The 114,657-nt window shown below is 45.7% G+C and overlaps 4 protein-coding genes across 7 annotated transcripts; 1 reads left to right on the top strand and 3 right to left on the bottom strand.

Moving 5' to 3' along the window:
* The first annotated feature begins 15,157 nt into the window (after positions 1-15,157).
* On the top strand, positions 15,158-18,092 carry LOC119172730 (uncharacterized). The gene is made up of 2 exons (XM_037423878.2): positions 15,158-16,513; positions 18,045-18,092. The coding sequence occupies exons 1-2, from the start codon at positions 15,281-15,283 to the stop codon at positions 18,090-18,092; spliced, it is 1,281 nt and encodes a 426-aa protein (XP_037279775.2). The 5' UTR covers positions 15,158-15,280.
* Positions 18,093-18,222: 130 nt separating this feature from the next.
* Positions 18,223-41,737, bottom strand: Sqor (Sulfide quinone oxidoreductase). 3 transcript variants are annotated; one of them, XM_075892953.1, is made up of 10 exons: positions 41,608-41,737; positions 33,172-33,360; positions 32,210-32,380; positions 29,997-30,050; positions 29,312-29,506; positions 28,015-28,233; positions 25,285-25,471; positions 20,497-20,564; positions 19,243-19,421; positions 18,223-18,562 (listed from the first exon to the last, which is right to left on the bottom strand). In XM_075892953.1, exons 2-10 carry the CDS (start codon positions 33,358-33,360, stop codon positions 18,502-18,504), a joined length of 1,323 nt encoding a protein of 440 aa, XP_075749068.1. In that variant the 5' UTR covers positions 41,608-41,737; the 3' UTR covers positions 18,223-18,501. The 3 variants fall into 3 exon arrangements, with proteins under 3 accessions (XP_075749068.1, XP_075749067.1, XP_075749066.1); XM_075892952.1 differs by lacking the exon at positions 41,608-41,737 and adding an exon at positions 40,784-40,939; XM_075892951.1 differs by lacking the exon at positions 41,608-41,737 and adding an exon at positions 40,554-40,649.
* A 627-nt stretch (positions 41,738-42,364) lies between these two features.
* On the bottom strand, positions 42,365-75,525 carry LOC119172113 (venom allergen 5). The gene is made up of 7 exons (XM_037423105.2): positions 75,306-75,525; positions 73,706-73,904; positions 71,863-71,947; positions 62,594-62,748; positions 49,090-49,184; positions 47,626-47,747; positions 42,365-42,455 (listed from the first exon to the last, which is right to left on the bottom strand). The coding sequence occupies exons 1-7, from the start codon at positions 75,347-75,349 to the stop codon at positions 42,445-42,447; spliced, it is 711 nt and encodes a 236-aa protein (XP_037279002.2). The 5' UTR covers positions 75,350-75,525; the 3' UTR covers positions 42,365-42,444.
* Positions 75,526-82,402: 6,877 nt separating this feature from the next.
* Positions 82,403-108,851, bottom strand: LOC142813938 (uncharacterized). 2 transcript variants are annotated; one of them, XM_075891889.1, is made up of 8 exons: positions 108,639-108,851; positions 105,292-105,565; positions 103,301-103,530; positions 99,917-100,257; positions 94,266-94,468; positions 88,159-88,390; positions 86,567-86,777; positions 82,403-82,635 (listed from the first exon to the last, which is right to left on the bottom strand). In XM_075891889.1, exons 1-8 carry the CDS (start codon positions 108,831-108,833, stop codon positions 82,501-82,503), a joined length of 1,821 nt encoding a protein of 606 aa, XP_075748004.1. In that variant the 5' UTR covers positions 108,834-108,851; the 3' UTR covers positions 82,403-82,500. The 2 variants fall into 2 exon arrangements, with proteins under 2 accessions (XP_075748004.1, XP_075748005.1); XM_075891890.1 differs by lacking the exon at positions 88,159-88,390.
* Positions 108,852-114,657: the final 5,806 nt, after the last annotated feature.

Here is a 114,657-nt window from a genome sequence, read left to right as displayed (position 1 = left end):
CTCATCTGTTCATACATATATATTGGATCAAATTTAAATATACAATAAAAATGTTCTGAACGTGGGTTCGCCATATACTATTGGCGGCAGTGTCACGCTCGATGACAGAGTGTATGGAATAAAATAGTCGTCAGCATCCTAGACCTCTCGTCATCGGCCGTCCTGCTTTGATTTGTGAGACAAGCAAGTGACCATGCGCCGCTATGTTACGCAACAAAGTTGTGGTTGTACTTGCGACCTTTAAATGACTGCGCACCACTGCTTGCATGGTCCCAGGTCACGTATCGCAATGACACGTTCGCACACGCCCGACATTTCTACTTGTTTTGTTGTGCAACGAGCGAAAGTGCACATTTGAAACCATGTCAGCAATCAGAATTCGCTTATGAGAAACAAACATGGCACGAGTTGGCACGTAGCCGAGTATGCACCAGGGGCGGTGAACACATGCGCGCGATATGCCATCACGTGGCATCGCTTTCCACCCACTCTAGAGACCACGATGTGCAATCGCCGCCTCTTGCATAAGTCGTGCAGAACATCGACATCTTCTCTTGGTCGAGTTCCATGGGTGGTATTCGCGACAATGCACAACCAATATTAACGGACCAAAACATTCACCCCTCCGAGTGCGCTCATTGCCCAATCGTTGCTAGCATTACAAACGTAGCCTCGTTTCTGTTGAAACAGACCATTAAGATAGACTGAAATCTCTTGTACCCCATGCTCTGCTCATAATATAGCTCCAGTGCCGCGTACGTAAAGAGCTCGAGGACAATGAAGCATGGCTAAAAACCTAATATTCCTGCTGGTTCCCGAGCTAGCCGTGAATTTAGATTACCGGCCTGTTATGTAATGCGACAACAACATGTACTGCGCTGTTCGACCGAACACAACCACACATCACTGATAAACTTGAAGTGTTCTTGTTGCTAGTGCTCTCTAAATTTTCTACTCGGCTGCTGACCCGTAGGGTGCGGGCTCGAATCCCGGCTGCGGCGGCTGTATTTCCGATGGAGACGGAAATGTTGTAGGCCCGTGTGCTCAGATTTGGGTGCACGTTAAAGAACCCCAGGTGGTCGAAATTTCCGGAGCCCTCCACTACGGCGTCTTTCATAATCATATGGTGGTTTTGGAACGTTAAGCCCCACATATCAATCAATCAATCTCTAAAGTTTCGGTGCCAACTGTACATCAATTTGACAGGTTGAATGATAAAACACGCAATGCCCTGTGCTACAGTTGATCTATGGGAACATTACCAGTTGAGGAACCGTTGACTACTTGGTCTCCTTTTTTTCACGGGGACATATGTCTCGTTTCGTAAACGAGAAGCATGCAAGACAGTAGTATTGAGCTGCCCCGCCACGGTGGTCTAGTGGCTAAGGTACAAGGCTGCTGACCCGCAGGTCGCGGGATCGAATCCCGGCTGCGGCGGCTGCATTTCCGATCGAGGCGGAAATGTTGTAGGCCCGCGTGCTCAGATTTAGGTGCACGTTAATAAACCCCAGGTGGTCAAAATTTCCGGAGCCCTGCACTACGGCGTCTCTCATAATCATGTGATAGTTTTGGAACGTTAAACCGCACATATCAATGAAATCAATTATAAAATCATCAGTAGTATCAGCGAGTGGTGCAACATGATCAGGAGCGCGTGTCCGCGCAAACGACCAGAGAGGGCATCTGTGTCCTTTATCATGTCTCCTTTTGTCGTTTGCGCTGGTACGCACTCTTAATAATACGAGGCGCACAGCCACTCCCTTCAAACCAGCTGGCATAAAGCTTTTTTTCCTGAAGTCTTGCCACCACGGGGCACCGCCCCGTGCAGAACGGCCCTCAGAGATCTGACCTGCCCGGTTCAAAGAAGGAAAATGACGAAAGAGCAGCGGCGACCTTCCTTCGGAGCGGCAGTCATTTGCGCATCAAAGTGAAAGCAAAAGAAAGAACAAGCGATCGACAGTCGCATTGTGTGCGCGGCTTATCGCGATGATGTAACTGTCGAGCGTCTGGGCAGCTGCCGATAGCATATAAAGGCGTTGTATGCTTAGACATTGAGCGGAAACGAACGGCTATCCGCGACATGGCTTTAGCCCAAGAAATGTTAATTGTTCGAGTAATGCTCGTAAACAAATGCCACGCATAAAGAAATGATAGGTAACTAAGTAAAAAAACTATTCCTTGGCTAATAAAGGTAGAACAGTGGCTCGACACATTGCTTATTGTTGGCGAGTGATCAAGAAAGAAGCAAGTCCCGTGGGGCTGTGGTATACGTATAGAGTAAGTAAATTGTTTCTAATATTTCCTTTCTGCTAATCACTTTCACCGCACCACTTCGATTTGTGTAGGCGCACTATTAGGTGGCTTATGACACAGATTATTAAGGTGCCACATGCTGCTCAACAGCTCACGGCTTTTATACTGAGAAATGGAGCTCGTTTTATTATACTCAAGTCATATGCGAGGAAGACCACTTGACTGTTTCGCAAACTCTGTTGACGAAATTCGCTCTTCATCCTCTCACAAGCGGCAACAACCCGACATACGGTCGTGTTATTTATTCTGCGTTTCTAGTGGCTAAAGAAGGCACATTCACCAAAACACGCTTTTTAACAGCCTTTATTTCATTGTGGTATCGGCGTTCGTTTTACCAGCGGAGGGCTCTTAAAACTACGCATTGTGCACAATATGCTAGCTGTATTGAAGGGTAATGGATTAAGTGAGGATTAAGTAACGACGATAGCGCTTCACGCACATACTTTCACGCACAGCTGACGTTTTTTTTTTTCTTGCACAGCCTCTACAGCGTTGCACCATATGTAGGAAGCCGAGTTTATGCATGGGCTCGTTCGCCGGAGCTCCTGATAACAGTTACTACGTTTTCTTTTCATACGCCGAAAGTTCACGGCAAGCTTAATAAAAGCCGAAACTTACTTTTATATCTGATTATTCGCCTAGATAAGTTGATTGCATTTTGTAAGTACACCCACGCGATGACATAATTGGTCGAAGAAAACGTTGACTTAAAACCGTGAAAGAGCTTTCTGCACGAAGACATGAAAAAAAAAGAAAAGTGCGATGTGTTAAACGCAAAAAGGCGTTCCAGCGTTTCACTTTACATGGTCAGCACTTACCCCCGTATTCTGGAACGCCCCTTCAATGAACGCTTCACCTTCACTTGAGAAAGCCGATAGAAGCGTCATCTCTAGGCAGGGAAAGTCACTGCATATCAGTGGTAATTTGCTGCTATTCTTGAGTAGCGCAGCGTCATTTTCAGCCGAGCAGCGACGCAGTGAGCAACTCTGTCATGTGAAGGGTGAAAGTCGAGTCGAGGTGTGTTTGTGAATACAGGGGTTAGATTCGATTTCACTTAAGGCTCAGCACGTGCCCGAGAAGCAAATGTGCATTAGCGCTGCTAAGCGAATTCTTACTAGTGTCTCCCTACGAGAAATAACGCGTGAAACCTCAATGAAGGGGAAATACCTGCGATGACTGTCGACTGCAAACCACGCAAACCGCAAGACTATACGTACAAGTTTGTCTCAAGTGAGCGCATGACAAAAACACTTCTTCAATTCCATGAACACATCATAAGCCGAGACATGGTCGCGTATCTGTCAGATACACGACCACACCTCGTTTTTTGTTTTTTTTTTGTGGGGCGAAAAGGTAGACATATGCGTAAAGCCTGACAATGTTTCATCATGAAAACGGGTCATAAAAATTGCAGCTGCTTTTTCCAATAACGCCTTTAACAACTTGTTTAATAAAACGAACACGTTCATTAGCCTCACTAATAGAAATCCCAGTGTTAAAAGTAGTGTAGGCATCTATTATGCATTGCCTCCACATCTCTGCCGCAATCAACCATCACCATCTGCTTGGCTAATAATCATCGCTTTAAGGTGTGCGCTTTATCACCGGATCAGTAGCGCTTGTTCTCTACTGAGTTCACGGCCAAATGTAGAACTCGGGCGTCCACCGCTGAGCTCACTCTCGAGTTACCTGTACGGATATGGATGAAGTGCATAATAGACGCTTGCACAAGACCTATCGGTGATCATATAAAGTTGCAGGATGGCAGCACCAAAGCTCTGAACTAGGAAGTGTAGTCCGAAAGAAAGCAGGAAACGAATACCACGGTTGATATCCTTGCGGTGTATCACCCATAACTTAAAGAACACGACCTCTTGCGGAAGCTTCTCTGCCGAAGAAAGACACCTGTAGCCCCGCACTCTGCTGATCGCCCAAGGCGCGTTGCTGACTAAACACCTTGTGCTCACGTCTTGTTTACCTTGCGCGAAAATCAACGTGACTAAGTCTCCTCGCTTCCTGCTTAATAGGGTTATTTTTTTCCGGCGCTGCTGAGCCTGCGTGCGTATACATTATTTTGCACTGCGAAGTCCGCACTAATGTGGCTGAGTGCTTGTAACGTGCACAGATCTGATATCACGATAGCGCATCAGGTGTGGCCGATGTATATCATCACTACACCTCTGAAATGTGAAAACCGCACACCAAATACTTACGCCAGCCATGGGTCTGTTCTGTACGCATCTGTCGCAACTTCTTGAATCAGTCGTACACATCGAGTTCGACTGAGACTGACAAATCACCATGTCTCTCACGCGAATTTTCTTGATTTAACGCTGAGGGCCCATTACTCTCACGTTGCGAACGATGTATGAACAGTCATCGCGCTTACAATTATTGATAGGTAAGTGAAGTTTTAAGGAATTGATTGATTGATTGATTGATTTATTGATATGTGGGTTTTAACGCCCCAAAACCACCATATGATTATGAGAGGCGCCGTAGTGGAGGGCTCCGGAAATTTTGACCACCTGGGGTTCTTTAACGTGCACCCAAATCTGAGTACATGGGCCTACAACATTTCCGCCTCCATTGGAAATGCAGCCGCCGCAGCCAGGAATCGAACCCACGACCTGCGGGTCAGCAGCTGAGTACCTTAGCCACTAGACCACCGCGGCGGGGCAAGTTTTAAGGAAGAAAACGCAAACAAGCCGGGGGGCAAATATATTCAATCTTTAGGCTGCAGGTGCATGGAACGCTGGCCTGGGTCAAGATCTGCAAGACCACTTTGTTAAATTATGGCTCTTATGTTGAGGGACTAGGGCGAATTTCAATCGCGGTTCAAAACAGCCTTATGAAATGGTTATTAGAAAAACGAAACATCGAGCGCGATGCACTCCTGACTGCTTTATCAAACGCGCGGCAGGGCGACGCAAGGCCTTCAACCGCGGCGAGGGACCTTCACCGGTGGCGTGCACGAACCTCTATAATTGGCACTTGCATACGGGCATGACTGGTTTGTCGCCCGAGGCGCTTCATTATTACCGCGGGATGAAAGCACCTCAGCGATGCAAGAACAGCAGACACAGGCGCCCTCTCTTCGTGCAAGCGCAATATGGAAGTGCGCCCGCGTGGCTCTATGGAAAACTCGTCTCGATTTCCATGGCTTTCTACATGGAAACGTCCGAAGGTTAGTTGCCAAACCGACGACGAGAAGATTTCATTAGAGCCTGTGTACACCGTGGCACGACCATAATTATCTACGCATTGTGAATGCAAAGGTTGGATCTCTCAATCTCGCTTCTCAATAGAGCGAAGGCTGAACGGGCTTGCCTTTTTGTGTATAGCACCAGAAGCGCTCCATCACTGTATATTTTCTAGTGGCTAACGTACTTGGCTGCTGACCCGCAGGTCGCGGGATCGAATCCCGGCTGCAGCGGCTGCATTTCTGATTGAGGCGAAAATGTAGGCCCGTGTACTCAGATTTGGGTGCACATTAAAGAACCCCAGGTGGTCGAAATTTCCGGAGCCCTCCACTACGGCGTCTCTCATAATCATATGGTGGTTTTGGGACGTTAAACACCACATATCAATCTATTAATCACTAATCACTTGTATATATGAAGGTGTACCATTTGGTAGTCTAACTAGTCTCTATAGGCTGAATGGGCTTGTCTTTCGGTGTATAGCCCCTGTAACACTCTATCCCTTGAATATTTGAAGGTGTATTATTTGGTAGTCTAACTAGTCTCTATTAGCGCATATGATTTCATGGTAGCCACTCGCGTAAAAACAGCTTCGACTGGGTCCGGCTAGTTTAACAGCACAATATCGTCTAAGAAAACGTACATGAATCAGTGGCATTGGCTAATGAGGAGCTCCTCTGCTACAATACTCGAGAACGGGAGTGTGACAGAAATATAAACCACTATAAACATTGCTGTAATTTCAGAGATAAAGTCGAATCAAGTAGTTTCTGATAAGTTGCTTAGAGAACGCTATACCAACATCATTATCGAAGTACCGAACTCATTATGATGTTGCCGACATCGTGATAATTCCCGGCTTACATTGAAAGTTCACATCAAAGAGACGAGAATAATGAGCACGCAAATAAAAATAAAAACACACATTGTTCAGAGATTCAGAACGCATGCTGGTCTGAATCGCTCAAGTAACGGACTCGCCCTCTTCACAAGTGGCCGCCAGAGACTGGTGAATAAAGCGCGTTTCATCCCATACAGGAGGTACAAGCTGGAAGGAGAAATCCATTCCGTGCACACGTTAATGAAACACGCAACGCCTTGTTGCGACTTCCTCCACGATCTCTGTACTGCGCTCCCGCCTTCCACACGGTGAAGATGAACGTCACGTCGTCTACACTTGACGTGAGGACAGCGTCACACGTGACGTAAGCTTCGCCGCATGTCATAATCACGCGATTTGTCCCTTGCCCGCGTTGCGTACACCACCTCGAGTTCCGTGACCTCTACCGAGTTCTTCCTAAACACTGCAGCATCTCATACCCCTGACCTTTCGAGAGGCCACTCTGGCGTCCAGCGACTCCATCCACCGGCATCATTAGGACGACGTCATTGAAGAGCGCCGTACACACAGGAAGGCAGACTGCAGGCCGACGAGTAGTTGCGCCAACGTATATGCACAGCCCTGATACGAAGGTCACGGAAGTTCAGTCGTTCGTGCTGCGTTACGTTCTCTCTGCACGGCAAACAGTGACGAATCGTGATGGACTCGGCCTTGTTGCTACGTGACCGTAAGACAGAATGTGGTCGTGGCTTCCACTGAGAGAAGGAGAGAATATGTGCCAAGGTGTGCGGACCGCGTATCGCGTATGCCGCTGTTCCTCACAAACACAGGCATTCGCGAGTGGAGCACTTCCTCGTTTGCCTTCGTTAGTTTATTTTTGATCCGCATCGTTCGAAAGACTTCCTGCAGGTGTCAGTAAGGCTTTACAGGCCCAATCTATTGTGGCTGACGTCAAGAGTGACGTTGTCTTCATGTGAGGTCCCACAGTCATCCCTGATAAAAGAGAGAGACAGAAATTGCGGCAAACGAAAAACGAGGTGGTTAGCCAGGTTGCACCTGGTTTGCTACATCGCACTGCAGAGGAGTATAAGAAAGAGAGAAGAAAAAAGAAGATGAATAAGCAAATTTAATGACACATTTTATTTATTTATTTATTTTTATTTTTTTATTTTAATACATATTGCGGACACTAAGTGGTCCAAGCAGGAAGGGCACGTCACGCATACCACAGGCGTAATGACGTACATCATACGAAAAACACACTTTGTTTTACACGCTACAATACACTTCGTTATGTAACAACATCATGCTTCGCTCTATACACTACAATAAACTTCAATATGCAAAGCAACAACACACCTGGTTCTACAACACTACATTACACTATGTTCCACAACACAAGTAGTAACTTACGCCAAACAACGACAATACATTGCATACTTCATACTTTACAATACGTTGCACATACGTTACAATGAATGAGGTTCGCATAACTTGTTCCAGTCCGACACTGTTCGCGGAAAAAAAGAATACATAAAGGCATCGGTTCTCGCAAAAAATGGGGTTAGCAAATTGGGATGATGATGTCGTGTGTTCCTTGTTGACAGAAAAGATAAGTAAGGCGATGAATCGATTGCGAGTTTTTGATTAAGTAATAATTGAAGGAAATCCAGCCGTTGTTCGCGTCTGCGGGATTCAAGGGTCTGAATGTCGTTTGCAGACATCAGGGCGGAAGGTGAATCCGACGGTAAGTATTTTGAATATATAAACCGAACAGCTTTCCTTTGAACCCGCTCAAGTTTGTTAATCTTAAGCTTAGTGTAAGGGTCCCATACAATGCTGGCGTATTCCAGTTTAGGTCGTATAAAAGAATAACAACTAAGAAGCTTTACATTGGCAAGACAGGTACGCAGTTTATGTCTTAGAAAACCAAGTTTCCGAAAGGCAGCTGAACATATGTTGTCTACATGCATGTTCCAAGACAAATTACTAGTTATAGTTAGGCCCAAATATTTGTAGCTTGTAACCTCTCTAAGAGTTGAAGACCCAAGCTGGTACGTATTATTTAGTGGAAATTTCTTACGTGTCAAACGCATGCAGACACTCTTTTCTGCATTAAGGATCATTCCCCACTCATTAAACCAGAGATGAATATTATGAAGGTTTGAGTTAAGTTCATTTTGATCATCTAAAGAGTTAATATCCCGGAACAAAACACAATCGTCTGCAAATAATCTAATTTGTACAGAAGGGGTGATGACATTTACAATATCATTTATGTATAGAAGAAAAAGCAATGGCCCTAGGACGCTTCCTTGGGGTACACCTGATGTGACCTGTAGAGACTGCGAACGCTGGTCATTAATAGCAACAAACTGTTCACGGTTATTTAGATAGTCAGCAATCCAGTTTACAAGGATTTCGGGAAGGCCAATAGGTTTAAGTTTCAAGATCAATTTGTCGTGTGGAACCCTGTCGAATGACTTACTGAAATCCAAAAATATTATGTCAGTTTGCCTATTGTTATCCAGGTTAAGTGCAAATGAGTGGATTATTGTAACTAGTTGCGTCACTGTCGAATATCCCTTTCTAAAGCCGTGTTGAAAATTGGTCAGGATTGGATGTTGTGTCAAAAAATTTCCAATTTGTGTAGCAATTATGTGTTCTATTAATTTGCAGCAGGGTGAGATAAAGGATATGGGTCGGTAATTTTGAGGCGACAAGCGATCACCTTTCTTAAATACAGGACTTATGCGTGCGGCTTTCCAGTCACATGGTAGCTTTGATGACAACAATGAAACACGGAAGATTTCATGCAGGAATTTAACGACATGTTCGGCATATCTTCTTAGGAACACATTTGGGAGATTATCAGGTCCACAGGACTTTTTAGAATTAAGATTCAGAAGCATCGAAAAAACACCAGAATAAGACACGAAAGAGACTTCGCATGGGTCGAACACTCTACCGTTTGGAACATAAACACTAGAGCCGGAAAACGCACTTTGAAAATATGCATTAAGATGATCAGCAATCTTTCTTTGATCGGTTACAATCACGCTATCAATTGCCATTTCGGTGAGAGGTTTCTTTCTGTCACCAATGTAGTTCCAGAATTTAGTCGGGTCAGTTTTAATGAAGTTGGGCAGCAGCGTCTTAAAATAGCGATCTCTGGATGAGCGTATAGCCCGTGCAAGGCTGTCTTTGAGGACTGAGAGGGAACGAGACTGCGCATGCTTCTGCCTTAAGCGTTTTATCTTTCGTTTTAAGTGATTTATATCTCGCGTTATCCAGGGAGTTGTTTTGTGAACTTTTTTATGTTTATTCGGTATAAAACGATTGATGCAATGATGACACATTTCTTTAAATTGATTTCACATTGTCTCGACATCGCCCATCTCAAAGACAGCAAAACACGACTCCATGTATTCTATTATAGATACGTCATCTGCTCGCGAGTAATCTTTAAAGGGCAACACATAGAGCGACATTGGTGCTGAGCAAAAAAACATGTCCGTCACCGTAAGTGTTATAATCGCAGGCCGTTACACTGAGATAGACCTAGTTTAACTCGCCGTGGAACGCACTAGCTGATATGTCCAACGGTCTCGTTTTCCTACACCCGAGTCAAACTGTGTCGTCCCGATAGCAGTCAAAATGAAGAAAATGAAATATTAATTTCAGAATTGGCGCTAACTTTCCCGCTCTATTCACTAATTTCCACCTGTGTTTACCATTTGCAATACAATGAACTACTACTTTTCTCTCGGCTCACATTGCATGCAATTCTGCTTTGAATCGTGGGGACTGGATTAGGAAATATGGTTGCTATAAACATCCTTGATGTGCTACAATTCATGGTGATTTACACTCTTCTTGCATGGCTTCATGCGTCACTGATGGCGGTGCTGTGAGCGGCGTTTCGGCGACGTCAGCAGATAAATTCACTTTCTTGTCATCCGCTCTATATATATATATATATATATATATATATATATATATATATATATGTTTAATAACCACATTATTGAATTGACTGGTGCAACATGGGAGATGCCTATACCCTGCAGTCAACGCAGGCAGGCTGCTACTGCTGCTGATGATGACATTCGTTTAGTTAAACAGCTATTCAATTGAGCAGCTGTCTTGAATAGAGTGTTTGAACTCTGACCCCGTGATCACATAGCACGGTGTTCTATTTAGTACTTGTACGTCATCGCACAGTTATATAAATTCCAAAATTCCAGCGTTGGTAAGTCATCAAACAATTGTAATTAAGGTATATTTTGCACATACGCTTTCTCCACATACATCTGGGGTATTATACACATACTATGCGCTAGAGGGCTCCGAACATATCGGCCATCCAGCGTTATGTAAGGCTTACTGGATTCCGTGCCGACCGGTTGTACCCTCGCGATCTCCGACGACAGCGCAGCTCTGGCTGACTGGGTTAGTCCTACGCCACCTCCTGCCGCCGGTTCCCTACGACGACGTCAGCGCAGCTCTAGCCGACTGGATTAGCCCTACGCCATCTCCTGTCGCCGACAAGAGCTCTCGCAAGTGGTGCCCCGTCTTCGGACGCCTGTGACCGTGTTTCCATCTTTCCTATCTCTCTTATGTCGTCGCTCGCTGGCCTAGCCCATCTACCTTTCTCTCTCTCTTTACCTTTATTCCTACCCTTTTAATCCCTCCTCACCCCCATCCCTTGTGAGCTACTGTTGAGGTGTCGCATGCTGATTCAAACAGATACGTGGCTCACTTTTCTCTTCTTTTCTCTTTTCACGCAATGTGTGTGAGATCACACAGTAAAAGGGCCTCCAGTATTTTGTATCCATCGAAATGCAACCGTCGCGTCAGGACTTTTTAGTCAGCAGTCGAACGCTTAATCACTGTGCCACAGAGCCGGATTTTACATGCACACGGACGTCGCGGTAATGTGGAGGCATAACCTTGTGACTCACTGTACATGAATTATTGGTCTTGGCGGTGTTAATACGTATTGCTTGCAAGCTTGAATCCCGCTCTAAACGAGTGAATGCAGCTTTAAGAATGGCGCAGAATTATATGCGAACTATGGCTTATTCGTCATAGTTCGCATATAGAGTACGTGGCATTTAAGCTGGACGTATATTCACATTTCAATCGTAATTGTGTTTACCTTGCGTTGAATGTCTAAAACGTTTCCTACAAACAACAACAACAAAATGATGACTGATAATTGGTGTATTTCGCCGAATGATCGCGCCACGCTTTACGAGATCATCGAACGTGCTTCACAGTGCCTTTACGTGTATAAATAATTTATTTGCAACTTATCAATTAAAAAAGACACCCCTAATTTAGCTTATATTGTTATAACATGTTCAGCACACTTTCACATGGTCAATAACTGTTTTAACAACGTAAGAGTGAAAATCTATTTTATATATATATAATGACCAAGGGAAGGAAGGAATAAACTTTATTTTGTATCCGGCATGTTAGTGGGCTGGGCCCCCGCCTAGGTGTCGGCTAGAAGGTCTTGCTTCCTAGCGGTTTCCTCGCCCCGCTGGATTGCCCATGGCTGATCGTCCAGGGCTGAACTGAGCAGCACGGCCAGCCAACGCGCGCGGAGGCTGTCGTTTGAGGCCGCGTTCTCATTACTGAGTTTTAATTCCTGTCATTCCCATAGTATATGTTCTAAGGAAGCTCGTGCCTGACAATCTTTGCATTGAGCGGTCGCGTAGATCTCTGGATCCATAGCATGCGGTAGCGCTGGATTCCTATAGGATCTGGTTTGTAATTTTTTCGCCATTGGACAGACTGTGCCCTGGTGAGTTTATGATGAGGAAGGGGGTAAACACACCTTTGTAAGTTATAATGTTTCGTAGTTTCATTGAACGTTGTCATTCGGTCCTCCAACTCCCACACATTAGGAAATTCTGATGAGGGATCAACATTAGTCGTAGCCCAGAACGTGAGTCCTCAAGCTACGTTGTGTGCCACCTCGTTAGGGTTGATATCTCCCGTGGTGTTGGGTATGTGCGCTGGGAACCAAAGAATGCGAACGCATCTGTCGTCTTGGTTGGTTCTGCCTGTTTTAAGAATACGCAGTGCTTCAGGGGATATTCTGACATTTGCAAAGCTGCGTACAGCTGCTTGCGAATATATAACACGCGTCAGTTTGTGATATGGCCAAAGCTATAGCTATCTCTTCCGCCGTTTAAACGTCTCGTGTGCATTGTCAGACTGGTGCTGCATTGTTTCTTGTGGTTAACTACAGCCGCGACGAAGCAGCGTTTGTGTTTGTAACGAGCGGCATCTACGAAGACCGCTTCTTTGTTGTTTCCGTAGCTCTTTGTCATCGTCTTGGCTCTGCTCAGCCGTCTACCTGCGTTGTGTACGGGATGCATGTTTTTAGGTAACGGAGGTACTGTGAGCTTAGCCCGCACGTCACGAGGAAGTCGCATTTGGTGCCGAATTGCGCGGGGTAAGTGATGCCTAATTTTTCCAGGATGTATCTACCAGTCTTGGTTTTAGAGAGGCAAAGCTATTCGCATTTTATAGCCACCCTGAGTGTCCCATTTTGACACGTGTGTTTAGCGCTACGGCTAGATGATCAGCAAATTACAAGCAAATACAAGCTTTACGTTTTTATGTATACTTACGATTCACCTAAAATGTCAAGGCTGCAAAAGGGCACGTACTCATAGAACGACAACTCCCCTTCCCTATACCTCCTGTTCAAGCGTCAAAAAGGTTGTAGGGCTGCGAGGTATTTCATAATGCATGTATATAGAGCGTTAGTATTTTGTTCACGCTATGACAGGCAGAGTTATATTATTATAAGGTAATGTAAATTAGGTGCCTTTCAGCATGGCTGCAGATCACAATTCATCGCCTGCATTAACACAGCAGCCTTAAAGAGCCGGTGTTGAAAGAATTTCGGTGTCGACGTCGGCTGCGGTTGTCCCCAGAATCTCGGTGCTCCACCTTAGCTAAATGAAAAGCACACGCACGCACGCACGCACGCACGCACGCACGCACACACACACACACACACACACACACACACACACACACACACACACACACACACACACACACACATATATATATATATATATATATATATATATATATATATATATATATATATATATATATAGAGAGAGAGAGAGAGAGAGAGAGAGCCATGTTTGCGTTGTATCTAAACGCGCAATTTTTTGTTTGTGTTGAAATTGTGTACAAATGATGCCAATATTTTCCAATGCTTGCATATGCGAGTTAATTTCTGGTATACTTATTGGCCTGTATATATTAAGTTGTATTTCGACGGTTGATCATGTGTTCGCTAATAATGTATGTCTTTCGCCCTGCCGCGGTGGTGTAGTGGCTAATGTACTCTGCTGCTCACCCACAGGTCGCGGGGTCAATACCCGGCTGCATTCCCGATGGAGGCGTAAATGCTGTAGGCCCGTGCGCTCAGATTTGATTGCACGGTAAAGAATCCCAGGTGGTCGAAATTTCCGAAGTCTTCTACTACAGCGTCTCTCGTATTAATATGGTGGTTTTGGGGCGTTAAACCCCACATATCAACGTATGTCTTTCCTTTTCTTTCTACAGTTTTGAGAACTGTACTTTGCTTTCATATTATTGTACTTGTCTAGATTATCATTTACCTTGCATTGCTCAAGATTGCAATTGTCACCCTGTTATATTCTTTAATATGGGGAACTGGAGTACTTAGAAATAAACTAATAAATAAGCCCTATTTAACTTCAAATTTCACTGTCTATTGTAATTTGAGACCATTGCTCGTGTTACTGGGCAAAGATGATTGTTTGGAACTCTATGGGGTTCAGCTAACATTTGGAGAACAACTATGGGACGTACACCAGTTCCAATACGCCGCCGCTCTGACTTGTCTCAAGTTGTTGGCGAAAGCTAAGCCAGAGAGGGCCGTAGTCTTAAGACTTATCCACAAGTTATACTGCGATGTTTAGGACGGTTCGAGCACTTCCACTACTGTGCAGCGGTGCAGGAAAGAGACAGGGAGACGTGTTCAAACGTTTATATATAAAAGAAAGGATATGAAAAGGCGGTGATGTAAGCGCCATCGGAACGACCACCAAGGCACATGAGGAAGAATAGTCCCGTGGTCTCACTACTCTCGAGCAGCGGTGGCGTTGTCTAGTAGATGCCTGGACCAGCGCGACCTCGGACCTCGTTTCCGAGCTCTTGATCACCGCCCGGGCGTAGCGGTTCCACGTGCGGGTTCTGGCCAGCACAGCGTCGTCTGTGCCGTGCTGAAATGCAGCTCGCCACAGCTGTGGTGCGGCAGCTCAGTCACTTGCGTTCCTCGCCTTGGCCAGGGCACCGCCATGTACCCTCGGGTGCACAGCTCGTGAGCTCGCTGCCCACGTCGAGTCTGGCGCGTCGCTCGGTACGGCTCGGCACCGCTCGGCGATCCTCAATTCAGCCAGCAACTCCCCTGGCACCTGGATCCTCGGCCACCCTGGACCTCGCCCAGCTCCGTGGTCCTCCGTGCACACGCCCGCGTCTCGCCCGGCAGAACGTCTCGCTCGTCCAAGCTCAGAATTGAACGCCTGGTCCAAACACTGCGAGCGCGCCTCGTGCCACCGTGCCACCGCGTCCCTCTTTTTTGTCCCTCAGTGCTTCGTGGTCCGCGTCGACGTTTTTGCGATATTTACACGTGACATTTTACCCCCACTTTAGAAAGTTGTTTTTCTTCAACAACTTTTCAAAGCATGAGGATAGATATTGTTCACAGTCTGAGAGGGGGAAAGTAGGGGGTAAAATGGTTGAAATCTCGGCACGCGAGTCCAGCTCATCAAGCGCTCGTGCCGAACGTGGAACGTTCGAAGAAGCAGTGAAGCACGTCATCGCTAGGGGTTGAGAACGAAGCGTTCGGCTTGCCATGCATCCTAAGGACGTCTCGAAGGAAAAGAGTGGCACTTCTCTGAAGAGAGGGCGCGGCAAGAAGGCACCAGACTCTTCTGCTTCCATGGATCCGCCTCTGCTCGCGTTACGATTTCCCGAAAAACTGTGGAGGATCGTCAATGATTGCAAATCGGGCGCCATCACCTGGTCCGTGGACGGCTCGGCCATAGCGATTGACTACATGAAGTTCCAGGTTGGCTATCTCGAAAATCGCCGCGATATCTTCAAGACAAAAAACATCACAAGTTTCATCAGACAGCTCAACTTGTATGGATTTCGGAAGATCAGTCCCCCTTGCAGTCTCGACAGCGAGAAGACCGGCCTTCACTTCTTTAGGAACAGATCGTTTGCAAAAGGGCGGCCAGACTTGCTGCCGGAAGTGAATCGCAAGAGTGGAAAGCTGTGGTCCAAGGCGCAGAAGCACCATGATTCCTTGTACAAAGCAGCCTTCCAAAAGTGCTATTGCGGGATCATGCAATACCAGGAGTGCCCGCAGTGTCGCAACAAGGTGCCGCGTCACGAATACCGCGAGGAGATGGTCAGCCTGGAGAAATCATCACTCGCTCACTCGTCACTAAGCGCTAAACTACCGGAGAGTTGTACTGACAATACGTGCCACTGCAGTGATATCAGGAGGGAGGACACATCCTTAAACTCGCCAAATTCCACCAGTGATCCGACTACCAGCGATGACAACTGCACACCCAATGACGCCTATAAGGAAGGCTCCGATGGTGACCATCAGACATGTGTCCAACCTCCACCACCTCCGGCGCCTCCTGCCACTGTCTCTACTCCGCCGCGACTAGAATCCACAGCGTTGGCCTGGTTGCTAGAGTACTTGCCGGCGTCGCCAAAGCCACCACCGCAGCGGCGGCGGCGGCGGCGTCGTGCGTGCCCTGTCATCCAACCTGAGGACACCATGAAGCCCAACTTGGACATTAAAACCTTGCTTGACCCCAACGAGTCACCTAATGTAGTGCTGCGCCACATGGGGCGCGATGAGGAGCTTGTCCACACACCACCGATCGAGGATTTATTCTTGCTTAATGACCACGTCCGTGACGCTGAAACAACAGACATAGGCAGCCTCCCCTGCATCTTCGCAACCGAGGACGTCTGCATTGATGTGGTCGAGCCAGCCGCAGCAGCGTACATCCCCAGCCCGGGCGTAGCGGTTCCACGTACGGGTTCTGGCCAGCACAGCACCGTCTGTGACGTGCTGAAACGCTGCTCGCCACAGCTGCGGTGCGGCAGCTCAGTCAGCGGCGTTCCTCGCCTTGGCCAGGGCACCGCCATGTACCCTCGGGTGCACAGCTCGTGAGCTCGCGACCCACGTCCGAGTCTGGCGCGTCGCTCGGTACGGCTTGGCACCGCTCGGCGATCCTCGATTCAGCCAGCAACTCCCCTGGCACCTGGATCCTCGGCCACCCTGGACCTCGCCCAGCTTCGTGGTCCTCTGTGCACACGCCCGCGTCTCGCCCGGCAGAGCGTCTCACTCGTTCAAGCTCAGAATGGCACGCCTGGCCCGAACACTGCGAGCGCGCCTCGTGCCACCGCGCTTTTTTTTTGTCCCTCAGTGCTTGGGTGTCCGCGTCGACGTTTTTGCGATATTTACACGTGACACATACCCTACTATGCTTGGGACGTCTCATGGAGTTCTTATCATATTGACGCTGTACTCTGGAAGGAAGAATTGAAAATATAATAGAGCAAGTTGTACCGTTATTTTACCGCTTAGTCTAAAGCTTAGCACAATGCCGAGGGCAATCCTTCTACAGCAAACGCCACTGCGTTAAACGTGGTCGACAGATGCACAGTCATATCCACAGGCCACCGAATTGCAATGTCACGTGATCGTGACGTCTACAAAGGCAGCAGTCGGCGTGTTGAAGACAAAACATTTTTTAGGGGGGGGGGGGAGGCTGAACCCGCGTTCGGAAAATGAAATTGTTAAGTAATAGCAATACACGCTGTACACTGAAACCGACGTGAGCAGTGGTCAGCCGTTCAGTTATTTCAGAAGCGGTAAAAGGTGTTGGTCTTCATACATGTTCTATGGAAGTTTCAGCGCTATCGGTGTTGGCTGCGTAAGCTCTAGAATAGCTTAGACTATTCGCGTCTTGCGCACAATCTTAACATCATAGGCAATCGCGAAGACACTAAAACATTGCGGTGTGGTCTCTGCCTACCTTTGCAAAGAGGCTCTGCCGGTGAAATTCGAACACATCAAAACAGCACACATGACAATATTATATAAACAAAATATATATTATGTCACGAGATCATTTATTTTATCACCCACCCCCCCTTTTATTTTTGGCTACGAGATCATTACCTGTCATGTCTGTTATCGCCTCTCAACGTTTCGCGCACGGTTAAAGAATGACACGATAATGAAATATTGCGATGCAAATAATTGCGAACAGTGCGGTACCTACGCGCTCCGCTGTTCGCTTTTCTTTTCAAGTTATTGTAACCTGGATAGTAATAAATAGATACTGAAGCCATCGATGACAAATCTAAGAACAAATCTGCATCTTTTTATGGCCACCAACGTAAGTGTACGATGTAAACAAATGCAAATCGCAAAAGACAACGTGCCACTCTGTCTGTTTGCGTGTCTTTCCAACGTATCTGTTATCTGTATGGTGGGATGGACAAGAAAGATAGCACTGCAATCAAAATTGAGAGTCACGTTCGATGACTAACACGCTTTTTAGCCCTTTCAATGTGTCCAGAATATCACTATAAAACGCATTATCATCAAAGCCTATCATATAGAATAGGCAGGTGCCACTTAGAGGCATAGGCAGTACAAGAATATGGTATCTTAAGCCAATCATTTATTACATGCAATACTCTTACTAAACAAACAGCACCCCCCCCCCCCCCCCCCCGACACACACAACACATAAGCATGTGGAAATAGGCAAGTTTATTTTTACACCTGTGAAAATGTAGCACGCTCTGAAACTTTATATAAATTTACCCACTTACGTGACTTAAGTTTCATAGCGCAGTTAATGGAAAACATGACATTATATACAAAGACGCTTACTTTGATATAAATATTATGCACCCTCGTGCAACAACTAAAATCACAACAGTATGCCCCCGCTTGAGGCAAACATTCTTTTAATGTATACGCAACACTCTAGCGACACGCTTATAACAAGGGAACGAAAAATGGATGCTTCATTTTGAGAATCCCAAGTGCATCGCCTTCCTGAAAAATCCGGGACCTTCCCAGTAGCCCCTGCAAGAAAAAAAAATAGGTGGTCACATGTTTTTCCGATACAGTAGAAACAATCAGCGATAAAGACGGGGAGCTCAGTAAACTCTTATAAGAGCAACTGGCTGCCGTGTGTTAAGATTAAAAGATGACATATACAGACACCAACCAGCACCCTAACCAAGAAATCAACGAAAAAAGAAGAAAATACAGTACAGTCTTAGGATACCCGACCTCCACCATTCCCCCGCCCCCTTCTTACAAAGACAATGCGATCCTTTATTTCCGAAACACCCCTTGAGTACATTGCCCATTGCCCTTGGCTATTAAACTAAGTTATAACTTTGCGGAGGGTGGAACACAAGTAACAGTAGACAAGATGAACGCGGACTAACAAAGAGCTGTTGCTGGTCAACGCTCGACTATAGTTTATATCTTGTGTTCTGTCCTCTGCACAGTTTTAACTGAGTTGCAATGCCGTGTCAACTAGCCCCTCAACGCATTTTACTTGCGTTCATAGGATTTTTTTAATAACTCGACAGCTTTTATTATATTTATGTATTTACTAGACCCATCGCGACTACATTTCCGGAGTTGAACGATGTATTCTATGTTAAACCCTGTCACCACTTAGCAAGCTTTTGTGATGGCCACGAAAGCCGACTGGTGAGTATAGAAATGAGTCCCAGTACAAATTCACTCACTTCAAGAATAGATTCCAGTAGATGAAGGGAAGCATGTCCCTCTTCATGTAGAACATGCTGGTGCGCTCTTGGGCCTGGTTGAACGGGAAAGTTTCGAGTGGTTCTGCTTTGGAGTCGAACTCTGCCAGGATGCACTTGTCGTAGCTGGTCACCAGTGGACACGACGTGTAGCCGTTGTACTGCGGCGCAAACCAACCACGCATACAGATTAACGAATATTAGCAGGTATTGCGGTTGAACGTAATGATATCATCTCTTATTTACCGGCATTGGACATTTATACAGGACAATGGTCACTAACTAGTGATTCCCAAATATCTTTATCTATATAAGGGAGGATGTAGCCAAACAAGATATTTCTGTTTCTTTCCTGCTGCTCTGTAACTTCACTTTGCATTGACTTTTATTATGTGGGGTTCAAGTATGGCGGTGTTATATGCGGTGTGCACGATGAAGCATTCTCTACGCTACTGCATTCATGAAGGTATCCGCAGCAGAACAGTTTTTTTTTCTTAACCAAGCTGCGTATCCGCTACAGCATTTACTTTCAATTAGGTTTCACATATTGAATACTTCACTGTGCATAGAAACAATCATTTAATATTGTTACAGCGAGAGATGTTAACTCTACGAGGCGAATGTGATAGATGGTCGCGGAAAGCTTAGCCGAGCTAGAATCCGATGGCACTTCCTTCTCCTCTTCCACACTTCGTCCTAAGTACAAAGTAGGCTATCACTATGTTGATCGAGCCTGCACATAATATTTACTGTTAAAGCTGATTAGAGACAGAACAAAAACACTCTGCTCTTAAAGTAATCTTTGATAGCGTTCAATCAGCTACAAGAATGTCAATGAGGTTCCTGTAAGTACTCTGTGAGTTATCATGGCGGCTTCTGCGAGAAATACTTCTAACACAGCCCTTGTCGCAAAGACGCCAGCGAAGGGTTGCACAATTAAAAGCGAACAGCAAATCAATCAATCAATCAATCAATCAATCAATCTGTTCTGTTTCGAATCGTAGAAACCACAAGGGGCCACAGAAACTGCTATCACAAGTGACTTAACAGGCCTGCCATTTCCATGATCCCAGGTGAAGAAAATATATCTAAACAAAATCAGTGTTTTTTAGCATAAATGTACTGTACCCGTAGATGGACCAGCTACTTTGCGATAACTCATAAGACAACTTTAATTGTCTTTTAAGGATGCGACTAAAAAGCATGCCCCTGCATCTCAGCACTTATCTCACGTACCTTTTTGGTAGGTGCCTTGCCTTCCATCACGTTCGTGAGGTTTTTGCGCAGTATACCGAGCTCTCCAGCTGCAAAGAAAGCCATAATAGAGAAAATATATTCTATCGAAACAAACAAACAAACAAAGAGCGACAGCGTTTCATGCACCTTACTCTACGTTTTTTTTTGGTTATGATGTGCCCAAGTATTTCTATCTCTCGAGGCGTGACACCGTTTTTTAATCAAACTGAAATATCCAAAATATACAAAGACTGCCTTTTGAGTGGCTGAAAATTAGCGCTCATTATATAAATTGGCCACAGTGTAAATGAGTCTTTTCCGAAAAGCACTACTACTAAATGATGCATGGTATCCCCAAATTGAAAATGAATACAATGAAGACGCGCAAAAGCAATGAGACAATTTTCTTCGAAGAATCAAAATAATAATAATAATTACGGCATATGCTTTATTCAAGTAACTTTCTCTAGATACTCCATGAAAATATTTTGATAAAAAATTACAAAGTATTCTCGTATCTTGCTTTTTAATGAAATAAGACAAAGCTTTTAAGGCCGACGACGATAGTGAAGAAACTGCATTTGTGTGGCACACGCATATTTTTAACATAAATTAACCAATTGCAGGTAAGGTAAAAAAAAAACAGCATATCCACAGGCTGAAGCGTCCATCCGTCCGTTTATTTTTCGGTCGATCTGTCCGTCCGTGCCTCTGCCCGTCTGTCTGTCTGTACGTCCGTCCGTCTAAAGGCTGCTCCAAGTACCACCACCTCGCATTTTTTCATCATATATTGATTATGTAAAGGTACCGCCATCCAGCGGATATTCCAAGAACTAAACGAAATATTGTTATCTACTACATACATCGAGGACGCACGACCCATGGCTTAAAGGGCAACTCACCAGGTTTGAAAATTTTGAGCTGACAAGCGCAATGTGTAGACGAGGCGTTCATGATCACACTTGCCAAAATTTGCAACGCTACGCGCCGCGAAAATGGGTCAAATTTCAAGATGAACGCTGCTCCCCCTCACTTCTGCCGGCGCGCGCCCAGAGAATGAGGGCATGACGTGCGCGTATGAATGGCCCTACGTACACGGCAATGCAGTGACGTTGGTCTTCTACGTAGACGACTCTGCTCTGACGTTGCAAACAGTGGCATGTGACATGGCAAAAATTATTTACCACAGCATGCGTAGTTTATGTAATTTGTTGCTTGAAGAGAATATTAACACTCAAGATAAATAATGAGACACAATAACGGAATGTGAGCGTCTTTTTTACATTTTTCTCCCGTCAATTGCAACGAGACACGGGGCTAATGTGTTGGAGGAGGAGAAAAACTTTATTCATCCCAAGAGGGACCCAAGAGGGAAAGGTGCGGTGGTGGAGTGTCAGAGGAGTGTTACGCGTGCATTCGTGTCCCAGCGGTCAGCGCATCGAGCGGACGACCGCCGTGAAACGCTCCTACGCGTTCGCACACTCATTGTGCTCATCTATTCTACCGTGTCTAAGCCAGCGTTTTGAAACTATCTCGCTGATACAGGCAGAAGACCACAAAATAACGCTGGTCAACAAAGCAACGCCACTCGCGTGCTCAGGGGTTGGACTTGTTTGGGCGCGTCATGCGCACGTGACTTCTTGGTTGGATGCCGGAGAAAGTGGGGAATAGATTTGGCTTGTGAAGGCTACGTGAGAAGCGGCAAGGGTTTCGAGCTCACCTCCTCTCATCCTCGTCCGGCACCGCTTAAAAAAAACCTCTTTTCTCCGCTAGAGATGAAGCAATTAAAAAATTTTTTGTAGCAAAATGTTCATCGGACACCCACCAACTTCTACTGTCTAACTAAAATTTGGTATGGGGTTTGGTGAGTGGCCCTTTAAAGGGCTTCGCCCCTAAGTCTATCCACTGGCACATACCCCCTCTCTCAGGTATGTGCCACCAGTGGTTACAAACAGGTATGTGCCGCCGGTGGTTACAAACGATAAATGGGCGAACGGGTGACGCCATGAGGAGCTTCGCCCCTAGAAAGAAAAATCTTTTTAGGCGGATTGTGTGTGAACGATGGCGGCGGCGATGGCAAAAACCAGCTGAGACTGTACATATAATTACTATCGCAATAACGTCATCAACTGAACTGTCCGTGATAATGTATCTCAGACGCCTCAAAGCTGGTAACATTACAGGAGGTGGTGCTTTTGCGCGTGTATATATATATATATATATATATATATATATATATATATATATATTGCACGGGGTAGGATGCGCTAGTCTCCTTTTCCTGTGGAGTGAACATCGCCTTTTCGGCCGTAGTCGTCTGCACACACGCTTATCTCGTAAACAAACGAGGGTTGCCTTGCTATCGCGGCAATCAGTGTGCAGCTTTTGCCCCCACAACAGGCGGGAGCTTCTACGGGCTGCGATTTCAAGACGAAAAAAAAACGGAGGCAAAAATGTACTTGGAGCGGCCGTACACACATAGATGCACTCAACACATAAACTTCCACCAGTGGCGACACATGACGTATAGATTTTGGTACCAGCATGCGCTGCCCACGGGAGGCGCTTCTCGTCAATGCCGTCTCTACGCATAAGCCTTGTTGTGGTCATGTACTGTGGCCGCGCCGCAGGAAACTTAGTTACTCAGCAAGCGCATGTTTACTACAGTCAATATTGCTCCTAAAAATGCTAGCCTTGCTTCGTAAAACATAAGAATATCTTGCTATCGCATTCATTGTTTTGCCCTTTTGACGAAACTGTGACATTTTCATGACATGGATGTGATGGTTTAGTCCCCAAGTCAAACTTGTGCGCGCCCGGTACAACATTTCCTAGTGCGCTTACTGAACTAAATGCTCAATCTGGGACGAAGCCTCTGCGCATTCATAATGAGATACACGTCCTAAACGTTTTATTGGTTATAAAGAAAGAGTGTGCGCAAAACTTTGAGCAAAAGAAGGGCTTGGATCATCACAGGAGCCTCGTAAAAAATAACTCCGACAATGTTTGGAAGTTTGCGTCTCGGCTCACACCCTTATAAATCGAGGCACGACCACGTTGGTCATAGGTGATAAGAGCAGACTTTCCTAATAATATTAATAATTAAATAGGACGTATGGTCCACACAACTGTTTCCAAGTTCCACTTTTGGTATGTGCAAGTAGGCTTCACCGCAATACTAAAATTACGTTTTGCTGTTTGGCAGTACTGTTGCATGGCAAAGCCCAATTAAAAATTGTGTAGTATGTTGAATTGTCACGCGCGTTGGTTTTGTTATTTTCACGTGAGCGGGCTTCACATTAAAAAAATGCATTTACACCTGGAAACGCACGGCGCAATTTAAATCAGAATGTATGGGACCCCTCGCGATCGTTTTAGAGAGCTCCGGTAAGATTGCGCACATGACACAGTCAGGTTAGTTTATTCTGCACACTACGAATGCACCAATAATAACGCTGGAATGTTCAACGAGGCATCTACAAAAACCGATGTCTTCCTCTGCCAATCGCATTATCGACGATATACGAGTGAAAGTGCTCACCGCTGTAAGTTTTCAGACAGTACTGCCTGTACTCTGTTTTCTTTTTTCTAGGCATAAGTTCACCAAATTGAAGAGCTCAGTTTTTACAACTCTGACTACTGTCTTTTTTCACTGTCGCAACCACATGGCTACAAGTAAAACCATTGCCGTCAGTGATACCTGTCACATACGTCATTATTAATCCATATTTGAACATAAACTTTGTTTTTGTGGTAGCTCACGTGCTTTGCAGCAAAGCCATGCTAACACACAAATACACGAATCACACGTTTTTCTTTCTTTTTCTTTCTTCCAGGCATCTCCTGTAAATTGAGAAGTGTTGCAAAAGCGGACAGGTGCAAAAACAAGAAATCTGTCCGCAATTTTTTTTTTGCAGAAGCTTTTTCTGCTTCGCAATTTACGCAGTGTATATTGCAGGTGCCCGCAGAGCTATAACATTGTTGGTAACGAACACTATATTAACACCTTGACAACGTTCGAGGAACTAGCATGCACTCCATGAATCCTGTCAGTTTGTTCGCAAAAATTGCTGGATTTAGTAACAACATCAAGCTGCAACAGGAAACGTAGCAAATGCGTACTTTAGTAGAAATTATTTTAGTGGGTCATTCAGCATTATCGCATTATTCTCAAGTTAGAACCCTAATTTTTCTCAATTTAGAACACAAGAACGAGTAAATGCTATATTGTGATCACAGATATGCCAAGATATGAGATTCTCTAACGCCCGCCCGCACAATATTGAATAAATATATTTAAGCACATGAACTTCTTCGCTGTATTGAAGTAGAATTTTCGCGCTCTAAACACGATGCGTTTCTATACTTACAATTTGGGGTTTCGGATGCCGAATCCAAGATACAATTACGAAAAATGACGTAGTGGCAGTCATTCAAATATTTTCATCACCTGCGAATTTCGGCACTGTACGACTGCGGTTGCCGTTGTCGGGAATCGTACCCGCACCTTTGTGGCCGCTAAAGCATAGCACCTATACCATGACGGTAAATAACATATTCCTACCAAGACAGCAAGGTCTTACCATTGATAGAGTTTACTTAGTGTGGCTAGACCACACGCATTTGATATCCATATTTTACACTGCATTTAGTCGAAAATAACACTATAGAGACCACCGCATTTAGAGTGTCACCGTTGGTAGCTAAATGTATACGATCAAATAAACAAAATAGATCATCCGTACAGGTTTGTCAGCAAATAAGCGCCACGTGTGCAACAAGACTGACCAACGGCGGCTGCTGTCTTGGACGTGGGAACGTTGGTACAGTCGCCAATGCCGAACACGTTGGCGTAGCGCTTGTGCTGCAGCGTCTCGCCATCGACGTCTAGGTATCCTGCATTGTCAGTGAACGAGGGTGCCGTCTTGAGCACAGCCGAGGGCGTCATCGGGGGCACCACGTGGAGCATGTTGTACTGCACATCGGTGACAAGAAGATATACGTATGACAGCGTTCGTTTGCGGTTGTAACTGAGACTCGTACGAACACGCGTAAAAGTATGAAAGCGCTAAGTAGTTATAGACACGTTACAAAATGTAACGGTACACAGACGTGCCGACTGAGTTGCCCGGTCGCTCTCAAGAGTTGAATAAGGAAATATAAGTCTAAAGCCGATTAGGAATACGTGCGAAAAGCCGTGATGACTAAGAGAAACAAAATGTCACAACTGACAAGACTGGCGGCAAACTTGAGATAAGAGCGGCCTATTTTTAGTGGGCTATACCATGACCATTTCCGTTTGGCAGGTCTCGCACGACAACAGGTGTCCCTATAAAAATGCTGCATATACTTTCAACAGCTGCTTTCTTGCTGATTGATTGATATGTGGGGTTTAACCTCCCCAAACCACCATATGATTATGAGAGACACCGTAGTGGAGGGCTCTGGAAATTTTGAACACCTAGGGTTCTTTATCGTGCACCGAAATCAGAGCACACGGGCTTACAACATTTCCGTCTCCATTGGAAATACAGCCGCCGCGCCGCTTTCTTGCTCTCCTCGCGGTGTCTCTAACTGTTAAGTAGCGCAAACTTCAGGGTCGAGAGAGAGAGAGAAAGAATGCGAGCACAAACAAGCACCTTGCTAAGCTATACGTTTCCAATGAGTTGAACTCATGACCGTCAGTGCACACAAGACACAAAGCGCAAGAAAGCACATGACTCAAGTGCTATCTATCAACTTAAAGTTCAACAGAAAAAGTGGCATAATTAAACAAAGGGAAAACACTAGAAAAACCTCACAATCCCCAAACAAGCTTCTAATCGCATAAGTTGTAGATACAAAATTTTAGCATTAGTAAGACTTATTTGTGCCTCGTATTTGCAGATTTTGTCTGATGATGATATGTGAGAATTAACATCTCAAAATCAACGTATGATTATGAGAGACACCGTAGTAGAGGGCTCCAGATGTTTGGAACACCTGGGTTTCTTTAACGTGCACCAAAATCTGAGCACACGGGCCTACAGCGTTTTCGCCTCCATATAAAATGCAGCCGCTGCAGCCGGGAATCCATACCGCGACCTGCAAGTCAGCAGCCTAGTACCTTAGGCACAAGACAGCCACTGGGGGGCACAATTTTGTTCTTCCCAGCTGCGCAACCACGCTGCCAGCAAAAGAAGAAACAATGCATAGAGGGTGTGTCTCTCAGCAAATTCGCGTGCTCTTTCACACGAACGTTGAGCCGTTGTCCCATTTGACCGGTGCACGCACCATCTCATAACAAAGGAATGGAGTACAACACTCCACTGGCACAATCGGTGAAACATGTAGTGTTCTTCATGAAAGACATTTCACCACTGGCAGCTCCCCGCCTGTTCTGTGCCATTTTGTCAACGCTTGCACACATCCTTCTCAGATTTTTTCACAGTACAAAACATGAAATTTATGTCACAACTACCGACTATCTTCATCAAGCGGTGCGGTGCACTATGTAGATACGGGGCAACGCCGATCAGGGCAAAACCACTGCACCTACACACTCTTTTCATTACCGCCTCAACCATTGTAGCGATCGCTGCCAAATGGAGGCCAGAATCAAGAGCAAAAAACCAGCCGCTTCCAAACTGTCAAGGTGGCATAAAAGAACTCACGTACAACATAAAAACTTACGTTGTGTACGCATCTTTAAAGCTGAACCAAGACGAGATGTGGGCTATTCATCATTTACAACCTTTAATTTGGCTGAATGGTAACCTAAAAATGGTTTAGCGGAGCGGGTGGGATTAAAACCAGCCAACATCATCCCTCCGTATCTGTAAATGAAATATATAGGCATTGCAAAACATTGTCCATTGGGTCTTCAGACGTAAAGCATATATTTTTGCCCCAAAGCTGGAACATACCCAAAACCTGGATCATAGGCCACGTAAAATTGGTACGATCGGCAAGAACCAGGGAGATGTCCCCGTATCTGAAAACGTGTCTTGTAATATTCTCAAAATTTCGTTCAAGGGCTCCGTGTACATTTCCAAGGAAATACAGATTTCTGGCTCCTGTACATGCAGACCCTCTCCAAATGAGAACTGTTGAGCGTAAGTAAAATAACAGAAGTTCTAGGGAGCTTTCCGCAGAGATACCAACACTACTGCGAAGCACAAGTCACAATAATGTGGAACGTAGCGAGGGCTTTTCTTCGATACCTCGCTGAAGCACAGCGCCTGTCTCGTTCGTCCTCATTGAACCACAACTGAATTTCATCTATTTCCGATGGTAGTAACCAAAAAAAGAATGTAATTAAGCTAATTCAAAGTTAACTTAACGTTAACTTCAGCAGATCACAGCGGTGTGTTCAGGGGCACCATCGTGCTCTGGCTTATTCAATCATAGTTGCACCTAAGTGTGCCGGGTACGCATTTGTGCGTCTTGTCGATGATACTAGAAATAAATTTTGGTCACACTATTATGAACATGAAACGAATATTTTCATCCCCTGTAACGAAGACTGAATGCACTTACTTTGAACGTGACCGTCTCTTTCGGATTGGCCGTGCTGTCTAGCAGGCGGAAGATGGCCTGCCTTTTGTTCGGCAGCACCTGGACCAACTCGTGCTTCAGATTTACGGTGATTCCACGTCCTTTTACTACATCCCAGAGGGCATCGGCGTACTTCCGTACACCGAAGATGACACCCATGGATGAATTGAAGATGATGTCCACTTTATCGCGTCGACCTTTCTGAGCAGAAAATAGAAAAAAAAAACAAAGAATAATACTTAAGCTCTACGATGATGCAAGCGCAGTTGGTGGAATGGTCAAAGTAAGGAAGCAAAAGTTAAGTACCACATACGACTTATACTTAACACGGAGTAAAAATGTGAAAAAAAAAACAGACTATTTCATCGACATCATTCACATGCACCTAGTGTCGATCACCTCAGTTGAGCATGATTATAAGCTAGCGTCACGTTTAATCAGTCCTGGATCGGTTAAATAACAGTTACGTAGCATTACTGTCTTTACCTCATACATAGGTAGTGCACTTCATTAATCAATGCTACACTGTGCGCACAGTGCATTGTGTATCCGCTTCACAATTCACCATGCTGTTATGCTAATCCGCTCATGCGTTTTTGCCCTAAAGGTGACGTCGTGAAACGCTTTGGTAAGGTCTCTACACGCCATTGGTGATGCCTCAAAGCTATGCCCCCTTACTGAAATGGCAGAAGGCCGCACACGAACATGAATAAGGCGGATCTGTGCTGGCTGTGAGCTACGTTAAGCTTGAACCATCACAAAGCGAGTCTAACATGTGGAAAGACATTCTCAGTTTACCTTTCTAGCTTCCCGAAGATAGAGTAGAGTTGATATGCCACAAGAACACACACGGCATCTTTCACAAACGCATTTACTTTCAGTATAAATAAAAGTAAGCTTGACGCCACTGACCCGTCCACACGGAATCACAAAGGAAGACATAGACAGCCTCCGTCCTACTTATGTGTTCATTCCCTTGTGTCTCTGTGTATAGTGACGATTTTGGTGCCAATTTTATCATTCATACTGTACATGCACTAACTATAGCTCCACAACGAGTTCTCAACAAAATCAAAGTTGGGCTAGAAAAGGGAGCGGTGAGTCGCACTGCTATTTACTTTCCATTCAGTGACACGTGTGCGCAAAACTGCCACGCTCACACCAGGGAGTCGCGGAGTAAAGATGGTCAAACTCTTCAGCTTCACGTAAATACATCGGAATGGGAATGGAGAGGACATGCGACCGACACTGAAAAAGAGTACGAAAACTGAGCACGCACTTTTCGGAGGTACGCATCGGTGAGGTACATTATTTTCTGCGCCGCACCAGGACACTTGATGGGTGTGGCCGGGTAGGTGAAAATGGCGTTGCCTTCCTTCAGTGCCTGCATCACCTTGTACGTCTTGGTGACCGTGTTGTACGAGTAGTTGGAACACACGTAGGGTGTCTCTAACGCTTCCATCAGGCCTTCAATCTGGGTGACGTCAGCAAAGAGCAGTAAAGAGCTTCAAACAACTAAGCAGTGCAAACAAAGCCGCCAAATGAATTCAGAAAGTGAAGCAGCAAGGCCGAGAAAAAGTCAGACACATTTCAAACGTTCGGCAGACGTAAGATTCCACGTTCCTGATTTGAGAAAGCCCATAGACTGACTTTAGAGTCAGCAAAAATAAGCTGTAAGTATAATACATACTACTCGTGCAGGATATTTAAGATACACTGAATGTTTTGAATGATCTGTAGGCCTACAGTGAAATATTCAGGCCAGAGACCTTTCAACTATGTATACGTTTTTAAATAGCATAGAAGCGTCGCTGTTCATAGGTGCCATAACATAACATACTGCTCTATGATGCATGCGAACATCTCATGATCACCTCCCTCGGCCTTGACGTGATTTCAGCAAAGCCATGAAGCAGTCAGGAATTATGGATAAGTACAAAAGAAAGAATTCACCGAGATCTTACCATGTCAAACCGCACTTGGATCCCCATTGCAACTACGAGGAAGTCGTACCTGATCTAAAAGAAACGAGAGAAAGGAGGGCAAAACCAGTAGAACAGGTGTGATATGTAAGCCAACACAGTCGGTGACGTTCCGAATTACGTACTTTAATTTCAGCTATATTGGACGAATAATGTGAAAATTCCGCAAGACGTATCTTCATAAACAGCCGTTATCTTTCATTTATGAGTAAATCAATAGAAGTGTGGAGCTGTTTTCCTGACATTTCTAAGACAACAACAACGGGACACAAGAGCGTGTGTGGCAAAAAAAAGTCTATCACATTAAAAAAAGGAAAAAATATGAACCATTTCTCCGAAGGGAACCTTGATGGAATGCGAAGCAACAGCGGTGGTGCGCACGGCGTTGACGCAGTTGAAACGGATGTCGCCGCGGGTGCTGGAAGAACGGTTTGACGCAAAGCTTGATGTAGTGTTTACTCGAGCGAACATTTGTTTGAAACGCAAAGACAGAGTAGGCGGGTTGGGTTTCCTGCATGTTTCATCGCAGAAAGACCCTTCACTCGATGTGCGCTCGAACGCTGCGAGTGGTAAAGAGGGTGAATAGAGAAACATGACACGCGGTGAGCGCTGACGGGCTGGGGAGGGAGGGGCGTTAACGTGCGCGCATCGCGAAGGTAGGCATGACCTACTTGGCACTGCCCCAACACCTACGGCCAGGGGAGCGCGGTGCAGACGGAGGGACAGCGTTACACAGGTTAGTCAAAAAGCTGATTCGCATATAAAAAAAGAAAAAAAATAGTCATGGAAGAACACGGTGAAGCTTGAAATTGCGGAAAATGCTTAGAACATACTACAGAAAACTGTAAAATATTAAAATATGAAGATGAGAACAAACTAAGACAAGTGTCAGAAAATAAAATAAAGCTTATGCAAAAATAGCACTATCACTATAAATGCATACAAATAAAAAGATAAGAACAAAAATTTACCTCCTGCATTCTCTTTTTGTTGCAAAAAACACAGTACAGCGGAGCCTCATTTGCACGAATTATACGTGTACGTTACTGGAAAATACAGCGTATTATTAGGTTATAGCACAATCTAAAACAAGGTCTAAAATGTATGAAAACAGGTCAGGGGCGTAGCCGGAAATTTTTTCGAGGGAAGTTCAATGGAGCTCTGTGCACGCATGTGTTTGCACGTGTTGATACATTTGCACTCAAAAATTCAGATATTCCATGAGAGGAAGGGAAGGGGGCACTTCATGTCAAAGGATTGCGTAGAATCAAGTGATAACTACTGCTTCGCATAACGCACAATGCGGAGCAACATGACTCGGTGCCGAATCTGCAATGGTGTGGCTAGTGTATCATGCTGTGGGCCATTGGCAGGTTGGGCAAGTTAGTTAACGCCAGAACACTGGAACATAAAGCTACTGTTAAGAGGATTTTATTAGTAGAGGATGCAAGAAAACGAACAGTGGTCAGCATCAATCGCAGAAATCAGCATCGCAGAAATCCCAGTGGTCAGCATCAATCAGCCAAGCACAGCAACCATCACCTCATGCTGATGGCAATTACGCTGCGGAAAAGAGCGGTTCTGCTGAGGCCACATTTATTCACTACTGTACAGATTTTAAAAACACGCCTGAGAGGCCACTTCTGCATTCGCATTATGTAACTTACTTCAAAACACGATCACATTATCCCCTTGAAACTTCAATGCGCATATATGTGACGTGAGCCAGGAAAAAAAATATCTAAAAGAACGTTTCACGCAAAATTGTATCAGTGACTCTACTAATATTATTACTATACTAGCCCATCGTACACTGAAAAACTGTTGTGATTGTCATGCGATGGTGCAAGAGTAAGCGAAGTACTCAAATGGCAAAAACAGCATGCACTGTGTGACTATAAGCACTTACGTCCATAAAAATCGATTTAATACTCATTTGGTATGCAATCAGCATTAAGTTTTCACCATCATTACGAACGCTGTGCAGTTAATATTTGCGTACATATATTTCTGAACCCTTGGGCATATACATCTGTACCTTCTAGTGTACGGTTCTCGCATCATTTGCTTCTGTAGCTACGTCGTCTCCTGTCCCTCTTCAATGCAATGCGGTCAGGTTGTCCGAGTGCATAAATCAACAGAGCACACTTTTATTTTATGAGTTGTGCTGAATGTGAGGCAATCTAGTTTTGTACCTTGATTCCATGCTTGGTGACCACGGTGTTCTCTTGCGGCGCAAAGGTCTCGGCCTGGTCCTGTATCCATTCGGCCTGGCTGGGCATTACATCAGACATGGGCTTGGAGGAGCTGGACACTTGCTTGATGCCACCGCCAACCAGCGTCCACAGGGGTTGGTAGCAGTGCGTCTTGAGATGAAGAATAAACAAAGACAGAGGACGAGAAGTACGTTTCTTTCGTACACCTCTTAGCCACGCAGTTGAGGAGCACGTTGAGTGATGGAAAAAATTCGCAGATGCTGGCTACTCATGTAAATGAGATAATGGCCTGCCGCAAAACAAAGTGTCCAATTAAGTGTATTTGCCTTAATGCACATTGGCTTTAAGACACTCGACCAATATGTACCACGTTGAGTGATGGAATAAATAGGCGAAGTCATTTGCAGATGCTGGCTACTCTTGTAAATGAGATAATTGCCTGCCGCAAAACAAGGTGTCCAACTAGGTGTATTTGCCTTAACGCACATTGGCTTTAAGACGCTCGACCAATATGTACCACGCGAAGGCATGAAAACTACCAGCACTGTGGTGTTCACATCTTATTGGAGATGTTAGATCATATTTTTAAGCATTGCTGCTATAGGGACTATCTCGTTTTGTGTGGAAAATTTAGCGTGGCGGAATAGAAGAGGCGCGCAAAATACAGTGCTGTTATTCAGTGTACCACTTAGCACAGTAGAAAGTAATATTTCTCATCGTTTTGTAGAACTCGGCTGTTCTGTATGCATACCAGCCACACATTATAGTTAAGCTTCCAGTTCTGTTTTGTAATAACTGTATACTATGCTATGTTCAAGTCGTCAACATGCTTCAAGTCGTCACCAGACATTCAAGCCGTCAACAGTAGCCACGTATCTTTCAGCTACGTACACTTGTGTGTACGCCGATTTTCGACCGGATAATAAAACAGTTCCTCTTACATCGCGGGGCTCGAGCACACCGACTCTTCCCTTGCCGAGTTTGGATGCGAACTTCGCGGCCGTGGCGATGCCACCTGATCCGCCACCGACAACAAGTAGCTTGTAGCTTCGTTCTCCGCTTTTGGCTGCCTTGGAGGAGCACAGACGGACTTGGCGCATAAAGCGCTTGAGGTAGGAGCGATGCATCATCTGCGAAAAAAAAAATATTTCACCGCAAGCATGAAGTTATCAATGCGATAAAACAAACTGCAATGACGTACTACTAAATTACATTCTAAGTAAAGATGGAGCAAAAAGGTCATGTTTGTGGCTCACAAGAATGATCATAATCTGGCTAGCTGGAGCTTCCCAACTTGAAAATTTGGCCCTCAGTACTTTATTATCGGGAATGCCATGTCACTTTGAGATTGCGCATGCGTTTATATATAGCGGCAAGGAAACACCGGGCGCGTGACAATAATGTAAGAAAAGATATGCAAGATAGGTCACAATTTTTGTTGTGGAACAAAATATGCTCTCTGTACTCGTTCTTTTCTTAGACTGTATAAGGCCAGCAGCAAACTCCTTTAGCGTCCAACCTAGCGGAGCTCTACAAAACACAGGCGTAAGGTCAGGTGAACCACACAGGCGAAACAGCCTTTAATTATTTTCTTTCCTTATCATTCAAAAATCATTTGCTTCCCATGAATTACTTTGCGGCATTTCCATGTGCAGCCATTTGAAGTTTCATATTCACATGAAGCATATTTAAAAGTCACAGTTCGGCCAAAAAGGCGAATCAATGATTGCGATAGCAACATATTCGAATATTTTACAAAGCAAGGCTGGTATTTTAGGAGCAATATAATTGTAGTACACATGTGCTTACTTATCAACCAAGTTTTCTGCGGCGCAGCCGCAGTAAATGACCACAACAAGGCTCGTGCATAGTGACGGCGTTGATATACGAAGTCAACTTGTTTAGATACGACCTCACGTAACTCCACAAAACGCTGGGGTAAGAGAAGACGGCCGCTCCAGGTAGACTTTTGGCACCGTTTTTTTTTGTGTGTGTTTAGGGCACACCCCGTAGAAGCTCCCGCCTGCTATGGGGTACAAGCAAGCGCCGAGCGTTGCCGCGTTAGCGCGGCAACGATAAGCGCCCCTCCTCCCCCGTTCGCGAGCGAGATAAGCGCCCGTGCAGACGAGCGTGGCTGGAAAGGCGATGTTTGCTCCACAGAAAGAGGAGGCTAGCGCATCCTTCCTCGTATATTTACACATGCATATAAGTGAATGACGGCGGCGGCGGGGGTGACGGCGAAACCAGCCGAAACTGTCTATATAATTTCTATCGCAATAGAAGAAGCCGGCCTTCAGTATCCATGCGGCGCTTATCAAGACATCGGTATTTTTCCCCACCTGCATTGCTTTCACGGTACTTTGCAGTTATTCAATCGCATATTAACGATGACATAATCACTTGGGGTAATACTTTTATTGTTATCCTCATTTAACGTAGCATATACAAAATCAAGTCATCAAAACCTACATCATAACTTACAGTTCTTCGCGTTCAGATGCCTTTAGCCTGCTTAATAGGCACAAAATTTTATCTGTTGAATATTTCTTTCAATATACCATGAATATAATGTTTTGTGTTACTTAATTTCCAGCTCTCCTTTGAATATATTGGGTATAGCTCCCTCAAGAATACTAACCCCACCAGGTTTGCTTTTAATTAAGATTACTTGCTACTTACTATCCATCCACACAAACTACGGTTAGAAAACGTCTAAATTCTCTACCACTGATCTTTGGAATAGCTTGGTGATTCACCGCAAGTTCTTTCACCGCAAGTAATGGCGTCACTGGTCCTAATTTATTTTATTTGTGCTTATTTTTGTTTGCCGTGTAAAATTTTCAATTTTTCTTTGTTTTTCATTTATTTTGTGCACATTTACACTTTCATTCCGTGTTGTTTCTGTGTGTCTAATTTGACTTTGCACTGTATTGCTTTTTATAGTACGTTACGCATTGTGCCGTTCATATTATTGTATTTTATTTTTAATTTTAATTTTTCTAGCATGTTGCTGATTGTTCTGCCTTTTATAAGATTATTATTGCCATTTGCTAATCTTCTGTTTAGAGAAATATATTCTCACGAACTGTGAACATCAACTACAGTCCAACAGAACGTCCCGACAGAACACAACATCCACAGACACACCAAAAGTTGTTTCAAAAAGATATGTTTACATATGTACACGGAAAACAACATACGCAGATACACAAGAATTCCTACAAAAACATATGTCTACACGTGCACTAAAATTGTTTTCAATTCACTTTTGATGTAGTTTTAATTGAGGGTTCCGTTTTTAGTATTCATTCTCTGGGACCCTCATCTGTATAAAAGTGTTGTTAACTGAGGCTTACGTTAGTAATAAACTGAAATTGAAGGAGCGTTTCGTTCACTAGATGGCAGGTTGTTCCAAGACGCTCACGCAATATAACCATAATTTAAAGTTTAACGTCCCCAAAACAACGATATGATTATGAGGCACGCTGTATTAAAGGGCTCCCGAATTTTTCTCCATCTGGGGTTCCTTGACGTGCACTGACAGCGCACAAAACACGGGCCTTCAGTGTTTCGCCTCCATCGATATACAACCACGATGACCGGGATCGCACCCGCGACATTCGGGTCAGAAACCAAGCACCATAACCGCTGTTGCAGAACCACGCATACAGATGTGGACGAAGGAAGGACACCTGTCTTGTTCGTTCTGCCTCCGTCCCGGTCTATGAGCGCTGTAGCCTTTTATTATACGGAGCCTGTAGCCTTTTATTATAAGGAGAGTAGATGGGCAGAGAAGGTGTTCCGTTATTTGTATAGGAAGAGCGTGGACACACAGTGGAGAAAAAGAACTAGAAGACTCACTAGTAAATATACGGCTGGTATTGTAAGCCATATGTCAACAAAGAACGTTAAGGGAAAAGTCAGGGAGGCGGAGAGGATTTACTGGATGGCAGCTATGGAGAAAAAACCGGCTTTGAGTAACTACCGAAAGGGCAAAAATGAAATAAGGAGGGAGGCATTTTACGATAATTCAAGGGGAAGCGCTTTACTGTTTGAAGCGAGATCGGGTTGCCTTAGAACGCGTAGTTATAAAGCAAGATTCAGTAAAGAAGAAGAACAATGCACATGCTGCGGGAAAGATAAGGAAACGGTGGAGCATGTTCTGATTGAATGTGGAGATATCCACCCAGGTGTACGTTTGGGCACGAGCCTACAGGAAGCCTTGGGTTTTAGGGACAACAATGGAAAGCTGAACACACCCGCGATTGAAATAAGTAAGAGACGGTTAGAGTATTGGTGGCAGAAAATTAGAGAGAAAGGACAAAAATAAATATTGGAAAAATAAAATATGGACAGTGTGCCGTAAATGGCAGAGAACTTAAGCTGAAAATTTACCTTTTTTTCCATTAAGATAGAATTTATCGAAGTAGAGGCATTAGGCCAACATCAAAAAAGAAAAAAAGTTTTTTTTTCTTTTGTCGAGCCTGGTGGCATACTTGTCACCACCCCGTTATAAAGGGGACGCTCATAGCATCCATCCATCCATACCTCGTGCTTTGACAACGTTTGCTTTCGGGTTTCAAAAGAGAGATGGGGGAGCTGCACAGGGGCATTAGGTTCCACACCTTCGTGCTCCCTCTGGCGCCGCCCCCCGTACACAGTCCGATGTGTGTTTTCGTCACATGCTGACAGAGAGGCTCAGAGACTATAGAGAAGTTTGGCAAAAGACTGTACGCTGTCATCTCTTCCAGAGCGCGAGAAAGGCGATGCGAGCCGTGTTATACCAGCTGATACGTTTGCCAACAGTAAGCCCGCAAGTTGAACACCGACGAATGCGGACGCGCCAACGGCATCCGATAGCTTTGCTGTTGTGTTTGTAAAGATCTCGCTATCAAATTCTTCCTGCTAGCGCATTCCCAGCGCACAACGTTACGCGTCATGCGAGGAGGAGCGGGCATCACGCCAAGAGAAGTGACCTCGGTGAAGTTTAAAAGTTGGCCACGAGGTGACAGTTTACTCGCAAGAAAACGTGGAGAAAGCATCCGCAGCGCCAGAGGAAGATCTAGACAAAATGGTCGTGGTTCTTCCTCAGCTCCACGCAGTCGACTGACACAAACGTTCCATACAGTTAATGCACTTTTTCTTTCGCCCCCCCCCCTTCCCCATCAAAAAGAAAAGCATGGATGATCGAACCATTATAAGAATGGGGATAATAAAAACATTCGGCGGATCCCAAGTACCTTGGAGTCGATGTTATGCGAAGCATGCGGAGGGAAGGTGACCGTGTTGCAAGTTTTTATTGAGCGATGCGTCATAATATGCCGCTAAATATGTACAATGTTGCACGCACAGCCATACGTCCATGAGTTGCAGATGTTTATATAACCAGTTGTTTGCACATGCCCAAGATGCCAAGTAGAACATGCGCATTAGCAACACCAGACGCTGATATGATACGCTGATGCTTGCGAAGATGCTGGCCCTGGACACTGCCACATAAATCAACTTCAGCGCATGGAAACTAACCACAATTGACGTTAACACGACGTGAGGGATGTATAAAAGGAGTACATATGTAATGTTTATAAAATTGTGTAGCAGCACTGCAACCACAACTGACGTTTCACGAATATTAGCGTCTATTTTAAAAGTAGTTCCGAGACCTGGCGTAGCTATGTGGTAAAACCCTTCATTTCCACAGAGAATGCTTGAGTTAGATTCCAACTGGGACCCTGACATTTATTCTTTGAATTCGTCGGGTCGACGCTACCGATGTCGGGCATGTCTTAATGTTCGCGCGTTAAAATTGCCATTGTGTGTACTCGTCGTTCCTGGGTAGATATATCAGCTGTGGCACATGCCCGCATGGCAGCGGCACATACCCGCTCGTGGGTATATGTGTCAATATCGGGCGGGAAGTGTTTTATGACATAGGCGACGGGATTGTGACATTAGTCATGTCTTGACGAGCGCGTCATATTCGTCAAACTATCTTATCCTCGCATGCTAATTTTGGTTCACGCCAAGTTAAGGGAGTGACTACGAAAGCAGCCAAAAATATAAGCGGCTAGGTGGATAGATATATAGCTATGCTCAACGTCGCCGAAGTTCGCTAAGAAATGATTCGCATTTAATACAAAAATAAAAGGCGACCTTACAGAAATAGTTGAATATTTGAAGTACAATGACATAAAAGAGCACACACAATGCCTATTGGTATTTTAACATGAATACACTCATGATGACAATCGTTGATAGATCTCTATTCCGCGACTACCGTCCGTGATCAATGATGAAAGAAATCCTTAATAGTATATAGCTGTAGTAAGCGGTGAGAGCGTAACCAGAGAAAGCGCACTGACTAAAAGAGCGTCGGTGGCTGGACGCCTAAGTTAGGCTAACGTCTCCATTCTGTGGCGCTTTGAAGAATTTAACATCACGGGAGAATTAGTGGCAAATGTAATGTAGCGTGGCCGAAATATTCTGAGGCTGAGCGTAAGCGTGGAGCCGCATATATTCGAATAGTATACGCTAAGTTCGTGGGCGTTGAGTTTGCGTATGGTTACTATACGAGTTTTCGAGTAGCGTTTGTCCCCCGCAAACACTGACGCACGTTCAAGTCATCGCAAAGATGTCTTGCGGGCCGCACGCTATTTCGACTTTTTTTTGAGGAGGGACGGAAATGTTTATGTCAGCTGGCGTTATGATGCATGAGCAGTGGCAGTGCTCGTACGCTATTTGACAACTCCCTATTAAAGCAATAACGTTTAATAGCTCGTTTCGCAGAAATTCCGATGCCGGTTTAAATGTCGGCGTTGGCGTCAGCGTCGTCGTTTGTGGGCGAACAAGTATCGCTTTGTCCGTGACCGAAAAATCGACAAAGATGCAAATAAAATAATCAAAAAATTCTGAGCCCGAGTGAGCGTCGAGCATTGTCCGTCTGCGTGGAAAGCAGGTGTATTGGCCCAGAGCTAAATATTTTTTGAAACTGGTTTCGAAAAAAAAAAGAAAAATGAATGTCACGTAGTATAGAAGTCTCCCAAATGCATATTGCGGGACAGAAGCGTAGAACCGCGTGAGGCGTCAAAAAATGGGAACTGAGCAACAAGCGGGTATTTTTAAAGGCCCAGCCGTTATAAAGCACTCAGACACATTTGATTATCATCAGCAGCTGAAACATCGACAGAATGAACAGCTGCGTAGATACCCGCGCAGTCCTACGGATGCGTAGCGGGGCCTTTGTTGATCCGCAAAAGAAACGGTAATGACGTAATGGGCACTAAACTGCGCTTGCAATAGGCATTCAATGACACTTTAAACGACCAATGTTAGGCGCACAGTCGGTTCTTTCCTCACGGCACAGTTGAGGCGTGCACCGAAAAACGAAGCAGGCTAGCAGTACAGAAGGTGATGCGGGCAAAGCCCAGTTACGCTATCGCGATAATGCGAAGCTCAAGAATCCTCAATTTTTTCTTTTATTTTTTTAAGATAGTCGCTCGAACACTTCATGCAGGTGGTTAACCAGCGAATCTGAAACGTGCGGTCTCGATGTTTTTCACCGGGCTTATTTCAGTGGTTCTTTATAAACCCGTCTCAATTATTGGTTCAGTCTGTCCGTAACTCTTAATTGGCGTCAGCCGCCCGCGTGCGCCCTTTTTCATTTTTAGCTGAACAGTGCTCAGTACTGAGGTTTACCTAATTTTTGTTCCACACAAGCGTAGGACGGACGAATTTAAATTTAACTTAGCGATATACGACTTCGTGTTAAAGAAAATAATCACGAGGCACGCAAGCAGCCGAGATATGCGTTTTCGGGCATGGTCAATTGAATACGAAACCTCCTGGCTTGAAAATATTGTTGAAAAAATAAGTGTAGAGAAGTAACATTATCCAATATTCATATTAACGCTGTGAATCTTCGATGAATAGCTGAAAGGTTTAATCTTGGAAATCATCGTCAAAAGCAGTACCGACGTTATGAGATGGCGTAACATAAGAATCTGCCGCACCTGTTTTCATCAGCGCACATTATTACCGTGCATGCAGAGCATCATACGCAATCGTTTTCACATGCCGTTTGTCACACGCTAAGGTCGAATACAATACTACGCTGATAGCAGTGACAGAGGTCACTGTCGTGACGGGTAAACGATATTTGGCTAATGATGCAGCGTTTCCTTTGTAAGGTGTAAATTTTCATCACAAAGGAATCGTCACAATGTCTCGCTACCTACTGTTTTATTCGTTCCAGCCTGAACCAGCGTCTCAGGTTAGAATTGCGCACATCGAGGGGAGTAAATGCCGATCAAGTCTACGTGCTTACATGGTGTGCCGGTGAAACCGATGAACCGAATGACAGTTCAGGCCGTAAACTCGTACTCCCCGTATATTGCGGAAGTCGCATTCTAACATTAAACGGCGTGCATCAACGAATTTTACGACGAAACCCCGCACGGAAGCGAGAGAATTAAACGATAGCAACAGCTGCCACGGCCATTTAAAAAAAAAAAAACAGCTGGCAACGTAAAAAACAAAAAACAAAATGCTACGCACCTTGGCCTATTGGGCACGCAGGGTATGCGCAGTTTGGCCGAGACAGCAACGAAGCGGGTGACAGGAACTGCCGGTGTTTTTGCGTGGCGCAGCAGCGAAGGCGGAAAAGGAAGCGCCGCGTTATTTTAGCTCGGCGAGGAGCAGCCGACGCTTCCCGAGGCGCGACTCTGATTGGCTGGAGCTCGGCGAGCGGCGCTCTGTCCCTTTTTCCTTTCCCGCAACGTGTTTTTGACGTCACGAAGCATTCACAACTCTCGACACAAACGAGAAGGGCGAAGAGCGTTTCACCGCAACGATTGCTGCCCCCAGAGATCCGTTTTTAGATGCTTATCACAGAGGCCGTGCATAAACTCTTAATCGCTTTAGAATTAAGTTTAACGCGGCCGCTGGCCTAACGTATACCTCCTGCAATATCTGTACACATCCGAAGCATCGTTCTCAAACGCCTGAACGCGTTCACGTTCAATTTCAGACTTCCAAGTTGTTTTAAAACTGCTATTACTGTACATTTTATCCACTTTCATTTCGCGCTGGCAATATGCTGGTAGGTTCGGTGCGTCGGCGTGGTGCCGAGTGCCATGACGTCATGGCTCACCACTTTTTTTTACTAATCGAATGCGCTTCGCTGAAGAGCAGACGTGTCGACAAGGTGGACACATCGAGAATAGCTCCCATGCGTTTCCACACGCGTTGTGATACTCGTCAAACACAATTTGTTTGAAGTGCGCTCCTGTTACACTGCCTGCAAAGAAATTACGAATGGCGCGGCATCTTGCCGTCTTTTGTGGCTGTCGGTACAACCAACCGTCACAGCAGATGCTTACCTTGATATGCTCCCGATCCTACGCCGCCCGGAGGAGGAAAACGGTGACGCTTGACGAGCACAGCGTCGTCGTCTTCGTTTCCGCCGCTGGGAAACAAGCTTGCGGCTGATGGCAAGCGCAGTTAAAACAAACACAATAAAGAAAAGCGATCTCGACGATGCCATCTGGTGGCACTAGAGAGAGTCATTGTAAGCGGGACGCTGCGTTCCGTGACCGCCTCCAGCGCAATGTTTATCTCGGAGGTCACAGTGCCATTCAGAGCCCTTACTGCGCGCCGCGTTCTGCTCAATAGCTCGAGTCGGATACTTCAAAAGATAAAAAACCCGTCTCCCAACCATACGACGATCTCATAGTAACGCGGTGACAAATCTCGTATGAATATTTCCGAACTGGTGTTATTCTAAACTAGGGGAATGTATGGAACGGAGAAGTATAGGATGGTTTAAAAGAAAACCAGCAGTAAAGTACACAACTCAAGGGCACCAACAGAATGTTTTACTATTTCATTGTCTATATCTGCAATTATTTATGTTGATTTTATTTACTATTCATCATGAGTACTCTTTATATGTCTTCATCCGTTAACTTACCCATTTTCCGAATTTTCAGGAGGATCATGCTCCAACAACTACAGCTCTTCTTCATTGCGTTGTGAATCTTGCAATTATCATTACAAAAAAGAAAAAAAAAGACCAAGGATTCTGTTATTCGCGTTAGGCCATTCAGTGACTGACGATTTCCTCTAAAGCGCTGCATATTACGGTCTAAAAAGGTTGTTTTATTATTCAGTTACAATTCCTAAAACGAAAAGCAGCATGGCCCAGCTTCGTTATCGTCCTACTGGGGAGCTGAAAGAGAGAGAGAAAACTTTTTAAAATATGTCATTCCTCCTCTATACGTTTAGGAATTCTACACTTATTCACTACATCTTTTCAATACTATGTATACGTTCATGGCATGTGAAGAGGAAATAAATAAGCAGTGCATAATTCATAGAAGCCCTCTTCTCCGTAACCGGAATGGCAAACTTACGAGTCATATGCATTGGACGCCTTTCATGAAAAACCTTAACTCGACACACTTATTGAGGATTGCACAATACACAGCGCCTCACAATGAAAGCTTAATCTGACTCACGATTCATTATTTAAATTTCGTCATTTAACGATATGAACAGCCAGACCAGTAGCTTGTTTCATATTTCCTTCATTAGAACAAATTCAATTTCTAGCTGCTTGCCACACTCTTGCCTAATATAGAAACAGGAGACGGATTAGCCAGACAGCGTGGCTAGCAGTGCGTTCAGCGTCAATTTCATATTGCGAAAATTCTAGCGTAATATATATTTTTGGGAATACAGGCCAGGCTGTGAGATTTATTTAATAGTGACCCAAGCGTTACAGCTGCTTCTCTGGGCACCAACATCTCCACGGAGTCCCTTTAATAACGAGCATTATCTGCTTGTTTGGCGTACTATACAAATCCTATAGGTAAACGTCGCTAAAACTTAGCGCGGTCTCAACGTTTTTTTTTTATTTGCATATAGAGATACACACTATCTCGAGTACTTTACCAGCATACTCGAACAAATTCGTATGTGTTGCTGTTGTGAACACATCACTGTCTTCTTTTTATTAACGCACTCACTTTTGTGATATTTAGTAGCACATTCTGTGTCATTATCATTACAAGATGGTCCGACTGAACTTTTAATTGTGCTGTTTCGCAGAATGTAAGGTGTTAGAGCTCTGTACAGTGGCATGTACACGTTTTCTGCCTGCATGAAAAAGCCACACTGAAAACAACCAGCGTTGTGAGCCAGACGTATAACTACATTATACAACACGCAATCGCATCCGTAGTATATAATATAGTGGAGCGTTATTTGTTATCTTTACTTATTGTTATATTATTTATATTTCTTAAAGTTTGTGCGCATTTTCACTTTTCAAAAATTGCTTATGGAAACTACACTATCAATGTCTGCCTCGAGTGTTTATGATGCTCGGCTACTGACCCGAGGGTGGCGGATTTGATTCCGACCACGACGGCTACATTTCCATTTAAGGGAAACGATAAAGGCCCGTATGCTATGCGATATCAGTGCCCGTTAAACTACCCCAGATGGCCAAAATTTTCAGATCGCTCTACTACGACGTCCCTGATAATCACACTGTAGGTTTGGGATGTAAAACCACAGATGTTATTAGCGCCGATATCAACAAAAAATTAAGTTTTCATTGACATAAATATTAAACTACTCCTAACACCTCACAAAGCACCCCATGTTCTGAATAAAGAACCTGAAACTTTATTTATTGAGGTCTGCTTCATAAAATCAGCTAAAATGTGTACGCAATTGTGCAGTCTTCACATTCACAACAAAAACACACTTTTATTGTAGAGCTAAAAACTAGAAGAAAAAACACACTTTTATTGTAGAGCTAAAAACTAGAAGAAAAATAAACGCAACTGAAATTTCGTCCTTCCAGCCCCCTATCAGTCTTCGAAAAAAAAAAGGATATGGATTTATTAGTGTTGATGCTGTCCGAGTTATCTTCAGTAATTTCAACCCATTACTGTGCGCTGTTACGCAATCGAAATGTTTGCAAAATTTTCATATCGTCTGCGACATAGAGGCTTGACTCATTCTTTCAAGCTTCGTCACCCCAATGGCGATGTCAGTGACCAAGTCCGGGTGAAAGCGTATCTGAAGAGAAACTCATGGAATTCACCATCCAGGTAGTAGATATAAGTCTTTATACGTCCCAAAACCACGATGTGATTATGAGCGACGCCATAGCGGAGGGCTTTGAATCATCCAACCTAGTCGCCCTCTGCCGTAGTCGCTTCCGAGATTATGCGATCAGTTCCTGCTGGGAGTCGTTCCGATAAAAACAGAGTGCGTAAGAGAAATAGCGAAAGAGAGAGTGAGATTATGTCGTTGCAGTAACTGAAAATAATAAGAAAAAGAAACATTGTTTACTGTTCCTCCGTGTTTCCAGTGTACACGAAAGTGGTCTTGCACAGTTTTGCTGTACCATGTGAAACTACTTCCACATATATTTCCACACCAATCGGAAATCGTTCCATGTTGTAGCAAGCGTGTTCCTTTCGCAGCAATTGGTCTTTCATGCCATGGTTTCGCACACGTCTGTCATCATCTCAAGAGTGTTTTTTTTATTCTGTCACCTGCTAGATGCAGCGTAATCATGCTCTTTCTCCTGTGAGAATACATCCCGATATTGTCTCTCTAAACGATTTCCAACACACGAAGCCTTAAAGCAAAGTACTCTAATTTATACTGTGAAAAATTGATACTGTTTTCAGATTGTTTTCTGTTTCACGCAGGCTCTTGCTGGAGAGGAGCTCATAAAAATTCGTAACATCGGCAGTTCGAAATGATTGAGTGAAATATTGGTGTTGGTGTTTCTCGCTTCAACTTGCCGTCAAAATTAATATAAACGATGGCGCTATTCGCTCATTAGTAAAAGGATATGAAATTCACTTTGATTGATCCTTTAAACATTTCCTTGTCCTTAGAAAGTTGGATTATCAACTTAAGACACAAAATAAGGTTTGGTTGGCTTCACGCTCGGTAAGTAAAACATCACGTACGCGCGTGCGAGTGTTGTCATTGAGGTATGTTTGAAATCAATTCATCATAGTAAAAAGGGCACCACGTAAAACTTTGGAAGTTCATTCGTAAACGACGGAGTTCAAGACGAAGAAGACATCGCAAAAAAGCTACACCCGAATGCATAGCCTTTCCGGGCTTACACATACTTAGGCAGGAATTCACGTGTTTTATGGACACATTTGTGAGCTTAAATGAAAATGAATTCTTATCTGTGTCTTGTGACTGTTAGACATAGTAACACTTCACGCAGAAGTTTGCACCACCCATGCTTTATGAAGATATGCTGGCGAGTTTGCCTTTTCTCCCCGCAAAAATATTCAGGTGCAATAGTTCAAGTCTCGTTCTGTTGTCTTTTTCATCCGGAGTTCTGAGTCTTATCAAACAATGTCGATTCTTGAACGTCCATCAACTCTTCCAACTCGCCACTTTTCTGCACATAACAAGCTCATAAAGCCACAAATAACACAGGCATTGTGTAAGTGGGCATTACACAAATAATTAGGCTTGAGTAATTAGTTTAGCTAAGTTAGTCTGTGCAATGCAAAATAATTGTATTTTTTATTCCGTTCACAATATATTTGCCAAAAAAAGCCATCACAGTGGCCTCACTTCTTGCATAGAACCACTGTATATAAAAGGTCAAAGTCACCAGAGACATTACGCAGTGGCGTTACTGCGCTGTTTGCAATGCGACTTTTACGCAAACTTGCATGCAAAAAACGTTTTTCTTTTCTTCACTACCGAGAAGTCAACAAAAGAAGGCGCCGCTCACAGCACTTAGTTGGCATTGTCATCGGCAGGCACATTTTTTTTCTTGCACTACACCTACGACACACGTGCGCCAGGCTATGCAGATAATCTGTCGTATACAGGAGTGCAATCACCGCCGCAGAGATAGGAAATCCCGGTGACGTTTGCTTGGTATGAACAGCTTTGACATCGGAGCGGGTTACACATCGCCAAGCTGCTGGACATGACATCGCTATTGTCTGTGTGGTATTGTTCACGATGTAATTTTTGTTTTGTTTCTGGCGGATTATTAAACGATATCATACAGCAGCTCTTGCCGTAACGGCTGAGTTAACACTTATTCGGTTGGTTGCCCTACCTCGCTAAGTGTTTGTACGCGGTGCCAAGAGGAGCGATCAGTGGGACTGTTAGGCTCATTAGGCAATTTTCGGGTAATTAAAAAGTAAATTAACCAGCCCATTCTTTTTGTGTGGTCCTCAAGGCATAATCGAACTTCCAAGAAGCATTGCATTTCCTCGTCGATTTGGCAGGGCTGGTAGTAAGATTTTCACAATTATTCTAATATTAAAAAAGTAACACATAGACATAACTTGACCCTACAAAATGCAGCTGCATTTGCTGACACGACACTGCCTAGGTAACAAGCCAACGCCTGGTGTTCAGTGGTAAGTGTCAGTGGCTGCGTGTTTTCCTTCGTTGTTGCTCGTCCTGTGACACTATCCTATAAATAGAAGCCAGCCAACCGAATATATTTTTCTGCTATAGATGACTCGGTGAAGTGATAAAGTCAAGAGTACTAATTTTCAAACCATTGGATCCGAGAAAGCGCTGAATCTTGAGTGATAAGTGAAGTTACCTAGTAAAACTCCGCAAAGCTATAGTCAGCGTATGTGCTAACCAATTAAGATTGCAAATTTATTATCTTTGTTTGATGTTATTTATTTTCATTTGCTGGAGAGGCCTACTTGGCCCCAGAAGGAGGAGCAGCACATGTGAAAAATAAAGTGGAAGGATGGCTTGATGCATGCAACGGTGCAGTCAAGAACTAATAAAATGCAATAATGGTTGAACAAAAACAAATACAATGCTTTCATGATAATTGTAATGCTGATTGATTAATATGTGGGGTTTAACGTCCCGCAACCACCATATGATTATAAGAGAGGCTGTAGTGGAGGGCTTGGAAATTTTGACCACCTGGGGTTCTCAAACGTGCACCCAAATCTGAGCACACGGGCCTACAGCATGTCCGCCTCCGTCGAAAATGCCGCAGCTGCAGCCGGCATTTGATCCCGCGACCTGCGGTTTAGCAGCCGAGTACCTTAGCCACTAGACCACCGTGGCGGGGCATATAATTGTATTGCTCATATTTAGTGAAATAAATATCAGCAAGAATAAAACACCAAATCTAACAAGATATGCTTTTCCAGAGATTGAACCAAACATGGTGACATAAGTATCACTAATAGATTCGGTATCGGTAATACTACAATATATTCGGTTTCGGTATCGGTAATAATACAATATATTCGGTGTCGAAGTCGACAGGGTCTGTGAAGCGATTCTGTGACGCCTCGGTCTGTGAAGTGATTTGCACCCAATTATAAACAAACAGGACGTCAACTCACCGCATAGACCCTCGTAGGCGGGTTGCGTCTTGTGCGGACAGCGATTCGAACAGCACGTGCCCTGGGGACAGCGGCTGCAAGCCTTGCCGCTCATGTACACGTGGCCTCCAATCTCGTTGCCCCTGCGTTGTTGCCGAGTGTACACTTCAAGTGGGTTTCTTCATGTCAGGGAACGGAATCTACATGGCCTTCCTCACTGCGGTTTCGAGGTAACCGCAGTGCACATTACACCTCGTTTACTTGTTACTCACAGTGCAGATAACAGTAAGACTCTGATGGTACTGCCAGCCTTGGTTCGAGAAAAAATGCGGTACAGTAAAAGCGTGTTTATTCGAACTCGGTTAATTTGAACTAACGCCATATTTATGGCACGGCCGTGTCTATTTGTAAGGGGGGAAACTCACAACAGTTCGAGCGCGTCGCTGTCTCGAATAACTATGATTTATTTAATTAATTGATTGACTTAATTTGAACTGTGGGTTCCTCAACTCTTTCTCTACTCCTCGCAGAAGTCGATCCAAAGAGATCACACTGTCTAGCAGAAATTAATCATTTTAAATTTATTAAAGACGGAAGACAACGAATGAGTAGCATTTCTCAGCAGATGAGTATTTCGACGCTGCGCTCAAGCTCTTGGGCAAGCTGTAAACGATGCCAATGCAGTCGCGATAGGAGTAGCGCGAGAAAACGCACATTAATGATTAGTTTTAATTTTGATGGCGTTAACGCAGCCATGAGAAAAAAAACATGTTTTAGCGCATAAATAGCTCTATGTATTTTATTTTCATGGTGATGAGCTTTATTTATCAAATCACCTGCCATAAACGTGTCCAGACGAGTTCGGAGTTGGGTTTATTGGATCATGTCTGCACAGCCTGGTGCGATGTTCATTCCTTCAAGCGCCCACCCGCTAATTCAAACTTTGCTTAATGCAGTTAGATAGTCCCTTTTGAGATGAAATGAATGAGCTTTTTCTCTATTACGCGCATCAAATATAGGATTTAGCAATTTTTAGGCAATTTCTTGAAAATTACACGTGAGGGTTGTGTCTGAAAATCGGTAATCTTTAGCGGATCAGGCTCACGGACACGACAACACAATCGCCCGTCCCTTCACATAACACTCATCTGCAGTCGGTGTAACTACAAGTGAAAGAGAAGCTAAACCTGTCTCAGAATCAATAAACAAAAACATCTTTTTGCTGGCTATCTTTTGTAGAAACGCTCAGACAGCATGAGTGAGCACTGGCCACATGCTATGCGCCTATGCCAAATAAATGCATTCGTGAAACGATCATGCAATCGGCTAGTAGTGGTGCGCTGTGATGTGAATGAGTGTAACCAATTGACCATCCTGCAAGTTCACTCTACTTCGTACAAGGTGATCACGGAAAATCTGGGTCACTCTGTCATGCCGATGGTTAAAACACCGTCTTAGAGAAAAGTAAAGAAAAACCCAACGCACGCTGGCATGTAGTTGCAGAGGTACAAGCTGTTGCCGGTCTTGGCGTAACAGTCTTTCCAGGCACAGCCCACCTTGTTTGATTTGCTCCAGAGGAGCTGCGCAGGACACACACCGTGGTTAGATTGTGTTAGCAAAACGAAACAAGCTGCATTACAGACCCTTGTTGGCGTAAGGAATACTGCACAATCACATAACAAAGTCCATTATTTAAATATATCGCATATTGTTAAGTTTCATTGCCAAGCTGACCATCACGTGGGCACAGAGTCATAACGCAGGCTCGGAAAAAAACAACAAAAATGGGACAAAACATATAGTGGTATAGCTAAAGCCATGCAAGTAAACGCGGTTATAAAAATGTGACACTTTAGGCACACCTTCCAGCAAACAATTTAATGTGCACGTATATTATCAATGCATGCCATATATTTTACGAATCATAAATAGAAAATAAACAGACGAATCAGCAAGAATTTGGGAAACACGTTACTTCTACATTTCAGTTATAAACTTGACTTAATCTGCCCTCTACTATAGCAACATGCCTTTGATCCTTGTCCTTGTTGTATGCCAAAATACATCAAGTTCTGTAGTGGTGCATCTCTATGGGCACATCATAGGTCGATATCTTATTCAAGCAGGACACAACATTGCTATAACTTCAATGACTTTGTCTGCTAATTATGAAGTCAAATTCAGTATACGCAAGCTTCTTCTCAGAGAAAGCTGCGTAAGTTTCATAGATGATGCACAGGCGGCTGCACGAGCCGGCCGTGCTCTCAGTAGCGATGTACACTCATGTGCGCTTATGTCTCAAGGCCGAACGCCATCTATATACGAAGGCCCGATGCGGACGCGCGAGGATCGTCCCTTCTAGCGAAAGCAGGAGGTCGGCCAGCATAGCGCACAATGAAAACACACGCGTGATAACGAATCGATCAACGCCAGACGAGAGCCTTTGTTGTTGTTGTTGTTGTTGTTGTTGTTGTGTGTCTGTGTGTGTGCGTGTGCGTGCGTGCGTGCGTGCGTGCGTGTGTGTGCGTGCGTGCACGCGTGTGTGTGCGTGTGTGTGTGTGTGTGCGCGTGCGTGTGTGTGTGTGCGTGTGTGTGTGTGTGTGCGTGTGCGTGTGTGTGTGTGTGTGTGTGTGTGTGTTGTAGTTGTGGCGCAGTCTGTATGTGCATTTAACTTGAATGTACGCGCACGCGATTGATCAATCAATCAATCAATTGACCGATCAATCGATCAAGCAGTCAGTCAATGTTTTGTTCTCATTTAAATAATTGTTGGTGTTTTACGCCCCGAGTTTTCTATGTGATTATGACATACGCAGTGGTCGAGTTATCCGGCAATTTCGACCACATGAAATTCCTTGACGTGTACCTTAATCCACGCATGGGAGCCTCTAGCGTTTCACTTTCGTCGAAATGCCACCACCGTGACCAGGGTTCAATCCTGTGACCTTGGGGTATTAAGCGAAGCACCATAATAGACGGCAAAATGTTTCTCTTATTGCAACATCTCTTTTTTTCTTCACGGCTTTAGCATGACAACGTATAAAATTATTAATCAAACGTTATTATAGTGTTTTATCTTTTGCACTCGTGATTACACATTTTTTAACCAATTTTGCGCTCTGGAGAGCGCGTTAATTCGCCTAGTGATTGGTTTCAAGATCGCAATAGCAAAAGCACCCAAGAAACGGTGTAAGGAAAGAATTTCTTTCCGATTTCAGATTAAAAAAAAGGCGATTATTGTAAACTACTAACTCTTGTGTTGTGGTGTGCAGCTTAGGACGGTACTTATTTGAAATATTTGGCCAGACAGAGGGGGGAAAGTGTTGAATGTGTGTGGGCTAGTGTTGTTCCTTGCCAATGCTACTATAGCTACACGGGCGCATAAAACCGCAACCGTCCAGTTCGTTCGGAATCATGATGCCCATCTTGGACGCCTTCGAATACGCTTGTGCTCGACGTTGTTGTCCCTACGGGGACTTGTACCGAGACCGTCGTTGATGCGACGGCCTCAATGGTCGGCCTCTGAGAGGTATACTATAGAGAAAAAAATTGCCCGCAGCTTCCCTCGGGGGAACACTGAGGAGGATGCGGAGCATATAATTGGTTAACGTGGTGTTAAAGTGCGACTTACTTGGGTCGATGGCTAAATTGGTTAACGTGGTTGTGAAATGGGGTGTTAAATTGCAACTTACTTGGGTCGATGGCTAAATTGGTTAACGTGGTTGTAGGAGGGGGTGTTAAATAAGTGAACACGTACACACGTATGCGAAAGGGCGGCGCTGGTCGAAGGGACGTCGATCATTGTGTTTGTGGATTCGTTGGAATTCATTTCACCGCGACCTTGGACGTCGACGCGCCGTACAAACCAACCGACGAGCGGCAACTGAGCGAGCGAGCGCCGACCTTGAGTATATATACAGCGCGACGGCGCATGCACTGTCAGCTGTCGAATGTTCGAGAAGGGGGAGAAGCGCAACGGCGCATGCGCGCGCGTCAGCTGCCGATGTTCTCGAAGCGCGACGGCGCATGCGCGCGCGTCAGCTGCCGATGTTCTCGAAGCGTGACGGCGCATGCGCGCTACATTATACAGCTAGCGAATGTTCGTGAAGAGGAGAAGCGCACGCGGTGTGTAGAGGAGGAAGGGTGCACAGATGGTGGAGCAGTGAAGCGCGCGCGGTGTGTAGAGGAGGAAGAGATGCACAGATGGTGGAAGAAGGAGGAGGAAGCTTGCGGATGGCGCCGCACTACAAGCCTCGAGTATTAGATGCTCCGCATCTAAAAGGGAGACGCAGTGTTGTCTGGGTGACGCATCGGTGCGAAATACAGAATGTCGCATTACGCGTCGGTTCCCGTCGGGCTGCGCCGAAGGACGCTTATCACGCCGGTCGCGCCTGGCGTCAGACTATACAGTGCTTGCGTTTCGCAAGCGTAGCGCCGCTGTGCCCAGCGTGCGCGTGCGTCAACGCTGCATAGGAGTGTATTCCGCCCTTCATATTGTGCTCGCGGCCGTTTTTCTGGCTCCACATATACCAATTTTGGTGTTACGTGACGTCAATGGATGACGAAATATATGACTGGTGCAAACATGTTAATCCTGACACGCGTATCATGTAAGAACATGAAAAAATACCACACTCATAGCGGGCTCGCTCCACATATATTAAACTTGGTCACACGTGACGTGAATAGATGACAATGATAAACGACACATCCAAACATCATAATCATGACACGTAGTCATGTACGGTATCCTTTGTCTCCACCGCGTAAGGTTGCCCTGATTTTAAAGTGACATATGAACCTTTCTCATTCGTGCTTCGCATATCATAGATTCCGACTGTAAGTGGTATCTGCCAATTTTCTTGATGGTCGTAATCTCATTTCATTTTTTTTTCGAAAAAGCCAAGGTGTCTTGATGTTCGCGCCCTGCAGGACGCTGGCTCAAGATCAGATTTGTCACGTGCAATATGTGTGCCACTCACGGCGGCCAGTCCTGAAGATTGGGACACGCTTAAAACACAGTGGCGCCTGCGTTGCTCAGTAGAGGGCCGTTCGCTTCGTCGACGTGTTTCCGAAGGGCTTGATGACAATGCGATGAAGTTACTCATTGCTTTGGGCGCCACGACTTCTCCTCTGATCCGAGCTTGGCAGCGTGAACTGCGTGAACGCTTTCAGCGCTTGACTGCTGCTTCGTCTGTCGCGGCAGCAGTGTGGCGTTGTAGACATAACGCATGTGCACATCCTGAGGTGCTGAGCTACGCGAGACATTCGTTTTTTGGGCAATCACAGCCATCCGACTCTATGGCAGCACAAATACCACCTGCGCAGCCGCTTCCTACGAGTGATCGGTCTGTTTTCTTGGAGCATTTCGAAGCAATGTCGTGTTCGGCCATGCGGACAAACTATGACGAAACACCGCCAATGCTCAAAAGTTTGCCCCGCATTCCTCAACCAGCTGTTCATTGCCTACACATCGCTCCATCGTCTAAAGAGCTAAAGGTGGCACTGAAATCCATGAAACGTGGAACGGCCCCTGGGCCAGACGCTTTTCCTGTTGAGTTTTATTTGACATTTTGGAATGAGATTGCTGCTACCTTTACTGCGGTTATCTGGTGATGTTACGAGGACGGTGTTTTTCCATCCTGTTTTCAAGGTGGATGCATTTTCCTTATCCAAAAACGTGATGCTTCCTCTGCTAATCCGGAAGATTGGAGACCTTATCCAAAAACGTGATGCTTCCTCTGCTAATCCGGAAGATTGGAGACCTATCACGCTCCTCAACGTTGACTACAACATATTTGCTACGATAATCGTTCAACTTTCGAGGGGTCTGTTGAACGCCCTGGTGGGTCATCACCAGGCTTCATCAGTGCCTGGACGTGAAATACACAGCTTGTCATCAACTACACGTGATATCATAGCTGTCGCGGTCTGCGCGTGGTATCCTTGTGTCTTTGGACCAGGAAGGAGCGTTTGACCAACTAGAGCACACGTATATCTTTGATGTGCTCACATCCTTTGGCTTTCCTCATTCGTTTGTGGAAATAATCAGAAATACCTACACTGGTCTAAAAAGCACACTAGTTTTGGATGACTTAGAAAGTTCCGCCTTTTATATTACACGTGGCGTTCGTCAAGGCTGTCCTATGTCTCCTGCGCTGTTTGTCTTCAGCCTTGAGCCATATTTGCGTTTTCTTGACGTGGATCCACGTGCCCGTGGTCTTGCGCTTCCTGGTAGCAGTGTCGTGAAAGTCACAACTCTCGCTGATGACATGACCTTGTACCTTTCAGATGAAGATAGCCTTTCACGGAGCCTACGCGTATTTTTCCAGCACTGCGACATTTCAGGTGCAGCATTGAACATCTCCAAATCCAATATTTCTTCATTGGCTCTCCAAACTCCAGGCTTAGCGCCGTTTTTCTTATTCAGCCATCCACGTCCCTTTGTATTTTGGTTATTTTATACAACCACTACGGCATTTGCGTATCCGTTTGGTTAAACGCTCGTGATGAACTAAGACTAAAAAGTCAAGACGCACGGGATTTGGACTTTCTGATTCTTAAGCGGAGGTACCTTTCGCAGACTGTATTTTGCGGTCGCATTTGGTACCTTTCTCACGTCTTGCAACCATCTTTACGTATCGTGCGATCACTGCAGTCGGCTTTGTGTATCTTTTTTTTTTGGTCAGGCGGCACTGGGACGGCAGCGTTCTCAGGGAGGCTTTGCTTTTCTGTCAGTGTCCATAGGCTGTCGGCTGCTGGCACTACGCTTCCTTTTGCGCCTATAGTGCAAGGGGAAGAATCCCCCACACAGACGCTTGCATATAACTTTCTGGGTACTAACCTTCGGCATTTGATGCCTAACGTGTACTTTAACAGGAGGACACAGTCAAAAACACTTTCTGCGTTTTATGGAACAACTGTTGCATTTTTAGGAGCGAAGCTTTTAATAGGGGCGCCATTTGTCCCTCGTGGCCGTCGTAGTAGAGTGTAACAAGTATAACATCTTGACCTCCAAAGTGGTGCAGGTGAGAGATTTTATCTGTGCGTTGTTGAGCAATAAAAGATAGTGCTCAATGTACATGCCAATGGCTGCTAAGGGGGAATGAGAAATAGGAGAATTCGGCTTTTCGTTAACGCGCACGCTGCATATTTTTTTTGTTGTTCAACAACGCACAGAAGACAAGAAAGGTTTGCTACGTTATTTTCGCTGGGCGTAACCTCCTAGGTTTTAGAAAGGTTTAGCGAGCGTTGGGCTGCAGTGGCTCGAATACAGTGAACTATACATGAACTCGAGGTGATTAAAGGTGGGACGTAGACACGAAGCGCAAGCCGTAAGAAAGGGTGCGTGTGCCTTCTTTCGTTCAGTCCTTGGAATGTCCGCTGGATGGCAGTGGTTCTATATGAGGAGTATATGATGAAAAGATACAAGATAGTGGTACTTGGAGTGTTGAATAGGTGGACGAATGGACACACAGACAGATGCATGGACGGCCGCACGGATGGCTGCACGGACGGATGAACGCACGGACGGACGCAGGAGCGGATGAATGGACGAAAGCAGGGACGGACGCACAGATGAACGTGCGGACGCACGAACAGACGCACGCACGGGCGGGCGGATGGACGCACGGGCGGCCACACAGACGCATGCATGGATGGACGGAAGCGAGAACGAATGGCCTGTCCTGGCGTAGATGTGTTGAACAACCACATAGTTGAGAAAATTGCTGGTTTGTTGCTTTCGTTGGTTCCCCCTGCCCACCGTGGTCGCTCTAGTCTGGTGTCTTGGAGCACGTTAACGGCTTTTCTGCCTGGACACCTCCGAGACTTCATGTGGCGCCTGGGCTGGGGTGTGCTTCTTACCCTCGACCACCTCGAAAGGTGGAGAATGGCCCATTCAGCAACAGGCCCGAACTGCTCCCTTCGGGAAACACATCAGCATTTCCTGATGCATTGTGTCATTGTTCGTGTTTTGTTGGAGATCCGTACATGCAGGATTTCTCTGCCTCAGAGTAAATGGCTTCGTTTCTTCAGGGCGTTGTTCTCGAGGCCGCTTCGCTTGTCTTCTCATTGTTGCTGGTTCTTTCTGCCTCTGGCGCAACCGCTGTGAGACGGTTGCAGCGGGCCGCCACCACCACGCGCTCTTCCCAATCCTAGAGTGGTTGTATTCGGAGCTGCTGTCTGTTTAGTCGGAGGAGCTCTTCTTTCTCGGTGAAGAGAAATTCCTTCGGCACTGGTCTTGCCGTTTTGTGTCGGTTTATGACGGACGAGGGAAACTTGTCTTTCGGCTGGCTTGGTATTGATAGGCTGATCTGTCGATGTGCCGGCAGAAATGGCATGCCAACATGTAAATATGCAAAATGTACATATTTATGTTTTATTTGTGCGTCTTGTTTAACTTGTCCATATGTGTATCTGTCCTTTCCTGACACATTTTTGTGTGGCTGTGTTTGTGTGAATCATCGAATGTACATGTTCTATCCACGTCATCTCATATCAATGTTCATGTAATTGAAATCTGTTTTGTCATCATCGTTTTGTATGTCTAAGAAGAAAATGTTCTGGTGAAATGTTATGGACGTCTGTAAGAATAATTTCTTTCTAAACACACAGCAAAACATCTCTGTATTTGGAGAGGGACGGCTCACTGCTCTCCCCTAGTTGAACACGAAGTATTCAAAATCACACAATCTTTTTTCTGAACACACACACGTTCACACTGGTCCTGCCCTTTTGTGTTCATCTGTGAGAGACACGTGAAACTTCTCTTTCAGCCTGCCTGCGACAACTGCTGCCTGGGTGGGCTGATGTCCATTCAGTACCAGGAAAAATGCCATGTAAATATGTAAAATGTACACATTGTTGCAAGACTACATCACGCCGAAGAAGCAAGACAGACAGCGAGAAAGGCGACGTGATTCTGGGATGTGGAGCACGCTCTCACTTGCCATCTCGGCTTAGGCTTGGCGTAATGCAAACATATCTTAGCTGTAACCTCGTTTCTCTGTGTGCCCTCCCGTAACATTTTGGTGGAAGGTGTGGGGTAGGAAAGCATGACGGTGCTTCGCAGCGGACGCCAAGTTGCCGCTTCATATAACGACAGGGATGCTGCGCCCACAGCCATGCCTCACGCATCAACGGCGCCCATCTCACCTGTGGTCATTGTGACAACTCCACTCCGCGATCCTGGCAACTTTTCGGGCACTGACGGCGAAGACGTCGATGAGTGGCTTCAGCTCTACAAGCTCGTGAGTGAAAACCACGGATGGGACCCAACCATGATGCTGGCAAACATTTTACTTGAAAAGTGCGGTCAAGGCGTGGTTCAACAACAACGCGGAAGAGCTCACCAGCAGGGACGTCTGTAAGACGAAGCTGCGCGAGTTGTTCGGCCAATATGCCGGGTGCAGGCAGGCCGCTAAGAAAGAGCTTGGTAACCGAGTCCAGACATCCATGGTGCCTTACCTGGCCTATATTCAAGATGTCTTGACCCTCTGCCGTAAAGCTGATAACACCATTACCGAAGCCGACAAGGTTGCACACGCACTCAAGGGCATAGCTGATGATGCCGTTACCTCCTTGTATTTAAAGGTTGTTCGACAGTTCAAGACGCCATTAAGGAGTGCCGACACTTTCAAGTGGCTAAAAGCCATCGCATTGCCTACCACTCCACCCGTCTTCCTAACACCTCAATAACATCAACTTGTGAGGACCTCCATTTTGAGACCCAGCCCAATCCACCCTCTGCTGACATTACGAGGGTCGTTCGACGCGAAATCGAAGTGATGTCACCAGCATCCTTGAGGGTCCTGACGCCGAATGATCGTCAGCCCACCATTTCCCTCATACAGAGCGTTGTGCGCCGAGAATGGGCAAACGCGGGCCTTCAGACGATTTGTTCTGTGCACCGACCCGATGTCCATCCACCTACCTTGAACACACGTCAGCACTACCGGCGTCCTGCTCCACGTAACCGAGATCCAAACGCATGAAGGAAGCCTGACGACCGGCCAATTTGCTTCCGTTGCGAACGAGTGGGACACAATTTGCGTCATTGCCGAAGCACGTGGACCTCGCCCTCGCGCACAAGTCCAAACTTCACGAACTTCGACGCATCAGCCCACCCTTCTGGCCAAGAACCATCCCACCGTGATGACTCAGCTCATTAAGACATGACCGCCATGACCAATGCCCAGTACAGCCGCTCGCCTTAACCACGACGCAGATTCTCGCGGTCTCCTCCGCCACACCATTCCCCATCCCCGTCCTTCGCCCGATAGTTTCCCTAGGGAAACTAACTGAGGCTGCTCCTGGAGGTGACGCTGCTGCTACGACTTGCCCTAGAATTCCTCTGTTGACCCTCCCGACCACCCAGAACTTGATTGATGTAAAAGTGGATGGTTTATCTGTTAAAGCTTTAGTCGACACTGGCGCCCAAATTTCTGTTATGAGCTTCCACATTTGTGACCGCTTAAAGAAAGTCTTGACTCCAGCCCCTTCGAGCTGTGTTGGTGTTGCTGATGGCAGTGCAACTGCCGTTGTTGGTGTCTGCATAGCATGCGTTACTATAGCCGGCCATCAAACCTCCGTCATCTTCACTGTTCTCACCAACCGAACCAATGATGTTATCTTCGGTCTAGACTTTTTGTCCGCCCATTTGGCCCTCATTGACTCTTCAGCTAGCACGGTGCAACTTGACCTGCCCTGTTTGACTGATACGCCCAGTCCACCCCAAGTTCATCTATGCTCTCTGAACACATCCGTTTGTCACCACAAACAGTTACCTGCATTGCCGTAACAGCGTCGTCACCTGTACCTGATAGAGACTACGTGCTCACGCCCATTACATTCGTCCTTCTGACTCGCAGTGTTACTTTTCCGCACACTATTATTACGTTACGAGAAAACCGTGCTTGCATCCCTTTGCTGAACTTTGCTCTTTGTCCGCAAGTGCTTCCGTGTGGAATAGCCCTCGCCACGCTGACAACCTCTGAGGATTGCGTCATCTCAGCTTTGTACCCCAATGATGTGCGTCGCCCCAACTGCTCGCAAGCCTGTTCTTCGATAGAGAGTGCATCTTCTAATGTGCAAAAAATTATCGTGGTGGACCTTTTGCCGCATAAAACAGAGGCGCTCCGTCACGTCCTGGAATCGTACTTAGACTTCTGTGACCGTCCGCTAGGCCAAACTAGCATTGTGAAGCACCGCAAACACCGGCGATGCATCCCCGGTACATCGACGGCCGTACCGCGTTTCTCCTGCGAAGCGTGAGGTCATTCAAAAGGAAGTCAAGAAGATGCTCGCCAAAGACATAGTTGAGTCATCTTCCAGTCCATGGGCTTCCCCTGTTGTTCTTGTAAGAAAAAGGACAACAGTTGGTGATTATGTGTCGACTACCTACATCTGAGCCAGATCCCTAAGAAAGACGTCCACCCGCTACCACGCATTGACGACGCCCTGGATTGCCTTCATGGTGCCAAGTATTTTTCCTCCATCGACCTTCGCTCAGGGTACTGGCGAATTGCTGTCGACGGCATGGGCCACGAGAAGACTGATTTTGTGACTCATGATGGTCTTTACCAGTTTAAGGCCATGTCATTCGGATTATGCAATGCTCCAGCCACCTTCGAACAAATTATGGACACTCTCTTGCGCGGATTCAAGTGGTAAATTTGCCTATGTTAACTCGACGACGTCATCGTGTTTTCCCCGACCTTTGAAACACACCTCGACCGCCGTTCTTCCATCCTTTCTGTTTTTCGTAACGCAGGACTGCAACTGAACTCATCGAAGTGCCACTTCAGACGCCAGCAAATAACCATGTTGGGCCATCTTGTGGACTCCTCTGGCGTACGCCCTAATCCTGATAGGGTTCGAGCTGTGCAAAACTTCCCCGTCCCGGCCAGCACTAAGGAAGTCCGCAGCTTTTTAGGTCTATGTTCTTACTTCCAACGTTTTGTAAACAACTTCGCGGACGTGGCCCGACCTCTTACGGACATGCTGAAGAAGGATGTTCCTTCCAATCTCTTGGGGCGCTGCGCAGGCTTCGGCGTTATCCAATCTGACCGGGTTGCTCACAACACCACCTATTCTGGCTCACTTTGACATGTCTGCCCCAACAGAAGTCCGCCCTGATGCCAGCGGCCATGGAATCGGTGCTGTTTTGGTCCAGCCTCAAAGCGGCTGCTCCCGCGTTATCGCATATGCCAGCTGTCTGCTCTCTGCGGTCGAGCGGAACTACTCTATCACAGAACGAGAATTCCTTGCTCTAGTTTGGGCTGTTGGCAAATGTCGGCCCTACTTACATGGTCGTCGTTTCACCGTCACAACTGATCACCACGCCTTCTTCTGGCTCTCGTCGTTAAAGGATCCAACTGGGCGTCTTGGTCGCTGGGCACTACCACTTCAAGGTTATGACTACTCAGTGTCTTACAAATCTGGACATTTAATAAACCACGACACTGACTGCTTGTCCCGACATCCAGTGGACCCCCTGAGACATTAGATGAAGCGCCAGCATGCGTGCTCTCTCTCTCTCTCTGCTTAGAGCAACATCCATGATGAACAGCACCGAGATCCCGTCTTGGGTGACATTATTGAGAAGTTGAACTCTCCAACGCCCCATTTGTCACTCGACTGTTTGTACTTAAAGAAGGCACCTTGTAACACTACAATGTCAACACAAATGGGCGTGGTGCCTTCCCACCTACGTTCGAGTGTTATAGCCCAGCTCCATGGCGCCCCCACCACCGGTCACCTTGGTTTCTGCCGGACTTACGACCGCGGTCAGCGTCAATTTTACTGGCCCAGGCTTTATCGCTCCGTGCGCCGTTACGTCGTCACATGCGACCAGTGCCAACATTGAAAAAAGCTTCCTATGAGTCCTGTCGGACTCCTCCAGCCACTTGATCTTCCTATTGACCCCTTCTTTCGAGTTGCTCTTGATCTCCTAGACTCTTTCGCTCAGTCTTTATCCGGAAACAAATGGATAGCTGTCGCTACGGATCATACAACTCGGTATGCCCTCACGCGGGCTTTGCCAACCAGCTGCGCCACAGAGGTTGCCGATTTCCTTCTGTACGATGTCATCCTCCATCATGGTGCTCCATGCCAACTCCTCACAGCTCGTGGATGCTATTTTCTCTCCCGAGTTATTGACGACCTGCTTCGCTCTTGCGAAACCAAACATAAATTTACGATGGCCTACCATTGACAAACTAAAAGGCTTACCGAACGATTCAACCCGACTTTAACTGGCATGCTCCCTTTGTACGTCTCCTCTGACCACCAATACTGGGACGTTGCATAGTCATTTGTCACATTTGCGTACAATTCCTCACGCCACGATACCGCTGGGTTTTCACCGTTCTATCTCTTATTTGGCCGCGACCCAACTCTACCTTTCAACACCATATTTCCAACAGCTGTCGATTCGCCGACTGAATACGCGCGTGACACTATCACCAGAGCTCGCAAAGCACGCTCGGAAGCACCTCTTAGCATCGCAAAAGCAACAGAGGCAACGTTACGACGCACATCATCACGACATCTTCTTTGCCCCGGGTTCCTTTGTGTTGTTGTGGACCCCGAATCGGCATGTTGGTCTCTATGAGAAGCTGCTTTCCCGGTACTCAGGACCCTACCGCGTCTTGCGCCAGGTGACCGACGTTACTTACGAGATAGCCCCACTGAAGTCGTCATCTCCCTCCGCTCCATAGTCTGCAAACATTGCTCATGTCTTCCGACTTAAGCTCTATACCACTCCGCAACACCATAGACAGCACCGAGCTGGTGCTTCTGCACTAGGGGGTCATGTTACAAGACTACATCACGCTGAAGAAGCAAGACAGACAGCGAGAACGACGACGTGATTCTGGGATGTGGGGCACGCTCTCCCTTGCCATCTCGGCTTAGGTTGGGCGTCGTGCAAATATATCTTAGCTGTAACCTCGTTTCTGTGTGTGCCCTCCCGTAACAATATACACGTTTTATTTTTGCATTCTGTTTATTATACAACGTACGTATGTAGAGAGATCTTTTTGTAGCAGTTTTGGGCGTCTGTGCATGTTCTGTTAAAATGTACTGTGCAGAAGTAGTTGATGTCCACTGTCAGTGAACTAAATTTTCTAAATGATGTCTGCGTCGGGACGGCTTTCTGATCTCCTATAGCAGAGTACCAAGTACTCTACCTTCTAGAAAATTGAGTATTTGGGGAGTGTTTCTGCCACGCAAAAATAATCGTAATCTACTTCGAGCATTTTCCTCACGTTATCACCACGGTTCTCGTAGTTTGGAGTCACGAACTGCGCGTTCGTTGTCAGTGTGACATGGCATTCTTGACAGGAAAGTGACCAGCGCTGAATTTTCAAGAAAAAAAAACGCGAACAAGCCAGATGACAATTATTGTTGTGTAGCAGAACTACTTCCCGAATACTCCCATTTTTCTTTGATTCTAAATCGCTGAACACTTTTAGCGGTGAAGCTCAATAAGGCCTCGGCCTGTCCGCCGTAGTGCTTTGTAGTAGCCACCCCTAGTACGCGAAGTGCTCACTAGATAGCACTCGCATCGGACAGACGACTAACGGACAGGCAGACAGATCGACAGACAGACAGACAGACATACGGACGGAAGGATGGACAGACGGCGCAAACTCATTCATCATCATTCGCTTCATGAATATGGCATATCCACGAAGTGAACCTCTGCTGGGACAAACACATAACACACATTACGACAAATGCAACTTAGAAAGTGTTTTTCTACGCCTTCTGTCCATCTTTTAGCATATAAATCTATTGTTTTACCAATATTAGATTACACTGCCATTATCTGACATTCTTTCATGAAAGCTAACATTAACAAATGAGAAAAAGAGTCCAGAAAATAGCAGTGTGCAGTCGGCAGTTTTTCGTCATAGCAATAGCAGCACGGAGGGCTGAGTCTCTGCAGCGTACGCGACGGATGAGTGATAGGCGATGCACTTACCTGGCTGAGCACGGACACCTTCATGTGCACGGGATTACCCGGGCTAGTAGGCATCACGAACTTGATGGGTGCCTGGCCCCAGAAGTTCACCGCGCGGGTCCAGTTGGCGGGACCAGCCATGGCGTACAAGTTCTGGCCCGGCCTATTGTCCTGACCTGAAAGAGTTTGTGTGTGTGCATCCCGGTGATATCTCAAGGATGCCTCATTATTCGCATAACAAGTATATTTAACGCTCAATGAAAGCTCTCGCCAAATATTTCGGCAACGAAAGACTCCTACAAAAAGTCGTTACGCCAATTGGTTGCAACACTTATAACAGCTTTTAAATACATTTAAATATGTTTCTATCTACTTAGTGCCTACGCTCCTCTTCTACGTTCTCCCGTTGACCGAGGTCGCACGTATTTTAAACCATTTAGCAAAGACAGCTAGCAGCTACACAGAGGCAGAGAAGCTATACCTGCATCATCCACTGCTGCTGTGTTAAGTCGAAGGCTTTAGATGCCTTATAAGCGCGAAAACTGACCGTGGGTGTCGGCGTCAACACGAGTGATGCAATCGTGATGTCACACGATGACGCCATTACGTCACAAAGTCACTTGGTTGTAAGTGGAGCGATCACGGAGACAGTGCAGAGTTACGTTAGGTGCAAATAGCTTTACTAGGTGCGAGGGTGTCGAGATTTACAACCTTGATGGAGAGAAAGAAGGTGTTAACCTTCGAGTCGCGTTAGGCAAATGCATAAAGAATCACGTAAGTTTTCTTTGTTTGGTTCCTATCAGTTAACAAAAATGTCGTGGAAAGCGTTCAGATACATTGGCTGTGATTAAAGAGTTCACACAAGCTGCCTGTCATAGCTAAACTTTGGTGAGAGACGATACCTAGGGCACGACATTAGATGCAGGCAAGATTAACGTTCGCATTAGTATACTGACGAAGTAGAAAAGGTCGCAACGATATCGTGTTTGCAGGAAACTTTGACCCTAATGGTGTGTTCGAAATTGTAGAGTAGAGCGGCTGCTGAAGTTAGGGAACAGTATACCGGTGGTTTAAGATCATTGTTAAAAAATAAAGAGCACTACAGGGAAGACGACAATACTTCTTAATGACACAAACGCAAGCGCTGACTCAAAACTGAAGTTTCATTCAAATATTGACGCGCGTATGTGCCAGAGGTGAGGACAACGAAGGAGCGCGAGTGTCTTTGGCCGAGGGAAAAAGACGAAGAAGTCGTTGCAGTCTGTTTCCTGCGATCGATAAATCGTATTTGTTTGAGGCGCTTTGTGTGCTCGTCAATCTCGCGTCGTCACACTGGTGGAGGTGCTGGGTAAACTCTTGGGCGTCTGTCTCATTGCCATCATTTTCATGAGGGAGCATTGCGTCTAACGTTGTTGTAACCTCGCGTCCGTAGAGGAGACTAAAGGGTGTCTTCCGAGTGGTCTCTTGACGAGCCGTGTTGTAGGCGAACGTGACGTAGGGCAAAATGATGTCCCAGTTCTTGTGCTCTACATCTACGTACATGCTTATCATGTCAGCCAGGGTCTTGTTGAGGCGTTCGGTGAGCCCGTTGGTCTGGGGATGATACGCCGTTGTCTTCCTGTGAGCTGTACCACTTAGTCGGAAAATGGTGTTCAAAAGCTCGGCCATGAACGCAGTACCTCTGTCGGTGATTACTATTGTGGGGGCACCGTGTCTTAAGACGATGGCTTCGATGAAAAATTGCGCCGCTTCAGCTGCCGTTGCCCGTGGCAGAGCGCCTGTCTCCGCGTATCGGGTCAGGTAATCCGTGGCGACGATTATTCACCTGTTTCCAGTGGCAGACTTTGGGAAGGGGCCCAGAAAATCCATGCCAATTTGTGCAAACGGTGTCGCCGGCACTCGAACAGGCTGCAGCAGGCCAGCTGGTTTGATGGATGGTGGCTTGCGGCGCTGGCAATCTAGACATGCCTGCACGTAAGTTTTGACAACTTCGGCAAGTCTTGGCCAGTAATAGTTCTGCCTTATCCTCGCCAATGTTGTTGCGTAACCCAAGTGACCAGCAGTAGGTTCGTCGTGACAGGCTTGCAGTACCTCACGGCGAAGCGAAGAAGGAACGACGAGCAAGTAGCTGCTGCCGGTGGGCGAAAAGTTCCTCTTATAAAGAACGTCATTTCGCAAGCAGTACGACGGCAGCCCTCTCGCAAATAACTTCGGAACGCTATTCGCTCGCCCTTGTAGGTAATCTATAAGTGGTAGCAGCTCAGCATCGCCACGCTGCTGTTGAGAAAAGGTGGCAGTGTCCACAATTCCGAGAAAGGCCGTGTCGTCATCGTCGTTGTCCGGGCATGCCGTCTCAACCGGAGACCGAGAAAGACAGTCGGCATCGGTGTGTCGTTTTCCCGACTTGTAGGCAACAGTGAAGTCAAATTCTTGGAGCCGAAGACTCCATCGTGCAAGGCGGCCAGACGGATCTTTCAAGTTGACTAACCAACAGAGAGAGTGGTGATCGCTGATAACGGTGAATGGGCGGCCGTACAAATAAGGACGAAACTTCAGGACTGCCCATACCATTGCAAGACATTCTTTTTCTGTCGTAGTGTAATTAGCTTCAGCTCGGGACAGCGTCCTGCTGGCATAGGCGATCACATTTTCATTGTTGTCCTTCGACTGTACGAGCACTGCTCCAAGACCCACATTACTAGCGTCTGTATGAAGTATTGTCGGTGCGTCTTCATCGAAGTGGGCCAACACGGGGGGTGTTTGCATTCGCTGACGAAGCTCGTGAAATGCCTGCTGTTGGTCTTCGCCCCATCTGAAGGGGGTATCTTCCCGAGTAAGCTGTGTCAATGGCCATGCGATGCGCGAAAAATTAGCAATAAACCGCCGGTAGTAGGCACAGAGACCTAAAAAACGTCGCACTGATTTTTTGTCTGATGGCGTCGGGAAGTTTGCCACGGCGGCAATTTTATCCGGGTCGGGTCGGATCCCTTGGCTGCTCACGACGTAACCGAGGAATCGAAGTTCGTGGAAGCCGAAGTGGCACTTTTCTGGTTTTAGAGTAAGACCGGCCAAGCGTATTGCTTCAAAAACTGCTTCGAGCCTTCGTAAGTGTTCCTCGAAAGTCGCCGAAAAGACAATCACGTCATCGAGGTACACCAAGCAGGTTTGCCACTTCAGTCCCGACAGAACCGTGTCCATGAGACGCTGGAATGTTGCTGGCGCCGAACACAAACCGAAAGGAAGAACCTGAAATTCATAAAGTCCGTCGGGCGTAACAAAGGCGGTCTTCTCACGATCTCTCTCATCCACTTCAATTTGCCAGTAGCCGCTTTTTAAGTCCATAGACGAAAAGTAGCGTGCGTTTCGTAGCCTATCCAATGAATCATCAATACGCGGCAGAGGGTAGACGTCCTTCTTTGTGATCTGATTAAGCTTACGGTAGTCGACGCAGAAACGCAAGCTACCATCCTTCTTTTTGACGAGTACTACCGGTGATGCCCAAGGACTGTTAGACGGCCGAATAACACCATCTTCTAGCATCGTTTTCACCTGTTTTTGAATTACCTCACGCTCCTTTGGGGCGACTCGATAAGGATTTTGCCGGATGGGTCTAGCATCGGAATCCGTGATGATGCGGTGTTTCGTCAGTGCCGTTTGACCAACTCTTGATGTGGATGAGAAGCAGCCGTGGAACTTGTTGATCAGCGTGAGAAGGCGGTCTCGCTCAATGGGAGATAACATTGGACCAACGTCTACAGGTGTCGGTGTAGTGATAGTAGACGCTGCTGCTTCCTCCACTAAATGACAATCTTCTGTTTGCGAGAGTTCGTCAAAATAGGCAATAGCCGTGCCTTTAACTATGTGTCGGCGTTCTCTGCTGAAATTTGTCAATAGCAGTTCAGCGCATCCGTCAATAACAGTGATGACAGCCCTGGCAACAGAAATGCCGCTAGTGAATGCGAGCTCTTTGATGTGTTCAGCGACGCCAGTACCATTTCGTAATTTGTCACAGTGCACGGATACGAGAGAACAACTTCGTGGCGGCAGTATGACGTCGTCATCGGCAATACGGAAGTGAGGTGGCTGGTGTTCCTTATCTGTAGCAGTCTCCGAGCTTACAGTGAACGTTACGCTTCTGTCACGGATGTCAATCACAGCCCCGTATTCGCGCAAGAAATCCATTCCCAATATGAGCTGTTTACAGCACTCGTGGAGAATGACGAGGGCGGCGACAAAGGTGGAACCAGCAATGAAGAGTCGGGCCGTGCACTTTCCAACCGGTGTCATCAACTGACCTCCTGCAGTTCTTATATTGGGTCCCTGCCATGGCATTTTCACCTTCCTGAGTCTTTCGGCTAGCTGTAGGCTTATTATAGAAAAGTGGGAGCCAGTATCCACAAGTGCCGTCACTTGGTGGCCGTCAATGTGAACGACGAGGTCGGCGCTGATAACGTCGGTTACGTCGGCAGTTGTCTCATTCGTCGAATTAGTCGTTGCTGTCGTCTTCTTCGGTATCGATGGCTTCGAGCTGTCACTTGTCTGCAATGGGGGCTGTTCGGAATTTCGAATATTGGCAACCCCACCCCCCGAGGTCGCTGCGTCTAGTTTCCCCGTCGCGGGCTAGGGGACCTGCCCCTGGTGACGTCGGCAAAACTGCGACGATTAGGTGAACTGGGCCGCACAGGAGATGGAGAACGTGATCTGGGCATTACTGGATTCTGCGGCGGTGTGTTCACATGGGCGTAGTTGTACATGCGTTGATCGTCGTACGCAACGTAATCAGGGTAGCGAGGAAATCTCGAGTACTGAGCGTCGCGATAACGGCAAACTCTGTAGACGTGCCCAGCTTCGCCACAATGAAAGCATACCGGTCGACGGTCAGCGGTACGCCACAAATCGGTTTTCCGACGCTGATAGGTAAGTGGAGATTCACTATTGGGCCACGTTGTGGGGCGACGTTGTGGTGCATGTTGGTTATACGGCATTCGTCTTGTCGGAGGAATCGGTGAGGTTGCGAAAGTGGTCGGTGCTGACTGTGGCTGTGTTTGCAGGGTTGGTGGTGGTCCAGTCATTGGGGTCTGCTGTGCTGAAGGAGCAACGACGGGGCGTCGGACTGCATCAGCATAAGTAAAATGTCGTCGCACACCATTATAGCCGGATGAAGAGAGAGCATGGCGGACCTCATCTCGGACAACATCAGCGACAAAAGACAATGCCGGCGTCGGTTCAGTTGCTGGAATTAAACCAAGCTGCCGAAGCTCCTCCCTCAAAATCTCCCGGATGACTTCCCGCAGAGGCCTGTCGTTGTCGCAGAGGCTCGCCGCAGTCGTGACAGGGCTACTCGCTCGAACGTTGACCGGGTTCTGCTGACGGTACCGTTGCTGTAAGGCCCGTTCAATAGCTGTGGCTTCTTTCGTGAACTCAGCTACTGTTGTTGGCCGATTTCTCACAAGCCCAGCAAACAGTTGCTCCTTCACGCCTCGCATTAGATACCGGAGCTTCCTGTCTTCCGGCATCTCGGGATCCGCCCTGCCGAAAAGACGGGTCATGTCCTCGGCGAACATAGCGACGCTCTCGTTTGGTTTTTGAATTCGAGCTTCCAAGAGACGTTGCGCATTCTCCTTTCTGTCAAGACTGCTGAAGGTGTCAATCAGCTGGTTGCGGAAGTCATCCCACGTAGCCATGCTTCTTTCCCTGTTAATGTACCACGTCTGGGCGTTGTCTTTCAGGTAGAAGTACACATTCGCGAGCTTGTCTTCTGGGGTGGCCCACTGGTTGTACTTCGCGCAGCGTTCGAACTGGTCCAGCCAGTCTTGTGCATCTTCATAGGTCTCACCATGAAAGCAGTCAGGAATCATGGGATTCTGAAGTGTCATGTGCGATGTAGCTGCAGTGGCCATGGTGGTTGAAGGAGGCAAGCGATTGCTGGCAGTTTCTGGAAAGGGATTGAGCTCGGGAGCTAGGCCTCGCAGACGGCGGCTGGAACGGTGGACTGGTGTGTCGATGGGTGGTAGTGATTCCGGGCTTGAATGTCGGGTCCGCGAAGGGGTGCCAAGCATGAAGACGTACCCAGCGCCTCCACCAGTGTTTTTTTTTAAAAGGACGATGTTTTTTTTAAAGGGGGAATAATGACGCGCGTATGTGCCAGAGGTGAGGACAACGAAGGAGCGCGAGTGTCTTTGGCCGAGGGAAAAAGACGAAGAAGTCGTTGCAGTCTGTTTCCTGCGATCGATAAATCGTATTTGTTTGAGGCGCTTTGTGTGCTCGTCAATCTCGCGTCGTCACAATATATACATCAGGGGCGTATCCAGAGGACGGTTAAAGCAATAGCCCCCCTCCCCCCCACCCAAGCTTGTGTCAGCATCCCCCCTCTGTTCAGTGCTTTCCATCCACCTCCTATCACCATTTAGAAAAATTGAGTGGGACCACTGTGTGCATGTATTACAAATATTCAGGCTATGACGGGGTTTTCGTGCTACTACAAACAATAAAGTCAGAGCCCTCCCTCCCTCTCCGGTGTTCGCTGGAACCGCCCATATTGTCCAGACATGCAAATGGCTACACAAAACAAAGAAAAATATCCAGCAAAAACCAAACAGAAACAAGATATACATTATGGTAAAACATTACTTAATTATGGAACGTAACCGAAGGAAAGGTGATACATGATTATCTAGGGAAATACAGTGCAAAAACATAAACTCACCCAAATAAATGTATAGCCTATACAAGAATTCTTTTTTCATAAATTATGGGACACCTCTGTAAGTTTCGAGATATCTCGTGACGACTAATAGTTATTTCACATGTCAGCTTAAACTGGGGCGCGCAGTCACACTTCTCGCAGTCCTGAGCAATGTGCGATGGGCCTCGTCATGTCCCCGTAACCTTACATGTGTACGCCTTCACGCCTGGCCTGTTTAGGCAGAGCCACAAGACAGCAATAAATTGTGAACCACGCTTGCGGCACAACTGGTAGTTTTAGTTCAGACTACAGCCTATTATCATTCCTTGTTTTTTCTATTCAACAACTGGAAGAAAATAAAGGGTACTGGGATGAATTCTTTCACCGCTACCAATGCCAACGCATGGCACTTTGGCAAAATGAAAAAAAAGAGAATTTTAAAGTACGGAAACGTAGCTGTATAAAACGACTGGAAATGTAATTTGAAGGACCAGTGCAAGTATCAACAGTGACAGCGATATCAGCCCGCCTAAATCAAAGTGAGTCCTCTTGTTGACGCAATATTAATGCTACAGGAGGATATCGCAACTTAACGCGTCCCATAAAAAAAAGTAGAACTGATGTCATGCTTGTCACAAAAACGAGTAAAAAAGAATGACACATTAATAAATTACATATTTTGAAAGCCAGAAGCGCATCTCTTCATGACGTTACAGGATTTCGGGAGAACATCTGATGACATAGTCAAGAATTTATTAACGGAGAGGATAACAATGCGCTGCAATCTAGTTAAAGGTCCAGGGAAGGTAGTAAAGATGTGATGTCGCGGAAAAATTGCATAAGAAAAAATCTCAGACATCTAGATTTTTTTGCGCTTGCCTGTTATTATTGATATGTGCTGTACATTAGCCGCGGAGTATCAGCAATAAAAGCTTAATTTGTTGCCAGCACTAGTGCTCTGTGTTACTTTGCCCATCCATGTCAAGTGCGCTCTGTTTTTCTCTTGTTATGATGAACTCGAGTTGTGTGATTCTATTCTAGAGGCAGAGTTTTTGGAGGCGAAGCTTCCTATGCCGTGGGTCGTGCGTCCTCGATGTATGCATTAGTAGTACTCTTCGTAGTAGTAGGCAGCCATTTCCTCGGCTGGATTATGGAGGAGCGGTACATGGGCACCCTTTTCAATTAGGGAGAAACCCCGCGCACGTTAGCCATAAATAAAAAGATAGTTGTTTCTGATTAAATAACTTATATATACGAGTATTGGTGACCTAATCTCCATTTAAGTTTGCCTTGCATTTGATGCCTCCTAAAAAAATCAGAAGGATGCACTTTGAGCACTATTGACCAGAACGGGTTGCCACGTCAAACTCGCTTGGCGTAACCTCCTTGGTTTTAGCAAACTTTAGCGAGGGTTGGGCCACAGTGCCATTAATATAGTGAACCAGTATATAGCCATGAACTAGAAGCGGTGAAAAGCGGCAAGTAGACAAGAAGCACAGGCCGTAAGAAAGTGCGCGAGTGCCACCTCCCGTTTAGTCCTTGGAATGTTCGCTGGATGGCGGTGCTTCTTTATGCTGAATATATGATGACAAGATGCGAGATGGCGGTACTTGGAGTGTTCACTAGATGGACGGATGGATAGATGGACGAATAGACGGTCGGACAGACAGACAGATGCACGGACGGCCGCATGGATGAATGGACGCATGGACGAACGCTGGGGTGGACGCACGGGTGTACGCATGGACGGGTGCATGGACGGACGGATGGACGCACGACTGCACGCGCGGATGGTCGCACGGACGGACGGAAGCAAGAACGAACGGATGGATGGATGGACGCTTCGCCCTACTCGCCATCATTCATTCCACGGATATACTGTGATTTTTTTTTCTGTAGCGAGGGTGACCAGCTGGCGGCAATTAAAGAAAGCGCACACGAACGACATTGTGTGGTAATACGGTCCTTTTAGTACGCCTTTTCTGAACACGTGCATCTTAAACGTGCCAAAGTACTTCAATCCACAATGCGCTGTACTTGACCATTCGTGCAGCCCAGGTAAGAAGAGAGATCATGGTTCAAGAACCCCCTCTCCCTCCTCCTTCCTTCTCGAAATGGTCAAATTGACATGCGTATACACAAACCCATATGCGAACACATGCACAAATGAGCATAAACAGTGGTTAAACTGAGTGTTTAAACTGAAGCATTGCTCACAGAATTTAACAGAGCACTTTCGTTCTCTTCGCAAGTGGGCAAATTGAGAAAATTTTGAGCCCCTCCCCCTTCCCCTAAGAAGGGTAGCAAGCGAGCAATAAATAAATAAATAAATGAATAAATAAATGAATAAATAAAGAGAGAAAGAAGACACGCACCAAGTTTGATCCGACTAAGCAAAAACGCGTATGGTTTCGCAGCGCTAGGTCTCATTGTTTTCTCAACTCTGCGGCGACAGGAAGGAAATTCGTAAGATTTGAGGAAACGCTCGAAGGTGTCGAGACCTTATCGACCTTTCCCGTGTTACGGTGATCCTAAAATCCAGAAAACAGGCGCTACATCGCGCCACTGCTCCACATGAAAAGAGGCATTCATGTTGCCAGCTCACCGATGTTGCAGCCAATGCAGCCAGGCTCGAACACGCAGTTCTCCAAGTGGGTCTTGGCGAGCTCCTCCAAGTCGTTACTGTAGCTCTGCATGCATCACGTGCACACATGCATTCAAAGAGCGTACACTAAAAGGACGCGAATTACAACGTTTTAAAAAGCAGCCTTCAGAGCTGTTAGCTAGTAACCACATCTAAAAAGTAAATAAAAGCCTGCAATAGATGGCGCGTACAATGACACTGCGAATGCTTGCCACTGTCCGGGTTTCATTTGACGCTGATAATACATAGTACATTACTTTAAATGTTGTGCTTGGCAATGTAACACATGCTAGAACGCCTCACCAATGCAGGATACCCGTGTCACTTGATGATCGTTGTGGCTGAATGTTTGCTGGAAGAACAAAAAATGAGTTAAGATTTGAATGCTCAGACTCGCGAAAGCAGACCGCGAAATAAGAAGCACGCTGTCATTCCTTACATCCACGGCGTGGCCCACAACCTGAAAAGGATAGCTGGCAGATGTGACGTCGAGGTTGTTTTTTTTTTATGCGCCGGAGAAGCTGGCTAGCGTGTGCTATAGGGCCATCAGCCCAGGAGGTAGGGAGTCCACCACCTGCCGAACTAAGCATCGGAATAAGTTCGTTCCATGCGTTCATGGCGTGGTGTATTCCATACCATTGCCTTCTGGTAAACTATACATAGGACAAACTGGGCGATGTCTGAATGAGCGTCTCAAGGAACACGCTTGCAGTGTTTCCTCGACGGTTTGTGGCCACCTAGGCATTCATTGCCGAGATTGTGGGTGTACCCCTGATTTTCAGAAATGTGCGGTTATCAAGCGTCATCAAGACCAGCTTACCCGTGAAATACTGGAGGCTTCAAAATAGGGGACGCATGCGTAACTAGGCGTTCGGTTGCCCTCTGAGAAAATGAAGTTGTCTTTTTATCTGGTTGATTGTACGAGCTATGAAAATAGTCTTGTGGTTTTTCTTCGACTATCAGTTTTGTTTCTTCTTTGTTTTCGCTCCACTGCATAAGTCTATATGCGTGGTTTGAAGAAAAAAGGTTTTGTTGTAAGTCGGCGCTCTGTATGTGTACTTCTTCGTCTGGTCTCTCGTTTGTCGCGCTGTTCATTTTTTCAAGTAGCCAAAATGATCTTTTTAACAGCATTTATATTTGAAGCGTAATTACGAAGTAATGCCTTTAATAAAGCATCGTAATGTGGCATTTCCAGAGCCTTACAATATCCCTGAATCCATATCCATAAACGAACTAAATATCCTTCAATGTAGGCATACATATTTAGGAATGGGGTCACTGACACAAAGCCTGGCCGCAAGGTGAGGATAAAAAAATGTAGCCCTCGAAAGTGCGCTGCTCAAATCCGTATCGTATGTGCCGTTTTACAATATTCTATGCCCTCAATCACGGGCTTGAGGCTATTAGCCCCTTATGATATGGCATTCTCATCTTTTATCTTGATGACTTGTAATTTTATTTTGCCTCTTTAGATTGCTGCTGAAGACAAATTAATGCATCACCATCGTTGTGGTCTGTAGCAGCTGCCTGTAGCCACTAAAGTGATTCACTGCTAAGTACATGGATGAAGGTCTGATAGCTATCACGGAGAAAACAAACACTTAGGAGCGAGCCTCACCCAATGCGATAAAAATAAAGCAATAGGTGAGGCACGCACACGTCAAGCTTCGCTTACCCCGTTTACCCGATAAAGAAATCGCTCCTGAATATTTCGCATTGTCGGGTCTTTTCCCTGTGGTGACCATTTTTGCAGTGATCTGTAGTAAAACATCATTTAGTCGACGATAATGCCAACGACGCTCACCATTTGCTGCATGTCGGAGGCGGCCGGCCAGTTGTTGAGCTGACCGAGGGCCACCGAATTTCGTATCTCGTTGTGCAGCTGGACGATGGTCGCGCGCTCCTCGTCGCTCATTGCCGCGCATCGGACGCTGCAGAGCAGCAGCAGCGCGGCGGCTTGCACGAGCACCACAAACCACAGGGGCAGCATCGTCGGGCGGCACCTGCGGCACAAGTACGCACCTAAGTAAAATAGAAATTTATTCGGTTATTGTGCTACTTGGACTGCGCGAGAAAATTTCTTCCGTCACACTCAACGCACTCCCTTCACTAATTTACTACACGCCAATTAATATCGGTGTTTTAAAATATCTGTTCTATAAGTAATCCCGTTGCAGACTCACCTGACGAATCAGCAGAGTCAGGTCATCACGTGAACTGGAGTGCATGGGAGAGGTGCGTATCAGAGCAGCTCAGAGGCGTAGACAGAAAATTTTTTTCGGGTGGGGGGGGCACCTTGATTTCAGGGTGGGAATCCTGTTGAAATTCTCATTTTTTTGCCCTCTATGCCATGGCAAAAAATATCGGAGGGGGGGGGCACGAGCCTGGTGCGCCACCCCCTGGCTGCGCCCCTGGAGCAGCTGCGCCACGCATGTTTTACGACCAGCACGCCAAGCAAGAAGTGAACCAATTTGAAAGCGCGCCAGGGGAGAGCATGGGGCATAAAATGTGGTATCATCCTGCTGCTTGTCCTTCAGCAATTGGTACTGCGCAGGGCTTGAGCGGCAAAGTAACGTCGAACTAGAACGTCAGTGCCAGCGTCGACCACAGCTCCGCTGTTTCTTGAAATTTTTCATCATGAAACAGTTTTTGAAAGCATATTTCTTGACTTATCCAAAGCATTCTACAAGCTAATCCATGCGGTGGTTCTTCTTTGGGCTGCGAGTTCTGTAAACTTAGGTCATATTGCAATTAGTTGCATCAACTTTCTCCGTTCTTCACAATCAGTCTTTGTCTATAATTTCGTCCTCTACGGCCAGCGAGCCACCGCGCTTTAGCCCCTCCCCCATCTTCAAGGAGCATCCCAAAGTGATATACTCTTTATTTATTTATTTATTTATTTATTTATTTATTTATTTATTTATTTAGAAACAATGATGCTTCATGTATGAGACACTGCTTAAGTCGCCAAAACGGTGAAATTTTAGCCCATACAAGACGACGTCCCGAGTGTGCACTTTCCCTTTCAAAAATACATGAACAAACAGAAACGACATAGTGAAGTTTCAAATGCTGCTTTGAAGGTAGTGGCAAGATCTTGCACGTGATCTTAAAAACAGCGCAAAGTTTAAGAGGCACGGTCGGTGACGCATGCCGCGAAAGCAGTGACACAGATATCGGATATTCCGACGTCTACACTGCGCTGTCGGGGTGTAGGTATAGTGCGGAGTAAATTTTGTCTTTACGAGAACCTAACCTAACACCTTGAATGTTGATGGTATCACAGATGTGATATGAACAAAGAATCCTCAACCAGGCCATCTCTCCTTCCCACGCGTTATCGAGTGCCAGCCTCCTCTCATCGTAGTAGGTGCAAATAAAATTTAAATAGATCTCTGACTTACGTGCCCTGGAACTTGAAGAGAACAGCGCTGCTCGAACTGAACATCACGCCCCGGAGTAAAGAACGGAGCCGTCGGTTTCGTGTTGCAAGCTCAGAGCCACAGTGGGCGCAGCTTTCGAGACCGCTTCAAGCTTCGCACTCGGACGGAATTTGTCATTTGTATAAAATGTACCCGAGAGCGCGGATCATAGTGGAGGCATCACGTCACCGGCACAGCTTGTTGAGGTGAAGATGATGGTAATGATGTGTCTCAAGCCTGGTATGTGCCCAGAAGAGGGCATGTGGCAAGACTTACATATGTCGGCATGTTTCCCAGCCGCGGAAACTAGCATCTCTGGCCTACCTTGAATGAATTATTACAAGATCACATGACTGTGTACTGCGCATACGTATAACCAGCGGCTTGTCACAAGTTATTCGTGGCGTGTGTGCGTGCATGTGTAAAATATCAGTTGTACACGCTGCTTCAGTGGCATTCCACATGTTGATTTATCTCTACAAGAAGGAAGATGTAGTAGGGCGCAAGTGGATCTTGCTTTGCGAGATTCGCAGGCTTACGTTCGTATGATTGAAGTCTGTTTCGCGATGTTCGTAGACGTGTGACTAGTGAAGAAATGTTGTGCTGAATTGTTACGAATATTATTAGACTGAGATATAAACAAATTTTTAAATACTTATAACTTGAATCAGCTCCCTAAAGACCGCATTACCGGCGTTCATCCTCCACGATATGACAAAAACTACACGAGGAAGGAAGTTAGCCTTCGGTTGCGTCATCAGAATAGTCTGTCTTCATCACTGTAATTCTTTCTCAGTACTTCGGGTAAATTTCATGCGTCAAGAGCTTTTCTCCAAGTGAATTTGAGGAATTTGCAGCGTGTCTCTCGGGTATCTAGGTACCAAAGCGTGTTATTTCATTGAAGTGGCATGCTGTGTGATTAATGATAAGCTATCAGATTCTTTCATTTCGTATAGCTTCCAAAGATGGCGCCTATGTTCCTGCTGCTCCGTTTCGAAAGAGTGCTATTTTAAAGTTAGACATGCTCCAGTGAATCGAGGCATTTACAATTCCCCTAGAGCGGAAAGTTTAGCATAACACGAATGATAATGTCGGTCGCTTCAACGAAACTGCCGCGTGAAGCTAGAACTCATTCAACAGGACTCACGCCTGGCCGACCTCCCGACCTTTACTGCTGGATTCGTGGACCTCACCATCGCTCATCTCCACGTAACAAGTCAGGCATACTCTGCTTGCCCGTATTTGACGCGGTGTCGAGCATTACCTGCTCGATACGCTGTAAAGCGTCTCGCGTCCACTGTACCGCGCTGAGAGCGGTTCGCTCTTCAGCAACAGAGGCTCCGAATGCTTTCTCGCTCGGGCCATCTCCTCGCGCGGGCGAGCCACCAGTAAGCTCTGGACCAGCACTTGCCTATAGGCTATCGGTAATCTTTCTGTTATACCTTCATCATTCTAAATCTGAACAGTAAATTTTAAAGCCACTCAATTCTTGGCCAATCCCCCGCAGTGGGTATGCGCCACTAACAATAGGAGAACAACAACAACAACAACACCAGCAACGCCAGTTTGCGCGGATGTACCACCAGTATACTCTGGACCAGTTCCTTGTTTTTGAAGGGTTTTTACACCTTCGAGATTGTCTTTTAAACGTGAAGACATTATCCACTTTTTGTTTATCAAAAAGGGCATGTGTATCTGTATCTTTCAACCAGAAGTTATTACGCCCTAGGACAGACTTTCGAAAACACAGGCACAAAAAAATCCTCATGATTCTTACATGCTACTTATACGGTCTGGTGATTTGTCCTTCTCGCTACTTTTCCAACTTAGAAATCATCAATGCTTATTTACTGGACTGTCAAAGATTTTTCATAATGTAGAACCTTTAAATAAAACAGGAACCTCTAAGCTATAACGAGTTCTGAGTGCTCCCGCGCAGTTATATTTCGCGACTTATCTACGCTGGAACACTCATTGCGAGATACACATACGCATCTCTCCATAGAGAAATTCACTTGTGAGTCAAACTGTTTTCACTGTAAATTTCCTTATTTGCCTTGGTGTCCTGCAATTTCTCGTCGCCATTCCGTCTTTATAATATCTTATGGACCTGTCGTAGTCATGAATGCTTGCTTATTCCGTATACTTATCATAATTAGACACCCCTCAGGTGTATTTTAAGCAGCCTTTTCTGCAAATTCCTCAAAGCGGGTAGGGGCCACTCGGTTTATTATCATCATCATCATCATCATCATCATCATCATCATCATGATCGTCATCATCATAGAATGGACGCAAAAAGAGCAAAGCGGGCCAATGATCGAAGCTCGAGAAACAAGACATGAACTTGAAGAGAGCATGAAAGCATCGGCAGTTTGAAGTCGGGGTACCGTAGCAAGTGTCCCCAAAAGCATGATTCACTGGCCAACAAGCGAAATTCCCGTAGACACTGTCATCCAACTGATACGGCAGCTGTCGAGATTTCTGCGAGCTGTGCATAAGTTTATCCCTTATTCCAAAAATCACAATGAGTCACGGCAAGCGGCAACCACTTACCATGCTTTTAACCGTAAACACTTTTGCTGGAAGGGAATGTGGATGACTAAGCGCAAGCAGTCGTATTCACATTTATGAAAGACGGCTGTAAAAAAATGGCATTTGTGTTTCTTCACTTCTCTTGCGTGCGTACTTGCAAGCCCAAAAACATGCCCAATAGTTCAGCTCCTTGGTGCGCTAAACATCTTTCCTTCTGGATAGACTGGATGATCGGCCTTTGTCAGAACATAGGATTCTGGATCATTGGCTGAGCCCATCTTCAGCCCAGAAGGCTTTGAAAGCTTAGCTGCGCTTTTTGCGGACAAATGGCCTCAGAGACAGACTATAGTGTCTTATACTCTTTGACGTTGCTTTTCCTCTGTCGCAATTTTTTGTAACTTCTCTCTTTCTCACTTCGCAACATTTCTTTTTAACATCTTTTATTCCCCTCACCCCTTTCCTCAGCGCAGGGTAGCCAGTCGGTCTAAGAACTGGCTAACCTCCCTGTCTTTCCGCTTAAACTTTCTTCCTCTTCCTCCTTCCTCTTTTCCCTCTCTTTCGGTATCTCCCGTTTTGCTTCCATGTGTAAGGCAGCGAGCCGCTTATCCGGGACCGGTTAACCTTCCTACCTTTCAGTTTCTATCATTTTTTTCTCTCTCTCTTCACAGTCCGTGGAATGGAGAACCGATGTGGGAAGCAGCAATATTGTCGAAGGTATCGGCAGTGCTGACGCGGCACACGACTGTTTTCACTGGCTCGCATATTGTCACGTCGGCGATGCAACACAGAACGAAGCGAGTAGCACGAGCAACAGTCGCTGGCTTTTTGACGATGGTGGAGCGTTTCCATTTGTGTTCTTGTGTTTGAATACAGCCTTGCCCGTTTTCGTCGGAACGAAGTCTTGAGTCTTGTTGTTTTTACGTTGCGACGCTGGTTCTACGACGTCTATACTACCGAGAATAGTCTACCGAATACACCACAACATTCGAAAGGAGTGAGAAAAGGCAGACACAAAGCTCTAAAGCAGTTATATGTTGCTACAATATAAAGTAAAAGAACACAATCTATAATAAGCTATAAGCCTTAGTAAGCTCTTGGCTTCCATAGCGCTGCATTATTGTATACAATATTGAGTTTATTTAACCTTGAGCTTTACCACATCACCTAAAAAAAAACGAGGTAAAAGAGTAAAAAGTTCTTTCGCACCTATAGTTTGTCATTGAGTAGAAAGCCTGCGGGAGTTTATTTTTTTTCTTTTTGAGTCCAGAAATCTGAACTTTCCGCAGTCATAGCTTACTTTTTACTGCTTGATACGAATTCTAATTAGCTTCTTCAATGCTTGGTACAAAAAGATTAATCAAGCTGGGGTATTTCCCAAGCCATCATTCTAGGTTACGCACACGGCCTGAAGTTACTTTACTCGAGCTTAAATAGTATTGCCGCTTGTTACTATGGAGCTAGAATGAAACCGCATTTTCTAAATGCAAGCAAAGTCCACGAAGGTTTAGAATTTTGGTACGACAATTCACTTCGCATTGGCATCCTGTGCTTGATTTTTCAATATTCTAACAAATAAGGCGAAATACTTATCGCGAAAGTGGCACGAGAATGCCCGGCTGTATTTCCCCGTAAAGTCTAAAAACAACTAATAAATAGCGAGATAAAGTAGACATTTTGAACAAAAATAGCTTTGGAGGCGTTTACATTCCTAATTTACAGCTCGATATTTAAACATTGCCCGCTGACCTCCTCGCAAGACCAACGTCGTATTAAAGACCACAATCGGTAGGTTGAAGTGCTGATGGCTTGTACAGTGACTAGGTAACGTTCAATAAGCAAAGTTTATCACAAAAGGAATAATTTAGTGGCCCTTTGTCAAGGTTTTTTGTCGATAACAACGTATATTCATTACCAATTACTCCGAGCGTAAGACGTGCAGACGTACATTTAAAACACACAAAATCATACATGCTTTTTGACTTAACGACAGCTGCTCAGCATTTACATAATTCGTACCTCTTAATGTCTACTTGTCCTGTGGCGCTCGTCCCAAATTTCAAGCTTCCTCCTTGGCCTAGGCAATTTTTATAATTAAAACAAAGCGGACTCACTGGCGCAGACTACTTCCTCATTTTCTACGTTTATTGACGTGTCTCCTTGCACGTTTTCTTGAAATATCCTAACTATTAGACAATTACGTAAAAATAAAATATAAAAAACGCAAGTGTGTGATGCCTCCAGCTTTTGTTAGTCTACAGGTATTGTGGATATGTTTTTGCATTTGATTTCATCTACTCGTAGATCAGAACTCCAAGCCGAGCCTGTCTAAATCTGAGAGCGTTCGCCAGATGTTTTACCCTGATGCGGGTCTACTTGAAAAAAAAGTATGAGATGGGGGATGCGGTATCAGTAATGTTTTCATTGTTCCGGATATCGCATGATGGAGATGTCGCTTCTTTATTTGGAATGTAAGGTGAGAACGAGATGCTTTTTATTAATATATTTTACCGATTTCACTTATTATGCATCCGTGATGAATAGGACAATAGGTTAACCGTCTATCAAGAGCATGGCGAAGGAACATATGTCGTCGCTTGAATATCGGCGCTCCTGCCTCATTGCAGAAAAGCGAGTTTTATGAAGGTGTGTGGGGGTGTCAAACAGGTGCTAATTATATTACGGTTTTCAAGGCGAGGGTATGTTTAGCGGAGAGTTGCGGAAGGTGCTCATTGTAGATAGCTGATATGCTTTAATGTGTTAGTTTTGGCAGAAACGAAGTAGCAAGACGCGTCAGAGTGTTTGTGGCTGGCATCCGGTATTGACTAGCACAATGACTTACTGTTGGCTAATACTGCACTCGCACGGAACCTTAGATGTCTTCGTAATTTCCGACTCAAAGATAAATGCACATGAGCCTTTACCAATGGGCACACGTCTCACATTGACGTCATGAGCCAGACGTCCCGTAACACCACCTACGAATTCCATTGCCAAGTGCATAAACGGGACGATTTCTTTAGTCGTGGTGCCGATCGGCTGTCAGGCTTTGATCGTCTGGGAGGGGCCTCTCCGGACTTCTTAAAAGGGCCTTTCAACACTTTCCCAAGTAACCACGGCATGGATTCAATAAAGGGGCTGATTGCCTCACGAACTAACCACCGCGAAAATTTTTATAATTCATCTAGTACGAGTAGGGTTACAAAGATTTGTCGCACGCTGCCATTGCATTCTCTCTTTTCTCGTCCCGACAAAATTGCTGGAAGCTAAGCATGAAGGGAATGCACGAGGGAAAATATGTCACGCGTGCCTTGTGACCTAGAGCGCTTCTTATCTTTTTCTTTCTTAGAATGCGCGGCTTTTCAGCGCGATCGCGCGTGCATGAGGGGACAGGTTGAGATCTCCCAAGGCGGCCCCAGTAACGAATGAGTGCGCCATTTTTAAATGAGCCAATGTTTGATACTTGACCTGTGAAGCATGAATATTATAGCCAGTAGATTAATTTGTCGGGCGAAGAGCAAGCGATTTTTAGCCGACTGTAAATTCCAGGCCACGTCCAGCACTATAATAATATTTAGCTCGCATGTTCTCGGGAGACTCGACCGCCCACCAGCAGCGTTTTCTGACTGTGCTGAAAATGGGTTGAAGGGTCTTTTACCTCCCTAAATCGTATCTGACTAAAGTCGGATACACCGTCCACTTGTGAGCTGCATCCGACAACATAGTCGGATAGAGTGTACAATTGTTTTTGTCTTGCTCCCTCTGCTGTGTAGTTACGGTGCTCTGCTGCTTACCCGAAGGTCACGGGGTCAAAGATCGCCCAAGGGGGCCGCACCTTCATGAAGACCAAATAGTAGAGAATCATGTACCTGAACGCTCCATAAAGAGTGCCAGGAGGTCAAAATTTTCAGAAGCCCTCCCCTGCAGTGGCTGTGTTCCATTTCTTAAACCGCATCGTATAGACAGATACGCTAAACCAGCTCAGAAGACAGCATCGCACCTATCTTGTCCGAGAAACGGAACACGTCTGGGTGGCTTCTACGCAACGAGACGCCACCTCACGTCGAGAAGAGAAAGTTGAGATAAACAAACGTAGCAGTTCATTTTTAAGCGTATTTCCCGCTAAAATTTATAAAAAAAATTGAACGTTACTCACATGGAGTGCCTGGAGAAGCGTCTGCTCAGTATGTGCAGACGACCATTCCGCCGAGATTCGATCCATCCGAGCAGTTCACTGAGACGCCATCTTGTTTGGACAGCAAAGTAGCCTGCATCGTATTTGTCTCCGATCCTGTCATCGCGAAGCTGTCATTTTTACCGGTTACGTAAGAATCGGAATGGGACTTGAGAAGGCCGCCGTTCATTTAGCTGTTTATTTAGCTATCTACGGTGAGTATTGGAACACGTATCGTGGTATTAATATATCGTGTTTCCGTGGCGTAAAATCGTAAGAACTATAAATTATATGTTGTTTTGGAGCGAACATTTAGGCGAAACATATGATAAACGCCGATTGATACCTCTAAATTGAAAACAAGTGACCAAGATAGTGATATAAAAAGAATGCGTTAATATTTTTTATTAATTCAGCGCAAAAAATAGGGGACTACTTTTGGAGGAGCAGGATTTCGCCAGGCGATGCCATTCACCCGTTCGAGCGGGCGAAATTGCAGGCGGGCTCTTGGAGTTTGCACCCGAACGCGTTGGCGAAGATAGGTAGCCTTAGCAGGGCGGCTGTTTCGCAGCTGCCTTCAACGACGAGACCTCGCTTCCGGCAGTCCTGCGTGATAATGGCAGCGCTCGTCGAGACAGCACTGGGCTGACATATCAAGAAGCAAGAACGACAGCTTATTCTTAATCTGAGCGTTGGCTTGGCAACTGCGTCGTTGCACTGCTATGCACGATACTCTATAGCTTATAACAGATGTTTTGCAGTGATTCTATGATATACATGCTTTTTCTTCAAGTGGCAATGTTTCCATTTGTCTTCTAACTTTATTCATTGCCTCTTCCTAAGAATTAACAATGATTCTTATTCATCAGTCTCTTACACTGTGAAGCTAGCATTAAAAATGATAAGACTTGAAGCGCTTTTTGAAGTCACCGTGCATTATTATTTTAAACTGGTGATCCGTATTTTGTAGACGCTTGGTTTCAATGAATAGTTCTTCCCATTGTTTTTCCCAACAAGCGACGCTTGGCTGAAGCCATGCATGGTGGCTGGGCTTCAGGTTCAGCTAAATATAAAATTTCGTTAACCTATTAAGTATCAGCTTCCTTACAGTTAAGCCTTTTGGACAAGTGCCAGTTCTACTTGCAGCTACAGTAACATCTAGGTCACAACAAACAAACAAACGAACAAAGAAATACTAGGTTACGGACTTGATACCAGGTTCGAGGCAGTTAGGGCACGAAGGGGCAATGTGCTAAAATATTCACATGCTTATGTTATTAGCACATTAGGCACCTTCATCTAAAGATTACACCGGTTTCCCCTACCGTACCAAGTGCCTAATAATCAGATTGTGGTTTTACTACTTGAACGTAACACGAAATATTTTTGTTTACATAAAAGTTATTTTATAAGCGGTACTTGTATCCATAAATAAAGAAGTCGAGAAAAATGAATCACATTCACTATCAAAATGATGTTTTTTTTTCTTGTAATGCAAACTCTCGGTCGTATACCAATAATGGCTTGTTAAATTTTGCGGTAAGCAAACAGCTGAAGATAACTTGAACACGGCGATAGAAGCATTCACGTTAGTGGATCATCGCCGCATATTTAGCTGATTTCTATATTAGCCAGATGCTGATTGGCTAACAACACGTTCTGGATCATAGTTTGGTTGAAGTTTTCTCTCGCGAGATATTTAATAATAACTCTATCTAGTAAATAGAGGCCACTACGTTTTCCCACACAAACGTCATAATTATTCCACCAGGTATGCAGTCAGAAATATTTTTTTTTGGGGGGGGGGGGGGGGTGTTCACACTGATCATAATGGGGAGGGGGGGAACAGGCATTACCTTTCTTCTGGTACGTGACTATCAGCGGTAGTTTGAGCAGATTGTGTAAATGTATATCAAAGTCATGGGACTCTCCCCTCCAGCATCCCCATGCGTCTGCTTATGAATAGAATAAATAAAAGTAATCACCGTAAACTACAGTAAACGATAGATATAGTTGCCATTTGGAGCAACGGCCTCTCGTCGCACCATTGAGTCGACTATTCTTCAAAAAGGCATCATTGCGATGACCCGTCCGATCGGAGAAGACATCGCTAATCGTTAATCTAGTCGTCGTCTGGGCGAAGTGTGTTTCACAAATCAGGGACGTTTCCTCTTACAACGTGGAATGAGAGGCATACGCTGCATGGTTATGTACATTCATAATGACATTTCGGTTTTGCTTACTTCGCTGAGCGAATTTCTTACTGTCGATATTTGTGACTGCATGCCTATGGGAATGATTTTTATTTTAAGCTCTATAAGTCAAACAGCCCTAATGCAGTGATAGATTTCAGTCAACGTTATTACTTTAATGCGCGCATACAAGCATGCTTCTGATGTGCAATAAGTCATTTTTTTTAAGTTATGCTGCACACTGACAACACGATTTCGCCCGTGTTGCTTTTCGGGCACTTACGCAACTTTGGTCGACATTGCAGTTGCACTGAGACTTTTAATTGCAATGAGGTATTCCAATCGTAGAGGTTTTATTGCGCAATCTGCGAGGGTAAGGTAATCATTATTGAGAAATGTTTTCTCAGTCTCAATTGAACATGTACCTGGAACCAGATTATACATACTCAAATAGTAAGAGCTCGCTATCTGAGTATATACGTTGCAAATGTTAAATACGCGCAAAACACGTAATTACAGTATCTCTTTTTTATAGCTTTCGTTGCTCTTCTCTCTGAAATGATAGCGTTGCCGCAAGATGTCTTTAGTTGTTTGAAAACGTGCAGCCGTCATTTCTCTTTACGTCAACAGTTTCAGAACTGTACAGAATATTTTACCACGCTGCAGGAATATGGCTGGTATACACTGTTCTAACTAGTACGCGCATTCATGTTTGCACCACTTACGCCGGCGCGAACAGGAGCAGTCTCGTACCATACAAAATATCGAGTGATCGGTTCACTAGTTATGAAGGAATGAACTCCGGTTTATTACAGAGCATAGTGCACCATAATCAATTTTTCAGAGGGTGTGAACTCCTACCATAACTGCTAGCGCATGCAACGCGAGTTTACTTACGCTGTACTCTGCACCATCCATGCCTGTTTCGAGCATTCTGATGCGAGTAGCTGGGATTTCACTGCTGGCATCAACTCCATATGAGATCGCAACGCAACAGAAACTATAGAAGCCCTCTGTGAGGGTGCAATCACTAACGCGAGACGTTTCGCCCGCAGAGTAAGATACTGGGCGAGCACCGTACCTTACTGGCGCCTGAAGGGAGGCGGAGGAAATGTATACTAGCAAAGCTTTCCGCCAGGGGAGAAATAAGCGCTATTGTTTAAGGTGCAACTTTACCACCTGACATGGATCGTCGCTGAAGTACTCGTTTCTCACATTCAGTGTCACTGCCCAAACTTTGCTTAGTGCATTGCTTCCTAACAATGCGAAGTCACCCCCTTAAAATACGCTGTCCACACGTATTGCTGGGTAGTTCGTGTTCTTTGTCAATCGGTGCCCTTCTATGAAACTCGATGGCTGTGCCAAAACGCAGTATGATTATTTCTCAAAAGGCGACGCTGCTCCCAGTTAAACTTCTTTCAGTTTTATGTTCCTTATTCTTGCCCTGTTTGCCACACTGCTGAACAATAAAACTTGTGCTCACTACAGCGGCCCACACTCTATTTCTCATCACGCTGTTTTAGGTTTATCACCACAATCTTTTATTTATCGGCTTAAGTTACATGATGAGCATTTAAGTAGGCCTTTCTGAGGTTGTGATTGACCTGCACGTTTGCCTCTGTGAAACTTCTGTCACTGAACCACACTTCGGGGTGCCTTTAGACGTTAGGGTAACGTAAAGACATGTATTACTGTACTTAACAATCGCACACAAGCGAAGTTTGGTAGATAAGCTGAATATTCTGTCACTAGCGAGCGCGCGCGTGTTTAGTTGTTAACAAAATGTGCGAACGTTGAATGGAAATGTCAGTCTCGGCATATAATTTAGCACACGTGCGAAGAGTCACATTGTCATATGCTTGAACGTTGCCTATCAGACCTTGGAACTGTGTCTGGCTCCTACCATTAAAACCAACCTCTGCCTAGTGAAAATTCTCGTGGTGGTCGACTCCGGCGAGATCTGTTTCAGCGGGTAGAAGCATGACCACTACTGCAGCATTAATCCTGTCGCCGAGACGCTTTAAAACGTGCTTGGTCGAGATTTCTGCCAAAAATCTCACAGAGTGTCATAGTCTTGACCAACGCCGAGACACGTTCTTCGTTATATCATTCGACCATGACACTGCGACACGTTCTTCCATATATACATTATTCACTGAAAAAGCGGACAGGAATGATGTTATGATAGCAGCACCGCTTAGTTTCTAAATCATGTCCTTGCGAAACGACAGAAAAGAAAGGTGGGAACTGTGGAGGGGGGGGGGGTGGTTGAAGCCTAACTCCCACCGCTTTGGCTACACCACTGGCCTGCAGTATTTTTACGTCGCATCTACCGAGACTGTTACCTTAACTCCGCAAGCGATGGTGAACAACTGCTTCCACGGAGTGAGGTGCAAGTGCATAGGCAGCCCTGTTTCAGCACTGGAGTTGAGCGCGAGGTCGGATCGAAAGCTGTCGGCGACGCACTGATACGCCAGCAGGTTCTCGGGTATGCTTGTCGCCTTCGAACCGGCTGGCTGGGAACACTCAGTCGGCCACTTATTGGTGTTTGACAGCCTGAAAGAAACAAAAAAAACGTGGTTGATCTCCCTACATAGGAATCGGTATAACACGAAAGTGAAACGCGTCTTTACAGAGGTAGTTGAGTGTTTATTGTGCATTGTTTTAGGAACACCAACAAAATGCAAAGACACGTTAGGAACGTCAAGCAGCTCAGAACTTGCAGCACACACCTCAATCAGAAAGCACGCACGTAATCAACACACACAGGACGTGCATGGGCTAACAGCTGTCACACCTCGACACTGAAAGCGCGTTGTTCAAACAGAAAGACGCACGAAATGAGCGCACAGGTATACACAGGACAAGCGCGAACAAATGTCACATTCTTCCTGCGTCGTGCGTCAGCAGCGCACTCCTTTCGCAAACGCGGCCGTGGCAGCGTGCAAAGTGACCTTCGTCCTCTCCTGAATTACGAGTCTGATAAGTACGTGCTCACGAGAGACCAGCTCCGTAGAGGGGCGCTTTGTAGAGGCGACAACCATTCGAGCGCGCCCAACGCTACGCTCTGTACCCAACGATAAGGTCCCTAGATGAAACAAGTTTCCTGTAGGGACCTTACCCAACGCGAGCCTGTCACGCCATCTCGCCACTGATAACGAAAACACGCTGAAATTTCGAAGCTCTGAGGACTGACAAACGGTGTGTGGTGTATATAAATAGCTTCCCGTTAGCATTGCAGACAACGTACGCTCTGCGGCGTAGAAAAACACCCCGCTCCAGCAATATATTAACACATGTTCATTCGTATCCGGTTTATTTCTTAAATAACAATGTGTGCCCGACGGGACGAATATTCCCCCATCCTTCAGCCATGTTTTAATTGGCAAGGTACCAGTGTATAATTTAAAGGTAAAAGTATTGAGCTTTGGCGTTCCAAGCATTCTTTCAACACGTTGAAGAACATGTTGTCCTGGGCCTGCACAATATTGCAGAGAACCATGAAAAAAGTATTACCGGTAAGTCCATATGGCATTCATTTTCATTATGTTAAAAACTAGGCCGGCATACCTAATGACCTAATTTTTCTTTTGGGCTTGCACAGTGTATGGCAAACCTGATGTGCCTTTGAAAATGCGGATGTGGAAGTGCGAGCTGTGCGACAATATTTGTTTTTTTTAGTGGGAAATGGTGTAACTTTTGTACAATACGCCTTTGGCATAGGTTCTCGTATCGAAACATCGCCCCTCCTGTCTGAAGTACTTCCTCTGCTCATTCTGTTTATACCTCTGCTTCATGATGTATGATGCAGTACCTTCATCATTAGTAATTAAAAATCGGCTGCATAAAAGGTCTCGTTCTACATGAGTAGCATTGAAATGTTTCATTATTAGGGCATTCTCTGACAGACAAGACAAAACCATTCAGTGCCGTATACCTCTGGATGAAGCGTTTAGTGATCATGTGACCGATGGCGCCATGCTTGAATGCTGCCACGACGTCGTATTGGTACATGGCGTGAATGACGGCCGCGGGTAAGGCGACGCATGACCCGTTTTGAGTCACTACGATGTCCACTACGAGCGGGTCGAAGGAATTGTCGGACGGAACCAGATATTTACTCCTTACTTTGGCAGATACCAACCAGTCCGACAGGAACGCATTGGAGCCTGCGAAAAGTAAAAGTGATACATGCGCGCAATATAATCCCCCACGTGGGGGACCAACTGCGCTCATAATGTGAACTCAAATGGCGGGCCACACATTGACTGCGAGATATCTGTGCATCTCTTGTTTCCCCGGCTTCTCTTTTCTTTTGCTGCTTTCTCGCTACGGAACACGTTCATGCGAGTAAGAGAGCATTACTAATCATTTTCTTTCTGTTCCGATTCAAAAGAAGAAATAAGTAAACAAAATGCGAGCATCTTGTACTAAAGTTGAGCAAAGCTGGACTAACAGCGGAGCTGGTAGCCGAACATCATTATCAGCAACGTCTTAACTAGCAAGGTCCTCCTTATCTATTTTTTATCGTTTTTTCTCATCTTTCCGTTCCGTTTACCTGTGTATAGCACAAATAGTAAATGATTCACAGTGCTCCGTACTGTACTATGAGGGATCTGTAAGCAGCTGTTCCTACGACACGGTAAAGCCGCACTCATTCATGCGTTTGGAATAAACTGAGAATGGTTGTGTGTGTATCGAAAAATTTATTTTCACAAATGTCAATAATATTTCATCAAAGCATTTTCTTCTTAGACATACAATATTGATGATGACAAAACAGACTTCAATAACATGAAGATGGATATGAGATGACGTGGATAGAACATGTACATTCGATGGTTCATGCAAACACAGCCACATAAAAATGTGTCAGAAAAGGACAAATACACATATGAATACTGCAAGGTAAACAAGAGGCACAAATAAAATAGAAATATGCATATTAACAGAGAAAGCATCACGTTTTAGGATAAGGAAAATGCGTCCACCTCGAAAACAGGACGGAAAGACACCGTCCTGTAACATCGCCAGATAACCGCGTTAAAGGTAGCACCAATCTCATTCCAAAATGTCAAACAAAACTCAACAGGAAAAGCGTCTGGCCCAGGGGCCGTTCCACGTGTCGTAGATTTCAGTGCCACCTTTACCTCTTTAGCCGATGGAGGGGTGTGTAGGCAATAAACAGCTGGTTGAGGAATGCGGGGCAAACTTTTAAGCATTGGCGGTGTTTCATCATAGTGTGTCCGCATGGCCGAACACGGCATTGCTTCAAAATGCTCCAAGAAAACAGACCGATCAGATCACTCGTAGGAAGTGGCTGCGCAGGTGGTATTTGCGCTGCCATAGAAAACGGATGGCTGTGATTGCCCAAAAAACGAATGTCTCGCGTAGCGCAGCACCTCAGGATGTGCACATGGGTTATGGCTACAGCGCCACACTGCGGCCGCCAGGGACGAAGCAGCAGTCAAGCGCTGAAAGCGCTCACGCAGTTCACGCTGCCAAGCTCGCATCAGAGGAGAAGGCGTTTTGGCGCCCAAAGCAATGCGTTACTTCATTGCATTGTCAGCAAGCTCTTCAGAAACACGCCGACGAAGCGAACGGCCCTACTGAGCAACGCAGGTGCCACTGCGTTTTAAGCGCATCCCAATCTTCAGGACCGGACGCCGTGAGTGACACACGTATTGCGCGTCACAAATCTGATCTTGAGCGAGCGTCCTACTGCAGGGCGTGAGCATCAAGACGCCGTGGCTTTTACGAAAAAGAAAATGGAACTTCAAGCTTCAAGACAATAGGCCGATGATCCGTTACGTACACGGGAGAAGGTGGGAAGGACGGAACGCATAAATCGGAAACAAACGCCTCTAACGCAGGTTGAACACAAGCCCGGTCGAGCCTGCTGGAGGATCGTCCGCGCCGCCATGTCCAAACAAAGGCGTTTCCGTCCACTACATTGTGCGCGTTCAGTAATGAAAAGTGATGTACAAGGCATCCCAGCTCGCGTGAATTCCAAGCAGACCAGCCCCAGTCAGAACATTGTACATCGGTTCGCGTATTTAGAAGGCAGTTTAGGTGACCAATTAGAGTGACATTATGACCATCAATGGATGGATGGATGGATGGATGAAAAACTTTTATTGGGGTCCTGAAGGATTCCACCCTCGTTTTATATGGGTAGGATTGCGGGCCGCTCCCACGTTGAGACGGGGAGGCCCAGCCTCAACGCCACATCGAGGGCCTTCTGGACAGCCTTGAGTTGTTGTATGAGAACTGGACTCGTGAGCATTAAATGAAAGGAGTTCTCAGAAAATTCTTCATTTTTTCTTTGTAAAGAGGGGCATCTCCAGAGCATGTGGTTAAAATCACTGCGATTCTGGCAGTCCGGACAAAGTTCTAAAATACCGGAGTAATGGCTATAGGTTACGAGGCTAGGGTATGTTCCCGTCTGAAGCATGCGAAGAGAGATTGCCTGTGGCCTAGACAACTTTTCGTGTGGCAAGGGAAAGGACCTACGGCCTAATTGATAATCCTTCGTGATCTCGTTGAAGGTTGTCAAAATGTCCCTAAAATGAAGGCTGGGGGCTGATCATTTGTCTGAGAAGCACATGTCCCGGCGTGGTAAGTGAAGCCTCGGACCTTGGAGTAGGCTAGCTCGTTGACATTGGGAAGGCCTCCGACCCTCAAGTTAAGGTGAGCAGGGAGCCAATTACGACCATCAAGAAAAAAAAAACACATCCAGTTCTCTGAAAAAAATCATTAGACTGTCCAGCTTGTGATGGCCGATACACACACAGTATCCTTAATCTGAGAGAAAAGTAGCTGCAGTCTAAAGCAAAAACCCTACCAGCACCATCGTAAAAAGCACGATGATCCCACAATAAAACCCGAATAAAATAATAATACCTAATTCCATAAAACGAGATGAAGCGAAAGAGAAATAACAATCTAAGATATACTTTCGTGTAGAAGCAAGCACGTCAGATAGCGAGAAGAAATTTATTTTCTGCAGGCACAAAACATCACAATTCGCAGCACAGGCAACACTAATCCCTTCGGCCTGCTTTTCCGAACTGCGAAAACTTTGAACGTTCAATGAAATATTATGCAGTGTAGTAGCCATATTGAAAATTAAAGACTAACCTGGACGCATAATTTTGGACGATTTTCTCAACCAAATTACAACGCACTGTTTGACCCTCCGAAAGAGAGTCGAGGTATTTTGGACCATTGAGATTTGCCACGGCCATCACTGCGTTCATCGGAGCAAAAGCGGGGAGTGTGCCCTCGATTGGTTTCACGTGGAGCTCCTATTTAGACGCCGACTTCGCCAAGGCTAGACAGTCCGATGCTACTATCCAGTTTTAGGCTGAAGCTGTGTTCCGAAGACGTGTCCAGTGGAGGTAGGGACTGAGCCGCTGGCGAGCTTGTATCCTCGTCCTTTCTGCTGGCAGCACTGTCCACGTTTCGGCAGGCCGATGTAGGCACCCTTTGTGTGGGCGATTTTTTACGTGTATGACGCGGTATCGAAGTGGTCGGAGTAGCAGCAACAGAAGAGAATTTACTTTTTTAGATGCGAAGCATCTAATACTCGAGGCTTGTAGTGCGGCGCCGTCCGCAAGCTTCCTCCTCCTTCTTCCACCATCTGTGCATCCCTTCCTCCTCTACACACCGCGCGCGCTTCACTCCTCCACCATCTGTGCACCCTTCCTCCTCTACACACCGCGTGCGCTTCTCCTCTTCACGAACATTCGCTAGCTGTATAATGTAGCGCGCATGCGCCGTCACGCTTCGAGAACATCGGCAGCTGACGCGCGCGCATGCGCCGTCGCGCTTCGAGAACATCGGCAGCTGACGCGCGCGCATCCGCCGTTGCGCTTCTCCCCCTTCTCGAACATTCGACAGCTGACGCGCGCATGCACCGTCACCCACCATCTGTGCCGCGCGCGCTTCTCCCCTTCGAGAACATTCTACAATTCTCCTGATTCTCCAGTGGACGCGCATGCGCCGTCGCGCTTCGAGAACATTCAACAGCTGACAGTGCATGCGCCGTCGCGCTGTATATATACTCAAGGTCGGCGCTCGCTCGCTCAGTTGCCGCTCGTCGGTTGGTTTGTACGGTGCGTTGACGCCCAAGGTCGCGGTGAAATGAATTCCAACGAATCCACAAACACAATGATGGACGTCCCTTCGACCAGCGCCGCCCTTTCGCATACGTGTGTACGTGTTCACTCATTTAACACTCCCTCCTACAACCACGTTAACCAATTTAGCCATCGACCCAAGTAAGTCGCAATTTAACACCCCATTTCACAACCACGTTAACCAATTTAGCCATCGACCCAAGTAAGTCGAGCTTTAACACCCCGTTAACCAATTATATGCTCCGCATCCTCCTCAGTCTTCCCCCGAGGGAAGCTGCGGGCAATTTTTTTTCCGCACTTTTTTCCGGTATAACAGGTGTCGCAGGGTCAACTCCATCAGTAGCAGCCTGAGAACTGGGCTCAATTGTGCACTGAACATCAAGTGGCGCCAGAGAAGTGACGCCAACGCAGTTTGCAACGCAGCGCGCTGCGTCTTTCGAAGCGCATGGTTCCTGCACCAGCAGGGAGGCCGACGCGCCGACACTGCGAGCTTTCGTTGTGCGCTTCGTCCGAAGGAACTTGAAGGGGTGAGGCCAGCACAGCGTCCATGACTTCCTCCACGCTTCGCTTCGCACATGATCATTCACTTCTTGGATAGGCTGGCTACGAAGGAAAGACCAACCAGGGTAGACCAACCAGGTGATGCCATAAGGAGCTTCCCCCAAAAAATGATTTAACGTGTATCATAATCAGTGAAAGTGCTTAATCCTTCCACGCATACTGTTATTTCTATAGGATGGTTAAACCTTCAAGTGACCCTGAAGGTATCGTTGGTTCTAGATATTTAATAAATATCCGCCAAAGGCTTAGTGTTAAACGTGAGTAACTTGGAAATAGATTTGTAGAGCATCGTTAAGATACATTGTTTAGCGAAGCTCTATTTAGTGTACATTATTAGCGATTCTACTAACGTTTCGGACTGATAGAGGGCAGGCGTACGTCGTTTTTTTCCCATTTGAAAGAACGACGTAGGCCCGCACTGTCTTACGCAGAGCTTTTGGTGCCGTCACTTTGAAAAAAAAAAAAAACTGGACAAACCGTTATAGACGCATAAGCTTGAAAACAGTTTGCTTCCTATATTCGACATTATTAATTCGCGTAATGACAAAAAAATCAAGAGAACACTCGTATGATAGCCCAAGATGGTGGTGTTTATATTAGTGAGGAATGTAAAATGGCATGGAGACTACATCGTTTTTACTGTTTAGCCACGTTCGTTGGAGGCGCACATAATAGTGACCCGGCCATGTTTTCTCTCATTTGTCTGCTCGGCCAGCGTTGGGCTCTGAGAGCTTTAGCAATGCCACAGCTAATGGTTACGAAGCACTGGACAAGACGCGAAAGGCAACGTTCCGATTCTATTGTGGCCGATCGTTCCACATGTGCCCACATCCATAGTTTTTTCGCAATGCACTGAAGGGAAATCTGGCGCTAGCGCCGGGGGAAGCGCTGCAGCGTGCAACGCTTCCCTCTGCATGGGGATGCTTGGTAGAGCATGTACTTCCCTAGACTTGGTTCTTTCGGCTTGATGTGCAAGAAAAGCTCACCGAAAGATCAGCTCTCTCACTTCGCGATCTTGACCCATTTAGTATTACCAATTCAAATCAGTTCACGAGATTCGTGACAGGCCGTTATTTTTATTGAAAAAAAAAAGTTAAAACCTAACAACAAAGTCATAAGTTCGCTCGAAGTCACGTACAAAAAGAACATTAGGCAAAATTTTCAGCCAAACTTCCCATTGCGACTGATGCCGCACTACGTATCCCCTTAATAAATATGCGCCCGCAGCCGCCCTCCCTCCCCTCCCCCCCTCGTGGCAAATAAACCCCACCCAAACAAACAGCCCCCTCATGCAAGCGATGAATATCATCGTCTATAAACAGATGTGGTGGTAAGTGCTCACTTAATTTATGCGCCGGATATGCGCTGTATTTCTCATCCATCTTCTGTTCCGTGTCTTCGGATGGAGGGTAGCCGACGAACACGCTCATACTTGGCGGCCTTGAATACGGGTCGGGAAGCGGGCGCAGCCATGACGAGGCGTTTTTGGCAACGCAGTACACGAGCTTTCTGGTCATTGCGTCCAAGTAACGTCGAACTGTGTCTCTGCAGGCGAAGAAAAACGCGTTACGGGAACGGCGGTAAGGCTTTTAGGACATCTCGTCACTTTCGTGCGCGGAACAAACATCTTCAGACAGGAGTGAAAAAAAGCGGGAGCTCATTGAATCATCTGTCGAAAACACGTAGAAATAAATGTTTATTGCTGTTAAGAGCGGAGCTCACCTTTTCGTTGCACCTAATAGTGTAAACACGATTTATTACAATCATGAACCAGTGCGTTCTGGCTTAGACCTATTCAACATTTGTTTTGTTGACACAACAGGTGCACCAATTTGTCTGGCGTGGCCTGCAATAAGTATGATGAGTGTGTCTGCAACGAGAATAAAAAAACACATAACACCACGTAAAAACTAGTCACAAAGCTTCTTGTAAAACTTCAAATGACGGTTGGACTGGGAAGGTTTGAGCTCTAGTCCAGTACTGGCAAAAAATTGGAATCTCTTTAGGAAAAGCTTGGCATGGGGGGAGGGGGGATTAGAAAAAGGGGGTAACGATTTAGAGTACAGGGTACTCTACTATGGGAGAGCTTAAAGCCGTCCCGTCAAACAACCGGAGTACTCATTGCTAGCACCCAACGGATGCTTTGGGGCATTACTAGCAAAACTTAGCTACGTTGAACACTAAGTTCGTTGCTGGTTCCAGCCTTGCAGCATTAGCGCATTCTGCTCTTTTTGTTTCCGCTACTATTTTAAGCGAGCACTTCAAGAGAACTACGGCGAGGTTAGCGATAATCCGGTTAAAGAATACCGTTCTCATCTCCATGACCACAGCAAGCTCTATTTGAATTTCTCCATAAAAAGCTTCGTGACAAGAGGGAGCAGGTGACTAATTCGAAAAATAACGCACTTGAGAGGTGCTTAAGAAAACATCGCTGGTACCTAGTTGGTGCTAACTTCTAAGGGGAAAATTTCAACGCAAAACGTGACGCAGCACGAACAAGAGCGCCAATGCTGTCCTCATCTCTTCTTTGGAGTACTTCATAACTTGCGTGGAAGTTTTCACATTCACAGGTGTTCACTCATCGAAGTGAGCTAACTAAATAACCAAATAAACAAGTGAGCCCACCTCATCCGATAGTGCGAAGCATATTGAGAGTGCTTATGCACCCCTAATAATTTCGCGTACATTGTTACGGTACGATCAGCACACCCTTTTCCGAATAGACTATATATGCTGATGATGTAGGCTGTACACCGAGCAAAAGAGTTTCCGTAACAATGCAACTGCCCGATTCATGGCCGCTCCCCCAATGTATTTGGGAAGAAGCGGCCGCCATTAACCACTTCACCCTTGCCTATGCTCCAACATGTATGGGTGTACTATAGCTTTGGATGGCCATGTATGCTGACTTGTTCGGTTTTGATTAGTGGCCGCCGCAGCGGCGTAGCGGTTATGTTGCTCGACTGCTGAACCGAGGGTTTCGGGATTGAATCCCGACCACGGCAACCGCATCGCGATGGAGGTGAAACGCTAGAAGACCGCGTTTACTCTGCGATGTCATTGCGCGTTAAGGAACACCAGAAAGTAAAAAAATTTCGGAGCATTTCACTGAGGTGTCTCTCATAATATATCGTGGTTTTGGACGTAAAACGTAAAATGTTATTATTTGCTTAGTATTTTATCTGGATCCGACGTAGGCGAAGCGGTAGAAGCCGGTGCTTACTGTGCGGTGTTACTACGATTCACTAAAACTACACGGTGCACGTAGATTCTTGCCCGGGCTGTACTTCATATTGTGGTTGAGTGCGCCACAAACTTATTTCCTTCTCTTCCCCCTATGCTGCATCCCTTCCACACCAAAAAGCTGTGAGATGATGCCCTCTGCGACGGCCCTCCCGAGGTGCGCCAGGGCTTGATTCAACGGGCCCGGTTGGTCGCCGAGGTCATCACGTGAGCCCGGACTACGGTTCCCTCCCACATGCTTTGGTTAAATGTACTTAATTAAATGGTTTCTCTCTCTTCCACCGACTAGTAATTTTGCATTCGAGAAAAACTCTGTTTCTTCAGATTACTTCTACAAGGTGGCCATACTCACGCAGCACCTGCTCACTTATTTTCTCGCGCAGAATGTCAAATGAACGTTTTATTGATTGATTGATCTGTGGGGTTTAACGTCCCAAAACCACCATATGATTTTGAAAGACGCCGTAGTGGAGGGCTCCGAAAATTTTGACCACCTGGGGTTCTTTAACGTGCGCCCAAATAAACGTTTTATTCTCTCTCTCAACACAGAAGACTATCGTCTTTTGACGGTCTTTGCCAGTGAAGCACGCAAATACTCCACCTATTTTTCATCTACGAAAGTTGCGTACTTAGTTCTTCAACATAATACTCGTTGGGGTTTAACGTCCCAAAACAACGATATGCTTTTGGGGAACGCCGTAATGAATGTGCTCCGCAAATTTCGACCACCCGGCGCCCCTATCAGAACACGTAAATATAAGCACACGGGCCTCAAACATTCCACCTCTATCGAAATTTGATCTACGTGGCCGGGATGCGATTTCACAATTTTCGAACAGCTCTCGAACACCACAACCATGCACAGGATATACGCGGCTAGTGCACTGGTAAAATATATTTATTTATTTAACATACCTTACAGGCTATCGTTAGAGCATAGGGTAAGGGGGGGTTACAGAAAGAAATAAAGAAAAATGAGAACGTATACAGTTCAAATATATAAATAAATGCAACAAAACAGCGACACTAATAACAGTAATATAACAAGGGAAATACAGTCACCAAGTATATGCACCTCCATACAAATGTCTATGAAATGATGCTAGATGTAGTGAGAGAGTAGTTTCTCGCGAAACGCGTTGTTGTTAGTGACTGAAACTATCTCGTCGGGAAGATCATTCCACAGTGAGATTGCCTGTGGCAAAGCAGATAAGTTGAACGCGCGTGTTCTGCCAAAAATACGCTTAAAGCTGCGCTGATTTCGCATGCGTGCAGACATGCGATCCGGTGTGTGTAGAGGGAAAGCGCATAGATTTCTGCTATTAATGTACTTGTGAAACATTACAAGGAGGGCTATCTTGCGGCGGATATCCAATGGTTGTAAACCGATCTCGCGTTTAATTTGAGATACACTGTTGTGACATTGGTAGTTCTGAGTGATGGGACTATTTGCGACGCTATAGAAATTATCATAGATTTGCAGCTTTTGTTAGCGGTGTGTATCTGCTCGTAAAAGTGTTTGAAAGACGAATATATTACTGGCTCATCGACGGGATGGTATTGCGCTGTTAATAGGTGCTGCCTTGCGTAACATGAGCGACTGCAATAACTTGCCGAGCAAAACAGTGCTGCATTAAATCCCGGGTACACATAAGTACTGTCATGAAATTTGCATACATATACAGGGTGTTTCGTTTAACAGTAAAAATCTTTCATAAAACTTATAACACAGTCAGGCTCTTTAAGCTTTCACACAATAGCTCTAGTTGAGGCGGAAGTACTTTTCCGCGAATGAAATGGCGTTTATGTGACTAGTGAACAAAAACAGTTATTTAGGTGTAATTATTGACCTGAGTGCAGTTGTTAGTTAGAAAGTTGCAGGGCATAATAATTGATTGCGTACCCAGTTTTGTCATCATAAACGTTTCACGTAGCTAGGGATATTAGTCGTCGAGTTTCAAGAATGAAAGCGAAACTGAACGCGCGCGGCACGTGCCAAGCGCGGCCGTTCTGTTACGCCAGACTGGACTGCCTATCTCAATTTCGCCACTTTCGTCACTACTCATCTCAATTTCGTCACTTGCTTGTCACTGGTAGCTCGGGTAGAGTGTCCAAAATATATTCCAGGCGTTACGGTTTCGGTCTAACGTGACAGAACAGTCGCTCTTTCTCTGTGTCGAACACAATTAGGTTCCATTTCGACCTTAAAATACCACGACCAATTTATAGAAGTATGTGCAACATTCATAGCGTATACGGAATAGATATGCCATAAGTTGGCACGCACTACAACTTCGTGGCACAAACATCTGCCCTCAAGTCAATAGTTAAAAAAAAAGTTAACAAGTTCGCTATTTATTCTCAACAGTGTTATCTCGGCTGCGGCAACATATTTCCTAGGAGCGGAGTTCGCGTGCGAAGTGATAATAATGAGAAGCAGCAATTATTATTCCAACTGAAGTACATGGGTACGTTAGTGGTCATATATACGTCATATGTATGAATAAAAATGACGCCATCTTCAACTAAAGGGGACCATGTGTACATGCTAAGTAGCGGGCGCTAACGTTTACACTAGTGGAGGCGTTGACGCTAGCGCTCAGTGTGGTGTTGAGAAGGAGAGAAACCCTGGGAGGCCCAAAGTACGCAGTGATAGACCAGTGTTTTTTACTGGGACATGCCAATCCCTGCTATATGGGCATTTTGAGGCAAAAGACTCCGATTGAACGCGTAGAGCCGCAGTCCTCTTTTAGTTAACGCGCACGCTGCACACGCTGCGAATTTTTATTGTTCAACAATGCAGAGGAAAAATCTTCCATCGGCCCTACCTTGGAAGTCACGATTCAGTGCCTATATATATATGGGGCGGCCAGTGAACAGGTGTTCAGCGCGAGCAGTCAGTCTTTTCAATAAAGAAACTCGCTAGCAGACGCTGCCTGCGTCGGCTTTGCTTGATGAGTGAGGGGGAGGGGACGCTCACGCGAAATGGGGTGTAGACGCCACTATAAGAATGCCTAGAGAGAGCGGGTGAGAGGGCATAGGCTACCAGACGCTCCCTGCGTCGGCCATGTAACGATGGCGCCGGCGTTGTGAGGCGGGAAAGGGGGGGGCTTAGGAGAGGTAAGAGGGGGAGGGGATGCGCATGCGCAGTAGGGCGGTGACGTTGTACGCCGGATTGAGCTCGACTCTAAGCTACTGGCATCTAAAAGTAGAGTGGACGAAAAGACAACTTGCCGCCTGCAGGGACCCAACCTACAATTAATTACGCGTTCGGTTATCTACCGATTGAGCGACAAAGGTGGTCATCGCACCGTCTAATTTATGGTAGTACGCTCTGCTCGTAGCCCACCGTCATGGGCATAAATCAGCGAAGAAATTGGAGCGCACTCAGACTCACTCATATCTGTAAAACATTTTGTACTAATTTACGCCAATATACAACCTCGATAGCAATACTGCAAACGAGTAGATGGGATCATAGGAGGCAAATTTCAGCAGGAGTTCATTCAGACATACGAAATATCTTTTGCGCTGGTAGCACAACCGAACTCTCCTCAATATTTACCTTAATCGGACTCACTCAGACTCACGTTTACGGAAATTTTTATGAACCGGACTCACTCGAATTCAGTGAGTGAGTCTCTGTGAGTCGACCGATAAGTCAGTTTGCCGATCTATGGTGCCTGCATCCGCAGAATTTTTGAAAATGCGACAAGAAGAGGAAGAGATAGGAAGAGGTAGAAAACTTACTCGGCAAAGAACGTAGTGGCTGCCAAAGGAGCTGCCATGACGTGCCTGACTTTACGGATGCAGAGAGTATAGGCACGGGGTTGCTGATAGAGGCTGAAAACTTCTTTGTCCACGAAAGGCCCAAGCTCACGCAAGACACTCCAGCTGGTCCAGAAATAAAGCTCCGTTTTGTTGAGAGTTCCAATGAGGCTTTCTAGGGCGTTCAGCAACCGCTGGTCGAATTCCACTATGGTGTCGGAATTGTAGGGCGTGTGGAGAGCCAAGGCTTCGCCGAAGAAGTTTGGACTTAATCCACGGATAGACACCTTGGCTGCTGTGGTTGTCAGGAAGTCAAGAAGTAGCTGCATGAATAAAAAGGAAGGATCGGAAAGGTGCAAGAGTTGTATTTTAAAAAAAGTGTGTTTACGAAATATTTATCTGACAAATTTCCCCTCTTCAGCACGAAGCCAGAAAGCATTCGCAGATTTCGCAATGGATTCGAGCTGCGATTCGATGGTTTTCAAATACCTCTTTCTAACCCTTACGCCTCACTGCGGGACTCAGTGGAACTCATTTACAAAAAAAAATGGTCAGTCATATATATACTAAACGGAAACACAATTACGTCATTGCCGGAATTGCCATAAAGACACCACCGCGATTGAGGATCTTCTTTCACTTTTGTTCTATTGTAGGACAAAGCCTTCTCTTAACCCTCTAATTACCATACAGAGTTCCACAACAAAAACGACCTATACATGTTCACTTTTATATTATCTGGCGAAGAAGCGTATATTTAAAAGAACACGTTGCAGAAATAGTTGGCGATACATTCTTAGCTAAAATATTGAAGCCCTGCACTTGACGTAGATAGCGAACCATCCTGTCATGTGCTACTTCTCTGTCTTGTCATCGTCAAACGTAGCACTGAATTATTTTGAATGGGAAGAAGAGTTTATAGCTACAAGTGCAAAACTGATGATTCAGTTTTTGAGTTCTACAACTCCAGTAGCGTTCTAATTAGTTATTGTGCGATTGGTCTGCTACACTACCTACAAAGGAGAACTCTCTTCGGCTTACCAAAAGTGATTCATCGTAGGTTACACTTACATAATTCATGTATGTATCCAAATGTGCGTTAACCAGAATGGCGGCGTGTAGTATATGCGATACATATTTAATTACAAATTGTACGAACAGTGCTAACCGAGTGCGGTTGTTATTTTTTTTCGGAAGGAGGCGTTCAGGAGAAAGTATTGCGGAGGCTTCGAAAACGTATTGCAATCCGTTCAAGTTTTCATAAAACGCGACTGAGCTGTCACCTTTTTCGAGGAAAACATTCAATAATTTTTGTAGAGTAGCACCACCTCGTACAAATATCCCTCGCAAGGAAGTGGCTGAGTAAGGCCACATGTATTTTGAGCAGTGTGTTTAAGTAAATGTCAATTTTACTGGACACTATGACTACAAGGCATAAACTGTCACTGAATGGTATAGCTATTGCACCAACGTGTGAAATGTTTAAATAATATTAAGGCATAAAGCAGACAAGTAACTATGCAAATGGTACATTAGTCTTTCACCTAACCAAGTGGACTGCTAATTCCGCAGGGAGCAAGTCCGTCATGCGAGCATTCTGAGAAGCGTTTCTGAATGTCGACTCAATCATGTTGCAGCTTAATGAATTGCCATGTATGTCCGACGGAAATGTGAAAATTGAGTGCAGTTGTGATCAGCATGGCCTGACCAGCGCTTCCGATAGGGTTGAACTGCGTTTTTGCAGACAAGGACACAGCGAAGGAAGACAGCGCGTGTGCAGCACTGAGCGCTTGCTTTCTTTCACTTTCTCCATGTTGTCTGTAATAGCGCAGTCAAACCATTTCAGAGTGAACGTCAACTAACTAAGCCAACTTAGAGCTCACCTTATACCAGTAAAAGCTGCAGATATTCTAAGTGAATGCTGATGACGGAGCGAAGCTCTATTGACAAAATGATACACGATATAAAGAATCTTTATGAAAATGTTTTAAACCATATGCACGCTCTGTAAGCTCTGTAGATTGTATCACACGTAGATGTTTCGCACCCGGCGAGACTCGACGACAACGGTCGGACATTGTGAGGGCCTAAGGATCTAATACATGCGAGAACTCTAGTGGTTTCAACTCATGAAAAAATGTCGCATTCGCCCAGTGTCATCACTGTTCCTTTCACAAAGATATTGAGCGAGTGATCCACAAAAATAGTAATTTCTCATTTTTGCGACGTCAAACACTTGAATGGTTCAGGAAATTCACTTCACTTCGCATATATACGTTTATATCGTTGGCTAGGTTGAAATTTTTTAGCGTCCATATAAATTTTGTTGAGTATTGACGTTTGCAATCTAATTTTACTAATGAAATTTTCCCGGGAAGTTTCCATTGCCATAATAATTATCTCTTTCTATGCAGGCTTCAGTTGATGCTATATCCTAACAGTGGCAGGAAAGCCTTTCTTCCGAGCCTTATCTGATGCAGACGGCCATTAGAAAAATACCTGTCTCAATAGGGACTTAAACCTGAAAACAAACTTGCCTCAAAAGGAAGTCGTACAAATACTTGCCCCAAAACAAAATAGATATGGTACAAAATTACGCATTTTTTCTTTGTTGTAGGAGAATTTGTCGTTGAAGAGTCAGGTGCTGGGCCTGTCGGTGCATAGTTTGGAAAAGTGATGAAGCCAGCCATTGGTCCGGAAAAAAAAAAGAAGCAACAGCCAGAGGCAGGTGTCTGCACCACGCTGCGCTTCCCACACGTAGATTCACAGTGATCTATAATTGTGTTTCATGGTGCGTCAAGGTTCAACATAAAGTACTCACAGTTATTTTCTTTAAAAAAACCCTCACCCAGAATAAATGCTACAAGCAAGGCGAGCTCAAACCTATGTAACTATAACAGGTTTCAAATCGTTTTTTTACGCAATTGACTGCCAAATATGTCCAGTGAAATGAATAAAGATATTTACTGCTTCATTATTTCTTAATTGGTTGGTTGAAATTCCTAAATTTATATAGATAAATCAACGTGCCACTACTAAGGGCAGTTAATATCGCACGTAAACTGGATAATTTTTATCACTTGGGGCTCTGTGACGTCGGCACCACGAACACTTCGAATTCATGTTCCCCATCTTAAATCAAAGTTCCACAAGAGTGGTTTTTTTTGGGTAATCACGGTCACTACCTTTTATAACGACGCATGGTGATTTTGCAATATCTGAGCGTTCCAGTATGTCTTGTGTCTATTATGTCAAGCCCACGTTAAAAATACCTGTTCTGCTACAGTAACGTTCCGCCCTTTCTTACTAAGCTCCGAATAGAGACCCTGGTGATCATGTTTAGTCAGTGCTTCGACAGCGCCTCACCTGCAGGAAGTCCGGTCTTGGACTTACAGCCGAACCCAGAATTGCGAGGACTTTTGCGTTGAGGTTCACTGCTTGCTGAAGCGTTGGCAACGTGATCTGAGAGATTTTCGCTATGGCTGCCAAGGTTTGCAAGTACTTGGTTGCCGGGACATGGCCCACAGACCGCAAGAGCTGCACTTGCCCAGGCACGGTGGAGGTGTCTAGTAGAATCTGTAACTCGCCAGGTTGGACTGCACGTGTTGGCGTCGTAGAAAGTTAGTGCCGTGACTGTGCGTTCATGTTCTACATACCTCCTATACATGCCACATTAGGAACACTACGCTGAAGCTCTAGCGGTACCCAAGAGGCCGCCCGATCAGTAGACTGCCATTTCACAGTAACAGCTTGATCATATAACAAGAGCAAACTCATTCTACCCCAGCCACACCAAGCTGCATTCCTACAAGAACTAGCAGCCCAGTCCCGAAATGTTGACATCGATACATTCCCGCACGACATGAGGCCGCAAAGTCGTCATAATATCCCACTAGCTTAAACAAAAACCTCATGTTGTGCACTGCGCCTTCTGTATCGCATCTTATGTAACTATAAGGGCCGCATGTCAGTGCCACCCAGTCAAGGTATTCGTAGCATGGTGTCGGCATCAAGTTTCTTGCGATCCATAACTAGTACTTCGCTTAAAGGTTCGCGAATCCCTCCAAATTTCTGCAACCTACTTTTGGCGACAGGCGCGCGATAAGTGATTCCTTAGGGAAGGGGGCTCACCGCAGTGCCTCGACAGTGCTAACGCGCACACGACACCGCGTGGTGCTCGTGGCAAATTCGTCACTCACGACAGCAAGTGTGTTTAGAGAAAACCACGCCAGGTGCCGCCTTTGCTGGCGCTCTCTGAAATCGACACCGCGATAGCGCGCTATATAAACGCTTCGCTTAGTTCACTGTCACGCGGTGCACTTGCCGCCTTGATGAACGGTTCGTGAGCAACCTGTTGCAACATAAAAAAATGAAAAACAAGATTTAAAGTTTTCATGTCCGAAACAATTTTGAGCAACACGACGTGAAGTGCAACGTCGAGTGATACGAGCACGTATACTGTTGTGCACAACACGAGCTTGAACAACGAATTCGTATTTATTCAATAATTCCTTGCAATGCACTGATAAGAATGTGACGCATTGAATCACCAGAGTGCTAGATACCTATCCACTCGAACATTTAGTGTCATGAAAGTTCTTACGCTTGTTAATTGAGTTTAGACGCTGTAATTTCTAAAAGGTTAATACAATGTTCTGCTCGTATTTATCACAAGCGTAGATATAAATTCATTAATTAATTCATTCATTTACTCATCCTGTTTATTAGCAAAAAAACATTCTGGTTGGTCTCCTGGACGAAAAGCTGTAATGTATCAGCCTGAATTGGGCCCAAGAGACTAATTATAGATGGCAACTTGTCAGAACTGAAAAGATTCACATAACATGTAAAGTAATATCACTCATGATAAAAACCTTAAACTTAAACAATGCCTATAATAAAACTCGTTTAAGTGAAACAGGCAATGAGTTTCGGGATGAGCAATATTCTAATAATAATTGTCGCAGTTCAACGTCCCAAAACCACCATATGATTATGAAATACGCCATAGTGCAGGGCTCCGGAAATTCCGACCACTGAGGGTTCTATAACGTGCACCTAAATTTAAGAAAACGGGCCTCAAACACTTTTGCCTCCATCAGAAGTGCTGCCGCCGCAGCCAGGATTCGATCCCACGACCTACGGGTCAGCAGTCGAGTACCTTAGCCACTAGACCACCGTGGCGGGTGATAAACGATGTTCCAAGAAGAAACAATGCTAACAGAATGCTCAAATTCATTTGTTTACAGACTAGAAACGATAATACTACAAGTGCGTACAAGGAAAAGCAAACGATATAAAAAGTATACACCTGTGATTCTGTCAGTAAGCCACACGGGATTGTAAACCGGACTCACCGGAAGGCCTGATGTGGAAGAGTCCCCCGAGCCCGTAGACGAACGACAGGCGCACATGAAGCGTGAGCAAGGACTCGTACGATTTGTCCAAGTTGTCCTGCACCTTCTCCAGGTTGAGCCGTTCGTCTTGCATGAAACGGTAGAGCACATCGTGCTGCTTCTGGGGCGCCGCATGTCGGGCAAAACAGCCGAGCGCAAGGTTCGCAGCCTTCTTCCTTGCGCTATCAGGCGACAGGCTCGAGCTTGAAATGGTATTGATGCCACGGACGAGGTCCTTTAAAAATTCAATATCCCGATCAGCACAGGTGAAAAAAAAAGTGTATATATCGTTAGTGGTACTGTACAAGCAATGTGCTCTATATACATGACTGGCGCTAATATCGCGGTTTTCCTCAATGTTTACTATGGGAAATAGTGGTGCATGGATAGTTCAACTACAGTGAATGTGATGGGTAGTACATGAATTCGCCTAATCTTCAAGCTCGCAGCTTTGAATACAATTGTGATTTGATTGATATGGAGGGTTTAACGTCCCAAAACCACCACATGATTATGAGAGATGCCGTAGTGGAGGGCTCCGGAAATTTCGACCACCTGGGGTTCTTTAACGGGTGCCCAAATCTGAGCACACGGGCCTACAGCATTTCCGCCTCCATCGGAAATGCAGCCGCCGCAGCGGGGATTCGATCCCGCGACCTGCGGGTCAGCAGCCGAGTATCTTAGCCAATAGACCACCGCGGCGGGGTTTGAACACACTTGTGACTGTGCTTATTGTTGCGCTTCGGCTCTTGTTTCAGATATAACAGTGACTCGCGAACCGATTTTAATTCGTCAGCTTAAAAGGCCAAGGTGGTGGAGTAGGACTGCTGGACTTTCGCTGAACTTCGCCTCGTGACAAAGAGGCTGCAGGTGAAGCGGAACCGGGAAGAACAAAGCTTACGCAAATCCACGTGGACAATTCTCACGCCGGCAAAGCCCCATGCGTTGCAGCTCTTTTCCAGACTAGCGCCAGATTTACTTCTAGTGTACGGCTATATATGAGACTCCATGCTTAGTAAGAGGAGCAGTGAAAACACGGGCCCAGCGTAAATAAATTGCTTGTTCGATAAAACATCGTGTGGTGAAGAGCATATATTTCTCTTTGATGACCAAGAAACTGATTTTAAAATGCAAGACACGTATTAGAGGAATTGCTAAGAAAAATCATCGGTCATTTGTGATGCTGGAGATATTATCACGTATGTTAAGAGAGGATTTACAGACTTAAACCTTTTTGAACTCGATCGAAGTCTTATAGTACTAATAAGCAAACGGGTCATTTGTTCAAGTAACGGAAACATGCCGAGCACTGTATACATTGTGCAGGTAAAAGATAGCGTTGTGATCCACCGCATGTAACTGGTAGATTTGAACGCTACTTATAAATTATATAGATTACAAAAGAGAAAGGTACTGTTGTAACAGAAGGTTAATCAATGATTGAATAAATGTTCGGCTAGCAACTTTGCGTGGGCGTGTTCTTTAGCCACGTCATTTCATCCCACCGCTTCTGATTTTGACCTCAAAAAATTTTCAAAATTTTCAAATATATTTTTTAATGTTTTTATTCTACGTGTTTTTTGTTATACGTGTTATAACGAGCCCTTCGCAGAGTAAGGGCTCGTTCACACCTGCGACGAGCCCCAGTCACGCGACCACATTGGTCGAAAAACGACTATTAGGTGGTCGCAAAGTCACAAACCACTGCACCGTTCAGATGCGTAGAAACGGGGCGCCAGTTCATTTTATGGGACAATGTCGATGCGAGCTGAGATGCGAGCAAACGTGTATTCTGTATGGCGAAAGTGTAGAGAAAGTCACACGCAGGTGTGAACATCGGTCGAATTGAATCACTTTTTCGTCGCCAGTCGTAAATGGTCGCTTAAGGCGCGAAAAGTGGGTGCGTGCGCCCGGTGCACTGAAGTGGCACTCGCCCCGCCACGGTGGTCTAGTGGCTAAGGTACTCGGCTGCTGACCCGCAGGTCGCGGGATGAAATGCAGGTCGCGGGCTAAGGTACTCGGCTGCTGACCCGCAGGTCGCGGGTGGTGGCTGCTTCCGATGGAGGCGGAAATGTCGTAGGCCCATGTACTCAGATTTGGGTGCACGTTAAAGAACCACAGGTGGTCGAAATTTCCGGAGCCCTCCACTACGGCGTCTCTCATAATCATATGGTGGTTTTGGGACGTTAAACCCCACAAATCAATCAATCAATCAATCAATCAATCAATGACGTGACACTCCGAATGGCTGCGGTGGCAGTGGTCGTCTGCGGCGCGAGTCGTCCCTGCGGAGGCGAGCGGAGAAGCGGTGACGCTTTGCGTATCTTCATTGTACTCACAATTACGCAATTACGTTACTGCAGAAAAGGTTCCTCTGCTGTGTGCACGCGAAAACCATGCCGAAGGCAAGGGGATTCCGACTTGCGGCGGCGAGAGGGCGAGTGACGACGGGCTAGACGCCTGCGACGAGCAAAACGAACGAGTCCAGTGACGTCGCGTTTTCACACAACGAGCTGGAACGGTTAATGGCCATGTGGACGAGTTGGTTCGGGCACATACTTAGGCATTACGGCAACGTGGTAAAAATACAAATGAATAGACTGGCGCATGTCCTGTCCTTACTTTGCCTTTTGTATTCGCGCTGCCATGATACTTCACTACAAAAGGCTGGATGTGAAACTTGCCCGTTGAGGCTGACTAATTCAACGTGAGTGCAGAGGGATTAATGTATACAGGACTGGTAGGGCTACCAGTCTGACTAAGCGGTTCTCTAATGTCAGGCTATCGCTGCCGATGCATCGCGCGAAAGTGCTTTGCAAATGAGATGCTGTGCAAGACCCGACTCAGAGAACGTGCAGATTTTAATAGGCATGGCGTGTGCAAACCCTCAACCCTATCACAAGAGTCACGTTATGTTCTTGATAGGCTTGACCAGGTTTGCCATTGGGTGAAATCGAAAAGGCGCCAGAACTCAAGCCAAATGTAGCCAAATGTAGCCATGTCATTTAATATTATCGTCAAGTTTGGTACCAAACGGGACAGAACTGGCATTATAATTATTGGAGGATAAAGCCATTTTGAATAAGTAAAACTATAAATTTTAAAGTAGCAGGTGAAAAGCCATGTCACGAACTGGAAATTTTCATCGCCAAACTGGTTGAATAGTAGCAAATTCGGTGCAAAGTAGCGAGTAACGGCAACCCTGTGCCTTACATAGGTAGATGTTCTCGGTCGGCATGGTCAGCTTTGTCCAGCAACTAGACTAAGGAGCCCAACCATGATTGAGAAATGGCGTATAATTCACGTACGGCTTGCAGGATGCCATCGTAGTCTTCCAAGATGCTGAAGCTGGCGCCTTCGTAACGTCCGCAAACGTGCTCATTGAAGTTGTCGCAAGGGTCGACCAGCGGGTTCAGCATGGCGCGGAGTCGTTTTCCCAGTAACACACACGATGGCGTGTAGCAGACAGGATAATTGAAACCCTTGAACTCTTGTCTAGCCATCGCTGCGGCACCGCGGTGGCGACCCTGAAATACACGAATTGGTGGCATGGGTGGACGCGAAACGCGCGAGTCGCACAGAGTAGCCAGTCGCTACCGGAGATAACAAAGGAATATTCATCATTAAAGTCACGCCCCTTCGATAGAGGGCGCCACTTTCGCGAAAAAGCGAAAATTTCATGAATATTACCATTCTCGAAAATATTTTCAATTGCAGCAACGAAATGTCAGTCAAACAACGAAAGGCAGTTCAAAACATCACTTTAAATGTTTCGCTCAGTACCCGACTATGGACAAAAGCACATATTTGATTTTTTTAACATTGTCTCCATGGCAGTCAGTGTTTTTTTGAACGCGTGATAAGGGTTGCGGCTAGTTAAATTTAAAAAGAAGCCAAACCTCATGCTAAAAGTAGCCGCAGTAGCCATGTCGTTTAATTTCCGCGCCAAATTTGCAACCGCTTAGAGGAAAAAGTGTATTATTACGCATGCAGTTCGTTGTACTCCGCAGTAAATAATATGACTGAATAAGCAAGAACTGAGCATACCGAGCACGATAGTTTTCGCTCTTGCATGGTCTTCGATCCGCAGGTAATTGTCAAATCAATCATTAAGTCACTTTAATTTCAATATGCCTGCAAACAGTTTGTCAACAAGAGAGAGTGTTCTTACAAAAGTTCATTTGTGCCAACTCAGAAGGAACAATAAACGTTGAAGCTGTTTTTATAAAGTGTGATACTGCCGACTGAAGTTGATACAAGGTTACAATAATACCAGTACAGCTTCAAGTAGTGAAATTTGATGTGGATATCTGTGTGACGCGCCGTGTTTCAGCATTGCAATCTGGCGTCAGCATTGTGCTATATAGATATGCGTTTCCATATACATGTGCGCGTTGTTCCGCCCTTTACGGTGGAGGGCCGCTTTTTGGGTGCTGTGACGCCCATTAGCCCGCTGGCGGGGGAAGTACACGCATAGGCCTACACTGCAGAGAAGCTTGCAAACACGGGTTATTATTGATAGTTGCTCGCAGTTTTATCCTAAAATAGTACGAGGAATGGCCCGGAAGTGGGCCAAATAAAAATTCTAATTACCAGAAAGTAGCCATGGCGCCAACCTGGAGTTTTTCTTGCCAGACAGGGCTGAAAAGTCGCCTATGTGGTGCAAAGTAGCCACCAAAGACAACTCTGCGCGTGTTACTCAGTGCATGTTAAATGTTGATTGTTGCATCTAACAACGTGCGCCTTCAACACTCAACTACTCGGTCATCGACAAATGTGATATGGGAGAGCATTATAATCGCTAAAATATCTATAATCGCTGAAAAAAATAAAATTAAGAAAAAAATAAACGCGACAAGTTACAGGAAAATGCTGCAAGCGACTCAGTGAGGTACTGAGTCCACCTATCATAAGTAAACTGGCCACTCTGGAGGTGGGTTTTTTAAAGGACGTTAGAATTAGGGGGCCATGACGCCCACTTTTTGATCATCATTTGCGTTGTGTGGGCTAAACTTACAGCGTTCACAAACAAGCTGGTGATAATTTAGCGTATTTGGTCGAGCCGTTAATTTATAATTAAATATTGTTACAATCACGAAAGTGGTCCGACAGTCTGGCAACACTGTCGCACTTGCGAGCCGTGACGTAACAAGGAGGCAGCTGTGGAAGCATGCGCATTCCGGCGAACGATATTGTTCCTTAGTCAGCTGCCTGTGAAATCAAAATAATTTAGCTTTCTTCTGCCTGGCACTCCAACTGAACGACTTGCTGAAATTTTGGTAGAAGACGACGGCTCCATTTCTACCAGCACATGACGTCACAGGCACCATGGCAAAATAGCGGTCACCGGTGGTGGGCGGGGTTTACGGCCATTGATTTCCTAGGGCTTGCTTGTCCCGTGCTGAAATATTCTTTTACATTCATCTTTTCGTATCTCAATAAGTATCATAGACGCTCCACGTCTAGTATTCACTGATAACCACAACTTATTGGGTGACAGTGTCGTGACCCCTTTAAGGTCCATTTGCCCCGATCGATGATTTCCAGAGATAACGATATTACAACAGACTACAGAACTTGCAGCAGACTGTGGTTGAATTATTGGGGGTGCCAGACAGACACTTAACGAGAAACGTTAGCGGACATAATTGCAGGTGGGGCTCGGTATAAAAGTTACCATCTACATTGACGCAGCTCACCTTAATGAATAGCGACGCGGGAAGCACGGCAGAGGCAGCTGGCATGCCGCTCTTTGGATTCCCGAACACGGACCCTCCGTGCCACGCTTTCGTCGCCAACAGCGGGGAAACGTGTGGCCGCTCGTCTCCGCCGCCAGCGCTCGGGTTGGCCATCATGACGCACGCCATCCCCACCACACCCACGGAGGCGATGCCAGTCAGCCAAAAGAGGATCAAGGCAGCGCGGTCTTCTTTCATCTGACATTCTGACTGCTCAGTCGAAGTGAAACCCTAGTGAGAGAAAGAGAAAAGACGGAGAGATATTAACCCTAGAAAGCTCCCGGTTTGCTTCCCTGTTTTAGGACAGAGAGAGAAGGGAATGCAAAAAAGTGAGATAGAAGTAACAGCATGCGGCGACAGAAGGCGACAAAACAAACAAAACACTCATGACTATATCACCGTCCAAGTGCACCAACATCTGAGCGAATATCACCTCGTGTGCACTAAATAGATGTCAGGGAAGGCGAATTTTACAGCGCGAAAACATAGGAAAAAGGATACAGAGTAGAAAAAGATTGCCGCCTCTACTCTACAGCGCTCTTTTCTGCTGTTCCCCATTTTTCCCATGTTGTCGCGCTGTGAAATTCGTCATCATCAACCCAGACATAGCCCAAGCTTCTACACTTGTAAAGTAAATCAAATCGGAATATCATTTCGTATGCCAATGACTTTTAGTGCCGCTTGCGCTTACGACCATCATCAGAACGATGGTCAGCCCACCGCGTTATTGACAGTTTCCGGCGGTCGACATTGTTGGACGAGGCTACAACATAGCGTCGAGATTAACGTATTGTTACAACATACTGGCCCACAAGCCCTAAGAAATGGAGACGCAGTTGCTGCTGTTACTGATACAGAAATTTCACAGCGTTAGGATGGCGCTACAATGCTCTCATTTATTGCAGCAACGTCGCCAGCAGCGGCCTGAAGGGAGGCGAAAAATATGACGCACCATGCACGTGCTAGCACACCCTGTTTCTTTGCTTGTATACTTGCCCCACACCCAGCTTTGCCAAGTTCCGCTATGTTTACGCATTTAATTTAGACATTTAGATCATAAACGAGTCCAAGTGATGCAGAACATGTGCCTTCGGAAATTTTCAAGCTTTGGAAACTCTGAACATGTACTATGCCATATGAGGGCTTGTATTGAATGTGTGGCGCGCCCATCCATATTTCTTCTACCGTTTTATAAATAGTGATACTCTTGTTAAGAATAGTCTGCAGGATTTTAAGTCCGTAAACGACGATATGAATGAAAAAAAAATGCCGTATTGAAGAATTCTGGTAATTTCGATCAACTGCGGTTCTTTTGCTCCTATATCTAGACACATGGGCTTCTATTTTGCCTCCATGTAAATGCGGTCACGAAAGCAAGGATTCGATCCTGCGACTTTCGCTTCATCCGCCGAGTGCCATAACAACTAAACCTCCATGGGCGTGCTGTTCTCATTTCGTTGACTGCGGGAAATCCTCAATGCGAGATGCCTAATTGGTTATAGAAAGATTTGTTACCACCGAAAAATCTTTACCTTTTCTTACGTATTTCTTGCTCAAGCGTTCCACCGGCACCACCAACGCGGTAGAGAACCCTAAAACTTACGATGACATTAAACGCGCTAGAGATTCTCACTACATGGTCTTAACACCCTTTTTTATACAGGTTGGTAGTTTCATCAATATGGAGTGGCATAACATGAGAGTCCAAGCAGCGTAACGTATCGTAAAATAAAATAAATCAGTAGACACGTTTTTGTGAGGTTGATTCATGATTTCGTCAGCCGAGTAAAACAGTACAAGCACTTTGTCTTGTTGGCGCGAAGACTTTCATAGCGAGGCCCTGCCGCGGTGGTCTAGTGGCTAAGGTACTCGGCTGCTGACCCGCAGGTCGCGGGTTCGAATCCCGGCTGCGGCGGCTGCATTTCCGATGGAGGCGGAAATGGTGTAGGCCCGTGTACTCAGATTTGGGTGCACGTTAAAGAACCCCAGGTGGACAAAATTCCCGGAGCCCTCCACTACGGCGTCTCTCATAATCATATATTGGTTTTGGGACGTTACAGCCCACATATCAATCAATCAATCAGACTTTCATAGCGGGTGCGTTGCACGCCTTAAACTTGTAACGAGAAAACAACAATTCCAGCTACTTCACGTCTACCTTTAATATTCTTAATAATATTGCGTGAGCGTTGATCCCTCGACATCTGATATTTCCTGTAAGCTACTCAAGCGCTGTCTGCTACGCTGTTTGCTTAGTGATGCATGTACACTATCAGCCTTATCTGTGTGATTGTGTGTTCAGACAGCAGGAGTGACGTTCATCGTCGTATCGCTGATCTAAATAGCGTAGTACCTGTGATTTACGTGCGAAAACCATGATATGATTACAAAAAACGCCGTAATAGATGGCTCCAGAAACGTCGATCATCCGTTGTTCTGGTCGATTCGTGGTGTTTGAATCCCAGAACCACGATATCGTTATGATATACGACGTAGTGGAGGACTTCGGAAATGTGCACTACTTAGGCTTCTTAGCGTGCTCCTAAATCTAGATAGATTTGCGGAGTTTAACGTCCCAAAACCACCATATATTATGAGAGACGCCGTGGTGGAGGGCTCCGGAAATTTCGACCACCTGGGGTTCTTTAACGTGCACCCAAATCTGAGCACACGGGCCTACAACATTTCCGCCTCCATCGGAAATGCAGCCGCCGCAGCCGGGAATCGAACCCGCGATTTTTCTGACCGACATTAAACTACCGTATACCCTGCAGCCAACGCTGAAGCGATATTATTAAAACATTGCAACGCCGTACACTGCATGATACAAAGTATACCCTTAAGCCTCGGCCGACGAGCCGATAACACTAGCAGAAAAACCACCCTTGCCCAGCACAGCCTCGCTTCCTTAACATGGTCTCATTACGTCAAGCGTTTGTTTATGGCGCAGCTGCACTCGCACGGGATAACGCCTGAAAGAAACTTGAGCGACAGTTCGGAAGGACACTATTCCGCTTTACTTTCCTACACCACCGTGCGCGTGGGAATTGTGTCCTTTAAGCGAGGGGCCGAAGTGTTTCCCGGCGACTCACCTCAGCCGTCGCTGCCATCTTGGTTTCCTTGGCTGTTATTCGGTTGATGTAGTCGACCACGCCCACAATAGATGATGATGATCCTTCAAGACATGGCATATGCCAATATGTGGGATGGGTCGTGCAACTAATGGTTTAACTGAGAACTATTATCAAAATGAAAAAAAATAGAGTGTATATAAATGCCGTGATAGATGAGTACATGTGCAGCAAAAAATAAAAAGTAATAAGAAGAACTATATAGAAACATGTTAGTAGACATCGTTTGTGAAGTATAAATTCATTTGTTGCGTGAATGTAATAAGATCACTGACTGCAGCACTCACGGGACTGCGATTGAAGCCACGATCGCAGGTTAGGAAAGGAAGCAACGTCGTAGCATATAAATTCAGCTCAGTTTTATAGAGTGACGCTTCAAAAAGCCCTTTTCATGCATTACAAGCTAATGAGAGAACAATAAATGCGGATCATCAAGATCCACTTTCTCCAAAATCAGC

Source organism: Rhipicephalus microplus, chromosome 4 (assembly GCF_043290135.1).
Source record: "Rhipicephalus microplus isolate Deutch F79 chromosome 4, USDA_Rmic, whole genome shotgun sequence".
NCBI classification, from domain to species: Eukaryota; Metazoa; Arthropoda; class Arachnida; order Ixodida; family Ixodidae; genus Rhipicephalus; species Rhipicephalus microplus.
The sequence above is the reverse complement of the archived record's forward strand: the minus strand, read 5'-3'. Positions and strand labels throughout refer to the sequence as shown.

What these genes read in the sequence shown, in the direction of transcription:
- Sqor (XM_075892951.1), bottom strand. Translation starts at nt 40,634, where the DNA reads ATGCGACTTCCGCAATATACGGGGAGTACGAGTTTACGGCCTGAACTG. An exon ending in TCCAAGTGCGGTTTGACATG is followed by an intron (nt 29,507 to 29,996) that starts GTAAGATCTCGG and finishes GACGTCACCCAG; the next exon opens with ATTGAAGGCCTGATGGAAGC. An exon ending in AAGAGACGGTCACGTTCAAA is followed by an intron (nt 25,472 to 28,014) that starts GTAAGTGCATTC and finishes ACCGATGTGCAG; the next exon opens with TACAACATGCTCCACGTGGT.
- LOC119172113 (XM_037423105.2), bottom strand. Translation starts at nt 75,349, where the DNA reads ATGTTCAGTTCGAGCAGCGCTGTTCTCTTCAAGTTCCAGGGCAC. An exon ending in CTGCATTGGCTGCAACATCG is followed by an intron (nt 62,749 to 71,862) that starts GTGAGCTGGCAA and finishes AAACTCTTTCAG; the next exon opens with GTCAGGACAATAGGCCGGGC. An exon ending in CTCTGCAACTACATGCCAGC is followed by an intron (nt 47,748 to 49,089) that starts GTGCGTTGGGTT and finishes GCAACAACGCAG; the next exon opens with GGGCAACGAGATTGGAGGCC.
- LOC119172730 (XM_037423878.2), top strand. Translation starts at nt 15,281, where the DNA reads ATGCATCCTAAGGACGTCTCGAAGGAAAAGAGTGGCACTTCTCTGAAG. An exon ending in GTTCTGGCCAGCACAGCACC is followed by an intron (nt 16,514 to 18,044) that starts GTCTGTGACGTG and finishes CAATGTGTCCAG; the next exon opens with AATATCACTATAAAACGCAT.
- LOC142813938 (XM_075891889.1), bottom strand. Translation starts at nt 108,833, where the DNA reads ATGGCTAGACAAGAGTTCAAGGGTTTCAATTATCCTGTCTGCTACACG. An exon ending in GCCACTACGTTCTTTGCCGA is followed by an intron (nt 94,469 to 99,916) that starts GTAAGTTTTCTA and finishes CTTCGCCTGCAG; the next exon opens with AGACACAGTTCGACGTTACT. An exon ending in CCATCGCTTGCGGAGTTAAG is followed by an intron (nt 82,636 to 86,566) that starts GTAACAGTCTCG and finishes ATTATCACGCAG; the next exon opens with GACTGCCGGAAGCGAGGTCT.